The 144,179-nt window shown below is 47.7% G+C and overlaps 2 protein-coding genes across 2 annotated transcripts; one reads left to right on the top strand and one right to left on the bottom strand.

The window, feature by feature from the left end:
• Window positions 1-45,323: 45,323 nt before the first annotated feature.
• On the bottom strand, window positions 45,324-117,280 carry LOC119397048 (translation machinery-associated protein 7-like). The gene is made up of 4 exons (XM_037664473.2): window positions 117,194-117,280; window positions 115,589-115,618; window positions 103,687-103,774; window positions 45,324-45,420 (listed from the first exon to the last, which is right to left on the bottom strand). Exons 1-4 carry the CDS (start codon window positions 117,263-117,265, stop codon window positions 45,386-45,388), a joined length of 225 nt encoding a protein of 74 aa, XP_037520401.1. The 5' UTR covers window positions 117,266-117,280; the 3' UTR covers window positions 45,324-45,385.
• Window positions 117,281-135,225: 17,945 nt separating this feature from the next.
• Window positions 135,226-140,513, top strand: LOC119397047 (uncharacterized). The gene is made up of 6 exons (XM_037664471.1): window positions 135,226-135,545; window positions 135,602-135,674; window positions 135,783-135,831; window positions 135,893-135,977; window positions 136,066-136,124; window positions 140,102-140,513. The coding sequence occupies exons 1-6, from the start codon at window positions 135,227-135,229 to the stop codon at window positions 140,495-140,497; spliced, it is 981 nt and encodes a 326-aa protein (XP_037520399.1). The 5' UTR covers window position 135,226; the 3' UTR covers window positions 140,498-140,513.
• Window positions 140,514-144,179: the final 3,666 nt, after the last annotated feature.

Raw genomic sequence — 144,179 nt, 5'->3', positions numbered from 1 at the left:
CCTCACTGACATTTTGACAATTAGGTGAGTACTTGTCGAGTTACAAATATAATTATGACTAATGAATTAAACCTCATTAACGAAAAAAATAGCAGTGGCTACTCCAGTGTACTAGGAACAATATGCAGCAGGTTCGCTTCGCGTAACGCCGTTCCTCTTTTTTTAAATCGTGCTGCGTGATAGCTGGGACACCCTGTAGTTTATAGGTGTCGTTCCTTGCCCTCCTACTTTTCCCAGCTTGGGTGAGGGGTGGACGGAAAAGCGGTGAAGTGGCCCTTCACTCCTTCCCTCTGGTTCCTCCAAGTAAATAGCCTACCTAAACTGCGTAAGCTCAAGTTTTCCTTGAAAAAATGTTGACGATTATATTGTTAAACTACCCCGCATTGTTTCCTTCCGTATAGGTCGTTAGCTGTTAATGATTGGTCGAAATTTTCTGGGTCATGCTCACAGCACCTGTTCGTAAAACGATGCAACAAATGACGCGTACGTGATCCACCGCGTAATTACCACGTACGCATGACTGCGTAAAAAATAATAATGAACTATTTTTAATACGGCGTATTGTTTGTCATTGGTTCTTTGCTATTCGTACAAAATTTTCAATGTGTCATGAAATCGCCTTTGTTACGTGACGTCACAAGTCTGCGAAAACTCGCGGCGTTATAATGAAGTGTGCACAATAAGCAGCACATTACTGTGCTGAACAAATATAAATCATTTTTTTTAGGAATAGCCAGGCAGTGTCTCTTTCTGAACGTAATTTAAGAAAGCTGGCCGCCAATCACATTGGCAGCGGCTGCTTATAGCAGCGGGCGAGATGGATTCATATGTGTGTGATAGATACTTTCAGTTGTAGTATAACGACGTTGAGCTGTTTTTGCACGTGTACAAATCTCTGTGAACTCATCGTTGCTGACAAAGAGGTAGAGAGAGAAATAAACATTATTATGAACAGACACAATCCTATGCAGGTAGGCATGCAGCCTTCTTAGCCCAGAAAACTGTGGACGCTGATCATCTCACTGGTAAGGTAGATCAAGTAACGGGGTAAACGTGAAAGCTGGGCTTCTCAATGTGTTCGAGCCCACTGCCTTGTTACAAGCCGCCACGATCGCTGCAGGCTACCATATGATAAGCAACTTGTGAAGCAGGCTAATCGGAGACTAAAGTGGGAATCTATTTTAGCTGTCCTGGCTAGGCACAACTAAAATACTGGACACTTCTGCACACTCATCAACTCACAGCAACTTGAATATGGAGCAGTGGCGATGCTATTCATTTTCAAAGAAACTGAATTTCCTGAAAAAGAGAAAGTTTGATCGGGCTATAAAATATTTACTGGTTCCCGCCTATATTTGCGCCGCTGATTACCTAAATTTCAGGCCAGGCAGGACAAAATAAAATAATGACAGATTGCTGTAATGTTATAAAGCCCCTGCTGAGCGACAGCCTTCTCTGCAATGCTCGAGCGCGAGACGTACAAGCGTGGATTAGGCAGCCCACATCGCAAGTAGCCTAAAGTGCGTGGTCATGATACACGGAGGACAGTCGTGACAGCAGAATCCTAGGACAAAATTTATTACAAAATTACGTTATTGCTGCGTTCAAGTAAATCTTTGCCTGACTTGTTAGTTTCCCAGTCTGCAGTTTCCCAACATTTCTCAGTGGGGGGCTAGCGCCCCTCTTGCCCCCCGGTAGATACGCCTATGAATTGAATCTCATGCGCAGCTTCTTCTTGAAGCAGGCAGGTACCTATAAAGAAGGACTTTTTGGAAATTCTAAGAGTGCAAATGCATCTGCAACCACCGAAAAAACATGGGAGACAATGGCCGATGCAACTTAGAGACAGTTTGCCCTCAGTCTTTACTTTACAAGCCCTGAGGCATAGGCGGAGAGTTTTCATTTTACCGGAGGGAGCGGGGGCCCGACTTGCTCTTCCACGTTTCTCTCTCCCTATATATAATATATATATACATATATATATATATATATATATATATATATATATATATATATATATATATATATATGTATATATATATATATATATATATATATATATATATATATATATATATATATATATATATATATATATATATATATATATATATATATATATATATATATATATATATATATATATATATATATATATATATATATATATATATATATATATATATATATTGTTAAGCGGTTTATTGGACGGGACTCGGCGACAATTCGCTATGGCGACAGTCAGGGCAAGAGCACGGGCTCCGAGAGCGAGCGGCGTTTATAAGAGGACGACCCACTAGGAGCCGCTGGAGAACGCAACCGTTAAACAGTACGAATTGCTTCGCCACAATTACCCCGGGTACGAAAAGGGAGCCGTCCGGCGAACAGCTCGTCACTATGAGTGGGTCATAGTAGGCCTTGACTACTATGACCCACGTTGACTATGTCGCGCCCTCGACGGCGCATGTCCGAAGCTGGTTCGATGGGTTCGATCAAGTAGTTGACCGGGGATGTGCGCTCGACGACCCGGTATGGGCCTTCGTATTTCGGCAGCAGTTTTGAAGAGAGGCCACTTGCAGTGGTAGGGACCGAGAGCCATACGAGCGCTCCAGGGAGGAACGTAGGCTCAGAAGTGGTGGTGCCACCGCGAATGCTCTTCTGCAGCTCTTGTTCCTGCGTCGTAAATGTCTTGGCAAGCTCGCGACACTCTTCAGCAAGCCTGGCTGTGTCAGAAATAGGCGCACGCTCAGATGGATCCGGCTTGTATGGAAGTATCGCGTCGATGGTGTGCGACGGGTGCCTTCCGTACAGTAAGAAGAAGGGTGAGAAACCGGTAGTGCTCTGAGGGCGGTATTATAGGCGTAGGTGACGAAGGGCAGAATGGCATCCCAATTGGTGTGATCGGCGGCGACGTACATTGACAGCATGTCGCCGAGCGTGCGGTTAAAGCGTTCGGTTAGGCCATTCGTCTGCGGGTGGTAAGCAGTAGTTTTGCGGTGAACAGCATGACACTCTTTCAGAATGGCTTCCACGACTTCTGATAAGAAGACACGGCCACGATCGCTGAGAAGCTCTTGGGGTGGACCGTGACGCAGTATGAATCTGTGTAGTAGGAAGGAGGCAACATCGCGCGCTGTAGCCGCTGGGAGGGCGGCGGTTTCGGCGTATCGCGTTAGATGGTCAACAGCGACGATGGCCCAGCGGTTACCAGCCGAAGTCAGAGGAAGTGGTCCATACAAATCGATGCCCACGCGCCCAAACGGACGGTTAGGGCAAGGTAATGGTTGTAGACCTGCTGGCGACACGTGCGTTGCAGGTTTTCGGCGTTGGCAATCGAGGCAGGGGCGAACGAACTTCTGCACGTAGCGGTACATCCCACGCCAGAAGTATCGTTGTCGAATGCGGTGGTAAGTTTTGGATACCCCAGAGAGCGCGCATTGCGGGTCAGAGTGGAAGGCTTCGCATATTTGAGAACGCAGACTGCGGGGTATCACTATAGTAGCCACTGGCGGCCGTCGGCGTTGTAATTCCGTCGGTGCAGGAGGTCGTCACGAACGGCGAAATGGTGGGCTTGACGACGCAACGCGCGAGTGGATGGTGTTGCTGACGGATCAGTGAGCAAGTCGATCAGCGACGTGATCCATTTATCCTTGCGCTGTTCGGTAGCGATGGTGTGAACGTTGATTGAAGCAACAGCCATGTGAGGTACTGAGCAGGGGGCATTGTCGTCAGACAAGGGGGAGCGCGAGAGGGCGTCGGCGTCAGCATGCTGGCGTCCGTTGCGGTACAGCACGCGGATGTCGTAGTCCTGCAGGCGAAGTGCCCAGCGCGCGAGACGGCCTGAGGGATCCTTCAATGACGACAGCCAGCATAGTGCATGATGGTCGGTGACGACATCAAATGGGCGACCATAAAAATAAGGTCGAAACTTTGTAAGGGCCCATATGATCGCCAGGCACTCTTTTTCCGTGACTGAGTAATTGGTCTCGGCTTTGGTAAGCATACGGCTTGTGTATGCCACGACGTATTCGGGGAACCCTGGTTTGCGCTGCGCAAGGACAGCGCCGAGGCCTACACCGCTGGCGTCCGTGTGTACCTCCGTTGGGGCCGTAGGATCGTAGTGGCGGAGTATGGGAGGAGACGTCAACAAACGACGGAGCTTTGCGAACGCGTAGTCACACTCGGACGACCACGAATCTAGGGGTCCGTTACTTCCAAGGAGGAACCTCCTTGGTTACTTCCAAGGAGCTTCGTCAGCGGCGATATGATGGTGGCAAAGTTTCGTATGAAGCGTCGAAAGTACGAACACAGTCCTACGAAACTGCGCAGTTCTTTTACGGATGTAGGTTTGGAAAATTCGGCCACGGCCCGAAGCTTGGCCGGATCGGGAAGGATTCCGTCCTTGGACACGACGTAGCCGAGGATTGTCAGCTGCCGTGCTGCAAATCGGCACTTCTTCAGATTCAGTTGGAGGCCGGCGTTGCGCAAACGCGTCAAAACATGCCGCAGACATTGGAGATGCGTGGAGAAGTCCGGAGCGAAAACCACGACGTCGTCCAGGTAACACAAGCGCGTGTGCCATTTCAAGTTGCGCAGAACGGTGTCCATCATGCGCTCGAAGGTCGCGGGCGCATTACACAGACCAAACGGCATGACGTTGAACTCGTACAAGCCGTCAGGCGTGACAAAGGCTGTCTTCGGTCGAGCGTCATCCGCCATGGGTACTTGCCAGTACCCCGAGCGCAAATCAAGAGACGAAAAGAATTCGGCTCCTTGCAGGCTGTCAATTGCGTCGTCGATTCGCGGCAGCGGATAAACATCCTTGCGAGTGATCTTGTTGAGCCGTCGGTAGTCCACACAGAACCGCACGGAACCGTCCTTCTTCGCAACGAGAACAACGGGAGACGCCCATGGGCTGTCCGAGGGCCGAATTACGTCGCGTGGAAGCATATCGTCGACTTGCTCATTAATGACCCGCCGTTCTGCGGGAGACACGCGATATGGACGTTGCCGCAGTGGTGGTTGGGCGCCGGTGTCGATGCGATGCGTAACAGCGGAAGTGCGGCCGAGAGAAGTTTGCCCGACATCGAAAGAAGAACGGAATTCTTCCAGCAGGCACAGAAGTTGGGAACGCTGGACCGATGTGAGGTCGTCAGCAATGGAGGACCTAAACACATCAGCAGGTGACGAATCGGACGCGGAAACAGCGCTGAGCGTACCGGAACTGGGACAGTGCGTGTCATCGGGTGCGTCCATAACTTGTGCGTCTTCGAGGGGTTCCACTCTGCCAAGACATTCCCCTCGCACCAACGTAACAATGTATGGAGATGGGTTGTGAACAAAAATAGCGGTAATGCCCTGAGTGACCTGGACGGTCGCAAAAGGTACCAGCAAGCCTCTCCTTGTGCAAACATGGTCCGATGGCGAAATGAGTGCAATGGTGTCGGAGAGACCGGCGCAGTCGACTGACACAGCCGTCGACGAGTTTGGAGGCACTTTGGTATCGTCTTTGACGAGGATCTTGCTCGATACCGATGAAGTGTCGGCCGGCGTCAGATCTGAGAACGGGGAGAGTTCGATTTCGGCTTGTGCGCAATGAATTACGGCGTCGTGGCGGGAGAGAAAATCCCATCCCAGGATGACGTCGTGAGAGCATGCAGCAATTATAATGAACTCGACATCGTACAGAACGTCCTGAATGACGACGCGAGCTGTGCATATTGCTGTAGGATGAATACTCTGGGAACTGGCTGTACGGAGAGACATCCCAGAATGTGGCGTCCTCACTTTTCGTAGTAATCGGCTCAATTTTTGGTCCATAACGGATACGTCGGCTCCAGTGTCGACAAGGGCAGATGCGGGAACACCGTCGACAAACACGTCTATCACGTTCGATGGGCTTCGCTGAGGGCTTTCGCAGTTCGATAGCGTCGCAGCCCTTGCCTCCTGGACTGCGACGACTAGTTTTCCTGGTCGCGTGCGACCGGACGTGGGCGCATCGGCGACAGTGAGCGACGTCGTGGAGACGGAGAGCGCCGAGTAGATGGAGCCTAGCGTGACGTCGGCGACAGAGGCGTAGGTGGGGCGTAAAATGTGCGGTTTGACTGGCTGGTGGCGGGCGACACGACTTGAGGCGGTTGGACGCGATTGCAGTAACGCGCCACGTGGCCGGCGTAACCGCATGCGAAGCATATGGGGCGGTTGTCAGGTGTGCGCCATCGGTTTGCTGGAGCAGGGCCCGCCCATGGCGCAGGACGTGATTGACGGGGTGGCGACTGGTATGGCTGCATCGTTGGCTGCAGTCGTGGCCTCTGCATGACGTCGGTGTAGGTAGCCGGCACAGCCGCTTCGAAGGACTGATGTCTAGCGGCGGCTTCGGCGTAACTGTGTGGGGCAGCCGTAGGTATTACTGGGGACGTCCTGGCGACAACTTGGGCGTAACTGAGTGGTGCAGGAGCTGGATGGTGCTGGTGGTACTCAGGCATGACCTCCACGATTTCCTGCTCAATCGCTCGACGGAGGGGAGGGAGAAGAGTGGTTGACGGCTGCTGAACGTACTGAGGTTGAGCAAAGTCCAGCAGAGAGAACTGGCGCGCAATTTCCTCGCGCACGAATGACTTCACCTCTGCGAGCAAGGCGGAGTGGTCGGATATGGTCGACAAGCCAGCGAGCTCGGCGTCGCGGGATGGAGAGCGACGGGTCATCGACCGCTGCCGGCGCAGCTCCTCGTAGCTCTGGCAGAGGGTGATGACCTCGGCCACTGTGCTGGGGTTTTTGGCGAGCAGCATCGTGAAGGCATCGTCGTCGATGCCTTTCATAATGTGCCTCATCTTGTCAGATTCCGACATGGTCGCGTCGGCTTTCTTACACAAATCGAGGATGTCTTCAATGTAGCTGGTAAAGGTTTCGCCGGCCTGCTGAGCAGGGTTGCCACTGACTTTCGAGTAAATTTCGCCAAACGACGAGCAAAAAGTCGCCAAAAGTCGCCATTTTTTTACAAATTTCGCCAAAAAAGTCGCCATGTGTGGCAAACCTAGTAATAAAAATTTCCACTCACGTATAGCCCCGTAGAATACAGTACCATCCAAGACCCTGAAATTATATTGACGTTTCTCGATGCCAGTCGTATCGCCCGCTTCACCATGTGAGTGCATAGTGCTGCTTTTCCGACTAGCCGCAAGATGTGCGTGGTGGCGCGAGGGTGAATGAATGAAACGCTCATGATATCATTCCATCCCTGTCCACTCGTTTCAAAGGTAAAAGTGTGGTAAACCCTGGGCGAAAACCATGAAAGCGTTCTTTGTAGACAGCTTTACGTACCCTTATATAAATAAAAGGATTAAAAGGTTTATTGAAGGTAACACGACAGAATTCTTACAGCCGTCTTACACCTTTTCATTGTGAACTAATATGATTCCGGACGCCACCGACCCTTTCTTATAGTCGCCTATATCTACACGCGTCAATCCGACGCGTTATCAATGATCAGGTTGACAATGTAAAATGTTATATAGCAATTATTTTCATTGCACACGCTCACCGAGAACAGTGGAAAATGCCTCAATAAATATTCTTTATTGCACAAATAGCCGTGTATCCACCTCTCTTTACTATTCCAAAGCAGTCTTTGCGAGCTGAATTGGGGGTACCGCAACAGTGAATAAGTCGCCAAGCGATTCAGAACATTTGGAGCTTTGGCGGAACAATTGGTCGGAACACGTGGCCAACCCATCGTCTAGCCCCTTCAGAAGCGAAACTTTAGAGAAGCTTAAAACACCTAAAGCCATAAACTTATAGACACTGCCGCCTCGCGGTTTTCAAGGCAGTCCGCTGACTTACATTTTGTTAAATGTCGCCGGGGGACGTTCCAGTACCTCCTGCATCTAGACGAATTGAGGAGATGCACAGGAGTTACAGGACGGACAAACCGAATGACGCGTAATGTGCACATTCTATTCGTGGGTTTAAAACCAAGAAAAATACAGAGAATGTTGCCGCTCATTCATTGGGAAGACACTAATCTTAGGATGCCTAACTCAGTGGAGACCTAAGCCGAAAATCGCCAAAAATTCGCCAAGTCGCCATTCATAATTTTAGGTCGCCACGGGTCTCTCAAATTCGCCAATTTGGCGAAAAGTAGCCACCATTGGCAACCCTGCTGCTGAGCTCGTTCTCGCAAACGCTGTTCGGCCTGCAGCTTACGAACGGCAGGGCGGCCAAACACGTTGATGATGGCGGTCTTGAAGTCGGACCACGTCGTAAAATCGGATGCGTGGTTGTTGTACCACAGGCCGGCCACACCCGCGAGGTAGAAAACCAAGTTGGTCAATTTTCCCGCCTCGTCCCATTTATTGGGGACACTCACGCGTTCATAGATCGCGAGCCAGTCCTCCACGTCGGTCCCATCTGCGCCAGTGAAGACTGGGGGGTCGCGGATACGAGGGACACCGGGACATGAGGTCGGTGTAGGCGGAGGCGTCTGCTGGGCGGCGTCTTGAGGCATGGTAGCTGGTAGGGTACGGGTTCGAAGCTCCAGAGGCATCGAATGGGAGCACAGCACTTTCCACCAATTTGTTAAGCGGTTTATTGGACGGGACTCGGCGACAATTCGCTATGGCGACAGTCAGGGCAAGAGCACGGGCTCCGAGAGCGAGCGGCGTTTATAAGAGGACGACCCACTAGGAGCCTCTGGAGAACGCAACCGTTAAACAGTACGAATTGCTTCGCCACAATATATATATATATATATATATATATATATATATATATATATATATATATATATATATATATATAGAGAGAGAGAGAGAGAGAGAGAGAGAGAGAGAGGAGTCCAACTTCCAAATTAAAGAATTTAATGTAACTTTAGTCTCTTAGGTGCCCGCGATATCATAATGATCTGTAAGCGGAAGACCCTAGATTTATTTTTCAATTTACACAAAGACATCGATCCACCTCGTAACTCTTGGCTCGAAGCGAAAAAGGTCGCGTCGTTGACTGCGTCGCGTAAAATCGATTCACGCAATAAATGCGTGGGGTTAGACTTTACTTTTTTAAAACATGCGCCACACAGGAGACAGTAGGCTAACGCTATGACGGGAAGCTTTAATTATATGCCAGTGAGTTCAATTCAAGATGGCCGAAAGTAATTCTGAGATGGTAGCAAATACCATTTCCTACCACTACACCTTGTGCGAAGCTGCGGTTATGAATCTGGACTAATGGAGTTGCTCATTGGTGGCCGAACTTTTAGTAAAACCCTTTACTGATAAATCAAAACTGTGTACAATCTTTTCTCGGCACTTTTATAAGCAGGCATGTCGAAGGGTACCAATATGTAGGCAACCAAAAAATTACCCGTTTTTTTTATTTATTGGCGAGTAAGCTTGTGCGAAAGCGTTCACTGAGTTTTTTGTGTTCTCAAAACCATTCACTACGGGGTTCAAGACAATTAGAGCGCAGCTCTTAGGCGTCCGTTCCTGCGTTGAGCGGCATCGCCGTTGACGTCGGCGGCGTAACCGATAGCGCGAACGACGACGAAAGAGACCGAACGCGGAGTTTGTCGATATCACGGGATACTGGCCTCTAACCTCGCTTTATTCCTCTGTCGCGCGCGCTGGCCCCTCGGTCGGAGCTCGTGCGCATGCAGGGCTGGCACGTGCACTGCGGCTGGCTTCGCTTGTCGTAACGGGGCTGTGGGCGTTTCACTTGGTTCGTGACAGCTGCAATGCACAGAGTATATAGTGTGCGTAGCACTCGAGCGCTGGCAGTTTCTGTGGCAATATGTAACGAATGTTACATTGCTACAACTGCGGATAGTCAAAACTTCAAACAAAGCTGGCGTTGCCCGAACACGAGGCTGCGCTCAGCGAATTAGGCAGTATCGTAATCGTCGGTGAATTTTTTAATTTGTCGTAGCTTAAGTCGTCGCTTCAGTTGTTCATCAGCACAACATATTCTGCACGTAAAAATCCGTTTGAGGGGCATTTTTCCATTGAATGTTTGACTTGTCACTGGCCCATGTGCCGAACTTTAAATGGCTGAAATGAAAAATAAGCGGGCATAAACAGCCTCCTGTGAAATAGCCGCCAGACAGGACGACCCGGGGACCTAAGCCAAGCTCTTAAAAAATACCCTGGGCCGGCGCCAGGGGGGGCTCAGCCCCCCCATGAGGCAGTCCGGGGGGGGGGGGGGCCAAGCCCCCCAGCCCCCCCCGTACTCTCCGCCTATGCCCTGAGGCATATAAATATCTATCAAAGGTACAAAGTAGGGGTGTGCGAATAGTGAAATTTCATCTCGAATCGAATAGTGCCGCATAGTGGCCGAAAATATCGAATAGTATCGAAGCGTGCACTGTCAGTAACGGCAAGAGAAAGGAAAAATCAAGAAAGCTACGACGTGGTGACAGGTTTGTTACGTATTCGGGAGTTCTTTTTTTTTCAGGTTTTATGGGCGCGCAATCATGCTGATAGAAGAGCTGCCATTCCAGTTAGCCGCGCCACTCTTAACCTCTTGGGCAACAGAGGGTGGTGGTACAGTAGCTAGTTTTTTTTTTTTTTCGTATGGTTGTACAATACAGGCTCATCTGACAACGGTCACGTTATTGTGCTCCATGGCCATGCTCTGGGCCCAAAAATCTTCGGGCACCCGTTCACAGCAGCGTTTTGATTAAGCGCCGGAACAATGAGAGTTTCTGAACGAGTGGTGCAGCACGGCAGTGGCGAATGTGCAGCGTGATCAAATTTTCACATGTGAAGCCAATCCTCAAGGGTTTCGCATGCCAAATTCGGGACGTTCTACGGCACTTGTGGCATACGCGACCGAACTATTCAAAAGTCCGTACCTTTGTTTCGGAAGTGAAGTTGAGAAGGGCTTGCCCCTTTTCATGTCTTCTGTTTTTTTTTACGTGCTGGACTAACATAACCTCCCCTAAAGTAAACACGCGCTCATTTTCGAACCAGGAAATCGGTGAAAGTTTTAACGAAGGCCTATTGTAACAATGTTAGCGTTAGTTTTAGCCATCCCACCTTCACCAAGTTGCACCATTGGCCTTTGTCACGTTTTAGATATTCGTACTGTCGAATTATTCGAAAGTTCGAATACTAGCTATTCGAAAGTCGAATCGAATTATTCGATTAGTTAGTATTCGATTCGAATTCGAAACTCGAATATTCGCACACCCCTAGTATTGAGCCTTCCCACAGTAAAGTCCTGAAGGACGTGGCTGTCGGCCGTAAATACAAAGACAGGAGTTCTGCCTCAGATTCTCGAGTTATTCAAAGAAAAGGAAAAAAAAAATTGGGAAATTCAAGACAGAGCTTGCTGCCTAATTTTTGACAAAATTTCATTAAAAAGAAATCTGCAGTATGACCCTAAGGAAGACATCATACATGGATATGTTGATAATGCCAGAGAAAGAACAAATGGCACAGCGCACACTGCAGCACTTGTGGTCTCTGCGATAGCTAAGAAATGGATACAGCCAGTAGCCTTTTTGAGAAGAGAGGGGACAGTTCGCGCAGGGCCCCTTTTAATGTCATTGAAAAAGCTAATCATTGAGCTAAAGGCATGTGGCCTCTTCGTCAAAGCATTGGTTTGTGACCAGGGTAGCAGCAATTGCGTTATTGCAAGGACACTGGATGTGAGCCCTGACAGGCCTTTCTTTATTGCTGATAAATAGAAGATTTTCTTCATTTTTGACGTCCCTCACCTGTTGAAATGTATGAGGAAAAGTAGACATCATCTCCCCCTACGGGCAACCATGGTGGGATGCGAAAGCATCGCGGGTGTGCGCACCGAGTTTCCGCTTGTCTTATGTGACTTACGAGACGTGGGTTGTCGAGGCGTTTGAATTGCCACTTGCCGACGCTAACGTTTACGTTCGACTTCCCAAGCCTTCTGCTCCGCGGCGGTGACGCTGCCACTGCAACTAGCGCCGACGTTGACGTTGTTCATGGCGTTTCGCACACCGTTGCACAGAGAGAGAAGGCTCTGTTATACTCCGACTTCCGACGCGAGCGCGCGCGAGGACGTTGCGTTCCGTCACGCCGAGCCGGCGACGCTACGGCAGGCGCAAATCGGTCTCCGCTACAGTCGAGCCGGCTCCAACGCGCCGGTGCGATGGCATCTAGAGGAGCGCATGCGCAGTAAAGCGAAGAACGCGCCGCGCCACCTGTCGGGAACCGACGAAACAGCCCGCGAAGCAGCTTCCTGTACATGCGAGTCCGGCGCCTCTGGCGCGAAATGCAGCAGGATCTATTCGGAGCCGAGCGAAGCCCGAGCGCGCCAGCAGCCGTCGGCTGCGACGCAGGACTATAGAGGGCTCTTTTTTGCTGACGTGACGTCGCCGTGACGCGCGCACGCGCGCGACAAAGTTACGCTGGAGTATACCACAGCCTTGACGGAAGCACAGCGAACACGCGCCTTTGCAGCCTCGCAGCTTCGAAATTCGCTTGCCGGCGTTGCCGTTTACGTTCAGCTTCGCGAGCGTCCATAGCCCCGTTGCGAAGGAGAGTGCAACGGCAGCGAGCGCGCGCCGCGTTATATACGAGCGCACAGCTGTAGCGGAGAGAGAGAAACGGGAGAGGTGAAACGAAGCGGAGGCCGCGCTCCTGGCACCTCCTCTCACCTCCTCGCGCTCACGCGAGGAGAGGCGAAGAATGGGTCTGAGAAGTTGGCGCACACTCAGTATGGGTGCGGACGCCGCAGAACGGACACTGCCCCGAGCATAAGATGCTTTCGCATCTAATAATCTGAGGAAGCATGATATTCCTATTGGTGATAAGGTTGCTTCCTGGGGGCATATTAAGACTTTGTATGAATCAACACATCACCTGAAACTAAAATGCCTACCTAAACTCACTGAGGGCACATCTATGAAAGTACATTTGGTAACATGAAAGAAAAGTGGGTGCACAGCAACAGTGTCTATCTAGCAATAGAAGCATTCATAGCATTTAATGTTCTACCACCAGAAGCCACAAGCACGGCTGAGTTTGTTGTGAAAATAGATCAGTTTGATTCATCGAACAGTTCATGTGTAAAGATAGCTGAGAGAAAAATGAGGTATACAATTAATACTTCTACAGGGCAGTGGCGCACCGACGGGGGGGGTTTTGGGGGTTGTAACCCCCCCCTGAGGCCGACCTGACCCCCCCCCCCCCGTAACTGCTTCACGGTCATTGTCGCCGAGAATCCAGCGTACACGTTCACGGGCCTTTTAGACGTTGTCATTTCAATTCAAGAGGTGGTCTGAGGTCGATTTTCTCTCATTTACTCCAGAAATACGTTGTATTCACCCATCTACTCCTAAACTGAAAGGGCGCAAACCGCGTGCTCTGTGGCTCTGCGTTCACTTCCAGTGAAGCGGCTTTGGACGAAAGAAAAGATACTTTCACGGGTCGTCAGTTTGACCCCTCTTCTTTTCTTGCCCCCTCTGATTATTGCAATAGAGCAAGGAGATATTTCGGAATCTTCGAAACAAGCTATCGGTTATTTTTTATTTGTTTGATTCTCGGGGGAAGTCTAAAAGGGGCTGTGTACAATGATAATGCGCCGCGTGACTTGGCCACAGACGTCGGTGCACAGTGCATGCGACATGAAAAAGTATTACGTATAGCTGCTCATCCAGCTGTGTACGCAGTGCTACATACATGTTTGTCCAGAACAAGAGTTCGCAGTGTTGTTTACCGTTTGTAACGTTATTATCCGGTTCACACGGGCAAATCTAATGCACTTACCTGCACACATGCAAATTATACCTGGTTCACTGGGACGCTTCTAATGTAATTAGAGATTAAGATATCAAGTGCCTAAATACCATTAAATTGTCGGTGTCACATGGCTTGATTTAATGGCACTAATGACGCGACGACGAAATTGCGCAATAAATATATGTTGGTTTTGCCTTGAATGTGCAACTTCTTTCAAATTCTACGTCATAAAACTCATTTTAGAGAAATAACAAGCGCTTTCATGTACATTCAATGCCTTACTCGCTATGAAAACGAAACTAGCTTAAGCGTGATGAACATTTCCTGTTGCGATGCCGGTGGCATTCTCGTTACTTTTTCTTAAATCCTTGATATTATAGTGAACACGAATTGTGTCCGTCACGGAGCACCTTTGTTTTCCTTTAAATAGTCAATAATGTACGCTCTCCTTGCCGACAAAAATTCTTTTTTCATCACATAGACGGGCTCTACAAAACCGCGCCCTTTGAATGAAGCTTTTTCATCTAGCGGCCGTGACAAAACACAAAATGAAAATGAAGGCACTCATTCAACGGCAAGCTCTAAGGTATATAGCCACGTGTCACCGCTAAAATGCCCTTTATATTCACGGTCTTACCAATTAGCGCCACTTTTTACGTGCAAACGAGCTCTAACGCAATTCTAATTGGCAGGAGCGAACCAAGGTAACTATCGATCCTCCAAAACGAAAGAAAAAGGAGAAAAGCATTTGAAGCACTTGCGCCCTTCCAGAGACATATGGTGCGAATCTTCTTTTTCTTGCCTTATCACAATGCATTAATTTTGCTAAATATGCAAACTTTCTCATAAACGTTTCACTATTTGGAACCCTGTGCCCATGTCTGTCGCCATGGCAAATATAACAATGAGACACATCGAGGAACAAGCTCTTAATTCATTGCCGCCGTAGTCAAAAATCTTTCACAGATACGTCTCAACGACTGTCATTCGAGCGTCAAGAGGTCATAAGTCACAATTATTCTCTCATCTAAATTTATCCAACGAGTATTCAGTTCACCCTTGAAACAGAAGACTCCCTGTCATTTTTAGATGCTCTTGTAACTTGCAAATGAAACTGTGCATACTCACCTACACAAGTCGATATTTTCAGTTCACTTTAGACCTCCCCCCCCCCCCAAAAAAAAAAAAATCCGCAATACATCAGTAGTAAAGATATTAATGCGAAGAGCCGGAACGCACTGCAGCACACAACTTTAGAAAGAAAAACAAGAAAAACGCGATATATTCAGGAAACTCGCCAAGAACGGCTACCCAAAATCTTTTATTCAGGAAGCATTTCGCTTCCAAAAACACAACGACGCAAGCTGAGAAATCCAGTAACAGGTGTCCCCCAATCAACATCACGACAGAAATACATCTCTCCGCTATCCGTGGCGCGACACCAGCAAAACCATCGCCCGTTTCCGCGGCCGGCTGAGTCACGTGACAGTAAGAACGCGAATGGCCCGTCGGCTTTGCGCTTTGCCGCCTTTGTGCCATACACACGTGCAGTCCGAAACGGGAGGGATAAAGACCTGACCGAAGCCAGTTCGAAACCGCTAACGGTGGCGCGCGCGCGACTTCAAAGCGAAACCACATATGTTCGAAAAGCCGCCGGCGTACTAGGCTGCCGAAAAAAGAAGGAAAAAAAAACCGGTCTTGTTGAAACCCCACTCCTCCGAGCGTGGCGCCCGTAGCCGACGATGGGGACGGGCGGCTCATGAAAATGTTCGCAGCATTACGAACACAATAGCGCGTTCTCTGCTTTCTCCCAAAGACCGACCACCGGAAGAGCGTACCCAAGCCATCTTCAACAAAACTGATTGTACTGGCTGCGACGCGAGCTGCATCAGCGGAACTGAGAGAGAGATTCGCTCGCTGGATTTCAAGCAAGACGGACGTGCCGGCCGCGATGTCCTGGATTACTCCTCGTACCTCTCGCTGACCGGCGCCCCGTGACGGACTCCTCGCCCGCTATGCCGTGCGCCCCTCATCGTCGGGACCTTCTCCGTTTCGTCGGTGTTGTGCATCGTGCCTCTAGCTGTGTTCGTGGTCCCGTCCCTGAACTCCCGTGACCGTTTCCACATCTTTCCTGTCCTCTTTTCTCTTCGTTGGATGGATGGCCCTATCACTTTTCTCTCTATTTTCCCACTATTCTTTTATTCCCTCCTTACCCCCACCCCTACAAGGCACTGCGCCGTGTCGCCTATAGGCAGACAGAAATTAGGTGCCTTTTTCCTTTCCTTAATAACCACTGAAGAAGAAGAAGAGAGAGACGGGAAAGACGTCCCCAATCCATCGCAGCTGAAGCCAATTACCGGAAATGAATGCTGCCAGATTCAAGTGACCACGCTCAAGAAAACCTACACATAGCGCCTTCGCTTTTCCCCGCGCAAAGCGCAAGAAAAAGAAAAGGAAAAAAAGATGTATGCGTACAGCCTCACAGTCCGGCACTCCAAGTATCCCCCTTTCCCTGTCTCTCATCTAACAGTGCACCTCGACACATCCACGCGCCAAAGGAGCTCCCCACCCCCTTTTACTCTTCAACTCATTCCCACCGGTCAATCCGTCGCACTCCTCTGTTCTTTGTCCGAAGAGCACTGCCGCCGCCTGCCTCACCCTTTCATACCCACCAAACAAGAAAAGAAGCCCTGTTCATCCCTCCCTCGACCGCTCAAGAAGGAACCGTATGGATTCCGAAAAGTAGGGACAAATGTTCACTCATAGTTCCAAAGATAAGAGGGCGTCGGCGGCGCTTCGAAAAGAGTGTTTTTTGTCTTCTTCGGGGCTTGCGTTTTCTACAGGCAAATGGTGTCGCCAGCGGGGTGGCCGCGCATTTTTTTTTTAACTTTGTTGACAGCGGACGGACGAGGTGCATTGGAGCGGCGAGAAGAAAGGCGACCTCGTACGCGGCTCGTTCGTCAAAGCGACAGCAAACCCAGGAGGCCGTACAGCTCGAGCACATGGCGATATTCGTTTAAGCACATACACTGTGGTTCCTGCATTTATGAGCAAGCCTCGGAGCAACTAGTGTGTGCGTCGACAGCCATGCCGCAGTACCGCGCGCACGCAGGGACCCCAAGCAAGCACGAATGCTATGCGAAAATCCATACGTTGCGAAGATGGGAGGAGTAAGACGACGTGGCAGAATGAGTAAATGTTTTCAAGGACGCGTGACAAGAAAAAAGGGCTTTGGAAAGTGCGAGAGTTATATTGGGGTGCCACGTTTTCTTTCTCTTTCTTTCAGACAACTCTCGCCCTCTCTCTTTTTACCACTTCTTTTTTGTATGTTGTACATCGGAAGGAAGCTACGAAGTCTGATTTGCCCCCATGCACACGTTCAGTTCGCTTGCTAGAACTTGCTTCTGTGTCTGCTGCGCGAATCTGCGTCGAATGAGCTACCACATCACAAGCATTTCGCTGAATCGCCAGTGGAGGCGTTGCGCCAGTCGAACACGATCCTCACCTACTTCCCGAAAAAGATTCCGTGTTCAGATTCAAGAGATGCAGCGACAGCACCGGAATGCCCGATTGCGGCCAAAAAGGAAGCGATGACTCAGCACTTATCGCCTTCAGATGCGTCAATCGATCAGTCACTTATTACTGAGGATACTTCAGTCGCCGAACCTGTGCACCCGAATGACATGGCAAAAAGGTAAGCCTGGCTACAGTGCAGTTTATCCGTGAGCTGAGAATTGTACTGTACGTGTGCTGCATTGAGCTGTACGTATATACTGTTTATAATCAATGCCACAAAGCTTATAGTAAATATTTACGATGCACTTTCAGATTTGTAGTTTGGCGAGCCTTGAAGGAAGTATAATATAGGATGTTCTGCTCACGTTGTGCACAACATTCTCAGTTGCAGAGTTCTTTAATTGCTAAAGTTGCCAATGGAAGCTTGTTTGTATGACATTTCCTGATTACTGTGGTAATCGGACACAAGACACAATAAATGGGACACAAGAAAGGCACACGGCGCCGGGTGTCCTCGTGTGCCTTTCTTGCGTCCCATTTGTTTCCGCTAACATAGTAATTTTTTTAACAGCATTGCGCTACCGCCAGCAGGCCGGCACGTCAGCACCCTTATCACTACCTGGAGCTGAAAAACTAGCAAAAATAAGTATTTGCCAGACATCTTTGTTGGAACCATATTACGCGTTGGTTTATTCAATTTGCCATTTATTTTCTCCGTGCGCTGCTTCACTGAACAGTTTCTTGGCCCTCTCAAGTTTTTCAAGATCTTGCTGTAAAACGCTGAAAGAACATCATCATCATCACATTTGATATTATTATTATTATTATTATTATTATTATTATTATTCCTATTATTATTATTATTATTATTATTAGCAGTAGTAGTAGTGTTGTTATTACTATTTGGTATCTCATATTTTCTTTGTCATTGCAATCCTCCAGCCTAAGCAACGAAATGGTGTATTATGCAATGTGCCTGCACCCCCCCCCCCCATCCCACATTCCTGTAGGCTTCTCAGAATTTCAACCCCCCCCTGAGAGAATTCCTGGGTGCGCTACTGCTACAGGGCACATTGAATTCTTGCATTCTTGGATTAAATCTTGGAAATTCAAAGAACCTAGGCAACCAAGAACCATTTAGGGCTGGCAGGTGACAAAGCGGTTTGTATGCTGTGGGCAGATCTGCAGGAATCCTATAACCTCAAGTATTTGCTCGCTCTTCGTCTGAATCAGGATCCCTTGGAGAACTTGTTTGGGATCATTCGGCAGCAGCACAGCTGTAACGAGACTCCAAACACATTTCAGTTCACTGCCGGTCTCAGGCATATCATTGTCGGGAAGCTCTTCAAGCTTTCAGATGGCAGCAACTGCGAAGCAGATAAGGCTGTTCTTCTAATTGAGCTAAAGAAATTAAGACTCGATCAAGAAAGTCCTACTGTGGCCGACACCTTAAGCTCAAACCTTTCAGACACCGAAGAACCAGCAGATGTACTTGAATCAAACATAGTTTGTTATGTGTCAGGATACCTAGTACAAGCATTTCCGAAAAAAGCACCATGCTTACAGTGCAAGAATCTCTTGAAAGACACAAGTCAAGATTTGTCTTCATCAAACAAAATCTCCATGATGTTCAAAGCAGTGGAAGTGCAGGACAAGACTCTAGGTAATTTAAGAGTGCCCACAGAAGCAGCTTTCAATTTTGTCAGAAAATTGGAAGAAGCATTCTGTGTTCAAATAGGTGCTGTAGCACACATGAGAGGGGTGCCAGAGAAACTGCGTCGTATTATGATGGAGGTGACTAATGGCCCATTTTGCAGTGCTCACTGTCGCAAATTGTTTCTGCAAATGTTTGTACTAGGGGTGTGCGAATTGTGAAATTTCACCTCAAATCGAATCGAATAGTGGCCAAAAATATCGAATAGTATATTTACACAAAATGTGTACCGCCAGTTACGGCAAGACAAAGGACAAATCAGGGACGCTACAGCGTGCCGACAGTTTCATTACGCACTTGTTCGAGAGTGGCTTTTGTTTCAGTTTCTATGGGCGCGCAAACATGTTGACAGAAGAGCCGCCATTCCAGTCAGCAGCGCCACTCCAAACCTCCTAAAGACTAACAGAGGGGGGTACGGTGGCTAGTTTTTTCCCCATGGTCGCGCAATACGGCTCATCTGACAACGGTAATGTTGTGCTTCATCGCCATGGGTGCTCCGGGCCCGAAAATCTTCGGGCGCCCATTCACAGCAGCGTTTCAACTGCGTGCCGAAACGATGGAAGTTTCTAAATGAGTGGTTCGGTGTGGCAGTGGCGACTGACCAGCGTGAACAAACTTTTACAAGCAAAGCCAATGACCGAGGGTTTCGCAGGTCAAAGTCGGGACGTTTTACGGCGCCTGTAGCATACGCGATTGAACTGTGCAAGAAGTCCGTGCCTTCGTTTTGGGAACGAAGTTGTGAAGGGCTTGACAGTATTCTCATGTGTTTTCCTACGTGCGGAAATGACAATCGCTTTTAAGATCAGCATGCGCTCGCTTTTGAACCAGGATGTCAGTGAAAGTTTTAACGGAAGGCCTAGTGTAACGACGTTAGCGTTAGTTTTTGCCACCCCACCCTAACCAAGTTGCACCATCGGCCTTTGTCGCGCTTTAGATATTTGTCCTGTCGAATTATTCGAAACTTCGAATACTAGCTATTCGAAAGTCGAATCGAATTATTCGATTCAAATTCGACACTCGAATATTCGCACACCCCTAGTTTGTACGTATTAGGATTCTTTGGTATTTGGAATTCAAAAACAGAGAATTAAGCTAGGCAAAGACTTGGAAGTCTGCTGCAAAAATTGACTTAGCAGTTCAAGACTATTGTTTTTGTGCTCATACACTGCTGTGTTATAATTGTTCTAAGCAAAAACGATAAGCAATCCAAGGAGCTCATGACTTGGTTGTACAATTTTACTTGTCCATGTGTTTACAAGCAATGTACTGATATTTCCTACAGTATTGTTGTGACCATGAAGTGTTTGTTATGTATCTGTGTTGTGAATTAAGCTGGTTACTTACGATGTGGGAACGCACAGAATGATAAGACCATACCTATTAATTTCTGGGCACTTGCCGTGCTGTCAAGTGGGCTCTTTACCAAGAAAGGTTGGAATTTTCCCAGCACACTTGTCTGCGGTCAGCTGCAAGCTGAAACAAATTTTGTGCTACTCCGAGCCATTACTTGCCTCTTTGGACACAACTTAGCCGATTGCCTCTGCAGAGAGAAACTAGACGTTACGATAATTTTTCATCCAGGGCGAATTTATTATAGGTTCGCTCCACCAGTTAAAATACTTTTGAATCCATAGAAATTTAATATATTCATTGTTTTTGGAGAATTACGTGCTGAAACCACGATGCAATTATGACGCGCATCATAGTGGGCACTCCGCATCAGTTTTGACCACCTGGGACTCTTTAATGTGCACCTTACTCTAAGTACACGTGTTTTCGGTTTTCGCACACCACCGAAATGCCCGTCACGGCGGCCGCATCTGTTTTGTCGCCTAGTTTTCCTATTCGATAAAACAAAACAAATGCGGCCGTCGTGGAGGGAATTCACACCCACGTCCTCACATTTACCAGCGCGGCACCTTACCTGCTATGCTAAACTTGTCAAGCAACAAGCCAGTAGTAACGAAAATACGGATTCGGGTGGTTTCACAATGTGAAGTCAAAAGGTCGAGAGAATGAGTTTTGCCAGACACTGAGTTTTGCGCTGCAAGCTATCGTATTCTCTCCGCAAGACTGCCGGCCAGGTGATGTCCCAAAAAGGCTGCGCAAAATTGGTACACGAGCGTATACATACGTTTCGTAGCTCTTCTTGCTCGTGCGTTCGCACTTTATGAGCCACTACTTACTTCACGATGTAACCGCGTTGTTTGCTTGTGTGAACGCTCAGTGGTGTACTTTGTCTTGCAATGATTTATGAATATGTAATAAAACATTATCAGGCTTACACATCGCCGGTGTTGTGTGCGTTATTGCCAGTTGAGGCATTGGCGTCTCCTGGCACCTTCGTAGCATTTCACACAGTTGAGGCACGGAATACACACGAAAGACAGTTCAGAAGATTCATTACGACACTCGCAGGGCTCGGTAAGTGAACAAAACGTGGCATATACATTTATTTCTTTTGTACGAGCACGGGCGACCGGAGCGCACCACTGAGCGCACTGCACAGCAACCAAAAACAAGGAACACTACGATGTCTTGTAAATTGTTATATCTAGTGAATTGCTCATCTAGTGAGCAATTCATTAAACTAGAGCTGGCTACATACTACTACCAGAGAATATCTACCACATTAGAGAACGGAAACTGTACCTTTGGCTGTAGTACGGAAATAAGGGTAGCGGCGGCGTACTGAACTGCAATAGAGCGAGGGGAGATGGCGCTGCAAGTACTATCATCATCATTAGACAAACGCATTTTTGCGGCTGGTTCGCCCTGGTCGCGCTGCTGCGCTTTTTACTCCCTGTGGTATTTTGTTCTTTGTCGTTGCTAAGTCGCGGCCAATATTACACCGTGACCTGAAGCCAAGCTTTTTCAGCATCCTCTGCATCGTCGTCGTGGACACGGTCGGTAGCGTCTCGTCTTCTTTGAAACGCTGCGCCACTTTGGCGATAGGTGGAGTTTCGCCTTTCTCAAAAAAGCCGTGCACCACTCTTCGCAAGACGCTGAGGTCAAAATCATCCAGCTTTTTAGGGGCGAAGCTCCTTAAAGCGGCACCCGTTCGTCCCCGTCGTAGTGCGTAACCAGTCTTAACGCTAGTACCAGATCTTGACCTCCAAGGTGGTGCCGGTGGGAGATTTCTTTTGTGCGTTGTTGAACAATAAAAAATTCGCAGCGTGCGCGTTAACTAAAAGCCGAATTCTTCTGTCTCTCATTCCCCATTAGCAGCCATTGGCATGTTCCAGTAGGAAACGTTAGCAGAAGTGTAAGTGTTAGTTAAAAGCCGACTTCTTCTGTCTCTCATTCCCATTAGCAGCCATTGTTTACCTCCAAGGTAGTGCCTGGTGAGATTTCTCCTGTGCGTGATTAAACAATAAAAATTTTGTTCAAAACGCCGTTGATTGATGAAATAAACCAACGAAAGACGCCAGATGTTTTCTAAAAGCAAAACGCAAAGACGCCAGATGTTTCTAAAGCAAAACGAAAAGACGCCAGCTGCTTAACGAAAGACGCCAGATGTTTCTACCCCCTATCTTGCCTCGCGGCGCCGACGTAGGTAGCGTCGCGGCAGCGTCTTGATTGAAAAAACCGACCGCTCGCGCTGCACAACCGTTCACTGACCACCCCGTATATATAGGCACTGGATTTTCACCTCCAAGGTAGTGCGTGTGTGCGATTTCTCCTGTGCGTGATTAAACAATGAAAATTCACAGCGTACATGTAAAATTAAAGTGAGCTGCAAGTCGTCATAACTCTCATCGAACCTTTAGTATAAACGCGCCCGATCTCACGTCGGTGATGATGTACTGGGCAGAATTCACGGAAGATTCACGGTTTACCGATGAACCTCCGCAGCTTCGCCCACTCATCATCATTCACTCCGTGGATATGCTGTGATTTTTTTTTTTCGATCACGGCCTTTCCCACAAGAACGCTTCTTCGGTGGTAGGTCTTTGCCGGCGTCTTCCATCTCCCTTTTCCACCGATACAGCGTTCGCTCTCTCACCTGGGTCAGTTTCGCGGTCCTCTTGATAAGTGCATCCACACTTGCACTGTCCCCACACTCGACGCGAAGCCCTTCAAAAACATTTAAAGCTATCTGCTTCGCCAGCTTGGGAAAACCGCGCACATTCGAAGGATGGCTCGCTGGTCGCACAGCTTGAGAGGCATCTTGCACAGACACAACCAACTCGGGCGACGCCATGATTCCGAAAGGCGGCGCATCACCACCTCACAACAAGCCTCCGCAGAGATGCGTCCATGCGGGCTTTCTCTTGTAATTCCACTAATGATAAAAACACTCTGCACGCTTTGAAAAAGTGAATCCTAACAATATTTTCAATTCGTATGGCTGTACCTTGCGAAATAGAACTGAATTGCTAAAATATTTCAGGGACTATTTTCTGTGCCCCTACAGCCCTGATTGGACGACAGATCTCTACCTTTGGATGCACTGTCAACAGCTTGTGAAACAATATAATTTTCTACCGCGTTCCAGCGCTCATTAGGCTCATTTATCCCCCCGCGTGTAGCAGCTTTCGTGCTCAGTAATAGGTTAAAGCGACTGTCTACCGCTCTGAATTTTTTTCTGATTGTGGTGAAAATGAGAAGATCGTTCGTCACATCGACGGCAACGAGCATGCCTTTGCCCCATAAAAATAGAATTATATTTTTAATTTGATGTTGAAAATCGCAAAAGAATGACCGCTAGCGTCACCCAACGGCGATGTGGTTCAATCTACTGGTCTGACAAGAAATCCTCGCAGCTAGTCTCATTTTGCTTAAAAGCAAACATATATAACTTGAAATTGTATTTTACGCACTTGAGGCACCTTTCTATTACGTCAGAGAGTAATTTTTGCTTTTTTTTTCTCACGCATCCAAAAAGGCGCCCGGTGGCGCTGCTTGCGGCGCCGTCTTCGATTTCGTCTGCTTCAACAATTGCTTCAACTCATGCGCTATGCCTTGCGGCTCTCCGCGCTGGTCATACTGTGTAGTAGTGGCGGTATTTTGTACGCGTTCCTTAAACGGACAGGCGGTCCGTCCGTTTGCGTCGCACGCGATTGGTCATCGTGAGCCTGAAGACAGCCAATGAGCGAAGTGGAAGCCTGCGTTTCAATCCAATCCAAGCTGTCTGGCAGCCAGTTTAATCCATCCGTTTCGTTTCGGACCGTTGTTTCGGACGGTCTCTCTGACCGTTCTTTCGCCTCCGTCCGAAAGCAGACACGTGACGCCACGGCTCACGTGACAATCAACGTCGCGGCGCTCGTCAGGCTCACATTGGACAGATTTAGTTGAGCGTCCGCAACAACGTACGGACGCAGCCTGCCATAGGAAATGGCTGGCAGGCTGCGTCCGTACGTTGTTGTGGACGCCTAACTAAATCTGTCTATTGACCAATCGCGTGCGACTCAAACGGACGGACCGCCTCCGTCCGTTTTAGGAATGCTTACAAAATACCGCCGTAGTAGTATTGTTGTTAGGATGTCTCACATGTGCTGCGCTGTGAAGTTGCGCATTTATTGTCTCTTGTTGATGAATCGACTTGGCTTGGATTGCGGCAGCGTCTCATGCGCCGTGCGGTGCACGAGCCGATCCCACACAGAACTGGCTCCTGCACCGCACGGAAGTGACGTCACCTCATTAAAATAAACTTAAGACAACTCGAATGAACGGATTATTACTTTATAATGTATTAAACCTACAAAAATATTAAACAAAAGTTGTTTGACGAGTTAGTTAATGTACAATTATTAATTAATGACATATCGCAACCACCTTAAATCCAGGGGGCGCTGTGAAAGGTAACAGTGTATATGGATGGATGGATGGATGGATGGATGCTATACTCGCGGACAACTCTTCTTGGCAATGAAGGGAAGGCTAGAGAGCCAAACTACGCGTGTGCTACCTGTAAAAACTGGCTGAAAATTATAGTCCCACAACTGCGTCCGTGTTTTCTGCGTGACAATAAAAAAACAACATTGCTTTATTTTCTACGGGGCGCTGTTTGAAGAGAGGGTCAGCGCGCGCCAAGTAGATAATTATATTTGTTTTGCTTTATGCAGTGTCATTTCGCGTTTTTGCACCTGTGAAAACGTCGCACCTTTTACGTGCACCTCACAGTAAAAATGGCGTCTTCGATTTCAGGTGAGCGCTCGTCACCCTCCAGCTTTTCCGACGACTCGCCGAGGGAGCTTGTGACGAATTTCACTAACAAATGGCTGTGTAAGCCTGTGACGGCCGCTCGAATAATCAAATGGCCGTCACAGGAGGTACGGAAGATTCACAAACCAAAACTAATTTCGAAACGCGCGCCGAACCGGACTACTTCGCGGAGCAGTACATGTGCAGTAGCTCCGCCCCCGTAGCCTTCCCTTCATTGCCAAGTTGTCCGCGAGTATATGAGCGTCCCCTTTATAACGGCGCGGTGACATGTCTGCCACCAGGCTCGAAGAAGAAGTAAAAAAAAAAAGAGAAAAAACCTTCCTCGTTTCATGTTGGCCTAATACCTTATCTCCATTAATTAAATCTATGTTATTATACCAAAAAATTATAAATTCACGGTCCATCTCTCTGCCTCTTAAGGCATAATGACCTTATTTTTCCCCATTATTTATTTTTGTACTATATCTCTACTTTTCTGCCACCAATACTCTAACCGTCTCTTACTTATTTCTATCGCGGACGTGTTCAGCTTTCCATTGTTGTCCCTAAAACCCAAGGTTTCCTGTAGACTCGTGCCCACACGTATACCTGGGTGAATATCGCCACATTCAATCAGTACATGTTCCATCGTTTCCTTAGTTCCCCCGCAGCATGTACATTGTTCTTCTTCGTTACTGAATCTCGCTTTATAACTACGCGTTCTAAGGCAGCCCGACCTTGCTTCAAACAGTAAAGCGCTTCCCCTTGAATTATCATAAAACCTTTCCCTCCTTATTTCGTTTTTTCCCTTTCGGTAGTTACTCAGAGCCGGCTTCTTTTCCATCGATGTCATCCAATAAGTCCTCTCCGCCTCTCTGACCTTCCGCTTAATGCTCCTTGTTGCCATATCGCCCGCACTGCTAGCCGTATATTTACTGGTGAGCCTCCTAGTTCTTTTTCTCCACTGCGTGTCAACGCAGTGCCTAGATGCGCGCGCCCCCGCTTAGAGTGGTGTCAGCTTTTGAAAGGGCAGGTGCCGCCTCCTCGGCCTTGGCGGCAGCGTGGCCACCATTTTGAATCCCCCGCCCAGTCACTTGTGCGTGGCGTGCGTGCTGTTTTTAGGTCGGTGCTCGTTTCCCTCCAGTTTTATGCGCTCGCTACCGTCACCGTGGCCGGGTGTTGCGTGCCGCAGTGCACCAATCATTCCAGAAACGCTGGGAGCTGTATCGTTTTCGAAGCTACGAGGTTTCTTTGGACAGTAAAAATCAAACGTGACAAGCGGCATCCGAAGAAAACGTTATGCACTTGCAGCGTAAGTTTCCGGCCGGTATTTCGAATGCACACGCAAGCATAACTTCTGCCGGTGTTAACATTGCGTAATAAATGGACACACTGATATCAGCTACATGCTTAAAATGCTTTGGTTCACGTGTGCATGAATCCTGCATTTTTCTTCGCAAACATTCTTTACTGCACTTGGTTGGTCCTGTATCTGCCTTTGATTTTTGCTTTCGCTATTTTTGTGAATTTAAATGTATCATGGAATATGTTATGCGTCATTGTCTGCAGATCAGATCCTTCTTTTTTTCTAATAATAATTATTTGTGATAATTCACGTCCCAAGAACCCCGATATGATTATGAGAGGCGCCGTAGTGGAAGGCTCCCGAAATTTTGACCATCTGTTGTTCTTTAACGTACACCTAAATCTAAGTACGCGGGCCTCTGTCATTTCACCTATATCGAAATGGGGCCGCTGCGGCAGGGATTCCATCCCGGAACCTTCGGGTCACCAGTCAAGCACCATAACTAAAACCACGGCGGGTTCTTGTTTTTTATATTCCTTTCCGTGTTTCAAGAACGCCTTCTGTGCTGGTCTGATGCCCATGTATGTATGTGTGCAGTTAAATGTTTTTTATCCTTCCCTGTTTCTGTGTTTCGGGGTTACATTTTCGTCCTGTCTTAAATAGTTACGCAGTTCCTGTTTTTTTAATCATTTACGATCACTGTGAATCGACTAGTGGCAGTTGTGTTTCATTGTGTAATTTGCGTTTTATTTGTGTAATTGCTTCTGTCAGCGCAGCCATAATGCGCACATACAAATGGCCTGTTACTCTGGATATTAACGCGCGCGCGCACACTCACACACATATTCAGTATTTTGTTTCTTTGAGCAAGCATAATTTATTTATGAATAATGTAAGCCCTGAAGGCTCATACAGGAATGCGCATACAAACAGTTCTCGCGAAGCGTCTATACAAAGACGACGCATGAAAACAACAAGACGGGGAAGCATTGTGTACAGTAGACACGGTATGTCACTAAAAAAATACAAGAAACAAAGTTGTACAATGAGTACGTCATGGAAAACCAGTTAATTAAATAAAAACTCACAGGCTCCCTTATGCGTTCGCTTACGGCTCGAAAGCGAAAGCCATCTTCTTCTTCTCAGTTTCTTGCGCACAAAGCGCGGTTTTGCATTGCCTCCAAGATCGGAGGCACGTCACCTAGTTTTGCACTGCCTCCGTGATCTGCCCATTTTTGACCAAGCTACGATGTCATGTGATAACGGCATCATATGACGTCACGCCAAAATTTGCGAAGCCATGATGACGTCATATTGTGACGTCATCACGTGACGATTTTTTTTTGCATTCCTCGTCCCTAACGTCGTGGTACGCTGACGCCGTAGACGCGGGACGCCGACGGTCAAATTTCGCATTTGATGAGGCATTTAAGGCTTTCGCCTCAGAAAATACTCCGCCACGGTGGTATAGTAGTGACAGAGCTCGGCTGCTGACCCGAAAGTCACGGGTTCGATCCCGGCCGCGGCGGTCGCATTTAGGTGGAGGCGAAATGCTAGAGGCGCGTGTACTGTGCGATGTCAGTGCAGGTCACCAGATGGTCAAAATTCGTGGAGCCCTCCACTACGGCGTGCCTCATAATCATATCATGGTTCTGGTAAGTTATTATTATTATTATTATTAATATTATTGATAAGAGAGACAAATAAACGACGCCGTGCATCTGCCGCACAAAGTGTAAAACAGTATTGGAAACACTCAATAATATGTGCATGCATTTGGGCATGCGGGAAAACCTACAGAAAAAGAAACTGCAGATACAAAAAGAAGGAAAAACGCACTGATACAGCGCGCATGCAAAGTTTTACGGCATACTACTCAACAACGTATTCATTGTTTTGATAAGGATTCGAGGTGCAACTCGAGTGCCGATACAGTAGCGGCTACAGATTGTGAGCAAGAAATGTCAGCAATAATAATGATAAAGAAGCTTTTGTTTCATTTTAGCAGGATATTCGCATCATACTGCCCCTCGGCCCTTTATTCTGTGTACAATATGTATGATGCCATTTATAATATACCAGTAAATTGTTTGCAAATTTAGCAAAATGAACCGACTTTGTCGTTTCCGGCGTAGGGAAGAGGATTCGTTTTCAACATAACAGAGTCTACGTCTACCTCAAGCGCATAGCACATGCACAGGCCGTCAGCTTACATGAATTACATCAGGGGCGTAGCCAGAAATTTTTTTCGGGGGGGGTTCAACCATACTTTATGTATGTTCGTGCGTGCGTTTGTATGTGTGCGTGCCTATATACGCAAGCAAAACTGAAAAATTTCGGGGGGGGTTTGAACCCCCCCAACCCCCCCCCCTTGGCTACGCCCCTGAATTACATGCTTCCTAGATAAACATTTAGGCAACAACAGCAATAAAAGCTGCCCAAGCTTCAAAAAAGAAAAGGAGAAAGCGCACTAGCGTGCACTTATTTCCGGACGTATCCGCGCACTGCAAGCGCTTTGTGTAGCGCGTTCCGCATGCTGCCGAGCTGCGGCGGGATTCGCAATGGCGGCCGTTGTCGTAGACGACGCGCCTGTCCTCACCCTCAGCGGAGCGCGCGGGCATCAAGGCACCCTATAACAGTGGCAAACATGGCAGCCGCGAAAAAATCGATGTGCGGCAGAGTTTCTCACTATGATGTGCGGATTGTTGCGTTGTTGTTGGAAGTACTGCATTTTCTAGTTTGCGATGTAAAAACGTGGTGTTGACGAGGGTGAGAGTGTCCTCGCAACCGAGTACCTCATTTTGCTTGTCGCGAAGGGTAAGGTGGACGATTAAATAAATGTTGTTGCACAGTTCGTGTGAACGTCCGGATCCCAGTGCGGTTGCGAAGTGTTTTTACTAAGCCTGTGATCTCCGATGACCAGTGCTCCTGCACTGCAGGTGTTTCGCAAAGTGCGAACGCATATCGGCTGTTATCATCCGTTGCTAGGTAAATCATGCTGTGCGGTCACCGGCCGTGTTATTCAGCAAGGCAGACAAACTGTGCGGCACTGTTTTGTAGTTATGTGGGCTAAGGCAGTCAGCTCTTGCCATTGGGCATCGTTTATCGAGTGCTGATCGCCTAGAGTAGTGTAGCCTAGAGCATCACGACGACACGTCAGTATTTTGAAGCGCCTTAGTCTGCCGATTACTTCGTGAGGCGGTGACGGTATGAGCGACATAACAGTGTTTCGTGTTGCATATTCGGCGTGGCTACAAGAGGCGAAGATAAACGGTGACTGCTAGCTGTTAAAGAGAATGATGGTAGGAAACTTGTCCATTATTATTTGTTATGGTTATCATCTGCCAGTCATGCCTTGCACTCGGAACACACACACGCACAATGCGATAGCACCAGCCGGAGCACAATTCTAGCGCTACGGTGACGCCGGCCGAAAGCACAGATTCGCCCAGCGATAGTCAAAGCATGTTGACGTTCGACTGTACCGAAAGCCACGCTTTACGCTGTTCGCGTTTCTTTTCATCGCGATAGTACATCACCACGAGCCGTTCGCGAAATATAGGCGCCAAGTGACTCAATGCTCAGACCACGTCTGTAGCAGTGCGTCTTCCCGTCACCGGAGCCATGATAAACCGTGCAAATCAACATTCTGGACGCGGGTGCCGGAGGAACCGATGCAGCCATCTGCATCTGAATTTTGCGTGTCCTCATGCGTTCGCCGAGAAAGAGCACTGATTCCTAAAACAGAGTATCATAGTAAATAGAGCCAATTCTGCAACGGTCATCAAACATCGAATATCAAAGGGCCTGTATACAGGACCACCAGCAGCGCAGTAGCAGCAAGGCTGATGGGAGGCCGATGGGGACGCACTCGCTTGCCGACTCGGCGAATTCATGACGTATTCAAACGGCGCGCCTAACCGGAAAACGCATGACGTCACGTGACGGTGCGTGACGTCATGACGTGACGTCATGACGGTGCACGAGCCGCTGCGCCGCGCGGCTCGTGCACCGCGCGGCGCAGCAGTCTCTGCCTTAATTTTTACTGGCACGACAATCGTCATCGCGTCCACCAAACAGTCTTATGGGGATGTTTCACGCCAATGGAAGAAGACCGAACGCAGATCGAAAAATTCTCTTTTAAAAATTTCTACTCGCTTTCCAGAGAAACCGCTGCAAGGTTAGGCACTTCAGACGGTACGTTTTCTATTGCGGTACAAAACAAAAAATGCCCCCACCTCCCCGAAGGGAATCGTGAGGAAATGCGAATGCATTTCTTGCATTGCCATTTTACGTACTGCCATTTTACGTACTGATGGCATTTCTTGCGCCGAGAGTACACGGCGTAGTAATCGCTTCACTCCATTTATACACAGAGCACGCCTGTCTCGCACCCAGGCTGCTGGCGAGCCGAGCGGATACTCTCGCACCCAGATGCCGGGCTGACCGGGGCTGCCAAGGCGCGCGCGGGCTGCACCAAGTAAACAGGGCAAGCTGCAGTTCTGAGGCTTTAAAGTGCGAAAAAGTACCCGTTCACGCCGCTTCAGCGTATAAGAGCTCGTCTGGGCACTACTGCGTCGTCTTTGGATGCCAAAGCAAGCTGCACAACAAGAGGATATTAGCGTTTTCTGCGACGATTACGACGCGCCACGGAAAAAGTGCCGGTGCGGTGTTTTCAGCTTCGCCGCGAGTGGATAACTGTGATTCAAGCAAAAAAAAAACTAGGAGCCGAGTGAAAATGCGCGAGTAAGTACACTATCAGCGTGTATTCTGCACTGTGATGCCCACCTATTTCATTTTGCGAACCTAATTTGCGTAGCACGCAGCTGGGTTGAAGGCAGGCGTGAGCTTTGTGTGGGGGTGCACTTCATACCTTTGAGCGTTTCCTTTGACGAAAATCTGGTGCAAGGTAGTGCTTTCAAGCACAAGCAATCAGCATGCTTTGCCACTTTCAACGTAGTATAAAGCTTTAGTGTTTTTGATGGCATCCACGCCTTCGAGATTTCGTCTTCAAAAGGTAATAAATGGCACGGTGCTCCTCAACAGCTGGCCAGAATTTCGTGCTTTCATTTCAGTGTTTGATGTCCCCAAACTTATTTGGACATGAGGCATCCAGCTGCACATAATACATATATTGGCACGTAAGTAAACAGTACTCGCGCCAGTGTCCTTTACGTCGCAGGCGTAGCTAACCGGCTTAACTAAGAGTAGCACAGTTTCGCTTGTAAAGCACCATCGTTACAAGAATAAAATAGCGCAGGTAGCTTCCAAAAGGGATCGCTGAACGATACTTCAGGTTATACTCTCTGATAGCACGGTTTTGTGAGCAAGACGCATTAGTGTAAGAGCGCCCGTGAAACAAAAATTACGTTCCGCGAAACTACCCGTAAAGCGTACTCTAATTATTACGCGATGCATGCTAAAATGATGAGCTTTCACAAAACTTTGTGCACAACTTGTAATATGGGGCAAAAAAAAACATCGTTTCACTCTTTCGCGAGCTGCACTGCAATCACGATTCACGCGTACTACAGCGAGAACGTTTTTTTAACAAATGTAACAGCGTACGTATTTGACGAGGTTGCTTCCACAGCCCACCAGTACGTACTGTATACATTGTGGACTTGCATGAGGAAGATGTTCTTGATGTTCCAATAAAATCAGCGAAAATGTCCAGGCTAGAAAAGACGCGAAACACGCTCTCCGACGGGCTGAGTTTCGGAAGTTTCACGTTTGCTCTGTGTAGCGTCTGCTGGCGTGGCAGCCCGCGCGTGTTGTTTCGTCGTGTGTGCGATAGATGGCGCGACGCGCGATGAAAATATGGCGATGCGCATGGAATTCGCCGTGTTCTGGTCTATAGACCTCGTGAGCTGGTATGGTGGCGCTACTGCTCTCGCCCTCTATCGGGCTAGCGGCGCACTGTTAGGATTGTCGCCTACGGGCCCGTCTGCATGTTTCAAGGCGGCGGCTATGGTTGCGGCTGGTTGCGGCGGCCGCTGTTCTCCAAGAACGGCCAACGTAGTTTTTTTTTCTGTCTGCGTGTGCAAATACGCTGTGCTGACTTATGTGTATTTATGTTTTCTTCCTGTCTGAAAAACCTCTCAAACTACAGCCGTTTAAAGCTGTAGCCGAAAAACCAGCAGGCAGCGACTCTTGTTAAAGTAAGCATTCAAAAAAACTTACGCGTCCCCTTTTGCCTCAAGCCATTCGAGAAAGAGAGACCCCTCTCAGTCATTCTTTTCGCTGAAAACCGAACTGCGAGACCTACCAACAAAAAAAAAAAGAAAAAGCCGACAAACCCAGCTGCTTGCGCCGGAAACGAGTTCTTTTCCGTCCCTTGGATACCACGCGGGGAACAGCAGCTTACCTCCCCCCCCCCCCCCACACACACACACCAACACGCTCACAACGCGCACACTCAGACAGTGAGACTGCAAGGCAATGCAAGCCAAGCGCCCATCAGTTCGTCACTGGTTGTCGTCTGCTAGGAAAGCGCATTGCCGCCAGCCCGCGCGTGAACGTGAGGAAAAGAAGCGACGATCGTGTGTTGTTCTGCGGTTTCCGTAGGATTGAAATTGCAATAACGTGCGTTTCAAAAGGAGTTCTTGGTGGCTTGGTACGAAGTTGCACGCGAGTGGTCAGTGTGTGGTCTGAAAGAAGAATTGATATGCGCGATGGAATCTTCCGACATTATTGGGAAATGCAGAGTGCAATCGAAAACCGTGGACTACGACGTACGAGTGGAGGTGAGCTTTTGATTTTTCAGTGCTCTACGTGTGCTGAGCCAAGTTTTAACCTCCTTGGCTGAGCCATACCTAACTGTTTTCGTTCCCAACGAAGAGGACGCGGCAAATTTGTGTCTGATTCCGCACCGGCTACCACTGCTCGCCGCTCTGGCTGACAAGAAATCACGCGTGAGAGCAGAAGACGCAGACAGGCACATTGCCCCTCTAGGTGGCCGTTGTTAGCCTGCTATCTTCCTATTTCTTCGTGACCTTGTAAGCTTGTGTATACATTTAAAATGAATAATAAAAGGCAAGAAAAAACGCACGAGAGTGGGGACACTTATGGAAGGAATTCGAGGCGTTGCTTACGTAGCCCCGCACAGCTGCGGTAGAGTTGTCTTTCATTTTCGTCCGACTTCTGAGGTAACCCGCAGAATTTTAAAGCTAGTTGCTTTTGAACGGTGTTCCTACAGCTGTTGTGCCAGCCATGCACGCAGAAGTACGGAAAAGTACCGGACTACTGCGACTTTTTTACGTCCTTTCGGCGAGGAGCTATGCGTTTCTACCGTGACTGCGGGCACGGGAGCAGCAAACGACAATCCCAAGTTTTCCGCCGCGGCCGTCCGGTGGCGCTGCCTGTTCGGTTCAAATAGAGCTACTGTATATGCTACCTTTAGGTAGCAGAGTTGTGCCAAGGTACGCCATCTTGGGCTCCGAAGTCTTGCGGGAAAGCCACTCACCACCCGCGTAGGAGCCGCGCGAGCGCGACGGAGTAACAGTGTTGATTTAAACAGATCTTCATGGGGCTTTTATTGCACTCGTCACATTCTCAAACAGTGAACGCAAGCAAATATACAAAAAAGTAGTAGTATTGCGTCGTGCGGGTATATATGCAAGAATTCTCAGTCTTTTCTGCTCACTTTTTTTAACGCATTCACCCTCCTCTAGGTGGCGCCACCGTCCCAGCTTGGGCACGTAAGCGCTATTCCGTTAAACGAAAACACGCTGTCCACAACGAACGTTTGCGGCACGGTAACGATATTCCCTTAACCCCGCTATCACTCTAACGCTAAACTAATAACTGTCTAATAGCGAGTTTTAGTATAGCGGGAAACGCTTACGTTAGCGTTAGCGTGCGTCTCAACGCTAACGCTAAAACAGAACGCGCTGCGTGCCAACTGGTGGTCTTTTAGTACAGCGGAAGGCATTCCCGCTAACGCTAACACAAGCACATACGGCGCCATCTAGACATAAAAACACTAAATGCACTGTAGAATCCACAAAAGCGCCACCAAGTCGAGCTGATCCAAAGTCACCACTGTTGCGTCTCCATGTCGCGTTTGCAGAAGTGTTGAGTTCTGACACACTGGTTTCTGTCGACATGCCGCGTTCGAGAATTCTTCAACACCCCTATTACTTGGCCTTTTTAAGCTGGGACGCATCACGCATCACATTCATGCACTGCCGCGAAAGGCATGAAGGGAAACGACGCCTGACATGTATCTGCTTCACTTGTGGCCGTATCTTGGAAAGAGGCGACTAAAGACAGCGTCGCCATCTCTGCGCTGCTACAGAAAACATGAGCGAACCTTGCAAACAAATCTTGCTAAGCCTTCTGCAGCGCAAATCCACATTGTATCTCAAAAACGGAGCTATTTTATTGGCGGTACACGGTTGGCGAAGCCTCATTACCCAAATCTAAATCAAACACGAACATTATTAGGGAATGAATAAGTTAATAATGCAGGACGACGGCTACAAAGATTCGAAGTGGACGGCTCTCACTTCAACAGGCACCGCCATCTTGCCTTACGTACGGGATCTCTTGCGTGCGTTAGCGTTGAACGCTATATTCCAGAAATAGCGTTCGTACGTAAGAGCTCGGGCTACGTTTACGTTCTGCTCATGCGCAGTTAGGAGCACGCAACGCTAACGCTAACGCTAAACCCTTGCGTTTGCTGTTTTCCGCTATACTAAAACTCGCTAATAACAACAGCGTCGATGTCAACCACCGTTGAGCCGCCGGAATCTACGGAGTCGTCGGCGTCTCCTGCGAAGTGTTGGTAGTGTTGGCTTCTCCGCAGCGCAAATGAGCCACCTATGACCACGTGACGGCGCTCGGCGAATAGCGTTGCTGGAATCATCGAAGGCAGAGCGAGCGGCGTCCGGAAAACAGTGGCGCTACTCTGCTACCTAAAGGTAGCATATACAGTAACTCTAGGTTCAAAGCTGCAGCGCACTAGGCCTGAGCAGACGGGAGTGTGGGGCGCAGGGAGGAGAGAGAGCGAACGGCGAGAGGAGTGGCGAAGCAATGCACTTACACTCTCTCCACACACGCGGGAGCTCCGCCGAGCTCCCTAAAGTCCCTGAAAAATAACTAAAGTAGCGCCATTCGTGTCAGTGTACAGGCACCTCCTCACTCGCGCGCTTTGTAGATTGCAGTTGAAGTTAGTTGAGCTGCGAAGCTCGCAGAGCATGGCTCTTGGCCGGAACACGTGACGCGAGCGCGCGCGTGCGGTCTAGCCCGGCCGTGGCCGGAAAGAGAGGCTTGTGCCATTCTTCCGCTAGAGCGCCCGAAGGCGCTGCAGTTCTAAGTGACGCAGTTGGAAAAGTCAGAAAAATAAAGGGTATGAAAAAAATCACGCCATATCCACGAAGTGAATGATGATCGAGGAGCTGGCTCGAAGAAGATCGGGAAAACCCGTGAATCTTCCGCACAAGTCCTCTACCATCAAATGAACACGTGACACACGTTGGTATACATACATACACACATTTATACACAATGTTTGATTAATTTACAAGTTTAACTATATACACAATTTACAATTATATACATATTGATGAAGTATATATACAAGAAACATCTAAGAGTGTCTCATTCTCAATTTCGACAATTGCAGACGCAACGCTGCTGATGTTCTTTCACTTTGAAAACTGCCCTCGAGACGCGCACGACAAAGTGGCCCTAAAAATAGGTGTCCGACGCTCGCCTGGCTGTCGACCGCGTTCCCCGCTCGCCCTGTGAGAATTAACGGCCAGGCTAGAGGGAAGACACGACGCGCGTAGCGTTCCTCTTCGCGTTCCACGACGCTGTGAATGGATGGATGCAGGTTACGGCGCGGAACTTCGCCTCAGCTTAAGAACCTGGCGAGTCAGCTCCTAATAGCAATACGGCAATGTAATGTATACCGAGGCAAGTGGCGTCTTTTCGTGGTGTCCGACAGCATAAAATTGTACGGTACATAACCTTTCAGTACACAAAAGTGCTCGCTCCTGATGGCAGCGCCACTGCAAACTCGGCGGCGCTAAGAAATCGCTAGAGTGGCGCACTAGCTTTTGAGAAGGTTGTCCGGGGGCCATCTTGTTCGTCCTCGTCTGCGTTGTTTACTTGATCGGTGCACGGTGCGTGGTCGACCGCGCTTGTGTCAGTTCGTACGGTGGTTATGGATGCTTCAGGATGCCGACCTGCTGTGCCAGTGGCACCAACCAGAGGTACAATAGCAGAAAGAAGGGGTTTTCACTACAGCGGGTAAAATCTGTAGCATCCAGGAGGACACCCTAGAGGCGTTGCTGCAGCTGCTAGGAGAAGATGCAGAGGCGAAGGGACGCAGTTGGCGCTACTTTATATTTTAGGGCGAAGCTCCTTGAAGCGGCACCCGTTCGTCCCTCGTAGTAGTGCGTAACCAGTCGTAACGCTAGTACCAGATCTTGACCTCCAAGGTGGTGCCGGTGAGAGATTTTTCCTATGCGTTGTTGAATAAAAAATTCGCAGCGTGCGCGTTAACTAAAAGCCGTATTCTTCTGTCTCTCATTCCCCATTAGCAGCCATTGTCATGTTCCAGTAGGAAACGTTAGTAGAAGTAGAACTGTAAGTGTTAGCTAAAAGCCGACTTCTTCTGTCTCTCATTCCCATTAGCAGCCAATGTTTACCTCCAAGGTAGTGCCTGGTGAGATTTCTCCTGTGCGTGATTAAACAATAAAAATTTTGTTCAAAACGCCGTTGATTGATGAAATAAACCAACGAAAGACGCCAGATGTTTTCTAAAAGCAAAATGAAAGAACGCCAGATGTTTCTAAAGCAAAACGAAAAGACGCCAGCTGCTTAACGAAAGACGCCAGATGTTTTCTAGAGCAATGGTTTTCTAAATAATGAAAATTCACAGCGTACATGTAAAATTAAAGTGAGCTGCAAGTCGTCATAACGCATCGAACCTTTAGTATAAACGCGCCCGATCTCACGTCCGTGATGATGTACTGGGCAGAATTCACGGAAGATTCACGGTTTACCGATGAACCTCCGCAGCTTCGCCCACTCATCATCATTCACTCCGTGGATATGCTGTGATTTTTTTCAGGGACTTTAGAGCTCCCGCGATGCGAGCGCCCTCACACGCCAGAGGGCGCTCCTCCTCTCCACTCACTCTCCGCTACTCCGCCCGCACCACCTGCTCCGGTTGCTAGGGGCGAGGATAAGCGCGCGCGCCCGCAGCTGTTGCTGTGGGAGGGGGAGTGAGAGCGGAGAGATAACACCTGCCAGCGCGCGGACACCGACAGACGCCTGACATGCCCCGACTAAGAAATGCATTCGCATTTAAAAAGCGATGAAGTACGGTAGACAGTCCCTTTAAAAGCCAAGTGATCGACGAGGACGCATTCGGCATAACTTGCAGAGATGAAGCGCAAAGAACGCCGCCACACCACTCGCGTCTCGGGCTGGTTCGGGCACGTCATGCGCTCGTGACATTGTGTGCGCATGACGTGTTCATGTGTATGCGTCATGTGATCCTTCTGCTCGCGTGCCGAAGAGGGCAGGGAAGGGATTTGGTTTGCGAAGGCTACACGGGGCGAGCGGCAAGGGTTCGCAGCTCGCCTCCTCGCATCATGGTTTCGCGCCGCTGCAAATTGTTTTAGATGCGAAGCATCTGTTGCTCGAGGGTATGTCCCGCGGCGTGGTAGTCTGCACTCACACTACGCATGCGCACCTCTCCTCTCTCCAACAGCTGCGCGTTACTCTCTCCACTTCTCTACCAGCACCTGCTTGCGCTTTTCCTGCGTTCTCGCTTCTGCGGCGCATGCGCTACTTTCCTCTCCTTCAAGTGGTAGAGCGCTGCGCGCGTCCAGTCCAGCGCTTGCTTCGGTTGACTCCTCTGAAATGCGGGCTCGACATGTCGGAATTGTCCTGCGCAGCGCCGCGATGAGCGCCAGCGCATCCCCTCCACCTCTCCTACGCTGTCTCCCTCTCGCGCGCCTATCGACCGCGTTCCCCGCTCGCCCTGTGAGAATTAACGGCCAGGCTAGAGGGAAGACACGACGCGCGTAGTGTTCCTCTTCTCGTTCCACGACGCGAGGTCGGTAGCATGCCCAACGAACGCCAACGGAACGCGATGGTGCAAGTGCTCCGGCTTCGCATCGCCTCATGGTCCCCTTTAGCGGGAGATGGTGTAATTTTTTTCTCAGCTTCTAGCGGACCGATTAGAAAAATTCTTGTGGCATACTGCTTTTTATTAGGCTTGCAACTTCCAATGTCTAACTAAAATTCGTTATGTCACCTGCTGAGGGGCCTTTTAACGAGTTGCTAGGGGAGTCATCAGTGGCTTGCGTACCTTTCTTTCCTGTCCAGGATGCTGCACGGCAACGTTGCTCTCGTCGGTTTTCTTGCCGCCAACGAAATACCGGGAACAGAGGCGTGACGCGGAAGTTCTTCCGATTTACTGAAACCACCCACTGCTGCCGCAATTCAGGTGACGAAGGAAAACGATGCAGTGCGAACATGCCACACTTGCACTCATCGCGTGGCGTACTGTGCTGTGGGACACACGATTGCACCTAAAATATTTCTATTCTGGTGCTTGTTCGTTCACCCGTACACGCAGTGATGGCCAGATGTCTTGCTATGCGAATGCAGTAAATTTTCTGCCATGATAGTAATTTCGTATCGGAGACAGGTGCATAAGTCACACAAACGCGTACTTAAGCAACGCAAACATCCGATGACAACACTGAGAGCATACCCTCTACCCTTGCAGGTCACTGGTTTAAGGCTGCTCCTTCGAAAATGTCTATATACGCCTAGTGCGCGCCGACGGAAGCGCCATAGGCGGCGAACTCAATCATTGCTCCCGGGAAAGCAAGCAGACGGCCGCCGTGGTTTCCTACGTCGTTGTACGTGTTTCCGCGTTGTTCGCGTTTCCGTAGTGAAATAAGCAACGTTCGTCGTATGTGTGGTGGCCGAAACTTCAAGGGATGTCGAATAACAATTGCTGTGGAGTGGAGTGCTCAAACACCTACAAAAACGCGCCCGGAACACGGTTTTACTCACTTACCGCAAGGCCTCCTGAGCAAGAGCGACGGAAGCAATGTATCGCCGCTGTTCGTTGGCAAAGACGAGCCGCTTCGTCATTGTGCGAGTTAACACGTCGCTTCTTGTTCTAACGCTTTCGTTCTGTCATATCGGTGTTCGCTGGATGCACTCGATCATGTTGACACTGGTAGACGACCAAAGTTATCAGCCTGAGCATGCGTTGGTTCGGTTCGACCGCCGTGCAGGGCACTTCGCTCAAACGTTCTATATTTCAGAAGTGTTGTAGTTCGGGCGAGTTGGTCATCCATGAACTTAGCTTGTACAAGCGCGGTACATGTACCGCGCTATTACAAGCTAAGTTCTATCCTTATTATTTACAGAAACAGAAATGCAGCAATGGTTGACTTCAGAAAGAACAAGTGATTGAGACGTCACCTTTGCAAACAAAACAAAGCGGATGTTCACCACGAGCTGCACCTCATAGCTGGATCTTGTTACGCTGGTCTGCGCGACGCACCTTTGATATTCACCGGCATGACGATTCACTCCACGCGGACGTTCGTTCTCCTCCGCAGTCGGTCATCACAAGTCTTCTCGGCAATCCTCTTCAAAACTTGTCACTGTCATCTCTTGATACTTAACTCACAGCACTAGATCATCAAACAACACGTCTTCTGCGGTCGAGCGAACGATGCTATCACTAGAACGACATAACTTCTTCGCCGACTAACTCCTCACTGACTGACTCTGCACCCGCGCGCTTGCTGCGCTTGCATTGCATGTATCGGCTCGCGCCTGGGTTCGGGAAGGTGCGTATGATTCGTCTGTGCGTAGCTGGCGTAGCACAGCGAAAGCTAAGGTAGCTAAGGAAAGGGCGAGATCCTCTCACCGATTCGTCTGCGGAATCAGACGGCGCCGCTGGCTCGGCTTTGCTTTCTCGAATATCCCGATCTTTCGCGTTCGTTGGCTGTGTCCGTGGCGTCTTCTGCGGAGAGGGTAAAGTACCAACCACTGGCAAGCGCCGGCACGCGTTCCACGCGCCTACGCGTCAAATGCGTCGCGGCGCGCCCCGTGGAGGAAAAGGGCGCGCAACCACTGGCAAGCGTCGACCGCGCGTCCGCGCCGACGCTCGCTTTAGGCAGAGGCACAGTGTTGCTTGATCTTTTCGTTTAAAACTGTCCATGTACAGCCTAGAACGGTGCGTTATCAATCGAAGCGAATTAGACTGTCGTTAAAATATTGATTGTGCTTCACCCACCACTTTTTTGACTATTTAAGAAGTAATTAACATCGCAATGACCAAAGTAACAACCACGGTATGCACAAGTAATCGACATCGGCGCGTGCGCTGCTAAGTTCACGTCTGCATCACGGGACACAGCCAACGATGTTTGCGAGATCGCCAACGCTTATGCGATCGCCTTGTTGACGCCTGTTCACGGCCATGCTATTAGTGCCCAACACGAATATAATCATCCTGTTCATGAAAATGGTTCTGCTCCAAGAAGCGGACGGGAGCGGCGTCGCCCGCACCGTCGGTGGGCGTGACGTCGTTTCTTGGCACGTGCTTTAGTTACGAAAAAAAAAAAAAAAAAGGAAATAGACGTTTGCTGCAAAGTCCAAACGAGGTGCCCTAAAAATTCGCCGCATAACGACTAATACTTTTCAAATTAACAAAAAGACGGCTTTCCCGCGTACCACGGGTGTCATCGTGACTAATATTCTAGCTGCCTAATATGAGTTACAGTTTATTACATGGGCCAACATTGAGAAGTTCGAATCCTGGAGCAAGCATACATACTAACTCAAATTTTTTTCAGTAGCATGGAAACAAGAAACCAACATTACTGGAAACTCAGTTACTTATGTCGCGTCTAGCAACAAAATGCAGGTAAACTGTAGCACTGCAAGTATGGCCTGACTTTCTTGTTTTCTAATAAATGAATATGCACTGTTCACCACAAAATACGCATCGAGTTCATAATTAAACAGCTTATTTATTTATTTATTTTCAAATATTGCATCCCAATGCAGGGCTACTGCAGGAGTGGTGTACATGAATACAAAAGGAAAGAATGTATTCAATATCGCAATAAGTGCTTCAACAAAAGCAGATATCGCCACCTGTTGAGTGCAACTGGGTAAAAAATGAGAGAAATAGAACACTAATATCATACAAGCGCCTCCAAAAATCAGATACATTCATTTCACGAACGGAACCAGGTACATCATTCCAGTGTTCGTAAATATCAGAAAAAACTGTATTTGAACATGTTAGTGTGCACAAAAAAATGGGTTATGTTAGATTGTGATTGCAGCTGTGCACTGTGTAGTAGGCTTTTGGACGTTGTCTGTAGTCTAAATATCCTCTAACGCAACAAACCACACCTGACATTTCATGATGCGACAGATATCGGTCATAAGATTGGAATCGAGCACTGGTTTTTGCACGTTGTGTGTAGTCGAAATATCCTCTAGCGCAACAAACCACACCTGGCACTTCATGATGCGACAAATATCGGTCATCAGATTGGAACCAAGCACTGTGTAGAAGGCCTTTGGACGTCGTCAGTAGTCAAAATAACCTCTAATATAATAAATCGTGCCTGAATCTTCATGATGCGACAGATATCGGTCATAAGATTGGAACCAAGCACTGTGTAGAAGGCATTTGCACATCCTCAGTAGTCAAAATACCCCCTAATATAATAAATCGTGCCTCAAACTTCATGATGCGACAGATATCGGTCATAAGATTGGAACCAAGCACTGTGTAGAAGGCATTTGCACGTCGTCAGTAGTCAAAATACCCTCTAATATAATAAATCGTGCCTGAAACTTCATGATGCGACAGATATCAGTCATAAGATTGGAACCAAGCACTGCGTAGAAGGCCTTTGCACGTCGTCAGTAGTCAAAATACCCTCTAACGTAATAAATCGTGCCTGAAACTTCATGATACAACAGATATCGCTCATAGGATTGCACCAGAGCACTGTATAAAAGTCTTTGGCAAGTTGTCTAACATAGCTAAACTGAATGAATGTCTTCATATTTCAATTATGCTTAAGTGCATGCATAGTCTAAGTCAGTGCATATACAAAGAACTGAACAGAAATGAAATAGTCCTTGCAATACATCCAAGGATTTGGCATTTGAAACCATCAAATAATTATTTCAGCTGGATTCAGTCTGGAGGAAGAGATAAATATGTGCACAGTTTAGAATGGTCTCACAGGTGTCTGAGGTTCAAGTGAGGCACCGTTTGAATTCCTTCTAAACAAAGAGCAGCACAGTAATATTGCACTTTCATTCCTTCTGCACATACGTGTGATGTCATGCTCTTCTCTTCTTACTATCGTGTCATTGTGCACCTCAGATTTCAATGGAGGTGCTTGTCACTTACAAGCTTTTTAGCAAATTAGCTGTCCAGCTGTAAACAAAACATATGTTATATTTAAGTAAACTGTAAAACGATGGAGAAGCGCCACTGTTCACATTCTCCCGTCTATGAGTATCAGAAAAGACTAGGGAGAATGTGTGTCAGAATAGACAACCTGCAAAACAAGGCATGTGCAACTGGGCATGTGCTAAGGTGTAGTTGCACGGCAGAGAAGCAGACCAAGAGTCAAGAAGTGAAATAGCAGGCAACACAAGCAGCACTTAATCATGCAACTTTCTTTTTCGATCACCACACTCGCGCACGTTCGAGCTTCTATTTTATACATGAATGGAAATGAGACCGCTGACAGCTGAATGTGTCGGCGTCGCTGGTACCCGGCACGAAAACACGTCACACTGCTACCAACAAGCGCACGCTTGTTGTTAGCTTGGCAACACACGCAAACGATTTGCGCCGAAGTCAACCAATGTTTCAGCGTCGTAAAATCCGCAAATCCTCCTCATGTACGTTGTCACATCACCGAAATGCGTTGGCAAGTGCGATGTTCGCTTTCGGCAATGATGAGGCGAATGGCGATGTTGAAAACAAACACACTGCGGTCAATTTCCTTCAACCAAACTTCCTCACATGAGCTGGTTCACACGAAGTCGACGGTAGAGGCCTACGCCGAATGCAGACGACACCGCTCTGAATTGACTTCGCGGTAGGCGACCGCTCACGCTGAGGACTTCAAACCTCCGAAGCATGTTTACACCCGTTCCGAGCGCAGATACACACAGATCAGAGCACAGAAGCAGCGACATGCCGCAGTAGTAGGTACGATGTTTTCACTGGGTCGACGATCGCACACAAAACCGGGGCAAGGGCAGCCGGGAAGCATTCGCTGGATTTGTCGGCGTCGCTCGAACTCGGCACGAAACCGCGTCCCACTGGTAGCACTCGCGGTCGTTCGCCGTGTCGTCGCTATGCGTCGACGTACTGGATGACGACGCGGTCACTCAGGAGCGTTTGCGACCGTAGTTTCCGTGCTTGCCCTGCACTCGGAGGTGCCTTCGAAGCGGCGGCCATTAGGCATAGCGCTCAGAGGTATCGCGGCCTCTGATTGGTTGGTGCCGCCGGCACATGCCGGCCTCTGAATGGTTGGCGCGCCGTACGCGTGGTGACGTAGCCGAAAATATCAAAGTCGTCTTGACCCCGCGCGCCTCGAGGCGTATGGACGCGTACAGCCCTCCGCGACCGACGCCGAGAGGCGCATTTGACGCCTAGGCGCGTGCATACGCGTGCATACGCGTGCCAGTGGTTGGGGCTTAAGAGGCGCGCGGGCGCGCTCCCGGCGCCTTTTTATACTTGTTTTTTCGATGCGCGCGCTCTGTCGCGCACGAACCGTCGGCGCCAGGCTTTCATGCCGTCGTTCGAAATCGGCGACGTGCGCTTAGTTAAGCGCTCGTTCGTGACAAACAGTCGTGCACAAGTCCACTTTCGTAGAGGCCCGCGCCTTTCCTGCAGCTGCCAGTGCAGAATTAGTTGTCTGGCACCCGCACGAAGGGGAAATAGCAGCCGCGAACTTCATTCATCTCCTCACAGCAAAGCTGTGCAAAGCGCTGTCGTCTGCTCGGCTTCCCGCATGTACTGTCGGCGGCGCCCGCTAGGTGGCTATCAGTGGCGCCTCTATAGGCGGTGCACAAGGCGTATACGGCTCTGGCCATACCGATTCAGCCCGAATGGACCATCTCCCCGAAGGGAACGCTGATGGGATGCGAAGCAGCAGCGTTGCGCACAGGTGGCGTCACGGGTTGAACGGCGCTAACGCGGGTGCTGCGGTGAGCGCTGGAAGATTCGTTTAAAGCGAAACTCAGTGTAGAGTTTACTGGTGTAAACGTTTCTTTGAAACGCTGACACGGGAGGCGAGCGGGCGTTGGAGCCGGCAGTTGCGGCGCTCCGGCGGGTGAGGGAGAGAGTGACGTACGCGCGCACCTGCGAGGGGTGCGTGACGTCAACACCCAGCTGCGGCGTGACCTACTTGGCACCGCTCCAACACCTGCGCCGAGGGAAGCGCGTTGCCTCGCGTTTGTGCGGACGGACGGACAGCGTTACACAGGCTAGTCAAAGAGCTGCTACGCATCTAAAACACCATTTCGGGGACGGCCGCTACATTATAATCAAAATGAACGCTTACGTCAGGGAGAGCAAAGAAAACCAGCAGGTCAGGCATAGAGGAAGGGCTCCCGATTTTTTTCCTTCTTTTTGAAGATTCGTGGGGACATTTCTTGAAACGGCCGGTATATGCTTACCTTTTTTTTGTCAAAAATGCTCCCACAGTAAATTTTATTGAAATGGGTTAAAACTTTGAAATATCGAAAAATACAAGATTTACAAAAGCTATCGGCCTACCTTTTTCACAAAAATCCACCCACAATCAATTTTATTAAAATTGGATGAAACTTTTTAAAAAGATACAATGGCAATGGGAAACACAAAGGAGGAATACCAATGGGCAGACATGGAAAGAAATTTATTAAGTTTTGTACAACAATAAGTGATCAGTGTTCAGCAGGACTTCATTTCTTCCCAGACTTCTTAATGCCTCCGGTCGCTGAAAAAAACGGAGAAATTTTCAGATCAGCTTTTGTGTTCCATTAATTAGTTGGTGCAGAACTTAGGAAAGTGAATCAGTTTGTGAACAATATGCTCAGGTTCTACCACTCACCAGTGTGGGCAAACTAAATCGTCACAGAATAACGCCAATTTATGAGCAGATTGCTTCACGAATCCATAAAGCATGGACGAAGTTACATGTATGACAAAGTGGCTCCTTGGGCTAGTTGGCTAAATGCATCCAAAGGTATCACAGTGCTAGCAGACATGGACACAGCGTTCGTCCCGTTGCGTCTTACTGCTACAAGTCGGCATTTCCGACTTGTCGGCATTTCCGACATTTTTCGCGAATTGGCGCGTCTAGCGGCCGCGCCGCGAACTAGAGAGGAAGTGACGCGAAACTGCGCGGATAGTGACTCGCCAACCGTGCTCGCAGCAAAATCGCTTACCAATCGACATCGCAAGCCGCCACCCGCTGCCGCGCGTCTCTCTCAAAACGTGTTTTCACGGTCGGGAAGGTGTTCTCCGTGCGTTATGGCCACCATACGTGCGTGTTCTCAACCGGCAGCCAACGACGCCATTGCCGCGCTCTCGGCCGTATATTTGTTTTCTCAAGCGGAGCTTGCGCCCACGTCTACGAATTTGCCGTCTGTGTTGTGTGCTGCTACGTAATGTGAACGGTGAAGCACCTGACACAACGCAGAATGCCTCAACGCTGTTCTGCGCTAGGGTGTGCCCTGTCATACATTTCCAACAGAGCCGAAGCTTCGAAGGATATGGATTCGCGCTGCGCGCCCATCGCAGCCAACGTGGGTGCCTTCAAAGCGTGACTTTTTGTGCTCTGAACACTTCGAGGATAGTGACTATGAGTTACTGTGTAAATTGCTGGTCCCGGCTGCCGACCCACGTTGGGCTACGGCGGCTCGTCTGGCTCGTCGTCCTTGCTGTCGCTTGACACAGCAGAACGGTCACATGCACATGGTTGTATTTGGCGCATCCGTTTTGGAGGCCCGTCGAACTCGGAGTCGCAATGACCGCTCGTGGAACCACTGTCACTCGCACCTTGCATCTTTGCGCTCTCGCGACACGCTCGGTAGTTGTAGCGGTTTTTGAGGAATAAGCGCTATTTTGTTTCCTATGTGGGGAAAAGAGGACAAGGCGCAGCTATGCTCAGCGCCACACCAGCCACCCTCGGTTCTTGAGAGGAGAGGTGGAGAAAGGAAAGTGGCAGGGCAGGAGAGAGCGTGCCGGTTGCCCCCCTCTTGCTGGAGCACTCGACGTCACGTCCGCCGACAAGCGCAGTGGCATGCAGCCGCCGCGCTCTCACAATCCACTAAAAATACGGCCAACTGCTCGAAATTACGTGAAATAAACGCTGCGTACAGGAACAGTCGTGTCGTCCGAGTCGAATGTAAGTGTTTTCGTAGCTTTTTCAAATTTTTGTTCAGTATCCCTTTAAGTGTCATCCCAAGCACAAAAAGAGTCGCTGCATTTGCTACACGATGACCAAGCAGAATGCTTTTTGGACTTGTGAATTACAGAGTTGGCATGGGTTGTCTTTAATCACTGAAGCACGCGTGAAGCGTCTTGGTGATCGACATCTTGTGTCCGTCTCGGTGTTCACCGGGCAACACACATGCCGACCACGCAAATATCGGCAAATGAAGTCAACTTCCGATTTTTTGGACGCCCAATTTTTCAGACATGCTTGAATATTCCGACGCTGAAACTTTACGGCGTCCCATTTTTCGGACTTTCTGCCCACATTTCAGGTCCGAAACAGTACTAATTAAAGCCCACACCTCTGCTGCGTCCACCATCTCGTAGGCTTGAAACTGCGCGTTCGCGAGTCGATGTGTTTGCCGCCGTAACAATGCCCGAAAGTCAGCTTTGCCGCAACGCTATAAGGTGAAGCAGACCGGAAATTCTAAGGGGCCACTATCACTGCTATCACGGTGCAGTGCGGCCACGTCTTTAGATAAGCACCGGGAATGCACGGGAGCGTGATGGCGGCAGGTGGCAAACGTGCCAGTACGGCTTCATCGCTGACAACCCTTTACGATAAGCACCTTCGGCTAACTGCTCGGCAGTGCATGTGGCCTAGCGCAGTTGAGTGTACTGCACGTTTTTAAAGGCGAGAACCCAAACGCGCCGCGCCGCCATTCATTCTGCCTCTGTGGGAGACCGCTAAGTGCGCCGCACAGACGCGTTGCCTTCACGAACGAAAGTAGCTCGCCATCGCCGCGCCCGTGTGCAGTCAGGAACGGAGTGGGTATAACGAACACTTTCACGGCAAAGGTGTGTGAACTAGTGATTCAGAACTATCGGTAAATTGACTATCGATAACATTGATAGTTCTTTTTAAACTATCGATAATGTAAACAAACTATCGATAGTTTACTACTATCGACAAACTATCGTGCAATCGGTAGTACCATGGTTAATATTACTAGCGATATTACTGCGACGCGTGTGTATTGCTTTGTTTTGGTGTATTCGGGTTTCACCCACCAAGACTTAGGAACGTTTGACGCAGACCGCGCTGTAGTGTTGGAGAAGATTCACGATTGTTTGAGATCATTCTGTTAAGATTACGCGCCGGAAGCGGATAGTCAAGTTTATTCGACACCTTACTCGAGCATCAGCGATAACGCTGGAAGGTTCGATGGCTGTATAAAAGACCACGCGTTCCACCGATGATCAGATTACTCAACGGCCGACGACTGTTCTCGCCGCTATCACGGCGCAGCCTGTAACGCTTGTATTTTGAGTTTTGGTTTTCTGGGCATAAGATCGCCCAAATAAACAGCTCCGTATTTCCCAGTCTTGTTGCAGCATTCACCTTCACAACCTCGTGACAACACTATCGATAGTGGTGTGAATAATGATGCGTTTGCGGGCCGGCCATAATGCCAAAATATTTGCCATAGCCTACTATCAGCTTCGCTTAATTTATATATCTTCGCGAAAGAAATAAATTATTTCCGCAGTGAAAATAGCGGCATATGTCCACCAATAAATCAACAAATTCACATCCAAAAGCAGCCAGTTACACCTTGCAATTAAGAAACTGTGTTCATATTTTTTTATTTTGATATAAAATGCAATATAAATTTAAAGCCGCGTAGTTCCACAACATGTAACGCCTTCCTCCCCGCTACAGCTGAATAGTTTGACTTTATGATGATGTGTCAGCAAAGCACTCAGGTGAAGAGCATAAGCATGTCAACTTTCTTGCCCTTCAGCCTGCTCTTCCGACTCCACTATGTTCCACGCGTGCGGGGAACCAAGCTTATTCTGCTATGAGTTCGTGATGTTGATTTTATACCATCGAATTTTTTACTATCGATAGCACTATCTATATTTTTTACCATCGACAGTTCGATAGTGACTCAGCTATCGATAGTATCGATAGTACCATCGACAGCTCTGCATCACTAGTGTGAACGGTACAGCAAGCGCCCCCCGGCAGTGACGGCGTCAGCTTACTTGCCGACAAGTTGCACACAACTAGGAACGATCGGCTTCACGCAGCAGAAAATGCGGCGTCATACACGCACATATACGTGTCATATAGGTGTTTGCAGTGAACATAATATTCACATTTCTTGTTGCTGGACTCAATGGTTTCTGCCGTCTCTTCAATATACTCAGCCATACTTCACACAACAATTAAACAATACATATTACATTATCAAAGTGCACAACAAATAAGCAGTGCATGTATGATCCTGCTCTCAGCAATGATGAAATCCGAGAATGAATGACCAATGACTGTGGTAGCTTTTAACAGCGCCCATGAATGTGTTATTTGATCGCTTTCACTACAAAGATTTGCTTCTGTAGGGCAACCAATGTTCACTGAATTATATATAGCAAGCTCTACCTAAGCTACTGGCACACCCGAATGCGTCATATAGGTAGCAACAACTTGGATAGTTAATATAGAGCTGTGTTTTTATAAAATGAAAAGAGCATGGCCTGGATAGCATAAATAGGTGAGTTGTACCTGCACTTCATCTGAAAGCCCACTCAAATCAAGCATCTCAGCTTTGCACTGAGTACAGTGAGATAAAGAGTAGGCTCATATTATGCAGGACAAGAAGCAAGACAGAACATTAAGCTGTACCAGCAGTCACAACAGGTCCACAGCATAGTACTGTATATATGCAGTGAATGCATAGTGTTACGTTTGGCCTTAGAAGTCATCGAGGCAGACGCCATTGAGCGTACAGCTGTCTGCCAAAATGCGTCGGGCGTCGCATCGCATGGAAAATCGTACCGTCTGTCTGACGGTACGATTTTCCATGCGATGCGACGCCCGACGCGGCGAAGGGGAAACCGGAATGGTGACCTTTCATAGCACCGGACAGCCACCATTCCGGCTGCCGCACCGCCGCGTGACAGACGGTACGATTTTATATGCGATGCGACGTCCGACGCGGCGAAGGGGAAACCGGAATGGTGACCTTTCATAGCATCGGACAGCCACCATTCCAGCTGCCGCAACGCCGTGTCAGCCGTCGCATCCCATGGAAAATCGTACCGTCTGTCTCGCGCTTTAAAGGAGCACTGACATCAAATTTACGCATGTCAAGATATTTGCATCCACGAGTAGTTATCTACCCCCAGTAGCGATTCGCGACCGAAAATGCAAGTGAGGGACGAATAGCTATCTGTTTTATTGATTTATATCACCGGTATCTAGCACGATTCAAAACGGCCTGCAAGCCCGCCATTTTTTAGCGCTGGCAGCGCTCCCTCGCGGTCAACTCCTGAACGCGCCCCAGTTTATCACTTGTCCACAGAAAGGAGTGACGTGAGGATCAGCTGCTCAGCTAACATTTCGTCTGCTAAGCGCGCACGTTCAGTCATGCCTTGTCACCAGCGTCGCCGTCAAAAGAATCGACTTGTGTTGAAGTCGACATTCTGGAACTTAGAATCACCGCGATACGCGACGTCGCGAATCATTTTCGCTTCGACCCTTTGCAAAACAGCGATTCAGAAATGGACGCCGTTCCAAGCAGCAACGAGGAGGTGCCCGGGGTCGCCCGTTTGGGCCATACTCGCTGGTGTGTCTCAATTAGCTATATCACATAATTTTAGCGTGCACGGCATTCCGGTATACGCAAAGGGGTCTATGGAATATCGGCATAGCGAATGCATACCAGCGGAGAAATAGAATACGATAGGCTTCTACGATAACAATTCTGTGCTTGCCAGGTTCTTCTTTGCGCCGCCAGATGGCCCCACCTATCCGGCCTCTCACGGTTACGGCTGCAGTAACCCGGTATTACGCTAGCGCAAGGAAGTCTACGGACGAACTAACATTCACTAATAACTCTACATAAGTGTTACTTGTTAACGATGGTATTCATCTATAGGCTGCTCCACTTTGATAGCTTGTGGTCGTGTTGGCGTGTACCGTACGTGTAATGAAACGCCACGCACTTTCCGCTTTTTCCGCGCCTCGACGAGCAGGTCCGTACTACGCAGCGGTTCCCCGACATGCTGGCACGTAGTCGCTCCGATTGATCGCACTCGCGCCGAGGATTACACGAGAAATCAGTCGATACGACACGATGAATCGCAGGCACGGATCGGGACAGCAAGGAGAGCCACTGGCTGGGAGTGAGAGCGTCGCCTGGCGTCGGCGCCACAATAAATACACTCAGGTCGGCGACGTCACTGTTACTAGCGTATCGTTACTCAGGATGGTATTTGCGGAATGTATCACACCTTACACGTAGCACTAGTGTCGATGTCGCAGCGTGATCAATCTTTCGTTGAGCTTTTGCACGCTGTTTGCCCTCGAAATAAAATTACTTCCACGCGACGGACGCCATTCAAATTTGGCCAAGAAGACCTATGCATACCGAGCAATCGAATGAATGGCACATCTCGACTTTAAAATTTGATGTCAGTGCTCCTTTAAGGCAGAGACAGACGGTACGATTTTCCATCCGATGCGACGTCCGACGCGGCGGTGCGGCAGCCGGAATGGTGGCGTTTCATCGCATCGGACCGCCGCATCGCATGCCCGGCGTGCATCAAATCGGGCAGATATTTTCGTCGCCGCATCGGACCGTCGGAAGGCCGCAGCCAATGACAGCTCGGGAGACGTGTGTTGTCACGCCGCTGGTGGCGCCCTCTCCCTGTCGCCGCTCTGGTCGCCGTGTCTGCCGTGGATAAGGCGAGTCGGTGATGCGGTGAAGTCGAGCCTCAGAAAATATGGCGATATATCCACTCGCGGCGGCGTGATACACATCGAGTACATTTTGTTTGTGACGTGAAATAATGTCCGATCGAATAAAGTGATGTTTGAAGTGTGCCATTTCTGCAAGACAGCGCCCGTTTCCAAACCACTAGCGAGATCGCGAGCAGCGATACAAGGGCATTTCGCAGGTAAACACAGTGACACCGGCGTCTCGGCGAGCCGGCTCGCTTCGTTTCCACCTTGGCTCTTCACATCGACAACGTCGAGAAAGTTAACAGCTTATGCTAACGCATTACATGCGAGCACAAAGCTTAATCGTGTTGGCAAAAAGTCACTGTTTCGCCGCAAGGGCGAAGCAAGGAATGCGATAGCAAGAAGCTGCTATACGAAGTGAGGCCCGCCAATGGATACTCTCAGTTTGAACAGCGCTCCTGTTGCAAAGGCGGCCGAAGCAGCGAAGGAAACTAGAGTGCTTCAAGTGTCGAGCTGTGACACTTGATAGTTCGCGCTCATCTTCTGTTTGTTCGTTTAGCGACGTCCCTTGAGCTCGAGTGACTTTCGTACGCTCCGTAACATGAGCGCGGACATCACGGTGAAAGCTCGAAACATCCCTCTTCCCCTCACCACGAGAAAACCGCGCGAGCAGACAGCGGAAGGGCAAGGTTCTCCCTGCGCAAATATAAGAAGCGAGAAAGCTCGCCGACGCGCTCCTCGCGCCATCTCGCTGGTAATGAAGAAACGCTTATAAGCGCCTGCCGTCTCTGAGTCCTGCCATCGGTAAAGGGTGTGTATTGGCTGTGAGAAGTTACGGAGTCGCCCTCTATCGGTCGCGCCTCGATTGCGTGCTAGGCAGGATGCCGCCGGCGCGCGCCCCATAGGTTTTGCTGTCGGCGCTCTTCAAAATCACCTCGCGGAAGCCCTCCAGGACATTTCTGCAGGTACTTTCGAAAAGAAATATGTTCTTTCCTGTCAAAGGAATAATTTTCGACGAACAGGAACAAGATAGTCTACAGTCGCTGTATCTCTGCAGAAAACCGAGCACCCGCTTCACGCGATCCCCGCGTTGGAGACCCCTGAACCGGCTTCTTGCGTGAAAGGTAGTCGCTGAGTGCAGAATACGTGAAATATCTCGTTAGAGTAGACTGCCTGTATAACCAAACGGAGCATAACAGAAAGAAGCCTCAAGCCAGCGATCGCGCGGGTTCGCGACGACTGACGGTGCCTCTGCATGTATGCTCGTACTGATGGTTTCGCTTTAGCTACGAGCACGTTTTGGCACCGAGCTGAGAGCTTTAGGCCTCAGAATATGAGAACTTGTGAGTACACAAACAACTACTGTTGCGCGGACGCTATCAGAGCAGTCCAAAAACAATTTCGTTACAAATATATACGGCTTCGGTGCGCATGGCATCTTTGTGATGTGCCGTCCCGACGATTCAGTTTTTTTTCGGTGTAAATTCGTGTACGTTTCAATGTCATTTGACAAGTTGCCTCGCACTGCGTATTGATCGGCCTTCTCAGCGGGCAACTGCCGCTGCTTCTGTTTCTTTATTCAGTGCATTCGTTTCGTATCGTTCTCACACAAAACGTGAGCAAATGCGACGCCCTTTTTTAATGCTCCTTAATTATCGTTCCCTTCGCATTCCAGTGAACTTGCCGCTCTCTGTCATCAACATATTCATAGACCAAAGCTTCACCACTTCGAGATTGCTGGTGGAAGGAGAAGCAGTCTACGAGACCGAGCATGTAAAGTAGCATGCAACGTCAAGGAAAAGACAGAAAATACAGTAACGTTCGCCGGACTTGTTCTGCAAACGTCGGCTGTGAACTAGGACCCACGCGAACTTGAAATAGCGGTGAATAAAATAGAAGTTATTGCAGCAACCAGCAGCCGCAAAACAAGATAGTAAATATTTCCCTTCCGCCACCTTGCGGGATTCCGCAGAACTGATTTGCAATATGTGTCCAGTTGCTTCGAGTTGTCGATAAATTCGCCCTCGCGCTGCCAATTGCTAGCTTCCTGGTTAGCTTAATTGGTAGAGCGACCGCCCCGGAAAGGCTTTGGTCCCGGGTTCGATCCCCGGACCAGGACGAATTTTTCGGCAACTAAGAGGCTTTATTTCTGAGAAATCCGTATGGATTTCCTTGTGGCTTCGTGCTACAAATGGGTGGCTGTCTATTTTCCCTTTCTTAACCCTTCCGCCACCTTGCGGGATTCCGCAGAACTGATTTGCATTACTTAACATTAATTGTACATTTACTTCAATTTGTGCGCGTTATATTGCTCACAAACTTGAAAAGACCTGTACAGACACGCTTCGCAGGCGTCAGTTTTGGGCAATGACAACGTGCTCGCTTCGCTCTGCGCCTTTCCATGTCCGTTTCGTTAACACTACACTAGTTTGGCTATTGAGCATGCTCCAAAAATACGAATTTCAAACGTAGAAAACTAAGGGTTACATAACAACTCTCAAACACGGGGAAATTTACAACATTTTGTAGTACGAATCAAACATTGCTCTATCAACATACTCGAATTATTCGCCGAGAATTTTTCGCGGTTGGCAAGCGTGTCCCGGATTTCGCGAGAACTGACGGACACATATCATTTCAGTAATTCTAGTGCGTTCATTAACACGAAAAAATGTGGTCTAGCCAAGAGCACACCATGTTCTGTGCGTAATAATTTTGCAACTTCGCGTTATGTGACGTTTTTGAAAGCCTTGCATTGTACGAAATGATTATGCGCATTTGTACTGTTTCAAAACGACAAGCAACATGCATTTTGGTCAATTAATTCGAACATGGTGGCATCGCAAAAAATATTACATTGTGAAAGCAAACCGAGATCCTTGGTATGCAAAATGAACGTGAAATTTTTTTACACGCGTAGATATTGCACAGAATTGTTGGCAGGCAGTAGCATAACCAGGCATTATATTCGGGGAGGGGGGGGGCAGGCCCGTAGCCGAGGGGGGGGGGGCCCTAGGGCCCCCCGCATAAAAAATTTTGAAGTGTGTGTTTTTACCAAAAATAAATAATGAAAATAGGTGTTGTTCTCAAATAGTCAAGGTTTTCAGCAAGTACCCCCCACCCCCGAAAAAAAAATTCCAGGCTACGGACCTGGGGGGGGGGGGGGGTCAATCACATTTTTTGTGTGTTCGTGCGTGTGTTTGTAAGAGTGCATGGATATATACACATGCAAAATCGAAAAATATCGGACGAGGAAGTTTGACCCCACCCCCTTCCTGGCTACGCTTGTGTTGGCAGGTTTGCTGCCAGCTAATTGTTAAAGCTTGCTTTCTTGCGCTCTCTCTATGCCCTAATGGTACTGCTGTTTTCCAAGCATTTGGCTTGCGCAAAGAAGTGCATGGGAGTAAATAAAAGTGAAGCCAACAGTGTTTGTGCCTCTCGTTATAAGAGCATTCAGCACACCCCAAAACAGGTCACCAAAAAATGTGTCCTTGCTAGCATGCTTGATAGCACGCTCTACCGTACGTGCTTACGTGCAAGCAGTTTCTCTGAAAGGCTATCACTGACACATTCGCGCACAGTGACCAGCATGGACTCAAGCGGCAGGGGATCCCGCCTACCAAGGGCATCGTATTTGCAGACCTCGCAACGCGTTGTTTTCTTCAATTTGAAAGCCACGTAGCCTGCCAGGTAACAAAAGGCCGTTGCTTCTGGTAATGGTGCACAGTACCCACGGTCGTCAGAAGCACCTAAGAGGTCACGCAATGGCATGGACATAAGCTGTTGGCACACTTTCTCTTTCATCGCATGTTTCTGGACGAGGACCTCACGACGCTTTTTTTTTTTTTTTTGCACAGATGCTTTCAAATGCACTAAGCAAGGTACAAGTGGCTAAACTTGGTCGCTATGGTATGTGGTCTTGCATGTTTTTCTCCGCGGTTTATCGGCGTGAGAAATAGCTCGCACCCAGCTTTCAAGATGCTGCGGATCGGGCGGCGGCGCAAAAAAGTGCCGCTTTTCTACCCGCTGGCACAGCCGGGCACGAAACAAGTTGGCATCGCAAAGCTTGAAAACTGCTTGACTTCCTGTGGCAAGGAATGCTCGGTTGTCTGAATTCACCGAAGTCGTCGAGAGTAACCTCGTGCATGCACAGCCAACACACCCAGGAAAAACATTCCATGTCAGCCCCGCACGCGGCGAAGCAACTACGGGAAAGAACACGTGTGCCCGCGCGCGCGACAGCGCTATTCACGACTGTGGCGCCCTCTCACTGCCTGGGTAAAAGTGGCGGCCGCCTTCGGCGGAGCAGTTACGGAACTGAAGAAGTATCTATAAACGTTGGGGGGGGGGGGGGGGGGGATTGCGGATCACGTGACCGCGACGTCTCCCCGGTCACACTGACAAGTGAACACTGCAAAGCGCACTTGACAGCGAGTGCATTCGTCAAACTCACTTCGCTGCGACGGAGTGTCTAGCCTCGGTAGCAGTGGCTCGAGAATACATAAGTTACTATCCAAAGCCAAGTTCGTAGAATTTTTTTAACTACCGTTTTCGTTATTAGGGATATTCTTATGCATTGAAACATACTATACCTCAAAAAAGTACTTCGCTATTCTCGTTCTCAGGCAGTTTACAGCCCCGACCGCCAGGGGCATGCCCAACACGCGCCGTGCAATGGCCACAGCCGCCGCGTTCCTACGTAAAAATTACTTTTAAGGGCTGCTTATAGCTGTAATACATTAGTACTCAATAACCATTGCCTGAAATAGCAAATATCTGTTGTACCCCCACAGGGTGTCTACTGAGTTGACATTTCTAAATTCCCTGAGTTTTCCAGGTTTTCCCTGAGTGTTTTTGCTGAAATTCCCTGAGTGAAACAGAACTTTGTTTTATGTCAAGATGGGTAGAGACCATATCGCTCGATGATGTCACTCTCTAATACGCATTTTAGAAAATGAAAACGACTTAATCCCATTTGAATAGTACATAGAACAGATAAACCTCAATATAGCGAAGTTGGTAAAAGCGGCAACTCACTTCGTTATATCCAAACTTCGTTAAACTGAAATTCGACCTTTCATGCAAGGCATAGTTACTGAAGGATTAATCTTAAACTGAAAAGGCCACAAGAATGCTCGACTAATAGGGCAACATGAAAAAACTTTTTTTTATTTCTTGCGTGAAAAAAAATCAATTTTGTTGAGCCTGAGATGCAGCAGTCACAGTTAGATGCCCTGCCAGAGTGTCACATGTAAAGACGAAACAAATGCGGGTTTAATGCACTGTGGAATGGCGCTTGTTCTGCTGCTGCGGGTTGTTGTCAAATCCTCGCGCGTTGCCCAGAGCAATGCAACGCCTTTGCTATCATGTTGTCCAACCGAACTATTTGCTCTCCACGAACGCACAACATCGAAAACCATCGCACGTTAGAAAAAAAAATCAGTTTCACCGCGAGAGCAAAATAGTAAATCCGATAGCAACAAAGAGGAATTTTATATGAATATAGGCTAGCAGCTCACTCCTTCAGGAAACGCAGCCGCTGCACTAAGAGAAGTGCCCTATCTATGATCTATGGCTCAGGGGCGGATTCAGGTACATAATGGGGGGGGGGGGGGTACAAAGGCTGAAGCCAACGCTCAGCAGTGCATTTTGGTGGGTCACGCATATTTACAACAGCCCAGAGGGGATTATGGCGGTGCCTAAGAAGCCTTCGTTGGAAATGTGCATAGGGAAGCAGGAAAGGGTAGAGCAATGAGAGGTAGAGAGGAGGGACAAGATTCTCTTTACCTCTTTTGGACAGTGGCAGGCAAAACAACCTGACAAAGGGGGCAAACTCGACAAGCAAGCCTGACAAAGGAGGTGGACGACAGGCACTGAAGGGAGGGGGCGGGGGCTGGCTTGATGGGGGGGGGGGGCGATCGCCGCCACCGCCCCCCCCCCCCCCGGGATCTGCCACTGCTATGGCTTCAACGGAAGTTTTGCAATTAGAGCACAACACCTACAAAGGTATGAGCCGTATGTTGATCCCCACTAAAGATACCGCGGCGCACGCGACCACGCCCGCTGGTACAAAGTACGCACTTCCTGTCGGACTCACGCAGCCAGCCCCCCCCCCCCCCCTTCCCGACGCGCCGGCTCCTATCCATGTGCCCATCGCGCGAATGAGACGGTCGGCTCGTTTCATCTCCGCTTTCGTCGGCAGCGCTCGCGCACTTTCACTCGCACATGGAGCATGCGACGCGCGGGGTGATGTAATCGCGATTTGGACTTGATAGGGAAGATCATGGCGAAGGCAAAAAATTCGCGTCGGAGTGTCCATATAATTGATATCGCAAAAAAAAAAAGCAATACAGCTGCGGGCTAAGATCGCATGAAAGCACGGCAACAGCCTGAATTACGGCACATACGATTATGGTGGAAACGTTACTGCTTTCCGACATCGCGCGCCGAATCGAGCAATGGGACCCGTGCCGGTGTCGCGAATTTCGGTCGCCGCTATGCCATGGCTCTAAAAAGTTTTGTAATTCGGCTTTGTAGCAAACACCCACGTGGTGTGGCTGGTAATTGCCAGCTGCAGCCCCCAAAAGTTTCAGTCGACTGCCTAAAACTTGTTTCAGCAGTGCCCTCATCGGGAAAAAAAGAAATAAAAAAGCTTTCACTTGCTGTGAATGGGCCCTTTAGTTACGCTAGCTCTCGCCTGGAAATTTATTATATTCTTCACGGAGTCCTAAATAGCATCTTTGAAGCTCGGGATCAGAGCGAGTGAGCTCTCCGATAACAGCCAACAAGCGTCGTCTTTTTTCTCGCCGATCGGGATGGCTTGCCAGATACGAGCCTTGTCGAAGACATCCGCTTCCTACGCGATCGCGATCGCTTGCAAGATAACTCAAGCTCGTTATATCTACTGCTACCGCTTCTACAACTAATCATGCTTGTTACTTGACACGCGGCGATAACAAAAACACCATATCGGGCGCTAACGCACAGCACGCGCGAGAAAGATTACAGAACTACACCGCGTACTCCCAGAACATCCTGACATTGCGCGATACGATGTGTCGTGGTTCGCGGTTCCCGCATGCCACGCATTAGCCGGATTCTCTCCCACTTCACCGCTCCGAAGGCGATGACAGCATCAAGGTGCGCCACTTCCCCGCAGCCGCAGCGGCCGTCTGATTTGAAAAATGCGTTCACAAAATATCGAGCAAGCACTACCGCGACTTTCGTCGCCTTTCAATAAAGATGCTGTGGATTTTCCCTGATGGGAGCACAATTTCCCTGAGTTTTCCCTGAGAATTTCCAGACTACCCATAATCCCTGAGAATTCCCGGTTTTCCCGGTCGGTAGACACCCTGCCCCCATTGCCATTACCATCATTTCCAAAGCACACTTCCCTTTCTCGTGTAGCAGCGCGCCGCCAAAATGACATTCTGGGGGCGTAAGTGCACTCGCTCAAAATGACACTAAATTTGCCAGTGTGACCGGGGTAAGAGTGGGCGCGACCGCCCCGCGTCTCCTCAGAGGACACGGGGACCTTTTCGCCGACGGGACAAACGATCCCCCGGCGGTGGGGGGTATAGCAGAATTTCGGGCTCTTGTTTGGCCACACTGTTGCAATTGCTCCTGCCGAGAGCAGCAGTGGGTGGTCTGCAGCTGGTGAAACGGGCGGTACAAGCCACAAGAATAGTCTGGTAACACTGCTCTCCCCCTCCGATCGCCTCGTCCGTGTGAGTGGGAGACATTTCTGGCGAATTCTCCTCGCGAGCTGACATCACTAGGCTCCACCTTTATCCCCCGAGGATTTCTCCCCCGTGTGAATACCGCTTTTTTCCCGGCAGCGGCAGCAGAGGTCATCGACCTTTCCCCCCAACCCTCCTTCGGACTCGAACTCCTCGCCGACATTCCAGCAGTGGAGTCATCGGGGCGTGGTGCGTGATCATCGTGTGTGGTGCACTGGTGTTCCCCAGTTGGACTTCTCGCCCTACGAGTGTATTGTGTGACTCTTTTGCCTCCTTTTTGGAGGCCAGACGCCGGGACGACAAGTCACGGGATTAGCGGGAGCTGCGGACACCGGTTTCACGGCCCTCAGTGTTGACAGACACGGGGCTTTAAAAGCCGAAGACCTTTGTAGTAGTGCAGTTTAGTCGAGTGAGTTTATTCACTCGTATTCTCTCTCACTTGTAAAAATGAGGCTATTGCTCTGCATCGAGCGGAAATGACAGTCTGCCCGAAACAAATCTTCCCCTCCCCACCCAACCCGGGGGGGGGGGGGGTTAGTGCCGGGACAGACGTACGGATGATGATGGGTTGATGAGTATCGTAGAACTCTGGAACAAAGCGCCTCTCGGCGCTGAGTCTCCTCCCATCTGACAACGGCACTTGTAAAAATGTAAATAAACCTACGTTCCCTTCTTGAAAGTACGCGACCCCTACCTAAAAATCATCAACTATGGGGACGGATGGCGGAAGCCAGATACCTTAGGAGACCCGCCGAACCCCACTCCTTACAATTTGAAAGAACGCAAGAATGGGCTTGTAGGTGGCGATACATGGTGAAACTTACGGCGCACAAAAAAGACACGGACAAAGAAAGTGACGACTGGACGATGCGCTTACTTCCAACAGAATGTTTATTCAACAGAGGCGGAACATATACGTTGAACAGTGCGCGCAGGCGCTGAGAGTCCTGGCTGGGCCAACAAAGGAAAATCAAGTGCTATGAAACCTTGGGACCAGTAGAAGGCTGATTAAAGCACTTGAAAACTACGTATACACGGACACGTGCGGAGCCACGCCACTGCGTTTTGTTTAAGAATGTAAACTCTTTTTCCGTTAGTTCAACAGACGCTGTGCTGATACAAGAAGCTCCCGCTTTCGCGAATTCCACTGCCTCAATAATCTCGCGGGTTGTCTTATTGTTGCTAGTGCCGATGACGATGCAATTATCAAGTGAAGGTTCACAACCACAGGCTCTGCAATGCTGACTAAGATGACCAGCTGCTATATTCCGATAACTGTTAAAATGCTCACGAAGTCTGTTATTTAGGCACCTCCCGGTTTGTCCGATATATTTCTTTCCACATGACAGTGGGAAAGAGTACACGACGCCTTTTCGACAAGAAACGAAATGATTTAGATGTTTGGTGACGCATGACTAGCTGACCTTTTTGTAGCTTGCCTTGCAAAGCCTCGAAAGTTTTGTTCGGTGCGGAAAGAACTATCCATATGTCCGCCTTGCTGGCTACCTTCTTGAGACGGTGTGATATGTCGTGTATATATGGGATAACAGAGGTGCGTTGCTGGTTGATGTGATCATTGGTACCACCTGGGGATTTGTGCATGTTCCTTTTCACTGTCCTTAAAAGTGCTTCAGCTACGGAAGTGATGACATGCAGGGTGTAGCCTGCTGTGATCAAACGATTTGTTTGGGCGAGAAAACTGGCCTCACATGCGTGCGACTTATTTAAAGCGTTTCTTGGGGTTAACGAGCTTGGAATGGCCTGATGAGAAAGGAAGGAGAGGCTTGCTACCGCGTGGCTCGTATTGCCAGCAGGTATGGGCAAGTGTGAACGTGAGCTTTAGGTCATGCAGAAACCTCAGGGAGCCTTTCAAAGGTGCTTCATGTGTGATTAGCAACGACGCTCCAGAAAGACGACAGTACTGTAGGAGAGGGCCTCTCCGAAAAGCTTCCTCCTGATAGCGGAGGAAAAGCCCCAAAGTGTGAGAGGGTAGAGAGCGATAGTGTCGAGAAGGGCCCAGCTTTAGGTTTTGCAAATGAGAGCACAGACCAAATGGCCCGACAATGCAAAGGAGCGGAGAACTCGAAGGACTTAAGAAATGGAGAAAGTGGTGCACCCATGATCTGCGAAAATGCCGATGTCGCAACCCAGCATGATCAAGATAAAGTTGTTCGCAAACATCGCCGCAAAAGACAGAAGCTTGAGACAGGTGAAAGCAGAAGGGCAGGCCTTTGTGGCGTACAGTCGGGTGCAAAAAGCAGAAGGGCAGGTCATCGGGTAGTTCGAGAAAACGTCCCTCATGGCGAAAAGGGGCAAGTGAGGGAAAACAATGCGCATCTCCACGACGGAGGGTGTCTTCGACAGGTACAACCATGGTACAACTTTGCGGGGACAACCATGTCGAGGTGTTCCTAGACGAGGGGCAGCAGGAGCGGAGCGAGAGCAAAAAAAAAAAAAAAAGAAAGAACTGTCTTTCCCCCACGTTTCTTCGCCTTTGTGAAGGAAGCCGTCTGAATTCTCGAATGAGGCGTGACGGCCAAGTTCAGCTAATGGCGCGCGCTCATTGTGGTCTCTGGCGATCTGGAATGCCGCCAAGACTGCGACCGCCACGAGTACGACTGAAAAGGGGAGGACAGCTGCCAGTGTGTCGGAGAACGTGACAGTTTGTTGGAAGGAATTTTGAGTGAGATTTAATCTTAGTCTAACCTTGTCACGTCCGGCGTAAGGCGTAACCAGCAGTATCTCCCGAACAGTATAATAGATGGCGCTGTCTCAGATGGCGCTACTGGTGCACAGCGCGCGATCACGTCACGTTTCTCGCTCTGTGGTTTGGACCCCATATCTACGGCTGCCATCGGCGCCAGCTGCCACGGCTCTCATGACATCGACACTGACCGGTGCGTGAAACTAGGGAGAGCACGGACGAGGACTGTGATGTTGTGGCAGCGGGACACTACGTCCACGTACACCACGGGCTTAGGCCTAGCTTCGCGACCATGCCGTGTGGGATCCGTCACCAGTGACTATTGACAAGTGGCGCCATCTGCGACCAAGGTAACGAAGTGTCGGGAAAAGTGCTTCTGACAGGACGCCAAGAGGTGGCGTTACTCTTTCGAGCAGTTTCCCACATCTGTTTCCCACGACTGACTACAGGTGGCGCAGGCTGACATGACACGCAGAATGACAACGCGTCGGAGCAAAGCAGAAGAGCACCCCGAGATCCAATGCGACAAATGCGGGAGGTGGGTCTTCGTTGATGAAACTCATTTCCCAGACGTTACCTCGACGACGCAGGGAGGGCCCTTCACATGCAAACTGTGAGAAAAGTTAGCTGACGTCAACGTGAGACTGACCAGTCTTGAGGGCCACCGCGACGATGCGCTCCGCTTAAAAATGGAGGCGCCCGAAGCCCTGGTTCAAGAGCTCGCCGTAAAGCTCCAACAGGAGCTGCATCGTGTGGACATTACCACAGACGCGGCACGCGACACGGATCCAAACCGCGAGCCAATCACAAATGCAAATCCGACAAAGCCCAGCCGACATGGAACACCAGTGCCGGTAACAACAAATAGCGCTACACAACCTGAAAGCACCGATGTAGACGAAGCCTCCACACCTATAGGTGGCCAAGACAACAGCGGGATAACGCAGGCCGTGTCACCTCCAGCAGTACTCCCTGTGGCTGACATGACGGATACTGGCCAGAACGGGGTTACACCGACACACAAGAATTCAGGAGAGCCACGACCTGCCCCGCCGAGACATAACGAGAAGAGGATAGCGAAGGAACGGGGAACATCGGATGACAGTGGAAAAGAACCCCCAAAGGAAAATGGGTCCAACGCGAATGCCAAAGAGGCCAGCACGAGACCACATGGCAGGAAGGGGAAGCATAAACAGCCCCGTTGCCCAAATCAGGGAGCCCCCAAACAGGCAGCCTCCGGCGGTAGCGCCTGGGTCAAGCCTGGACCAAAGGTCTCCAGGGAACTGATTCTGGTAGGAGACAACAACGTTCGCAGTATCGCTGACGCTGTGAGGGAAACCGTGAACGTTCCCAGAGCTATAGGCTCCCTCTACAGTAAGAAGGCCAACGCAACAACAGCAATGGGATACATTGCCAGCTATGAAAAAAAAAAGCGAGACCAATACAGCGGCAATATATCGTTCATGTAGGGCTTGCGGATGCGCTACGACGTGACCCCGACGCTGTCACCAGAGCCCTGAGCGACACCTGGGCAGACCGCCCGGATGAGCTGATTGTATGCTCTATCCCAGAGGTCACTACCCGGGGCGGAGAGATTCGTGCAGCCATAATCGCCGCCAATGCGCAACTGAAGCGGTGGTGCCGGAAAAGCAAACACCGGTTCATCGACTTGACCAAAGGATGGAGGCCCGAGATGCTAGCGAGTGATGGGCTACAGTGTAGCACCGAGGGTATTCACTTTGTACTGTCCAAGATAATCCCGATCCTACAAGCTTTTTTAGGCCAGCGTCTCAGGGAACCACAGAAGCGACCAACATCTCCCCAACCACCCCCATACCAGTGCCAGACGCAAGACCAACACCAATAAAGGGACAGTGTGACACAGACAGACAGTGGACACAGAGAGCCAGTAGCCGAGCCAATACAAACCCCGCAACATTTCCTACAGGGCTCAATTCCGATACATGCGCCCGCACCATGGGGAATGACAGCGCTCTTCCCGTGGGGGCACCACCTAGCTTTCCCAGGCCCCTACAGCCCAGTGGGCGAAATGATCCGGCAGCAAACCATGCATGCCAGCCGGACCCCCCAGTAATGATTAGCTACAGGAGACGTCGCCGTCGCCACTACGAGCGCAATTCCAACATCACCATCAACGTGGGGTTCCTCAATCTCAACGGGGCGAGGAAGGCATCAAAATGGGCGGAGCTATATACGGCGATGAGCAGTGAAGCCATCACTGTATTCGCCGTTGCGGAGACCCACCTACGCAATCTAGAAGAACCACCGGTTCAATCCGGGTGGCAATGGGCGGGCTGCAACCGCACCGGCGAAAGCCGCAGAGGTGGTGGCGTGGGTGTGATTTGGGGCAACGGCTCCACGTGGGTGCCAATGGCGGGCTCCTGCGAAGAACATATGTGGATATCTGGAAGCATTGTTGGTATCCCAGTGCTGGTAGGCGTCGTGTACCTCACGGTTGTACGCGGGCAACATGACGGCAACGACAGGGTCATACAATGCATCATCGAAGATGTAAAGCGATGGACTCCGCAATACGAAATACTATTGCTGGGAGACTTCAACGGACACATCCAATGCATAGACGGATACCAAAACCGAAACGGAGAGTTGATGATTCGGTGTACACGAGAGCTTTCCCTCGAGGTCGTCAGTCTCCGAGCCGATTGTGAGGGCGAGTTCACCTGGTGCGCCCGCAACAGCCGCACTACTATAGACTACGCGCTGGTGTCTTCGAAATTGGGGGCCCATATCGCGCAGATGCATATCGACGAGGACGGACACTTCAGCCTAGGGAGCGACGACAACCGCTTACGCTTGTCTTTCTCGGCATCCGCCTGGCGACATCGAGAAGTGGAGAGACGCGACCCAGCCCGTCGATACCGACCAACACGGTCATATGAAACAGTGGCCGAGCAGTTCGAACAAAGTGAGATGCGGAATCGGGCTACGACGTACGACGCGTTCATCGAGGCGATGCGACACATCATGCGACAACATGAGGTGCGCACTAGCTCGCGGGGCGGCACACAGAGGAAGCCATGGTGGGACCAGGAGGTGAAACAGGCCCTGGAAGCGAGGCGAAGGGCAAATCGTACACATCGTACAGCCGTCAAGCTCTCTTCTGCCGAAGACTGCCGCTCAGCATGGGAAGAATACCTGCGGTGCAAACACTACATGCAGGAAGTTGTGCAGAGAAAAATTGCAGAGCACAACCACCGGCAGCTACAAACGATCACCCGTGTGGGGCGCGACAGAGGCCGGAGGTTTTGGTCATACGTGCGGACGCTTGAGCATAAGCCATCCCGACATGACCTGAGGGACGAGACTACCGGATTAGCGGTCACGGACCTCCCTCGACATCTGACGCGACACGTGCAAGCGGTGTACGATCAACCGACAGGCGCATCACTTGAAAAGCCAGCAGCGAACCACCCTGCACCGAGCAGCTCTCCAACAGATCTGCCATGGCATGTGACGCCACAAACACTGAAGCGTGCCATAGCCCATATCGGGGCACAAACAGCACAAGGCCTTGACAACATACCCGCAGGCCTGATCAAAAGCCTGGGCCCACAGGCACGAGATCAACTCGCCGAAATATACACCGGCATTGTAGCGGGTGAGCCAATACCCGCGGATTGGCTGAAAGGGCGTGTGTGTCTTGTGCCAAAGAAGGGCGGTAACCGTGGTCTGCTCAGGGACTACAGACCAATCACGGTCACAAGCGTGTTGTACCGCGTGTTCGCCCATGTTGTGAAGAGGTGGATGGTTTCGTGGGCCGAATCACACGGACACCTCACGAACTACAGTGCGGATTCCGGCAGGGCCGAAGGCTCGAGGACAACATCTTCACCCTGACCCAGTGCATCGAGATCGCACGGCGAGAGTCTAGGGGGCTCGTGGGGTGCTTTTTGGACGTAGCAAAAGCCTACGACAGCGTCCCGCATGAGCCCCTTCTGCACCACATGAAGGCACTCGACATGCCACGGGAGTGGACAAACCTGCTGGAACGCCTATACACGGACAATACAGTGGTGGCGAACTTCAACGGTAGCAGCTCAGAACCAGTCGCTGTTCGGCGGTGCCTGAAGCAAGGATGCCCCCTGTCTCCACTTCTATACATGTTGTACACGTCAGAAATGGAGCGGCTGCTCATCGAGTCGGGTATAGGCTTCAGGCTCGCATTCACATGGGCTGGTCTTCCGGAAACGTGGACATTGCCGGCGCTGGCGTATGCGGATGACATTGTGCTACTGGCCGAGAACGAAGCGCAGCTGCAAAGTCTAGCAACAACATGTGCCGAACACCTGGAGACACTGGGGCTTACGTTCAACCCCGCCAAATCAGCTGTGCTTCGTTTCTCAGGCTCATCTGCCGACACACCAGAGGTGATGCTACCCAAGGGTGATATATCATCCCTCAAGCCGTACAGTACAGGTACCTTGGAGTGATCCTCACCACGGAAGGGGACATGCACGAGGCACATGAGAAACATTTGAAGATAGCATCAACCCGTGCGTGCAACATCCTGCGACGGCAGTGTCTATGGGGATGCAACCGTTATGTGCTTGTTCGTGACCTGTGGAAATCCGTACATGTACCGGGCCGAACTTTCGCAAACGCCATCCTGTGCCTTTCCGCCAACACAAGAGAGTGGCTCGAACGTGGACAGCGCGCGGTAGGCAGGCTAGCGCTTGGCTGCCACGGGCGAGTTGCTGTAGAGGCGATTCAGGGAGACATGGGATGGTCGGCGTTTGAGGCCCGCGAGGCACAGAGCAAAATCGGCTATGAAGCGCGCCTCCGCAACATGGACGATACCAGGTGGGCCCGGAAACTATTCCGATATATCATATCGTTGGCATCCGGACACAGTGGTGCGCCCGTGCGCAAACCCTGCGCCGAAAATACGGCTTCCTGGCACGCACTGAGGATGAGGCCGCCGAGCGCAAGACTGCCATACGGACCTTGGTACGCCAAGCGGAAAAAGCCCAGTGGAGTGCGAATGCACAGAGAAAGACCACGATGGCACTGTACTGCGAGCACAAGGGCGAAATCTCCGCGGAGCCACTATACGATAATAGTGTCGGCAGTACGCTGCTCTTTGAGGCTCGGGCGGGAGCGCTTCGCACACTGTCCTACCGGCGACACTTTGACGCCGATCCAGACGTACAGATGGCACTTTGCAGGGTCTGCGGGAGCGAGGAGGAGACAACAGAACACATAATTCTCAAGTGTACGCAACTGACGCCACGACCAAAAGAGGGCACCACGCTCCCACTGGCAAGGAGCAAGGGGCTGAGACAGGGATGCCCTTTGTCCCCGCTGTTATTCATGCTGTACATGGCGAGGATGGAAAAAGCGCTAGAAGGTAGCAACATTGGATTTAATTTGTCACACAAACAGGTCGGAGCGATGGTTGAGCAGAAGCTTCCAGGTCTATTTTATGCTGATGATATTGTCTTATTTGCGGACAGTCAAGATGATATACAGCGACTGGCAGATATATGCGGAAGGGAGTGTGAGGCTCTAGGACTAGGATTTAGTGCAACAAAATGTGGATTGATGGTATTCAATGATCACGGAGACCATACGGTATTAATACAGGGCCAAAAAATACCGAGGGTAAGCGAGTACAAGTACCTCGGAGTATGGGTAAATGAGGGGGATAGATATATGGAGGTACAAGAGAAAGCATCGGTAGCAAAGGGAAAGAGGAATGCTGCAATTATGAAGCACAGAGCTTTATGGGGATACAATAGGTACGAGGTGCTTCGAGGGCTGTGGAAGGGTGTGATGGTTCCGGGGCTTACATTTGGGAACTCAGTGGTGTGCATGAAGTCAGAGGTACAATCAGGAATGGATGTAAATCAAAGGACGGTGGGCCGCCTCGCGTTGGGCGCTCACGGGAAGACGACAAATGAGGCGGTAAAGGGTGATATGGGATGGACAGGCTTTGAAGTGAGGGAAGCGCAGAGCAAAATGAGATTCGAAGAGAGGCTGAGGAAAACGAAGGAGAGTAGATGGGCAGAGAAGGTTTTCAGGTATTTGTATAGAAAAAGCGTTGACACGCAGTGGAGAAAAAGAACTAGGAGGCTCACCAGTAAATATACGGCTGGCAGTGCGGGCGATATGGCAACAAGGAGCATTAAGCGGAAGGTCAGAGAGGCGGAGAGGACTTATTGGATGACAGCGATGGAAAAGAAGCCGGCTCTGAGTAACTACCGAAAAGGAAAAAACGAAATAAGGAGGGAAAGGTTTTATGATAATTCAAGGGGAAGCGCTTTACTGTTTGAAGCAAGGTCGGGCTGCCTTAGAACGCGTAGTTATAAAGCGAGATTTAGTAACGAAGAAGAACAATGTACATGCTGCAGGGGAACTAAGGAAACGATGGAACATGTACTGATTGAATGTGGCGATATTCACCCAGGTATACGTGTGGGCACGAGTCTACATGAAGCCTTGGGTTTTAGGGACAACAATGGAAAGCTGAACACGTCCGCGATAGAAATAAGTAAGAGACGGTTAGAGTATTGGTGGCAGAAAAGTAGAGATAAAGAACAAAAATAAATAATGGCGGAAAAATAAGGTCATTCTGCCTTAAGAGGCAGAGAGATGGACCGTGAATTTATATTTTTTGGTATAATAACATAGATTTAATCAATGTAGATAAGGTATTAGGCCAACATGAAACAAGGAAGCTTTTTTCTTTTTTTTTCCTTCGAGCCTGGTGGCAGACATGTCACCGCCCCGTTTTAAAGGGGACGCTCATAGCATCCATCCATCCACTGGGATTTGAGTCATCTGAGGACCGACGCTACAATGCAGTATCGGTTGCGAAGGCCCGTCTACGAATGTGGTGGACATTAGTGAGACGATGACTGCAATCTCCGCCCCGTTCTGTCTTAGCTTTCCTGCCTTTCCTCCTTTTTTTCTTTTTTTCTTCTCCGGCTAGGACGCGATCATGCGTCCACCCGATCTAAAGGGTACGGCCACAACTCATCATCACCATCATCATCAACATACAAACTGCAGTTGAGTGATGATATTCTAGATGGCGCTGTATACAATCTGTGTCATCACCATTTCTCGTCTCATTTCCTAGATGGCGTTGGTCCTATAGAAGTGTGTGCAGTAGTGCGCTTGTGTGAATCGCCACTAGATGGCGGTGGAAGTGCCGCTACTAAAATCCATTGTACAGAAATTGGTCGAGGCAAAAATTAAAGGCGAAGAAAAAGGAGGCCGCACCTAGGATATTTTGGAGCCACATAAAGGCGCTAGGTAGGAAGTCTGTCACAACGCAACAACATATTCTAGATGAAGGAGGAAATCAATTGGAAGGGTACGAAGCGCTAGGTTACATTCGAAAGGTAACAGCCGATTCGTTTAAAAAGAGCGTCTAGGGGATTTCCCCGGTGAGTAAAAGTGTGGCGGAGAGAGCAACCGAGGAAGAGCTAGTGCTGGAGAATTTCAATTGGAAAAAGGCTGAAGGAAAAATTCCAAAGCGCACTGCCGTGGGTTTAGATGGAATTCCCGTTAGCCTCATTAACGAACTAGGAAATAGCACTAAAGAAGCACTGCTGCAGTGCTGGGCAGTATCGAAGATACATGTATCTTAGATACTACCTTAGATACACTATGGGTATCTTGTATCTGTATCGCGATACGTCTCGAAAGACGAGTATCTGTATCTGTATTTCCGATACATTCGATAATGTATCGTGTATTTTAAGACACAAGATACTTCTATCGCAACACAGCCGTGCGAAACAATAATCGCTGGCCAAACTCCGCTTCTCAAGCTGGTACTGGTGCCACTAAGCGATCTGAATATGTCTTAGGGCAGTGACGTTATTTTTACGCCAGAGTCGTCCAGTGAGGGTAGATCAGGAAGACAAGCACGCGGACGTCTACGCCCAGCCCACGTACCTTTTGTTTTCTCGATTTCTTTTCTTTTTAGTTGCTCCAATGCCGCTACGCTTGCTCATAGCCACTGTCCTGCGCCGCGTACTCCACTGCGTGCAGCGTCTATCGCGCAAATTCTGATGTTGTTACAGTGTCGTTATTGCAGATTCTTTTGCGTCTTGATCCGTAACGAAATGTGATGCGTGCAAGAATGGGGTTGCTTTGCGTCGCGTGGATTTTACATATTAGCGATTTAAAAGATCTCGAGGACATAAGTTTGACTTGCATGCAATGAATTAACTTATATGCAAATAAGGTTCTAACAACTTTAGCACCACAGGTACTGATGCTAGATCTAATACAGCAAGCGTTTACCTAACAGAAAATATCTTGGCGTACGGTATTTCTCACTTCCATCTGCATTTATTCAAAGAATTTATGAAATCATAATTTGATTATTAGCACAAGGCACAAGTGCTTTCTTAGCTGTAATTTTGCGTCACATACATTACCTAGGTCTCTGCACTGTTTTTCCGGTCTGGTCACTGCAGTATGTCTTTTGTAACGCGCTCCCAAAAAAAGATTGCTGCTTTATTCTTCTAACTGTCTGCGTTATTTCTACTACTGTTTACACATTTACACGTTGCCAAGGCGATTTTCAAAACAAATATATTATTATGTGGGCGTGCCTTGAGTATACAGTACAAAATATTCTACTTACCGTTAAAGGAAATAGCGAAATTGAGTTTGCATTATAAAAATGGAAGAGCCATCTTAAAGATGTTAGGAAGGGGATTCGAGAAACGTTGTTTTACTGAATGCTCCGTTTTACTCATGAGTGTCCCAACGAGCCGTTTCAGGCAATTTTCCATAGGCACTGAAATTCACATTGTCTCAACCAAGCCCTTAGCCGGGGGGGGGGGGGGGGCTAAGGGCTTGGTTGGGGGGGGGGAAGTGGCCCGAGCCACTCCCCCCCCCCCCGAAATTTTGGTGAAGTAGGTGGTTATACCAAAAATAAACACTGAAAATATAGGTGTTTTTCTCAAATAGTCAACAGACCTGCCAAGTACTGGGACACAGAATTAGGAAGACCCTGCCCGGGAAGGGGGGGGGGGCATTTTTTTTATTTTTTTGAACAAAAAAGCGCACCTTTCGGAAGGACATGGTCTCCAGGCTTTTCAACTGAACTACCTCTGCATTAGGCAGAGCAGGGTCTGTCGGGGAAAACTTGTGTCGCATGTAGTCGCACACTGTCACAAAGTAGTGCCGAACTGCCTCGAAGAGTTCCTGTTGTTCCTTGGGCTTTAGCTTGTCTTATTTTTGAACAAAGGTGGTGGTCGCAGACTTGGCCCTCCTCAAGAAGTCTTCCGTGTAGGTCTGGTTGTAGCAATGTCCAGCCTGGTCACACTTCGCAAGGAGAACATGTCCGAGAGTTTTGTCGGACATGGACGACCGAAATTCAGTTCTTGTTTTCCTCACAAGGCTGAAGAGACGCTCACACTCGGCATTGCTGTGTGGAATTGACAAAATTCCAAGCATCACCTCAGCAATTCGGCTGAACTTCAACCTTCCATCTGCAGTTCTCAGCTGTGACACCATTCTCCACTGGGCATCCACTCGTTCTTCTTGTAGAATATGGGGAGGAAGATCCTGAGCCTGCAACTTGGAAAACTCTACCTCCAGTGCGCCGACCGCTTCCATTTTCGACTCTCCCGGTTGGAGAGGTAGCATCGCTGGAAAAGAGTCCACAAAAAAGCGAACCTTTCGGAAGGACATGGTGTCCAGGGTTTTCAGCTGAACTACCTCTGCATTAAGCAGAGCAGGGTCTGTCAGGGGAAACTTGTGTCGCATGTAGTCGCACACTGTCACAAAGTAGTGCCGAACTGCCTCGAAGAACTCCTGTTGCTCACTGGGCTTTAGCTTGTCTACCACAGTCCTAGTTTCCTGTCCAATGATGAGGTCCTCGTCCCCTTTCTGTGCCTCCCTGCTATGGTAGTCCAAGTTGAGCAGCTCTGGGCTTCGTTTCAGCCACGATGGGTTTACAAATCTTGAGAAAATGTCTCGAAGAAGTTCCAAGAGAAGCGACCGTAGCACGTGGATCTGGGGAGCTTGTGCTTGCAAGGAGAGGTTCACTTTCTCGAAAATGGGAATAATATTCTGCAAGAAGAGACAATATGCTCGGTTGGTTTCCAGGCTGAGGAAAACAAAAAGCTGTTCTTCACGTGTTGGGCAGTGCTGGTCAGTCTTCTGTGTGCAGGAAACCTTGGCTTTCTTCGCTGGCACTGAAGGAGCCTGTGTAAAGTTCTTTCTTTTCGTTTTGCACTGATCAGGCTTTTCTGCTGGAGCTGTTGCTTGCTTTGCTGCTGCCTTTGGGATCTGGTATGAGTCCAGAAAGCTGGGACTCTTTTTGTCCTTCACTTCGTGCAAGAAGAAGCTCAACAGAGGCTTCCACTGATCCAGGAGCCTGGTCAAGCATTTCCCAAGAGATAGCCATCGAGTTGGGACATGTTTCAAGATTTTTCTGAAGTCTGCATCATGAATTTCCTGAAACTGCCTCAAGGCCTCCTTCCTCTTAGCACTCTTTTCCAGGTAATAAAATATATCTACAAGAACTTCGTCCACTTTTGCTGGAAGGCACACTGCTCCCTTCTCAGCTGCCAAGTTTATTAAGTGGCATGCGCACCCGATTTTAATCAAATTTTCTTGGACTTCCGTCAGCACCGCTGCCACGCCATTTTTTTTACCAAGCATCACGTTGGCGTTGTCGGAACAAAACGCTACACAGTTCGTGACCGGTATATGAAACGACATGAGAGCCTCCAGAATTAGGTTGCCTATGTTGCGACCACTTGCTTGTCCCGTCAACGTACACAAAGAAAGTAGTCGACTCTCAACTAAGCCAGACTCCCCCACGTATGTCACCACGATCGGGTACAACTGCGAGTGGCTATCATTACTGCCGTCGATGGCAACCGAGAAAACTTTTTGCTTCAAGGAACTCACTATGCGCTCCTGAGTATGGTTTGCCATCTCGCCAACAATTGCACTTGTCTTGGTTCTCGCACAGCCGTACCGCTTTGCGACATCCGAAGTAGGGAACATCTTTCGTAGCAGGGGACCCACGTGGTCAGAGACGGTCAATGGAAGGTTATGTTCCAGCAGAAACCCAGTGAAGAGACATTCCGCTCGGATCACGTCACTATCAGAGTTCCACTTTGAAAAAAACTGTCCCAGCTGCTGCTGCTTTTCTTGGCATTGCACGCGACTTACGTGTTTCTTGGATGAAACGTGAGCGACAACGTCGGTTTTGCCTCCGTGAGAAACGCTGATGTCGCAGCCACACACCGCGCAGAACGCAAAATGCTTGCCCTTCCTCGATTCCACGATGCAGGGGAATTCGGATGTGTACTGCTTCAAAAACACCTGTAAGTACTGTTTTCGCTCCCGCTCTTTACTAAAAGCCATGGCTGACAGCAAACCAAGACACCAACACCACTGCTCCGAAGCACGCCAACTCAACCGCTAACAAAGCACAACATGGCGAACATCGCAAGCTCGATCAACTGAGTGATGGCGATGGCAGTTGGTTTTGATTAGTCTCACCAAAGTTGCCAGACCAACAGTAAATTTTCTGCTAAAAACGGCTAAAAATTTCCGCAAAACTACGTTTTTGCACGCTTCCCGGAAGATTTTTGCGTCAACCGTACAACCGTACAAAGGGGTCAAAATTCGTGCATTGTACGGGTAATCCGGAAGACTTGGCAGGTCAGAGTCAAGGTTTTCAGCACGTGCCCCCCCCCCCGAAAAAATTTTATGGCTACGGGCCTGGTCTCAACAGGTAAGTTGACGATACTTCGTGATCATAGCTGTTAAGGGCGCCGTCTGTATCGTGTTTCTGTACTCATTCAATGTGAATGTTTGATAAACAACCATCTCTCTATTTTACTTATATTTGTTTTCCGGTTTTAGGCCTTCTTAAATATTTTTCTTATTACTAATAATCGCTACGTAAAGGGAGCTATAAGCGGCAATAGCGCGAATAGCGGCGGTGTCGTGCGATGCTTCGTGCAGCTCCGCAATACGTCTGAGACATTTCTGTGTTGCACATGTTCTCTCGTTCAAGAAAAATTGCTAAAAAATTGCACGTTAGTGAGTATATCAACAAAGAATCACTTACTCCAGCAGCTAAGTAGAACATAGAAATTCATTGCAGGTTTACGTCATCTACATATACAACAGGGGTCTCAAACTCAGCTTATAGCCGGCGGGCCGCAGTCGCGAAATTTAGCTCCAAAGGCCCGGGGACGGTGAAGATGGTGGGGTCGGAGAGAGTTTGAAAAAAATGACGTTGTCATTTGAAAGTAGGCCTTTGACATATCTCATATATAGGTCATTTCTGAAGGGGATTTTGAGTCCGGATTCCAGAAACAACGATACGGATGTACATAACGAGTGAAATCTGGACGCGGATTGAAATATAGAGTTTTTGTTCCACGGTTATGTTTCAGCACATAGTGACCACGTGTTCCTCACGAAAGAAATGCTTGAGACCAGTCATGTCTGTGTAGCTCACTAACATACTTATTTAGAAAACAAAAACAAATGGGTCATGTGTGCCGGCCGGGCCACTAGCGAACGGTCGCAAGCCCCGTATACACCATGCGTTCCCCGCGCCACTCCCCCCTCCCCCCTCCCCCCCTGGAAGAAAAAAAGTCGCTATTAGCGTTGTTGCTGCTGTACACCTCTCCGGATATACGGTATTATACAAACTGTCTTTTACGGACAAGGTAAAAGTCCACACCAGTATCTGCGCCGTCGTGCGAAGGCTTCTTATTGACGTTATTGTGATTACATGGCAACCCGCTAGCTGGTCGGCAAGTTGAGCAGCGACTCCCATCAATTACAAAAACGACAAGCAAGAACCGCTGTCAGCGAAGTGTATAAAGAGTTGTCCTGTGAACAAGCTAAAACAAGCCCCAATAAGTTGTTTTGGAAGGAAACTAATGTACTTTGGGCAAGAAGGGCAAAACTTTTGAGATACTAACAGACATTTCATGCAAGTGAAACTAAATAGGTCACAGTTCAGAAATGTTCAAGGAGACATCTTTGTGTATAGGCGTTTGCTGCTACATTGTATGGATCTATAATAACAAATTTGAGAATGTATCGAAGTATCTTAAGATACAATTCCTGAGTATCGTATCGGATACAATTATTGCGGCAGTATCTTGTATCTGTATCTCCAATACTTCTTGCCTGAGTATCTTGTATCGTATCGCGATACAATTTCAAAGTATCTTTGCCCAGCCCTGCACTGCTGAAAGCTGTAGAAAAATGTTTAAAGGACAGGCAAATACCGGATAGTTGGCGAAAAGGTAGAATGAACTTAATCTATAAAGGCAAGGGAGAAAAGGATAACATTCGCTCGTATAGACCACTAACCATTACATCGGTACTATACAGGTTGGCGATGCAAGCAGTAAAAATGAAAATAGAAATGTGGGCAGAACACAACAATATTTTGGGACAACTCCAGAATGGATTTCGAGTCGACAGGCGGTTAGACGATAACCTGTTTGTTCTCACTCAGTGCATAGAAATATCTAAAATAGAAAATAGGCCCTTGTATGTGGCCTTTCTAGATATCACTGGGGCGTACGACAACGTTAATCAGGAAATTTTGTGGGATATATTGAAAGGAATGGGCATAGGCGACGACTGTATACAGCTTTTGAGGGAGATATACCGAGAAAATACAGTTTGCATAGAATGGGAAGGAATGAGTAGCAAAGAGAACGTTGAGATTAGCAAGGGGCTGAGACAGGGATGTCCTTTGTCCCCACTGCTATTCATGCTGTACATGGTGAATATGGAAAAAGTGCTAGAAGGTAGCAACCTTGGTTTTAATCTGTCACACAAACAGGGCGGCGTGATGATTGAGCAGAAGCTTCCAGGATTATTTTATGCTAACGATATTGTCTTATTTGCTGACAGTCGAGAGGATATACAGCAGCTGGCGGATATATGCAGAAGGGAAGGGGAAGCTCTAGGACTAGGATTTTGTAACAAAATGTGGATTGATGGTATTCAATGACCCTTGTGATCAGGCGGTGTCAATACAGGGAAAAGAAATACCGAGGGTGAGCGAATACAAGTACCTCGGAGTATGGATAAATGAGGGTGACAGTACATGGAGGTACAGGAAAAAGCCTTAGCAGCAAAAGGAAAGAGGAATGCTGCAATAATGAAGCACAGAGCATTGTGGGGATACAATAGGTACGAGGTGCTTCGAGGTCTGTGGAAAGGTGTAATGGTTCCGGGGCTTACTTTTGGGAACTCAGTGGTGTGCATGAGGGCAGAGGTGCAATCGGGAATGGATATAAATCAAAGGACTGTGAGACGCCTCACGTTGGGTGCTCACGGGAAGACGAGAAATGAGGCTGTAAAGGGCGATATGGGATGGGCAGGTTTTGAAGCGAGGGAGGCTCAGAGCAAAATAAGGTTCGAATAAAGGCTAAGGAATATGAAGGAGAGTAGATGGGCAGAGAAGGTGTTCCGTTACTTGTATAGGAAGAGCGTGGACACACAGTGGAGAAAAAGAACTAGGAGGCTCACTAGTAAATATACGGCTGGTAGTGTAAGCAGTATGTCAACAAAGAGCGTTAAGCGAAAAGTCAGAGAGGCGGAGAGGATTTACTGGATGGCAGCTATGGAGAAAAAACCGGCTTTGAGTAACTACCGAATGAGCAAAAATGAAATAAGGAGGGAGGCATTTTACGACAATTCAATGGGAAGCGCTTTACTGTTTGAAGCGAGATCGGGTTGCCTTAGAACAGGTAGTTATACAGCGAGATTCAGTAAAGAAGAAGAACAATGCACGTGCTGCGGGGAAGATCAGGAAACGGCGGAGCATGTTCTGATTGAATGTGGAGACATCCACCCAGGTGTACGTTTGGGCACGAGCCTACATGATGCCTTGGGTTTTAGAGACAATGGAAAGCTGAACACACCCGCGATCGAAATAAGTAAGAGACGGTTAAGGCATCATTCCCACAGCCGTCAAACGCTTTGTCGCGTCACCGTCACGGCACCGCGTTTTGTTAGGGGCGAGAATTACCTAGTCGTTTTCTCCTCAAAAACTGGTTGACAATGACGTAGAGTACCGTTTTCAACCCTTTTTTGAGGAGAAAACGACTAGGAAATCCTCGCCCCTAACAAAACGTGGTGGTGTGACGGTGACGCGACGGAGCGTTTGACGGCTGTGGGAACGATGCTTTAGAGTATTGGTGGCAGAAAACTAGAGAGAAAGAAAATAAATATTGGAAAAAAAATAAGGACATTCTGCCGTAAAGGGCAGAGAACGGAGCTGAAACTTAAGTTTTCTTTTTTTCTTGTGGAGCAAAATAGTTTTAATTGAAGTAAAGACACTAGGCCAACGCTAATAAAAAAAAGAGTAGATTTTTTTTTTGTCGAACCTGGTGGCACACTTGTCACCGCCCCGTTATAAAGGGGACGCTCATAGCATCCATCCATCCATCCTATCCGATTGGCTGCTGCGCGGGCTGTGCCTGGGTGCGCGGGGAACGAGTGCCTCTCTCAGTCTCCTGGATCGTCGCCGTACGTGTCAGTTGCGACGTGTGTGATCGACTTTGGTTCGATTATAACCTCACCGCGGTTTCTGGCATCAGGAACGAGATCTTCACTGTACCTCACGTGTTTGCATGATGATTTTATCGGGCGAACTTCTCGGAGGATTAGCGGTATCACCCATAACCTCCGGAGCTTCGCCCACCTCACCATCATTCACCTCGTGGATATGCTATGATTTTTTTGTAGTGTTCTTTTGTTGTTTCCGCGACGAGTTTCTTTGGCTGAGCAGTTTTTTTTACTTTTGTTATTTTTAAGCGATGCATGTTTCTTTTTATTGAGCCGATAAGCATTACGCGAATTCGTTGTGGGCGCAATATTGACGATAACTTCTGCGGTGTGGTGTCCGGCCGAGCACCGCAGTTGATCGCCGAGTCGATAATGCGCAGGCGCGCGAAAAAAAATAATCATGCGCCGCATCCTGCCCTGTATCGGGACCAGCCACGCAACGATGAACATGTGGCAATAAACTTCACTCGCTCCTCGGAAACTTGTCTGCTCCTTTTTCACATGAACCCACGCTGACACAACAACTGGCAACGAAGGTGGGATTTGAAGCCGTTGCTCTTCAATTTGGAAGGCAAGTGTTTCCGAAATTTGCTCAGTGAAGACGACCGTCTGTTTGCAGTGTGCAAAGACGGTGACTTTCGTCATGACTGAAGCCGAGGAGCGGGGACGCACTGCGCCGGGAGACTGGGCCAGCTGGAACCTTTCGAGGAGTCCACCAGCGATTGGGCTTCGTACGAAGAGCGGCTTACGTCGTTCTTGATTGTCAACCGTGTGCCCGACAGCGACAAGGGTGCACGCGTTTTTTAGCACCGTCGGTCCCAAGACATACGGGCTGTTGAAGTCATTAACAGCTCCAGAACTGCCTTCTACAAAAAGTTTTGAAGTCTCAAGAACGTTTTGAGCGACGACCTGTCCCCGAAACCGTCCGCTATGAAAGAGCGGCCCAAGTTTCACCGGAGGTGTCAAAAGGAAGGAGAGTCCTTATCTGAATATGTCGCCGAGCTTCGTAAACTGTCGTAAACGTGGGAGTTTGGAAGCGCGCTTGACGAGTCCCTTCGGGACCGCTTCGTGTGTGGCCTTTTACGAGAAGACATTCAGCAAGTGCTTTTCACGGAAGACAGCAAGCTAACGTTCCAGAAAGCGGTGGAGCGGACTCTGGCCATGGAAGCGGCTAAAAAGAGTGCTGCTGAAGCACGCTGCAGCGACTTCGCAGTCATAATATTAAGATCTGGGGTTATTCTAACTGTCCCATAAAAATGTGGGCGTATGTTGGCGCAAAAGGAGTTCCCATACTAGTGCCGAAAGTTTGCAGGTAGTAGGACGAATCAAATTCAAAATAATTTAGCGTCAGGACTAATTTCAGTAATGAAGGGCCTTTTGCGCCAACATTTTTATGGGACAGTTAGAATCAGAGCTGTTGGAATCATGTCCAGTGAAGCCTTCCACCTATCTCCGTTACATAGACGACATATTTATCATATGGGAACATGGCGTAAGTACGCTAAACGCATTCATTGACCACTGTAACAAGTTTCACTCCAGTATTAAATTCACCATGCACCATTCTTCCAGTGAAATTAACTTCCTAGACATGACGGTATCTACTGGAGCAGGAAAATTAAAGATGACTCTTTACAGAAAACCAACAGACAGCCAGCAATACCTAGATTACACTAGTCATCACCCGCGTCACTACAAAAAGGGATATTTGTAGGACAGGCGAGGCGTATAAGAGGGATCTGTAGCGATGACAGGGACTACGTTCACCACTTAAGCAACCTAAAGGAAACATTAGTTAAAAGAAATTACCTGCAAGATGCTCTAAACAAGGTCTACAACGAAGCATGTCAACTAGATAGGAAATCATCACTATCTCAAAGGGCCCCCGTAACACAGCCCAACCAGCCGCCAGCATTTATAACCAAATACTCAAATAATATCCTCCGTAAGTATTACCCAATACTGGCAAGCCACGAGCGCCTTAGAAAAGCGTTTCCCAGAGTACAAAGATCGTGTATCGCCGCAATAGAAATTTTAAGGACATGTTAGTGCATGCAAAAGTAAACCCTCATTCTACTGCCCACATAACACCTTGTTCTTGTCCAAGATGTAAGACTTGTAAACGCCTTCAAGATGACGTTATAGTTGAAAGTACCGGAAGTGATTACTAGAGATCGGATTTTAGGCAAATGCCCATTTTGTTCCTTGCGCTCCTATCGCGCCATTTTGATATATGAGCATGAATTAGAGGTTAAGAAGGGTTTTTATAGTGGTTTTAGCGCCTATAAATGCCTATTTTCGGCATTCGTGCCTAAATGCCTGTAAGTGCCTATTTCCAAGATTGGCCCTTGTATGATTGTTATATAACTTCAAGTTTCACTCCCGGGTGCTGTTTGAGACCGTTAGTCATGTTACCGCGTAAGATTGACTGTTGGGAACTATGGGGTTCAACCTAGTTCAACCAACCAACAACCACTAGCAGCAGTGAAGTGGGACATGTCGGCGAGCATATGGCCCGAGTGGTTGGCGAATACGAAACCGCGGAGAGCCGTCAGCGGAAAGGAGACTGAATAGCAAAAAAAGAAAGAACAATGTGATGTGCACGCAGCTTTTTTTTTGTTTGTAATTTACTTTTTAATGTGTTCACTGCAGTAGCGTAGCCAGAAATCTTTTTCGGGGGGACGAATGTGGGGAAAACCATACTTTATATATGTTCATGCATGCATTTGTATGTGTACGTGTACATACACACACGCAAAACTGAAAAATTTCGGAGGAGGGGGGAGGTTGAAGCCCCCCCCCCCCCCCCCGCCTTGCTACGCCAGTGGTTCACTGCCAGGGGAGAAATTGGCTCTACGCAATTCTTCGACCTGGCCAATAGGAGGAATCCCTCCCTTCTGGTCTTTTAGCAATGTGGCTGTCTGCCCCTGCTCTGCACTTCTCAGTCATGCCAGAAAGACACTCAGGAGTGTGTTGATTCGACAGTGGACACATGACTCACTCTGCAGAACACGGGAGTGTGAACTTGCCGGGACAAGGCAGGCTACGTTCAAATGTTGGCGCCCTTGTACCCATAGAGTTTCCTAAAATTAACTAGAGGGGACTCTGGCGCTGCGATCGTTCAGCTACCATGGGAATGATGGGTAGTACACAAATTTGCCTAGTCTTCGTGCTTGCGGCTTCAAACGTACTTGTGGCTTTGTTTATTGCTATGTTTTGGCTTTCTTTCGGATAAAAGAATGGATCGTTGTGAACTTCGTGACCAGATTTGAATCGCTGAGCCTAAAGAAGTTAAAGTGGCGAAGTGAAGCTGCTGACTTTTGCTGAACTTCGTTTTTCGACAAAGCGGACGCAGCCGACGCGGAGCCAAACGGAGCCGAAAGTACGAAGTTTAGACAAATTTGTGTACTACCCATCATTCCCATGCTGGCTGAAGCGTCATGCGTTGCAGCTCCCATAGACACTAGCGCCAGAGTTCCCTCTAGTAAGTATTGTAGGAAACTCTATGCTTGTACCATCTTGAGCAATAACATTTCTATTTTCCTGTCATAAATAGAAGTCGCGCACATCTTCATTTGAAATTATTTGCATTTATATATAATTTATTGTGCCTATATTTACGATTTTGGAAGCCTAAAACATTGCTTTGCCTCGCTATTTTTGGCGCCTAAAATGAGAATTTTAGTGCCTAAAAATCCGGCCTCTAGTGATTATGTCCATCATATAAATCTAGTTTCACCTGCACTAGTACAAACGTTATCTACATGATCGAATGTTCATAATGTCAAAAACGGCACGCCGACGAAACGGGAACCCTGTTAATGTTAGACTAAACGGGCATCGCGCGGACACGGCGAAGAAGTTACCCAAAGTAGTGGCACAGCATTTTAATGTAGCAGGTCACAACTTCGAAGATCTCAATCTTTACATACTTCAATCAAACTTCCGGTCCCCAAGAGACAGAAAATATACAGTCATACCTTATTCACAAGTTCAATACACTCCAGCCAGAACGTATTAACATTTCTAAGGGGGCTCTTGAATCTATTCGATATGGTACATACACAACGAAAACCAATGAGAGTTAAGCCCTTCTTCTAGGAATTTCGAACTTACTATTCGGTCATTCCATGCCAAATCATCCAGCGTTTTTCCGACCATCACAAATATAGCTGAAAAAAATTTCCACGTTTTTCTTGAAGTGCGAAACTCGTTCTGCTCGTTTATTTCTGTTGCCAAAAATTTTCCCGCCTCTTTTTGAGAGAGTGTAGTTTTGCGCCGACTGAGCTAAAGGGCATCAAACAACAATTTTTTTCAAAGGACGTTTATGGGATGCACTCGATAAAATGGTATTTCTGGCAAGCTAATGAAGTGATGTAACTGTAAAACGAGTAACTTATTTAGGTATATCGATTCTTCGAGGGCTTTTCGCACGAGCAAAATTGAATAAAATTGCGAAGTTTCATATTTTTTTACAGGAACAAGGCAAACTCAAAGGGTAGAAATGAATTATGTTCTGGTGGTCTGTTCGACATACTACAAAAGAAAAATACAGTGAACTCCCGTTAAGAGGAGCTCGGTTAAGACGAATTCTCGCTTATACCGAACAACACGGGACCATTTGTTTGGTTTCCCATAGACTCAATGCAAAAGAAATTCGCTTAAAGGGCCAGTAAACAAACCCGAGGTCCAGAAATTGTAATGAAGACAAATATGCGCACTTTTGCAATGTGAACATGTTGCCGCAAGAATTTTGTGAGTACGTGCTATAATAAGGAAGTTACAGAGGTTAGAACATCCGTTTCAGCTGGTTTCAAATTTTCGCGCGGCCTCGCCACCCTTCTCAGCCACAGGGAGGGGAAGGCGTAGCCCATCGTCGTGACTCCGCCCAATTTGGCAACGTAACAGGACGTCAGCAATAGACCTTTTTCAAGCACACGAGCGCCACCAGCGGGCGCCCAAGCGCTCATGGGAAAAGTGTGTACGCCGCAGCAACCGCCGTGACGAGCGCGCGGGCCTCGTGCTGTAGCTTTCCGCTTGCGCCGTGCCAGGACTTCTTAGACACAGTGAATTTGGCAAGGTGCAACATGTTACTGCGCAATTCAATCACGAACTTGAGTCTTTAGCTGCGACAGCCTCTCGACAATTTCCATCTGTCCCATTGTTGGACCAGTTGAGCGGCTCAGAAGCGTCACCTTTTATTTATTTATTTTTGGCGCCAGTGCGCCTTACGGCATAAATGAAAAAAAAAAAAGTACAACTTGGTTGCCTATGAAGTGCAGGAGCGGCCTATCATTCGCGGATGCATTTGGAATCAACGTCCGGCGACACTGTCGACGAGCACAGCGTGAGTACAGTGTAGTGTGAGGCTCTGATATTTAAAGAGTATACTACAGTAAAGTGTAGTCGTCAATTGGGGAAATGAGATACATTCATTGCGTCGCTCGCACCCTATATGTAACGAACGATAAGTGCCTCCTAACCTTCATTGATGCTATGACTACAGGTTGGAATACTACTTAGAGCGAAAAAAGAAAGGGGCAGTACACGGAAGGAAATGCACAAACCATGCGCTCACACACAAGTGAAAGTTTATTGCACGCGTGAAAAAAAAGCATATATGCAAAAATGGGAGTGCGTCGCGCGTGTCATAAAGAGGCACAAAAAGTCAAACAACCAAGGCGTGTGCTTACAGTCGATTAATAAAGCTGAATTCCTCGCCTTATAGCGACAGAGGAAGTTGACTGACACAAAGTGCGGCGTTATTTGTGGCATGATATGCCTCCGAAATTTCTCGCGTTGTCCGATTAGGTTTTTGGTACGAAATTACTGTGCTTTCGAAGATGGGATTACATTTTCATGACTGACATAGCGATGCGAGATGAGACGGCTCCATTCAATGAATTTTGACGCTCGCTGAGGCGCTTTTTTAATACATCGACCAGCCTGGCCGATGTACATGTGGACACAAGAAATAGAAACTTGTGGTTAGCTCCTACACAATCTACAAAACAATTGGCATGCCTGTGACCGCATTTTTCTTTGCCCACCGCCGACCCTTGCGACCTTAATGCGACTAAACTTTTTTGGGGGCGGCAAACACAACCATCACTCCCACATCGCTTCCCTATGTTCTTCAAGGCCATGCGACATTTTTTTTTCATGTGTGGAATAACTGCAATATTTCTAGTTTCTTCATTATTTACGGATAAAGGACGTTCGTGTTAATCTTTCTTTGCCATGCGAACAGATTTTCGCAAACCGATACTGCGATACGCAGGATATCCCGCCTCTTTGATCACTTTGCAGCTGGAAACTACTGCTCATCTTATGTGCGCAAGAAGTTTTTTTCCAATGCTGTGCGTAATCATGACATCACAATTCCTCGTTTAACAATGTACGAATACGCCGACGCGAAATTAAACACCGATTTCGGTGAACGCGGGCTATACTGCCTGCAAACATGCTCCGCAGTGAAACTTAAAAGCATGTATCAAGAAACTGCAAATTATCAGAGCAAGGCGTGACTTGTCAATTAAAATCAAATAATCATCTGTATAGCTGAACACTGTAATACCTCTCTACAGTTTGGTTAAACCCGATCACGAGTTGCTATGCGGCATTAAATGCCATAGCGGCTTGTGAACAAGTAATCATTGAATAACATGCGAATTCGGTGTTCCAGCTCACATTGCTCACGATAGCACGTTTTGACTGCATGCATCGGCACATGATAACTCGCATGCCGCTTAACTGCTACATCCAGTATACATCCGCTCGGTAATACCTACACTGACTGCATCATTCCTTTCGCATTTCATGCGTAGAGATACATGCAGGTGCGTTCAGACATGTGTAGTATTTAGGATTTAATAATAGTCAACCAGTGGCGATGTGTTTTTTTCGTTTGGTGCTCCCACGGCGCCAACGAGCAGCGAGCGACGGAACAGTCGGCGGGCTTGCCGTACACACTTTTCCCGTAGTACTTCGCTCGCCCGCGGGGTGTTCTGGGATCGCTTGAAAAAGGTCTATTGACGTCATCAGCGAGCTCGATCAGCCGCTATGCGCTTCCGCTTGCTGCGGCCCCTGGTTGTTTATTGTTTACGTTGTCGCACGTGCTCCGTAACTTTGCGGGCAGTTTTCGGCTCTTCGGCATTTTTAAACCTTTGTGACAGTTCACAATGCAGCAGGAATGCGTGCTTGCTTTCCAAGACGATCAAGGGGCGCGAGAGAAAAAAACCCCGCTTGCCGCGCGTGCAATGGGAGAACCTAAACCCTAGATTCCTAAAGTCCCTAGGGACTTTAGGAAAACCAAGCAAGCGCGACCCGTCCGAGCTACCGGAGATTCCCCTCTCTCCGCTCGATTTGCAGCCGACAAGTGAACAATGCTTCCTCTACGTGTTGCTCATGTCGAAGGGCTGTCGAAGGGCTGCATTACAGCGCAGCGCTGTAATATTCGGAAAGCGTGATCGCCGCGGTCTACTGTGCGAATTAGCGAGCTTGTTTGGGGGGTGTAAAAAAAAAGTCGCAGCCTGTTTACGGGCCCTTTAAGACGAACCGCCCAACAGTCATCATCACCAGCCTTTCTACGCCCACTGCAGGGCAAAGGCCTCTCCCATGTTCCGCCAATCAACCCGGTCCTGTGCTTTCTGCTGCCACGTTATACCTACAAGCTTCTTAATCTCATCTACCCACCTAACTTTCTGTCTCCCCCTCACGCGTTTGCCATCTCTTGGAATCCAGTCAGTTACCTTTAAAGGCCAACTCCGGCGATTTTTCCACCATGTCAGGGTAATGGTGCTTTTATGTTCCTGAGACACTCGTGTCACGCGCCCGATAGCAGAAATGCTCAGCAAATTTGAAAATAATTTTTAATAAGCAAAAAGGCGCAATACCGAAACCTAAACCCAACCGAGTGTACTGTCTCCGTATGACGTAGTAGTTGTTACAAACCGGAAGTCGTGCAAGGCATGCCGGTCACGCCGGCGCGGAGTATGAAAACTGTGACAGCCGGGACGAGCAGGCGCACAGTGGAGAGGTGAGCACGCCGCGCATCAGCTGTAATGTCTGCGACTGACAGTGCCGCGACTGATACTGACAGTTAGCGGTGCCCTCGGCTGCGTCACTTCCGTCGCCTTAACAATATTGACGTCACAGACGCAATGTTGCCAATAATTGTGGGAAACCGGGAGGGCGTTTGCAGACAATCTTTAAAATTCATTTGCAAACAATCTGCGCGTGTCTCAAGCCTGTAATTTGGCATAAATGACGGAAACTTTCAAAGGAACGTACCCAGCGAATTTCATTGAGATCCATCGACCTCGCAAAATCGCCGGAGTTGGCCTTTAATGACCACCGGTTATCCTGCCGACGTGCTACGTGCCCGGCCGATATCCATTTCTTCTTCTTGATTTCACCTATGATGTCCTTAACCCCCGTTTGTTCCCTGACCCACTCTGCTCTCTTCCTGTCTTTTAAGGTTACACCTATCATTTTCCTTTTCATCGCTCGCTGCGTCGTCCTCAATTTAAGTTGAACCCTCCTTGTAAGCCTCCAGGTTTCTGCTCCGTAGGTAAGTACCGGTAAGATGCAGCTGTTATATACCTTCCTCTTGAGGGATAGTGGTAGATTACCATTCATGATTTGATAATGCTTGCCGAATGACCCCATCCCATCCTAATTCTTCTAGTTATTTCACTCTCATGGTTCGGCTCCGCGGTTACTACCTGTCCTAAGTAGACGTACTCCTTTACAACTTCCAGTGTCTCGCCACCTATCGCAAAGCGCTGTTCTCTGGCAAGATTGTTCCACATTACTTTAGTTTTATGCATATTAATTTTCAGACCTACTCTTCTACTTTCCGTATCCAGTTCAGTAATCATGAGCTGTAATTCTTCTCCCTCGTTACTCATCAATGCAATATGTCATCAGCGAATCGCAGGTTACTGAGATACTCTCCATTAACTCTTATCCCTAATTCTTCCCAATCTAGGGCCCTGAAAACCTCCTGTAAACACGCAGTGAATAACATTGGAGAGATCGTGTCTCCCTGCCGTACGCCCTTCTTTATTGGGATTCTGTCGCTTTCTTTATGGAGGACTATAGTGGCTGTGGATCCACTGTACATTTCTTCCATTATGTTTATATAGGCTTCGTCGATGCCCTGATTCCGCAGTGCCTGCATGACTGCTGATGTCTCCACCGAATCAAATGCCTTCTCGTAATCTATGAAAGCTGTGTATAGCGGTTGGTTGTATTCCGCGCATTTCTCTATCACCTGATTGATAGTATGAATATGGTCTATTGTTGAGAAGCCTGTACGAAATCCTGCCTGGTCCCTTGGTTGATTGAACTCTTATGTCGTACTAATTCTGTTAGCAATTACTTTTGTAAATAGCTTGTAGACAACGGACAGTAAGCTTATGGGCCTGTAATTTTTCAGGTCCTTGACGTCCCCTTTCTTATGGATCAAGATAATGTTGGCATTTTTCCAAGATTCTGGTATCCTCCCCGTCAAGAGACACTTTGTATACAGGGTGGCCAGTTTTTCTAACATAATCTCTCCACCATCTTTCAACAGGTCTGATGTTACCTGATCCTCACCAGCAGCTTTGCCTCTTTGCATTCCCTTTAGGGCTTTCTTTACTTCTCCTGTCAATACTGGTGGGATGTCAGATTCGTCTGCGCTATTACTGCTTCTTACGTTATCATCCTGACTGTCTCGGCTGCTGTACAGATCTCTGTAGAACTCTTCCGCTACCTCAACTATTCTATCCATATTGGCTGTGACCTTGCCTTCCTTGTCCCTTAATGTATACATCTGATTTTTGCCTATGCACAGTTTTGTCTTCATAGCTTTGAGGCTTCTTCCGTTCTTTAGAGCATACTCAATTCTCTCCATATTATACTTTCTTGTGTCGAACTGTACTCTTCTGTTAAAGTGGCCCTGCAACACTTTTTGAGCAGGGTCAAAAAGCGCTGCCAATCGGTAGTCGAGGCTCCCGAGAACACGCCAGCCAAATATTATAGCGAAGCGAGCGGCCTGGAATTTACAATAAATTCTCAAGGTCAGCTGAAAATCGCTCCCTCTTCTCTCGACAAATGATGTATTAGTCCACAATATATGACGCGATTGTCGGCAGTTCCACCATTGGCTGATGTTATAATCACAATAACACCCTCATTATTACCTTCGTTGTTGATTTTGAGTTCAATAAGTAGATAATATGTATGTTTATATTGTGTTATGCCGTTAAAACACCAAACAAACATTAATATTAGCACTTCCGGTCTCACTGACAGCTCGTCTGCTCGTAGTTGCGTGGTTGCGTTTTCTTCACCATGCGCAGTGCCGAAATCGTGAATATTTCTGTGCTTTTGACCATCGCCGGTTGCCGTTGAGAGTGGCAGCCGTTCGAGTGTTGCCTCGTCAGCTGGAAACTGCATCATCGGCACGTTCTCACGACTGACCGAGGCAGCGGTGCAGCATTTCTACGATAACAATGCTGGCGCCGGCTAGTTTAGGATACCTGTGTTCGCTGTATGGCGAGAGTCCCGTTCGCTGTCTCAGTGGTGGGAATGCCTTCCAGTATTTTGGAGCTGCCACTGGAGCAGGCAAAATCTGATTTTGGAGCAGCCACCCCTGTGCATACCTGCCAAGTCTCCCGGATTACCCGGGAGACTTCCGGATTTTGAACGTTTCTCCCGGTTGTACGGGTCATAGAAAAATCTCCCGGAAATCCAGTTTTGCTCCGCGCGTCCAGTGCTTTGTCTGGCCACATGAGCAAAGTTGTCTGGCCACGTAGTAGTGTAGAAAGGATTCTTCTTTTTTTTTTTTAACGATGGTAGAAAGGTTCAACTCAGTTTCATTGCGCATGAAGTAGCTGTGCACTTTGCGCCGCAGTGCTGCCAACGCAAACGTGTCATAGCGCTGCAGCCGCGTCCTGCCGGTGATGCGCTTCTCAGTTTGGCCCGAGCCTAGGAATTCACTTTCTTGCGCTTCGGGGAGGCAAGTGGGGCCCACAGAGCTTCAGCCTTGATACGCTTAACTGTTCGCTCGCTCACTCTTGCCCGACGAAATAACTGGTAAGCAAGCGACGACAGGCCTCGCAGGCGGAGCGATGTTATCGCATGCGCCCTTCGCGCGAAAGGGATGGCCGGGTCGTTTCATCTCTGCTTCAACCGCGTTCGTCTCTAGCGCTAGCACGCTTTTACTCGCACATGAAACAGACAATGCGTAAGCGATGTTATCGGTTTGGACTCTGTACAAATCAGCGGCGACCGCAAAATCCCGCTGACAGTGTCCATGCTATCGCAGTACCCCCCCATGGCCGGCATATTTTATATCCCCCCCCCCCCCCCCCCCGTTGAGTACATCTCCCGGATTCCGTTTCTCCAAACTTGGCAGGTATGCAGGCTGTGCTTGGAGCAGGCACGGGCTTTTCATAAAGCACACAGAAGAAGAAAATGTAGCTTTAATTTAGTTCCCTCAGTTTACGTAATCATTTCTACATAGGCAGCAAGCCCACAAAATAAGCACAAAAAATAAACAAAAGCAGAATTATGTACAGAAGCGCTGACACAAAATAGTGAAGAATATTGCACCAACATGCTGGCTGCAGCATGAAAACTGTTCATAGCAATGCACAAATATGCCGGGTGTACGTATCAGCTAACTTGTGCCAAGGGGCTAAAAAATGCAATATTAGAGGCAGGCGAGTGAAATCAGTTGCGTATTGTTGACCGCCACCTTGTGCACTACAGAAAATTTTTGTTTTCGTGATTAGTTTGTTAATTAGAATAATTAAATTAAATGGCTAAATAGTGACTTTAGGCAAGAAATGGGATTTGCAAAGTTCGGGAGCGTCTTCAGAAACTGCATTATTTGCGATAAAGAAAGTGTCACGTGTACCATTTTTTCCAAGCTGCAAGAAAAACCCGCGAAATACAAAAAACACGTGGCTAACGCATTCACGCGCCACGATCATGCTGCTCTCAGCAGTGGTTTGAGCGAACGAAATCAGTTGAGGCTGCGACTACTTATCGGCCTACCGCATCGACGGAGCTGGAGTCTCGCGCTATGCATTTGCGGGTTTAGAATAACAGAGAGCTGAGCTAGTTGGTAAGTATTCATTCTAAAAAGACAGGGCGTGCAAACACGGACACAAGAAAGAAGTCAGGACACCACAAACGCCGACTAACAACTGAAGAGACGCACAACGGCTGAAAAGAAAGAAGGCACGAAAACCGATGATGCAGTTTTCGTGCCTTCTTTCTTTTCAGCCGTTGTGCGTCTCTTCAGTTGTTAGTCGGCGTTTGTGGTGTCCTGACTTCTTTCTTGTGTCCGTGTTTGCACGCCCTGTCTTTTTAGAATGAATACTTACCAACTAGCTCAGCTCTCTGTTATTCTAAGCTTCATTTCTAGTACTCTGAGCCCTTTTCCGTGTTCCCCTACTTATCTGAACAATCCTGCCTCTTTGGCTTCTTTAATTGCTATTTGCTTGGTCCGTGCTAGAACGTTTTCATGGTTTTCTAAGAATAGAGTTTGCCCAGTTGAAGTTCAACTTTTGTGCGGCTTTCTGCAACCATCTACCGGACATGCCAGGAGGATATGTGCCATATTGACCGCGGAATCATGGCGTCAAGTGAGATTTTACCAGGAATGCCTCAAGGTCCGTTGCTCGACTTCGCGTGACGATCGCCGCCAGAAGCAGATGTACGCCGACTGGATGAGGGTAGCTAACCAGCATGCGGAATTCATATGGAGGATAAAACTTCGAGAACTTCAACCATGTAAGAGGAAGAATATTTCTAATGTTTCACCGCAAAATAACTTGCTAGTCCTTGGAGGAGCTGCCTTAGATGATAGTCACTGCAAAACCCTAGCCTTAGGTCCTAAATACTGTTTTAAGCCGAACCTGAAACCAATAGAAGTTTTAAGTTTACCGCGTACAATCACTAGACTTGTTCCTGAAGAAGAGCGTTCCCACTGCATCTCAGACTGCGTTGCTAGCATCAAGGGCTCTAATATGCATCTCAAGTGTTCTGATCCTATCCGGCCTTTGGTTAATTACTGTGTCGAGAAGAAACTCAGGCCAGTAGTTTCAGATAAGGAAGGGTATTTTGTAATTATGCCGGACAGTTTGTTCTCTGAAAAAGCATTAACAGCCATAGAAAAGAATTTTAGGACGGTAAAACTTAAGCCATCGGTAGTTAGGCAACGTGCTGTCGACCTTTTGTTAAGACATAACCTTGAGAGAATAGCTTGTAATGTCAAGAAGGCTAAATCACTTACGTTAGAATTATTTTTTTCAGCCAAAACACATAAGAACGAGATTCCGTTTCGAGCAATCGTTTCAGAGCAAGGCACCTGGCAAGTCGCTGTTTCTAGTTATTTGCAGAACTGCTTAACCTCTTTGAGTTTTTCAGACCCTTTTCGTATGCGTAATTCTCAGGCGCTAGTTCAGTTCCTCTCAGAAGAGAACCCCGGCTGTTGTAAGGCCTTTAGTATGGATATTGAAGACCTGTATTATTCTTTGCCGCATGAGGACTTGTTAAAATGTGTTAATGAATGTATTAACGAACAAGAGCACCAGACGGTTTTCATCGAAAAATGTGGTGTTTCTACCGGGGCATTTCTAGAAATCCTTTCCATGTATTTAAAGTCGACGCTGGTAGGTTGGAAGGAAGGCGTTTATGTGCAGAAGTCAGGGATATGTATTGGTTCTAAAGTTGCTCCGGTTCTTAGTGATTTATACCTTAGCAAGATTGACAATCTTTTGGAAGGCGCCTTAGGTAATTCGGTTATTAAGGTTTTTCGTTATGTGGACGATTACTTGATTTTATGTAGTGGTGAGGACTTTCAAAAGGTGGTAACTTCCGTGAGCGAAAAATTTGAATTAAATGGAGGAGGGCTGAGCTTTACTAAAGAGGTGCCTCAGAATAATGGAATACAATTTCTAGACATTTCCTTAACGTTCCAGAAGAACCACGTGTGCTGGCAGTATTCTCCTAGATCGTCGAAACCGCTGTTAAATTTTTCGTCGAAGCACTCGAAGGTTGTAAAAAACGGCATCGCCATGTCTTGCCTTAAGTCAGCCCTCACCAAGTCGTGTGAGCACAAAATGAGTGATAGCTTTAACGCACAGGTTACGCGTCTTTTAGATGTAGGGTATCCTCGTGATGCAGTGGCCACGGTCGCTGAACGTTTAAAGAAGTCTATTGTATCAAGTCCTAGCATGGTTGCAGAAAGCGATAGGAAGAAACGTGTCGTAGGTATACCGTACATTCATCGCGTATCTCACAGGCTAAAGAAAGTAGGAAGTAGATACGGCGTTAATGTTGTTTTCACCGCTGCCAATAAGCTAGGTAAGATTTGTGCCGCTGTGCAGAGGAAGAATGAGGGAGTAAAAGATAAGAAGCGGACCGATATTTGTTACGTAAAACACACCAACAAATTCACTGATTGCCGTACGAGTGTGGTGTATAAGATCCCTTTCAGCTGCGGCCGCTTCTACGTAGGACAGACGGGCCGATGCATTAACCAGAGATTGTTAGAACATAAGAGATCGCTAACAGGAGGCTCACCTTCTAATCTATCTTTACATTGTCGAGATTGTAAGTGCACGCCAAAATTCGATGAATGCGCAGTGTTGTACCGGCATAGAAATGAAGAAACGCGCCTGATGATTGAAGCATGGCATATCGAGAATAGTGGTAGCGCATGCGTGAGCCAACCGTCGATTAACTTGCATAAAGATGAAATCAAATGCCTTAACAGTTATCTTCCACAAAGACCGCCACGCGTGCCGGATTGATAGGTTTGCCTGTTGCATGGGCATGCGCAGATAAGTTTTCGTGCCTTCTTTCTTTTCAGCCGTTGTGCGTCTCTTCAGTTGTTAGTCGGCGTTTGTGGTGTCCTGACTTCTTTCTTGTGTCCGTGTTTGCACGCCCTGTCTTTTTAGAATGCATTTGCGGGTGCGCATACAGAAGCGACGAACGCGCCGGTATGACTTATCGATGACAAACTTATCGCAATAAGTATCTTCAGCTGCGTTCTCGGGCACGCGTGTCGCGTAGCGCTACTTTAAGCCTACTGCACGCTTTTAGCCGCCGATCGCTGCTTCCTCGTTGTGAGGGACCGTGTTCAAGCGCGCACCGCTTTGTAGAAACGAAAGCAGTTCGCTGTTGCGGAGCTGAGCGTTGCGGGTCGTGCACCTAGAAACCATTTAAATGTGAACACATTCGACAGAGATCTGTCTGGCTGGGTGAAAATTCATACGAAAAAAATAATAAACTCTCCAGCCACTCATAGTGCAAAGTTCCTAAAGTTAAAATTTAAAAACTACAACCTTGCTGCATTGATGATATTACGATAAACACACGCACACGGCACAGCAAGCGCAGCGCTGTTGTAACCATAATGCACGTTTTTATTGGGCGACAACCCAAACTCACCTCCGTCCACGGCCAGGACATGCTGTGCATCGCTTGCAGAAAGCTAACGTTGCGGCGTTGCAAATGATATTGAATTGGACTGCGTCGGCTGTCACAACGGCAGGGGGCTTTAGTGGCACCATTGACAAATGCAGCAGCGCAAATGTACAAGACGGCGACCGTACCTCTGCTCACGAAGCGCGCTGTCCGCGAAACATTATTTTTGGCTACAAAACCACGTTGTGGCGCAGCAATGGCACAAATTAGGAAAAAAAGACCCTTTTGGAGCAGTAATTTCCACTTGGCGCAGATTGGCGCAATTTGCGCAGGTTTCCCGCCACTGCTGTCTGTTCGGTATGTCATCGAGCCGTACCTCGGCGTATCCTCCCCGTAGTGTCACGTTCCCGAGAAACCGCGACACAGCAACCAAGCAGACTCGCATTTTCACGGTAGCTGCAGACAGCTGGGGGATGGGTTCGTGCCGGCCCGATGCCCCACAATCCTTTCTTCTAGTCTTTAGTTCTTTGTCAGCCCGCACTCGCTGTGCGACCGCATTCGAAGAGCAAACAGCATCGAAGTACCGCCACTTGGAGAAGGGTGCACGCAGCTTTGCCGTGTTGAACACGATTCAAGCGCGAGCAGCGCGACGAGGCAGTGTATCGGAGTGTGGGTCGAAACCCATCTCAGCTGTCATTCGTTCCAAACGTGCACGCAGGTTTGCGTCCATGGTTGCCAGAGCGATGAAAACACTACGGCAGTTCGAGGTGCACACCCAACATTACCAAACCGACTCGCAGTTTTCAAGCACGCGCAATACACGGTGCGATGAGCTTCGCTCGACGACGGCCACGCAAGCCGACCGGAAGTGGCGCCACTGACCACGTGGTTACGCCGAGACCACAGAGAGAAAAAAATGAAGAAAAAAAAAATGCCGCCAGCGCTGACGTAACTCTTCGGCGCCTCCTCGCGAATCCTCGCACCTCCGACCTCCCTCCCTTCACGCCCCGCGCAGCTTTCCGCGCGCTCGCGGCGTTGAGTTGAGGGAGAAAGCTGCGGACCGTGGTCTCTATAATTTGGTAACACCACTTAGACTTGACGGATTTGAAAAATTTTTGCGGCATATGACTCGTGAAGAGTCATACGTCAATAATGAGACTACTCCAATATAACTAAGAAAGGTGTTGCAGGGCCCCTTTAAGACGAACTTTCGCGGTGATCAAAAACGCTAGGTGACCAACAACGATCAACATCCCTAGAGTGACTCTAGGTATCCCCTCTCACCCCCAACCTGTGGGTGGGGGAGGTGTGGGCTTTATCAGCAAAGGAAGCAAGAAAAAGAGTGGGGGATTTACAACTTGGACCCCCAAGCCATTACGTCCTTCTGTATCCCCCCCCCCCCTGTTCTTCGCTTTCAGAGCTGGTGTACAAAGGCGAACAGAAGACCAAAAGAGCTTGGGGGCCCTCCGCCAATGCAAGGGGAGTCGGGGAAAAAAAAAGAAAGCGACAACAGGAACAAAAATGGTCTGCGCCATAGAGTTTCTTACAATAATACCTAGAGGAGAATCTTGCGCTAGTGTCTCCGCGGGCTCCTTGAGGGGAGCAACTAAAAAGCCACCAAAACACGCCCGCGTTGCCAGACCACTTTTTGGTGCTGTCCCTAGGAAATTCCAAGCGAGATGTACCTAGCCTAGTCCCGTGGCTCTACGTGCGTGCGAGACGTTGATCATTCGATTTAACCATGGAAATGCAGGTGGCTCGATTTAATGGACGCACGAATGAACCATTTGCAAAAATCTGCAAGGCGGCTTTCCTGCAAGGTTGTTTTCCAACCAAAAACTCTCAATCCCCGACTGCTTTTCTCGCTCATTCTGTTTTTGCTTCTCAACCCCCTCCCCCCCCCCCTTTTTTTTTCTTACGAACGACGGCTGCCTTGTCCACCTAGCGAAGGCTGAGGGTTCGTACGAGGCGGCCCCACAGTAATTGTTGGGGAAAGAGGTCGTTTTGTCGTACTCGCGTGCCTTCACTGGAATTAGGAGCGGTAAAAGTACAATGAGCGAGAAAACCAGTCTGCGACGGAGAGTTTTTGGTTGGAAAATAACCTTGCAGTAAAGCCGCCTTGCAGATTTTTGCAAATGGTCCATTAAGGTGCATACTTGCTGCGTTCTTTGGGAAGGGCCACTTTTTGACTAAGGGGCACGCAGTTCGCAAGGAGGGGGAATCAGTTTTGTTTCAGCTCAATGGGATGACTGCGCAGGCATAGCCGCACAGTGCATTAGGTTTCATTTTTGTGTTAACCTTGCTGGCATATCAAGCGCATTAGTTTACGAAGCTGGTTCTTTTTGGACGACGAAGTTTGAGACATGATCGGAACAGCTAGCGTGCTATATATTCATATGAGCTGCTGTTTGGGCCTTGTTTTGTGGTTCCAGAAAAGCCAGCTTTTCCCAAAAGGTTCCTCAGAAAAACGTTTAGCTCCAATATTCCGTGATAGTCACCAAATAATCAATATTATTGCTTGTTTTAAACGAATGCTTGTGGCGATCGAGCCACCACGCGAACGAGCGTCACGCCGAAGCCGGCCTCCCTACTTGGAGCCCAGTATGTGTGTACTAGGCGCAGCGATGCAGATTGCTTATTTTCTCATCAGATTAGTGGAGTTCCCGGTGCCTACCGAACACATCATGGTGATGGATCTAGTCCATCCTCAACTGATATATGTCGCATATGCATGCATGGCTCCCATCGCATGCGTGCGGTATCAAGTCGATGTATGAAACACCATTGTGAATAACTTTTTTTGCCTAGCTGTTGTTTATGAAATATTTTTTTTTCATTGCTGTGCATTTCACATATCCAATCATCAGCGAAAAGGAGTAGCCGGTGCTATACAGAAGCACCAACATCTCCTAAATATCATATAATAAAAAAAAATATTTTTTTACACCAGGAAAATCAATGCTCCTCACCACATAATGCTTCGCTGAACCGACCAATATGTTACGAGTGCACACTGTCGGCTAAGTGTATACACAGTAAAACTCGCATACATTGGAATCAAAGGGCATCGCTAAATAGTTCGATACACCCGTATTTAAAATGCATAAATTGCCTGTCTGAAGCTTAAATATCGTTGGTACATGTCTTGATATATACTGAGTATGTGCAGCTCAATGAAACGAAGATTCTGCTGCACATACTCAGTATATATCAATAAATATTCATGCGTCTCAGACTGTCCCTCGAGACAATAGTTCGTTTTAAAGCTGCTGTGAAACCGTTTAAGTTTTCCCATTACTTATTTTTCATCAACCTGCTCATGTGAAACGTGTACGTATCGGACCAGACAACGCTTTGTGCCACTGAAGCAACCTGGCGATACATCTTTCCGGCAACTAATTGCAGCCACAGGTAGCAAGCTTCACAGCGTGGCATTTAGTTTTCGTCGCATTACACCTCTGTGTAGCGGTAAAACTTACAAAGCAATTCCTTCATTGTGGAGCGCAAAGAAATCTGTGCTGCGCACGCCGCCCATGTTTTGACTCGTACCCTGCTTGTTTACGCCATGCTTGCACTGCCCCTTGGATTCAATGCACTATATATTATAATTTACATTATATATACGTGCTACAAGATGACAGATTCACTATAGTCACCGTTATGGCATTGCAGCTGTGTTATGCCACAAAGCATGTACTGTGCATCGACGATTCGTTGTGCAGCGAAGCCCACCAGCAGGGAAATCGTAATTGCCACACACGTTACCTGATGCTTTGTCTTCTTTAATTACAAAAAAGGCGCCCACGCAGTCTCCAGTCACCGTATGAGCACCCAAACGTCTAATAAATGCGCAAGTGCATAGCAAAGGTTTCTTCAATTCTTCTACCTGCCACGCAAACGAATTAGCAGCAAACCTCTACATTAGAGAACAGACCAAGCCACTTCTTGGAATAGCTTGGAATAGTGTCATGGAGAAACTTAATTATGCCAACAGAGATTATAACAAGATACCAATGAATCAGGTGGCCTGAAGCGTCATCCCATAGTGAACTTGCTGCACAATTGCGACGAAGCGCAGCTACGGATGTCTACTTCAAACGCCAGCTGCTACATTTCAGGTCAAATAATAAATGCGCAGATGATGGATTTCTTAGCGCTGCTGATAGTCTTGACAATGTGTATAAATTCAAGCGAACACTAGCGAGGTAACATAAAGCAGGGCATACACAGACATTTTAACGCAACGCACGCTCTCGAGTGCCTCAAGTTTCACCTCACTTGAAGACCGTCGGACACATCGGATTCGAAGGGGATCGCGAAATAATTCGATATATCCATTATTACGAATGGAAAATACGCCTGTAAGCTTTAATATTCACACGTCTCGGACAGTCTCATGAGATGACCGATTCCTTTAAGTTGCTTCGAAGCCGTAAAAGTTTTATCAACTTCTTTGCGGCAGCGAACCCTTCGCGGCAACGAAGGGCTAGAGTTTCACAGCGTGAAGTTGTTTTCTTCTCATAATGCCACTGTGCAGCGGTGAAGCTTAACAAGGCAAATCCCTCATTCTGGAGCGCACTGAGTTATACCAGGCGCTTACACACTGGAACACCACTGATACCTCGAAGAGTGAACTTGTTGGCTAGTTGGTTCAACATAACTTAAGGGAGCAGCGCGAAAGACAGGGACAGAAAAGGCACACACACACTCACACGTAGCGCAGTATGTGTGGTTGTATGTGTGCCTTTTCTTTCGCGCTTCATCCAAACTGACAGCAGAGTCGATGACGTCGTGATTGAGGCTGCTGGTTGTCTTAGCAATCTCAGTCACTTCTAAGCGAACACTAGCGAGGTAACTCAACAAAGCATGACACAGATACACAATATCTTTAAAGAAGACACGCCATCAAGTAACTTCAAGTTTGAACTCGGCCTCTCGTTGCTCTCGTCAACTTGACTACGGAATTTCTGGGTACACCACGGCGCTAGTTTTGCTCGGCAGCTAGTGATGCAGAACTATCGGTAAATTGACTATCGATAGTATCGATAGTGTCTTTGAAACTATCGATAATGCTATTATCGATAAACTATCGATAGTCGAATCGGTAGTACCATCGGTAATATTACTAGCGGTATTACTGCCACGCGTGTTTATTTCTTTGTTTTGATGTATTCGGGTTTCACCCACAGACTGTTAGCAGCGTTTGCCGCAGACCACGCCGTGATGTTTGAGAAGATTCGCGAATAGTCAGGTTTATTCGAGAGCTTACGCGAGCACCAGCGATAACTCTGGAAGGTTTGGTGACTGATGTATAAAAGACGGAGCGTTCTACCGATTATCAGATTACTCGACGGCCGGCGACTGTTTTCGCCGCAATCAGTGCGCAGCGTGTATCGCTTGTATTCTGAGTTTTGATTTTCTGGCCACAAGTTCGACCAAATAAAGAGCTCCGTATTTCGCAGTCTTGCTGCAGCATTATTCACCGTCACAACCACGTGACAAACTATCCGTAGTGGTGCGAATAACGATGCTGTTGCCGGTTGGCCAAATTGCCAAAATATTCGCGATAGCCTGCTATGAGCTTCGCTTAATTTATGAGCAAATTTTTGGCGAAAGAAATTATTTGCGCAGTGAAAATAGCGGCATATGTCCATCAATAAATTCATATTTAAAAGCAACCAGTTACATCTTACAATTACCAAACTTTGTTCTTGATCTTTTTTTTTACTTTGAAATGATAAAATGAAATTAGGGGTGTGCGAATATTCGAAAGTTTCGAATATTCGTCGAATATTACATTCGAAATATTCGTATTCGATTCAAAAATCGTGTATTCGAAAAGTTTCGAATTATCGATAACTTCGAATTATCGATAACTTCGAATATTCGAAAAATTCGAATATGCGATTCGATTATCATGCATAACTGAACTCGTCTTCCACATTTCTGCTGCGTTCGTATAGCTAAAAACGTTGCCGAGAGGAGCGATAAACATCGTAAGTACACGCACGCACGATATCTGCCTGCGACGAGCGACCCAATACGTATGATTTATTGCTGGTGCATCTCCGACGTGCAGCGCTGTTGGCGATCATGTAGCCGTACATTTTCAATATTATGCGGCCGTAACCTGCCGCACTACCACTCGTTCACTATGCGGGGCCACTTCTGAAGAAAGACAGTGACCCATGTGACTGGTGGCGGACTGTAGGCACCTTCAGATACCCCAGTCTGGCAAAGCTTTGCCCCATGTAACTGCCTATACCAGCCACTTCTGTACCAGCCACTTCTACAAGGGAGCGCCTGCTGCCTGATCATGTGGAGCAAATCATATTTCTTCATGATAACATGTAGTCATTACTTTCATTGTGCCGTGATATTTGCTTGTGTTGTGATGTGCATTGTGCTAGCCTGGACATTGTGTTCTGGAGATAGCAGTGTATGTTGTGTTCCCAGTCAGGCTGTTAATGTTTTTTTTTTCAAATAGCTACATGTTAAATAAAATATCCTTACTGTGGAGGCATTTTTCCTTTCATATTCGATATTCGATTCGATGTTCGATTCGATATTCGAAGGTGGATATTCGTATTCGATTCGTATTAGAAAAATTTGATATTCGCACACCCCTAAATGAAATATAAAACTGAAGCCGCCCCATGCAAGGGCTTCGTTTCCGCTACAGCTGAATAGTTTGACTTATATATATATATATATATATATATACGAAACACTTTGTTGAAGAACACAAGCATGTCAACTTTCTTGCCCTTCAGCCTGCTCCTCCGACTCCACTATGTACAACGCGCGCGGGAAGCCAAGTTTATTCTGCAATGAGTTCGCGCTGTTGATTTTAAACTATCGATAGTACTTACTATCGATAGCGATATCGATAGTATCTTTTACTATCGATAGTTCGATAGTGACTCAGCTATCGATAGTATCGATAGTACCATCGATAGTTCTGCATCACTATCGGCAGCACAATGTAGCCAACATGAAACGTGCGTACACCGCTAACATTGGGCAATGTTTAGGTGGCTTTTTAGTCTCGTGCCTCCTTGAGCGGCGCTTCAACCACCATGGGAATGATGGGAAGTACAGGCTTCGGATTTGCTTCGGATGGATTAGGTGCTTGAGATTCGCGACACTTCTTTGCCGAGTGCAAAACAAAAGCGATATGAAGTTATTTCCAATTAAAACTTACTTCATTCTTTTGTACGTAAAACTTATTACAAAAGGTTTGCGTGACCTTGAGATGGAACTAAAACCTGGACAAATTTAACAAAAAGGGTATGCATTGCTCTGCAATTGTGTTCCAGATATGGCATCACAATATAATGAATTATTTTCTTTACAGCACTTAGAACAAATGCGCTTGTGTTTCCCTCAAAAGTACGCATTATCTATTTATCGAAACAACAGTACCGTATTGAGTGAGAAACACTTAACGTATTATCTGCTACGATGCCAGGTGCGTCTGTCCAAGTGGTCTGTTCCCAACGCATCCCTCGTTTTGTTGTGAAGTCAGATGAGCGTGACGGTGTGTCTACTTAGCTTCGCTGTCATTTTGCAGTCGATTTGAAAGAGTTCTGACAAGTAGCGCTCATCACAAAACGTGAACGCTATGCAATTTCCTGCACTGGCATGGGACGCTACATCTGTGCGCAGCGGCGAGTGCCTGACGCTTTGCTAAAACTGTCAAATACAACCTGTAAAGCTGCAGCGTCGCAGCAAACCAAGAGATCTAGCGGTTTTCAGCCTCTTTGAACAACAAAGGCGCTGCTTGAGTGCTTTGAAACGCACCCCACTACCCACGCCTCGCGAAGAACGAAACTGAAACTGTAGAAAAAGATCCGTAGACAGTTCGCTAGCTAACGCTAGCCAATCCGAAGCCTGTACTTCCCATCATTTCCATGGTGGTTGAACGATCACAGCGCCAGTTTACTCTCTAGGTTATTGTATGAAACTCTATGGTCTGCGCATTACAATCGAGTACGAAACCGAAACCACAATTGCGGCGCACTCCCGTCAGAGGGGTCAGGTGCATTGTCATCGCCATCACACAATGGCGGCCGAGCAGACGTATTTTGTGGTCAGTTCGTGTTGGTTCGCGTAGGACCTGTGCGCGTTGTATCTGTTCCCAGTGAAGTGCAAATTGTGATGAGCCATTTTGATTATGGAAGCACGCGACAAAGGAAGGCTATTTTGCACAGTGAATATAGCTGCGTTGTGTCTTTTTCGTGGCGAGGCTTGTGACCGTGAGTAGCGCGATGGGATATCTTCAGCTGCACGTCGACGGATATCTTCAGCTTCCCGTTTTCGGCCTGTAGTTACTACAGGCCGAAAACGGGAAAATATCCGGACCTCGAAGAAAACCTTGCACACTTTCTTAAGCAACTCAGCGTATAATGACTTTGTCAAGGCAAAAGCACGCGACCGAGGCGCATCCTTAGAGCCAGCAAAACAGGCTCACAGAAGAAAAGGAACTGTCGGGGCAATAAATTTTACATTCTTTGAAGGAAAATTGTGCTCGTCTATTAATTTTTTTTTTCTAATTGTCAACACAGGAACGTGTTACAGTTTTATCATTAAAATGTGGCAGCAAATATCTTCATGGGCATTTTAATTTTTGAACACGCGAAATCGGGTGCTCGTAAGATTCGTGTAAATACTCTGCTTGAAGGCATATAGATTTTATCTAGAAGAGCCAAATAAATGCCTTTTCTTGTCTTCCTGCCCCCATTGTAAGTCTACTCCATTCAGTGTTTTCAAGTAACATATTTGGATGCACTTGGCATGTTAGCATGTCTCTTTTTGAGGGCACTTCTGATAAGCCGAATTCCTGATAAGACGAAGCGGTCCCTTCGAGTTTGTCTTAACGGGAGTCTACTGTAATTCAGTCGCTGAAGGTGTAGCAGATCGTCTGAAAGAAAATTGCGAATTTCACTTTTTTTGAGAAAAGCTCTGTATTCAGCATCAAAAAACTTGCCTTGGTGGTTGGACTAAAAATATGCACGATACTTCATTTGAAAGCTCTATGTATTAGCTGAACATAGGCAAAGTTACAAAAGGGTGTTATTTTTTTAACTAGAGAAATACTTTTTTGAAATTTTGATCTCCACCAGCTTCTCGCCGACATAACTCAAGCGGCATGAAGCACTCACAACGGCAATCTTCAGTCCATGCCCACTGACCTGGGATGCAGACGTCAAGCTGTCTATAAAGCCTTTTCCATTGCTTTATAGACAGTGCCATGCTTGACGTCTGCATCCCAGGTCAGTGGGCATGGACTGAAGATTGCCGTTGTGAGTGCTTCATGCCGCTTGAGTTACGTCGGCGAAAAGCTGGGTGGAGATACAAAATTTCAAAAAAAATATTTTTCAAGTTCATAAAATAATACCCTTTTGTAACTTTGCCAATGTTCAGCTAATACATAGAGCTTTCAAATGAAATATAGTGCATATTTTTAGTCCGACCACCAAGGCAAGTTTTTTGATGCTGAATACACAGCTTCTCTAAAAAAAAGTGAAATTCGCAATTTTTTTTCAGACGATCTGCTACACCTTCAGCGACTGAATTGATTTTCTTTTGTAGTATGTCGAACAGGCCACCAGTACATAATTCATTTCTACCATTTGAGTTTGCCTTGTTCCTGTAAAAAAAATATCAAACTTTGCAACTTTATTCAATTTTTCTCGTGCGAAAAGCCCTCGAAGAATCGATATACATAAATAAGTCATTATTTTTACAGTTACATCACTTCATTAGCTTGCCGGAAATACCATTTTATCGAGTGCATCCCATTAACGTCCTTTGAAAAAAATTGTTTGATGCCCTTTAGCTCAGTCGGCGCAAAACTACAGACCCTCACAAATAGGCGGGAAAATTTTTCGCAACAGAAATAAACGAGCAGAATGAGTTTCGCACTTCAAGAAAAACGTGGAAATTTTTTTCAGCCATATTTGTTCATGGTCGGAGAACCGCTGGATGATTTGGCATGGAATGACCCTATTGTTAAAATGCCACGTTCTTCCACTGAAAATCATAGAGCGAAACATATACCCTCCCTTCCCGCCACCGCTTTTTGTTCCTTCTTCGCCTTCCTTATGACTCATCCAGTTCCGTCACGGTGGCCTCTCCCTCTCCCACTCTGACAGTTGCCCTCCCCTTCTCCCTTGTGGTGGAGAGGGCACGATGCGTATACACCCGGTAGCTAAGGAAATCAGTTCCAGCCTCGAAGAAGACAAGTCCACTTGCCGAAACGTCGACTCAAGCACCCACACCCTGTTTACGGATTTTTTCATCGCAAAAAAAAGAAAAATGTCATACTAACAAAACGATGATGAATCAACTACACCGTATCGTCTGCCACACGTCAAGACAGCGCTAGTGAATATGAGAACATCACAACGGGCCAAGTATGAAATTTTCCCCGCTCCTTTATGTATACATTATCCTACTGCAATTAACCTGCACTCAGTTGATCGTAATTCTGCACTGTCCCCATCGATGTCTCTGCAGTAGCCTGGCTGCACAGTCACCCTGCTTGCATGCCTCGGCTCAATTTGGGAAAGGCGTGCCTGGAGAGAAGTGCACTGAGCAAAAAGAAAGAAGACGTACCAAGGGGTCCCTTTCCAGCAGCCTTTGCTGCTGCCTCCTTAAGCGCCTTCTGCTGCTCTTTTTGTTTTTGCTTGAACTCCAGGTCATGCTGGGAGAGAAAACAGCAACCAAAAAATTAACGCAGCTCATAAAATGGCCTACACCAGTGAGAACAAGACACAGATGAAGAAAGATGCACTCGTGATGTTCGCCCAACAGAAATCTGACTTGGGGCACATGGTGCAGGAGGCCTAACTCTCTGTTTTTAAGTGCCCCTAAACCACCTCCGACAATTCTTTTAACATTTCAAGTAAACGCGTGAATCGAGTACAGAATGTCGTCACGACCAACCATGCCAAATGTGGCAGCGCTACTACCCGTGGGCGCCCCACAAATTCCAAGGAACAATCCCTTCTCCTCTATGTGCCTTTCAGCATTCCTCATACCCCCCAACGTTCGCCGTGACGTCAACATGTCGTCTTCTCGTCATCCACAACACCTGTTTGTCCACTCGCAGCTACGCACACTCGGTCAGGAGGAGTGACAAGCCGACGAACGGAGCATAGCGAAGGAAAGAGTGAAACGAGCGAGGGCGTCTTTCGTATCATCAAATGTGTGTAACTCCTCTATTATGGCACCATTTTGAAAAATTCTCACGGCTACATGTTCACTGTAGACTCATGCACAACTGCAACACCACAACTAAATTTTGACCTCTGGGTGGTTTAGGGGGCTCTTTAAAGGGGTCGTGAAAAGAAAATGAAGCTGCCCGGTTGTAATTTTCCCTGCTTCAACAAGGATTAGACATGCAGATTCCAAAATATTTCGGCGCAATATGCAGTCTGTAATTAATGACACCCGTTTGAAATCGCAGTTTAATTGAACTCCCAAACGACTGTGCGGAACTACAGGCCGCCTTAGGCACTAACTTCTCTTATCGTGATGTCACGGTAAGGGAAGTTATAAACACTGCGTTAGCTTTGATTTGCTCTAAAATAATAGATTTATAGAAACCTCGAAAAGAAACAAATAACAGAGCAATTTTTGCACTCCGAGTTATATACTGTGCACACTGCACATACAGCACGTGATCTGCTTGCTTCTGCTTTAAAGTACATCCGGGCTCCGTCGCATGTGTATTCTTGCCTTCGCTCGCTTGGTGCAGCGTCCCAGTTTTTTCTTTTTGGTTGCGTTAAGTTGTGTTTTACGGCGTGTTCTGGATGGCTTAGTCCTCGCTATGCCAACCGTGTGCGTCATAAAATTTTAAAGGCGTTATGGTGACGTCTTTACTGCGTATCATGCTACGAACCTCGGCCAACTATGGCTCAGCAAACATCGTTGCGTCACCATGTTTTGTCGACAACAGAGACTTTTCATTGGCTGACTTAAAGTGACGTCAGCTGTATAGTTGAGGGGAACGTGAGAAGGGAATCGTAATTGTGCTTTTACAGCTATTAAATGAACCCGGATGACGAAACGAGTCGAGGTATAGTATTGAATGGACAGTCAAGATTCCGAATATACACGTAGTTGAAAATTTTCGGAAAACGTTTCACGACCCCTTTAAAGGGCCCCTAAACCACCCAGAAGAAAATTTTCTGTGTTGTTGGCATTGTGCACAAGTCTACAACAAACTTGTAGCTGCAACAATTTTTCAAGAATGGTGCCATAATAGAATAGTGGAGTTACACGTGCTTGATGACCCAGAAGTGGCCCCCACTTGTTTTACTCTTTCCTTCGCGATGTCGACTCGTCTCTCCTCCTCACATGGCGAGGAGATGAGGGAAGGAACGCACATACTGCAAGCAGACAAACAGGATCTTGTTGCTGACATGACCAACGCTAGAGGTACTGAAAGGTCCAGAGAGGACAAGGGATTGTTTGTCTTATTTCATGGCATGCCCGCGGCTCGTATCGCTGCCACATTCGGCATTGTTGATTGTGACACCATTCTGAACTCAATGCACGAGTTTACATGAAATGTTAAAAGAATGTCAAAGGTGGTTTGGGGCCCTTTAAGGACACAGGGTAGGGCAAAACTTTGAAACAAACTCTTTTTTGCAATTTGAGAAGTGTATCCCTTTGTGGATACTTTCCGTATTCGTTCTTTTTCTAGAAAGTCTTCTTTTTGGTGTCTGAAACACAGTTTATTTATTTATACATACTGAAGCCTTATTCGGGGCTACGGCAGGAATGGGACGTGATATAATACTAGACAACAAAAACAAAAATGCAAGAAAATACTACAAATGGTAAAGCAAATACACTCAAACAAAACAATAACGAAAATGGAGTTTATTACAGGTTAGTAAGATGTTCATCAATTGCAACTATGAAATTTTTTAGTGGTAAGGAGTGAATGTTACCAGGGAAGGAATTCCAAAGCTCTACTGCACGTGGAAAAAAAAAAAACTGTGTTTAAAGGTATTAGTACGAGCAAAGAAAGGTGTTACGTTCAAAGCGTGGGAACTACGGGTGCAACTTTCGTCAGTAAATGTGATGAGGTTACTGCCAGAGAGCCCAGAGGAGGAGTTAATAATTGCGTGTAAAAGTTTTAAAGTTTCATTTTGATATCGCAAGAGTTGTGATGGAATGACAGAACGATTGTAGGGCTATAGTAGCGAGAAGTTGCGGCTGTAGTTAAGAAAAATGAAACAGATAGATTTTTTCTGAATGTGATCGAGCGAGCTTATTTCACTGTGTTTGTAGGGGAACCAGACCACGGATGCATGCTCGAGAACAGGGTGAATGAGTGATTCCCATAAAAGCAGTTTATTATCGCGAGGGGCGTTAAGCAAGGTGCGGCGCAAAAAACCTAATTTTTTTATAGCTTTACCGCATACGTATTGATGTGGTTAGTCCACAAAAGGTGTTCTGTTAGAACTCCTCCTAAGTATTTGTAGCGCAAGACTCTGTTAAGTTGAATGCCACCTAAAGAATAAACAGAACAGAAGGGCCGATTGGCAAAAGTTATCACGACTCTTTTACAACGTTCATTTGCCATAATTTACACCAGTCACTAAATTATTTTTTTTATTCGATCATCTGAGAACATGTGTCCGAAGCCTGCTGAAATTGAATGCTGTGTGCGAGGAGATTTTAAACCAGATGGCAGAGCGCTACCTCCATTATGGCCCATATACCGGTCACTGATACAGTAATACCTCGTTAACTCGAAGTAGTAAAAACCAGAAAAAATTTCGAGATAAGCAGATTTTCGAGATAAGCAAAGTTGGGCAAATTCCATTGAGAAGTTCAGTTCTATCTAGAAACGTTATCCCTACTGACCAGTTTCTTAACAGGAGCGCCAAACTGGCTCTTTGTAAAGGTTTTGAAGGAAAATAATGACATACCAGCGCTATTAACCAGCTGTGTTTTTCGGCACTGCCTTTTTATTTAGTGCAGAGAGACCGACTAAGGCTGGTCTGCCTCTCAGTAACACTTGCACCTAGCAAAGCTTTCTCGAGTTGCTTAACACATCGCATGTGCCGATCATCCGCGCCGCTGCACTCAAATTTGTTTCGCATCAAGCGAAGCATGTTTCTTGTTTCGGTGGATGTCGTCACCCCTCGAGTAGCTGCGTCGACGCTGCCGCGATCACTGTGCGTGACGCCACGTTGTTTGGCTTAAGAAAATGGTCAAACCAGCCGATGTTGCAGGCTAGGTCAGTTTAGCCCACCGCTAAGTCCAGAGAATCGGCCTTATCTGTCGATGTGACTGGAAGGGGCTCCTCTCGCACGATGCGCACACATTCAGCGCCGTTTTGACGTCCGGAAACTTCGAGCCTCGAATCCGTTTCTTTGTTTAGGGCTACCTTTCTTTGCAGCATCAGTGACTTGCTTTGCTTTGGTGGCGTTATCCTCACCACATCGCACGGCCGCCGAAAAAATCCGCGCGACGTGCCTTGCATAAATAAAATGCTGAAATCGCATCTCTGACGGTAAACAAAACGTGTACGACCCGAGCTATTTTGCAGGGCCTTATGTGCACGTCTATAGCGTCACATGACGTGACACAGGGTTGCTCGACAAAGTTGGTATGCCGCTAGGTTCAGACTTTACTTTCGGGAACAGTGTCCACTTCGTCGTAAACGCGGCAGCCTCGCGCGAACCTTGTGAAACGTATGACATTTTTCCGCTAGTATTTTGTGAAACGGTTCGGCGGCGAAGTTTCAGTTCCATTATCAGTCGAGATTTCGAGATAACCGAAAGTGGGCACGGAAATACTTCGAGATAAAGGGCAATAAATACATTGCACCTATGGGAAATTGTTCGGTACCGCGGAAAACTTCGACTTAGCCGATTTTTCGAGATATGCGAGTTCGAGTTAACGAGGTATTACTGTATTAAGTTTTTTAATTTCGAATGGGGTGATCTTTATGAGGATTCTGACGCTGCCAGTTTTCTTGAGCCCGTTTAATCCGACATCACTGGTTTTCTTGAAATAACAACTTAACGGGAAAAAAAGCATAACACATTTCCAAGTGACTTCAGCTCGCAATGCCCTGGCTGCGGGGCAACGTGCGATTTAGAGCACATGCTTTGGCGGTGCCCCTCGTTACGTGGGGATAAGGACCTCACAGAGCAGAGATGGAGCTCGGCCCTCAAGAGCTCGGAATATCAGCATCAACTTTGGGCTGTCCAGAGAGCTTGCGATGCGGCAATTAGGCTAGGTCTAACTGTCCCCACGTGGGAGCGGCCCACGGTGTCACCCTAAGGGGTGGCACTTCTCCGGATTTTTAAATAAAGTTCTCCGTACCGTACAAGTTTGTAGTTGTATATTAAGGACTTTTAGCTTGTACGTATACTTTTTAACGTTACTGTGTTACCGGAATACAGGATGGCATTTACCATGTAACCGGAACGCATGTCTCAGAAAAGTTTTAGCTCGCCGTTTACATACATATGTAAACGTATACCTTCACGTATGCGCAAACCCCTAAACAGTGATAACTACATTTAAACTACATTTAATTTAGATAATATTGAATTACCGCTGCGGCAAAATCATAAGAGATGTTTTTAGTGTGTGCAGTATCCCGGTATAAGCAAAGGGGTTTGGCAATACCGGGTTACCGGACGATGGTGTCTGACATCTTGTGATGCTTCGTGCAACCACAGTCATGGACACGTTTGTTTTCGCTTACCGTAAAATACCGATCAAACGCCCCCACCCGTGTAAACACCCCCCTCGTATACTGTGAAGTTTTCCTATTTTCGGTCTACCGAGCAAGCGCACCCCCCCCCCCCCTCCCACCTCAACCCGCCACTCTCTGCCGACTCAACCCAAAGCTGCCGAAACCGAAACCGTGCCAATGGCTACGCTCCTGCTTAATCCAAAATCCAATCCAAAAATTGGTCATGTGACCACCTTCGCTGGCATTGGGCATTGGCACGACGCATGCCTGCCAGTCTGTTATTGTCGTTTGTTGGTACCGAACGTGACAGCGGTGACTTCACCCGACATGCATTCCTATACAGTTAAAAAAAAAATCGAAGTCGTAGAATGGCATCACCAGGCCGGAAGGAACGTGCACGCGACAGCTCGCCACTTCCGTATTGACAGAAAGAGGGTCCGCGAGTGGGACAAGACGTTCGAGAGCTTATTGCAACAAAACTTTGGCACAGACAAGCTTCGGCGTAAGTTGAGTAACGGAGCGCCAGTATTCAGTGAGGAAGTAGATGACGCTCTTTTTGAGTTCCTTGAGCGGGAAAGGAGCGCTGGACGTGCTGTTAGTAACAGACTTCTCTCAGAAGAAGCTGTCAAAATAGCTCGCAGCTTGCAGCTAGGAAATTTTGCTGCGTCGAGCCAGTATATCAAGAGGTGGAAGCAGCGGTTTGGCGTGACAATGCGCCAAACCACAAACGAGAGTCAGAAGACGCCCGCCGATTTCTCAGAGGCAGCAAAGGCATTTCGCTCTGCTGTCAATAGCCTGCGAGCACGCCACGACTACACACCATACAACATGTGTAATATGGACCAGACGATGGTCCGAATGGACTCCCCGGCGAGCATGACGAACAACGTGGTTGGGGAGAGCACCGTGCGCATTGCCAATACTGGCTGTGTCCGCAGGGGCTTCACGGTTGCATTGGCAGCATGCGCAAGCGGCCACAAACTACGAGCTTTTGTCGTTCTGAAGGAACCAAGTGGAAGGATACCAACCAAAGCGTTCATGAGCCTTTGTATACCAGGTGAGTAACGAAGTTTGTGCATCGGATTCTTTTCTTTTTGTTTGTTTTCACGGCGGAAAGTAACAATTGGGAATGTGGTCGATTACAGTGACCTCAGTTGACTGGACCTTCTTTTTTTCTTTTGTAGCAAATGTTCGCGTCACCGCATCGAAAAACGGTTGGATGACGTCGGATAAACTGCAGGAGTGGCTGGCAAGGGTGTGGGGGCCGAACAACGATGATGTGCGGCGGCTACTTGTGCTGGATCAGGCACCTATCCACAAGACTCAGGCAGCAAAAGAGGCCATAGAGGAACGCGACACAGACGTTGTGTATGTGCCTGCGGGCTGCACAAGCCTACTGCAGCCAGCCGACGTCTTTTGGAACAGGCCATTTAAGGCCAACCTTCGGCGTTCTTGGGAGATGTTCATAAGGAAAAGAGAAAGAACGCCGAAAGGCAATCTGCAAAAGCCATCGCGGCAGGATGCCCTCAACTTTGTGTCTGAGGCTTAGGCCGCTGTTACCGTTGAGACAGTCGTGCGCTCGTTCAAGGGGTGCGGAATTTCCAACGCACTCGACGGCTTCGAGGATGGCGAGCTGCATGACTGCCTATCCGACATCGGCGCCGTGGCACCCAAGCATCCCGAGGACTTGCAAAACGAGTGCCTAGACTTAGTTTTCGGCTCTGACTCCGAAGAATCATTTGACGGTTTTGGAAGTGATTAAATTAGAACGAATGCCGCTGAATAAAGCTTCTTGGTTTCCATGCGTTGCATTTCCTTCCTGAGGGGGAAGGAAATTCTTGAATTTCGGGGCAGTTCCGAGCAAGAGCCCCCCCCCCCCAACATTACCTGATTATCCCCGCGACGAGGGGGGGGGCGCTTGATCGGTATTTTACGGTAGTGTTACTGAGGGAAAAAATTATTGAAAAGGCAACTCATTCGTAATTATGCCGCTGCAAGGCATTTATAATAGAAGTAGATTGCCTGATGTTTCTGCAAGAACAATTTTATGCTAGCCTGGTTCACATTGGCCCCGCTAGATGGCGCCACCTATCCAGCCTGTCAGGGGCTTTAGGCCTCTCACGTTTACGGATTCGGCATTCTAGGTCGCTCTAGCCTCGGTAATCCGGCTGAAAGAAGGTGATCGTAAGTGGCGCTCGCACTCTGCTTATTATGACTCGGCGGCTAGAGTCTCCGCGAAGCGGATATCGCGAGTAGCCACAAACGAAGATGGATTTGCGAGATAGGACCATAAGCGTAAAGCCTATCCGGCGAGTAGTTTACATTCCGTAAAGGTTCGCCCATGCGGAGATTCCATCTGGTATCCAGTAACACGGTAATACAAAGAAGTATACGTACAAGCTAAAAGTCCTTATTATTGATGAAATGCAGTACACAATACGTTCGAACAAACTTCCGACATGTTTGGTGGAGCGTCGCTTGCTCTCACACACCACATAGTTCTCATGCAGAAGGCTCCGGCTCATTATACGCAATTTCAGGGATCTCTGTCAAGCATCAAGAGGCGACATCTCTTCCATTCTCGTAAAAAAAAAAAGAAAAGAAAACTGATAAGTGCACTTCTTCGTTAACACAATGCTGACCAACATCGAAAGACACTTAATTTCAATTCCTATGACTCGACTACATGACCAGTCTCACAGATTAGACCCAAAGTTGATTGATCCGAAAGGCTGCGCACAATTTCTTCAGCAGAGATAAAAGAAAGCTGCCGTCAATGACCTCGCGATGAATGGCACTTTTTTTTCAGTCCTGGTTTGCGACAACAAAAGCATGTGTCATCTTTTTTCGTACATTCTGCGAAAATCAGCAGTGCACGTCTCAACAGCCTTGTACAAGCCATCAGAGTAGTCTGGTCTCCCCCTCCGTTCGCCTCGTCTGTGTGAGTGGGGGACTTTTTGAGGAGAATTCCCCCGTCAGCTGACGTCACTAAGCTCCGCCTTTATCCCCTGCGGATTTCTCCCTCGTGTGAATGCCGCTTAAAGGACGGGAGTGATTGTGCAAGACATTAATGATCGACAACAGAATTGATAGGTTCATAGAGAATGCAATCATCTGCATAGAGTCTTATTTTAGATGAGGTGCTATGAGGTAAATCATTAATGAATAGTAATAATAAAAAAAGGACCTAGTGCGAATCCCTGAGGAACACCAGATGTGACATCAATAGACGTTTCTGTCGAGTTGAAAGAAACAAACTGTGAGTGAGTATGAAGAAAACTGGCTATCCAAGAAATAATACGAGGGTTATTGAGAATGACATTTAGTTTTACCAGTAGCTTGGACTAGAGAAATCAATAAAAGTGGCATCTATTTGACTATCTAGATCTAAATCATAAGCAATGCCATGCTCGAAATCGACTAATTGTGTTACAATGCTATAACCGCAATGGGAACCACACTGAGCTAATGATAGGATATTATTGGAGTCAAGGAATTCAATTATGTTTATGAATGACGTGTTCTAACATCTTGAAAGAATGAGGTGTAAGACCTGATTTATGCAAGGGAAGTACATTGGCTGATTTCCATGAGCGCGGTACTACACCAGAGTCTAACCCCCGAATGCAGAGATGTTACTTGTCTCGTACTTGACTCAAGACAGCTTTGCCGCTCGCCATAAATCGTTCTCGAACTTGCGGACGACTTGCGGGCGACTTGGCTCGGTCGAAGTCAGGACAAGTTTCAAGTCTGCTGCGGGGCTAGCTTGAAACAGTCTTGATGCGTTATTCCAACATGGCCGCCTCTCGAATGGACGTCGCGCGGAGGTTGTCTGCTTTTGAGTTTGCTTGCCACGCGATGGATGTAGCATTTTCTGAGGTACATTGCCTGCCGAAGATTCCGCGACTAGCCTTACGTGACTGAGGAAATCCAGTGGAGTTGTACGACTAGGAACAATTCCACGCTCGCTACAGGTTCACCAAGAACGCCGTGCGGCAGCTTCTGGCTATGTTGCCGCTCCAAGAAAGCGGGGACAACCGAGGACAGCGTGTGCCTCCCATGTTGCAACTACTGATGGCGCTCAGGTTTTACGGCGCTGGCACATTCCAGATAGTCACCGGGTCCGGGGATCTCGTCCGCATTCTGCAGTCGGCAGTGTGCCACGCAGTCGGAAAAGTGACCCTACTCCATCGCAAAGCACTTGTACTCGATGCTGGTGTGCTTCCCGCAGCTGGCGGGACTTAATAAAGTTATGCAGGACTTTTATGAAGTGGCCGAATTCCCTGACGTTACAGGATATGTCGACTGCACACACATGCGCATTATTAGCCCCGGTGGTGACGACGCCAAAGTGTTCCATAACCGCAAAGGCTATTTCTTGGGACTTTCTCATAGCTTTGTATTACAAACAGGTGCTCTCGTACAAACAGGTGGATGAGCTCTTCGTTCACCTCGCAGGACGCACATGGCAGGCCTGTGTCATTTTCGTTGTTTGCGACAAAGCTTCCAGCAGATAACATATCCTGATCATGTGGGTCCCCCCCTCCCCTCACCAAAATGCAGCGCGGCATTGCTGCACCTTGAGAGGTAAAATTCCGCTGAGGCCCGTGATCCCGAACCTCGCTTCTTGTCTTGTTTACCAAGAATCAGAAGTTCAACGAAAGTAGACAAATCAGCATTTCTAGTTCTATTCTTTAGCTTTTTTTGTCGGGTGGCGGCACCCACATGAGCCTGAACAAGAGCTTTATACACTTTGTTCCCAGAACTTGTTGCTTTTTTATTCATATATAACTGCGACCTAGCTCGCTACAAGCATGTCCATAGGCGAATAGAAAGGCTAGTACCTTGAAAATTCACGATACCGCGCTTAAAACTTGCGAGCCAGGGCAGCGCATATACACTCCGCGTTCGATAAGAAAAAAAAACAACGAAAGAACATAACGCAAAGCATGCCGTGTTTCGCATCTTTATGGGAAATTCTATTAGCGTGCAGGCCAAAACAAGCAAGCTTGGAGTAACACGCCGCGCTTGGGCGGCCACTGAAACCAGAGGGCAACGGACGCTTTACACAAGCAACACTGCGGCGGCGGGAACCACGTGCCACTCGTTAGCAGTAAAATGACAAAAATATGCTTGTAGCACTTTGATGTGATAGTTCTTTTGAAATATACGAACTTTTCTTGCTGTAACACGTGCCTTACGCCAACAACTTCATTATTAACCTCGGTACCAGGCGAGCAACGTGTTTCTGCATTGAAGCTCGTTCTTGACTTGATCAAGTAAGACAGCCTGAGCGTCTATGAAACGCGAAGGCCGACTTGGGCGTTTTCAAGTCCGCTGCTTGCTTCGGGCCGACTTGCTCAAGTCAAGTCGAAGGCACGAGCCAAGTAACATCTCTGCATTCGGGGGTAAGGATTTCTGAAAAATTACTGTAAGGTATTGCGCTGTTCGTAAGGAGTATCGTGCAAGGAAGGGATTCGAAATGCCATTGGAACCGGTACACTTTTTTGTATCAAGTTTCAAGATGACGTTTAGGACACCATCATAACTTATTGCGATATCTTCTAGTTTATCAGCCTGCGCAACATAACTAAACTCTGGAACTACAAGGTTATCGAGGGTGAAAACAGATTGGAAATACGAGTTAAAAGTATTCGAAACAACAGTGGGGTCGTTAATTGTAGCATCGCTAATCTTAAAACAGGTACTGCCTGTCGTACTAGGCGATACTGATGTCCAGAACTTGCACTCAAAAATAGAAACCTCCATCATTTTTAGTAATGGTGCGAAGTTCTTCCTTAGCTTGTTCAAAGGAGGCATGAGCCTCGGGGTTAGATTGTTTAGATTTACGAAGTGTGCTAACATGTCGTGATAGGTGCAACATATCGCGGTTAATCCAAGAAAGTTTATTATTTATCTCTTTAGTATTCAATGGAACGTAACGACTGATGCACAACTTCACTAGAGACTCAAAATAATCAACAAGCACATCAACATGTGTCACATGTAAGAGGTGACAGAAAAAAAAAATGTCATAGAAGACATCAAGCGTAGCGCGACGTTGAATGAAGAGGATGGAAGAGGAGGAGAATGAAGTGGGTGATATAAAAAAAAAAAGTTCATTTTCATTAAGACTGCCGGACTTCACCCCGGTGTTTGAAGTGGAACTCTCGGCAATTACACTAGCGCTGCGAAAACTAGATTTGAACGACCATTGCGCAATAATAATAACAGATTTTCTGTCAATATGTACATCTCTAACAACTTCATCAATATCAATTGCCTTAAAAACCCTCCTCACACTAGTTCCTCCACAGTTGAAACTTCTGAAATTATTATCGGTACCTGGCCATTGTGGATTAGAAATAAATGAAATGGCCGACACACTAGCGAGAGCAGCATTGAATGGTCCAATAATTTCGGTCCTTCCTGTAGTAGCCAGCATAACTGCGATTAGGTATAGGAAATTTTCCCTTCGAGCAGATGCCATAGAATCAACAACTTCATGGACAGAATTTAGACATTTAAAATTTCCATGGAAAATCCAGTGGTGTCAAACTAGGCAATTAGAAGTATTATTAACTAGATTACGATGCCGAGTGCCCCCGTTGAATCTGTATGCACACAGGGCTGGTCTGGCGATATCTCCCCCTGTCACTTTTGTTCAGAAATTGAATCAATAGAGCATTATTTTTATCGTGTCGCCGCTATATATTACAAAGAAAGACTTCTTGAAACTCCATGTGCTAAGCTGAGGATAATTTTAACAATAGACGCTATTCTCACCTTCGGTGCTTCGGATTTGGGCGTCAGCCACTGGAATGTTTTTGATGCTGTAAGTGCTTTCCTTCAGGAAACAAAATGAATGTGTTTTTAAGTTCTTAATTGCAAACCTGTTCCGATAATAGCAATGAATCAATAAGAAAAAAAAAATCACTAAAAGGAAGACGTTCGGTACCACATTAATTTCATTATTCTAATTTCTAGTTAGGATGAGAAGTCTGGGCTGAATGTAGACATAATTATTGCACTAGTTCTTTTTCATGTTTGCTTGTCTGTTGTGTTAACTCAGTAGTTTTAAATCTTCATATCTACAATTCCTGGCCAATCCCCCAGTGTGGGTATGAGCCATGTGAAGAGGCACATCATCATCATCATCAAAAAAGGTGATGTGGCCATAGGGGGGCCCGGGGTGTTCGATCGTCAGTGTGCGAGCTTGGGACGAGCGTCGCCGGCCTGTATTCCGGGCGCTCCAGCTCTTCCTCATTCTACGGCATCATACCGTAGCCACCGCCTGTTCGAGGACACGTCCATAGAAATGGACCTGGGACTACCAGCAACGCCCAGGACACGCCATCTGCTGTTGGCCCGAGCACACCGACCTACGGCACCGCTCCGTAGGCTTCGACCGAGCCAGTTTTTCATCCCGGGAGACGCTGGCCACCTCAAGGACCTGCGACGCCCAGGTCACTGAACCCTGTGCTACCCACCCTCAACCACAACGCCAGCCTGCATTCTGCCACAGTTAAAGCCTGCGGCATCTACTCAGACGCCGACTTCAACGCCTGTGCCCCCGCAACGCCTCGCGTCTTCCAGCGGGACAGAACGCCGTGAATGATGTAAGCGATGAACACTTCGTACTTTTAGCCGCTTATTTCTGTTACTCAATTGTTCTTTGAATGATGACTGCATTTAGCGCTAGCTTTATTTAGTGTGTTCCATTTTCGTGTTTGCAGTGGTTTTTGCGGTTAAGGTGTGTTTTCTTTCGTGTGTAATTAAAAATAGGTGTGTCTAACGCTCTCACCTCGTTCGTTCATTCTGGCCGACTACTGTCCGGAGATCCGTGACAACATGACGCTCGGTACTGAGCGACACAAAACGATCGAAGTTATCAGTGATAGACGTATCATCAGCCTTAGTAAAATCATATGTGGTATGACTGAAATGTCTATGTGGATTAGGGCACTTAATTTGCACAACAACTGCACTATGATCAGAGATACATTGCAAGATCTCCTATCTGAAACCTAAATGAGCAAGAGTGTCGCTAATAAACGCTGAATCAAGAATGAAGTTCTGCCGAGTATTTTTATGAATTGTATTAGGTTATGCGACAAGGAAAAGGTAATTAAATCTCTGCAGATAGGGGTACTAGAGGCGGAATACGTAAGTGAAGGCCAGTGAATGCTGGGAACATTGAGGTCACCTAGAAGGAGAGGTGATGGTCATGCATGAAATGTGAAAGATTAGATCGCTAGGGCCATCAGGGGGCTGATAAAGACCATTACATTATGCTTATTTATTAGTAGCTTGCACCAAACTGATTCAACATTACCAGTTGGAACCTCGCAAATTTAAAATCTGAGCACAAAAGCAAGGCGACACCACCACCTTTTCTATTCTGGCGATCACAATGGAGAGCAATATAACCAGGAGGCGTGAATTCAGAATCGTGAATTTCATCGAAAGGCCATGTCCCTGTGATGCAAATAACATGTGCAGAACATGAAGAAACCTGCGAAAAAAGATTGCGGGAATTTGTTAGAAATGCTTGTGGCATTAACGTTCAAAAACGCAACCTCTGTGGTGAGTTGATGGGATGGTCAAGGTCATAGAGTTTCTTACAATAATACCCAGAGGGGAATCTGGCGCTAGTGTCTACGCGGGCTCCTTGAGCGGCGCGTTTCAACCACCATGGGAATGATAGGAAGTACCGGCTTCGGATTTGCTTCAGATGGATTAGGTTATTGAGATTCGTGACGCTTGTTTGCTGAGTGTAAAACAAGACAATATGAAGTTATTTCCAATTAAAACTTGCTTCACTCTTTTGTACATAACACATATTGCAAAAAATTTGCGTGACCGTGAGATGGAACTGAAACCTGGACAATCTTCTGCGATGCCCAATGCATCTGTCCAAGTGGCCTGCCCCCAACGCATCTCTCGTTTTGTTGTGAAGTTGAGTCAGAGGAGCGTAACGGTGCATCTACTTAGCTTCGCCGTCGTTTTGTAGTCGATTTGAAAGAGTTTTGACAAGTAGCGCTTATCACAAAACGTGAACTCTATGCAATTTCCTGCACTGGCATGGGACGCTACATCTATGCGCAGCGGTGTGTGCACGACGCTTTGCTAGAACTGTCAAATACAACCGTAAAGCTGCAATGCGGCAGCAAACCAAGAAACCTAGTAATCTTCAGCCTCTCTGAACAACAAAGGCACTGCTTGAGTGCTTTATAACGCACCCCACTGCCGTTGCCTTGCAAAGAACGAAACTGAAACTGTAGAAAAAGATCCGTAGACAGTTCGCTAGCTAACGAAATCCAATCCGAAGCCTGTACTTCCCATCATTCCCATGGTGGTTGCACGATCACAGCACCAGTTTCCTCTCTAGGTTATTGTATGAAACTCTACGGGTCAAGGTGGTGATGAAGATGCGTTAGTCAATCTAGCATTTGAATCTAAACCGCGAGCGACCATTAGCCGATTTGTGGGACCGTCCCAGTTACAGCGAATATTATTGATAAATAAATGATCAAATTTCATCTTGACAACCAATCAGTTATTGCAATGCTCAGCTGAAGCGTCCCATAGCTTTTTACGTACAGCGCATACTTTAGAGGGAAAATGTTTGGAAAGCTTGAAACCGGAATTTTTCAACTTGTAAGCTTGTAAGCATTTTTGAGCAATGATAGCTTGTCATTAAAATCTAGCAACTTTAGAATGGCAGGCCGAGAGCATCCAGGACGTGTTTTACCTAACCTATGAAAACGTTCAACACGCAGACAGTCAACGGAAAGCCTGTTGAACACATTCACTACCTTGGAATGCAGTGTGTCAGGATTCTCGTCTTTATCTTCTGGTATAGCTCGAATACTTATGTTGCTTCCTCCGAGAACAGTTTTTAAGATCTTCAAGTTTAGCCGTTACGCCAGGCACTGTGCATTTAAAAAAAACCAGTTTGGAACAATGCTGCTTGAAATCTTGCTCAGTCAGAGCTTTGGAACATGCGTTTTTGAGAGCGGTCACACGCAATTCCAAGGTGTCGAAACATGTCTTCACAGTATTTTTTATTTCAGATATTTCTTGCGAGAAATTTTTCTGGCAACTAAATCGGAAAGAACCTTCACAAGAGAAGGGTTATCACAACTTGACACTGCCAACTCAGAGTTTTTCTGAAAGCAAGTGGTCGGTGAAGAAGCCCTAAGAACGTGCTTCCTCGAATGCACTCCTTGCCTCCGTCCACTTTTCTAAAATAAAAAGCTGCCTGTACAAAAACCTAAATGTTTGCCTGAAGACAGCTGTATACAGTGAAACTTCACTTGAACGAACTTCAAGGGACCCGAGGAAAAGGTTCGTTAAAGTGAAAGTTTGGTGAATTGAAATAGCGATGTTGCAACTTGTTATCAGGAGCAAAGAAAACATCACTTGATGAAACGAAATTTCAACAGTTATTTGCAATGCTGCTTATTTGAATGTGAATTTCTGCTTATTTAGCATGTTTTGGAGAATGCAGCAATCTTTTGCTGCACTTGTGCACTTAGGACTGCGGTGGTAATGAATTGAGTCACTGCGTCCAAGCTCTCATAAACATTCGGAAACACTCTGCTCTGGCACAACACTATGCTCGGCAGCGAAGGACGTCACTTTTTCCAAGTACATCGGTGCTTGCTTAGCTGAAATTCTTGGTGCTTCATGAACAAGGGTTACTTCTTCCTCCTCCTCTTCTTTCTGAGGTAGGACGCTTGCTACAATCTATTCTGTAGACAGAGTGGCGCATCTCTCAATGCGAGAGTCACAGATGACATAGTTCTCAAAAGGCAAAGCGCTGTCTGTACTTAGTCTTTCAGACAATTCCTTCCAGCCCTCGGGTTCAGTTTTGTCATCATTAGAAACCGGATTTTAGGCAAATGCCTATTTTGTTCCTTGTGTTCCTATCACCCCATTTTGATATATGAGCATGAATTAGAGGTTAAGAAGGGCTTTTGTAGTGCTTACATAGTGCCTATAAATGCCTATTTTTAGCATCGGCGCTAATATTCACTACCAATTAAATGTTGCCTCTGTTTAATTGGTAGTGAATGACATGACAGAAGCCAACGGTCCGCGTCGTTGTCATATTTATTCACGAAAAAACCGAAGTGGCATCTGTGGACACGAGTGGTTCAATGCAACGGAGAGCGAAGGGGCACTCGATGCTGCTCTCAAACTGTGCTGCTTTGCAGTCTTCAAAGCCACATGAGTGATGGAGCTACACAACTGTACTCACCTGCCATTGATTAGGCACATAATTGCAGATCTATTTCAATGTGGATCACGACGTCGTCTAACAAAAGTGGCCTGGCGTCACACATGTGTCAGAACATACGGCACAGCACTCTTCCATGCCCTCAAACCGCCATGTTTGTTTACTTCACACCGTTGGAAATTAGACTACAGACACAATAATGGAATGCATCTCTCATCTCCCCTGGAAAGAGATCCCGCTAGTCTTCTTCACACCATTACAACATCCTTTTGTAGCATGCATTGGCTTATGCTGTTCCCACTTAGCCATAGTCTGTGAATGGTGTCCTCTAAACACATCACCCAGCTAGCATTAAAGTTGCAACCAGTGCGATGCATAAAAATCACTATTGCATTGCTAAAAACTAAGCCTTTCACTGGAAGAAGCTCCTAATGTCTCGTTGGAGATTCAAAGTTTAAATTTTGAAATTGTGAGCCCCGCAAGCGGGATTAACTCCGTGACCTAATACACTGCAAAAAAAATTATGAATAGCTGTGGGCTCTTGAAGTGTGCAATAAACAGTGCATGAGATTTTAGAGGGGCGGTGCTATCAATATTTCAGATTACGCTGGATTACCGTAGAATTAGCCTTTTAGTCATGTTGCCAATGTTTTTTAATGTTAATATCTCATATAATCGGTGCATTTTGTGGTGTCATTTGATTTTGTACCTTCAAATAAGAGTTATCACTAGTTGCTGTCTAGTAACCATAATTATACTGAAAGATATGAGAAGTTTTTATCAACAACCTCCTGCGAAAGAGTTCCAGGGGTGGGGAGACTGGACAGTTTTATCATTTCAAATATAAATTCTGGGGCCTTACAAGCCGAAACAACTATATTACAAGGGTAGCGATGCGGGCTTGTTGGTCTGTCATGGTACTTGGATGTGGGCGCAAAAAGCGCCAGTGTGTGTGTCTTCTTCCCTTCGTCCTTGTCTTTTTGCGCCCACATATATTACAAGGCACGCCCTAGTGGGAGACTATAAATTATTCATGACCAAAGGTTGGCAAAGTAAATGGAGCTCACTCAGACTCGCTGAATAAATATGTTTTTCGCTTTGGACTTACTTGAACTCAGACTGATCAAAATTTTAGCTGAAGCGGACTCACTCGGACTCAGACTTATGAAACCTTTCCTTAACCAGAACGGACTCACTCGGTCTCAGCCTCACGAAATCAAGTGTTTGCCAGATCCACGAAGGCACCCCATCTTTTATCTTTTGGCCTGCTGAAGCACTACAGGGCAGGAAGAGCCCTAGCGACGGCCGACCATTGATTGCAAGCGCACCCAATCACATGGGTGTGTGGACGCGACCATGCCAACCGAGACCTTTCACATTTGCAAAGAATCAAGTATCTTACAGAAAAAGAGCTTCCTTCAAGGGCGACCAGGGGCCTTTCGTTCTTGCTGTAGACGTTGTTACTTAATCTTAAGTTGTCTAGAGCGCGCACCTTTGTTCGTCCGTTTGCTGTTCTCGCTGGTGAAATGTATTCACCTCAAAACCAGATAGCCCCCTCACTTTCAGCATTCAAAACATGGGAAAGTATGAATGGGATTGAAACTAAGGCTAATTATTGGTCACGAAGGAAGTGGAAAGCACATTTGGAACTATCAAAAACCGGCCTGAATACAGAGAATTCAGCGTTTTGTTTTTTCACGATACATCGTCGCACATGGCCGCGCGAACATTCGATTCATACCTCGTCATAATCTTTCTCTTCCTTTTTTGCCGCCTTCAAGGGTTTTTTCTTGCCGCCTGAAATTCCGAATTTTGGATAAGTTTAGACAGGCAATATAGGCACATAAGAAATTTCGCAACAAAGGCGCTCACCTTCCCTGCCAGACATGATGCTCGACCAGAGAACGACCACGATGAATGCGTGCTGATGCCGATGCTACTGAGGCTGTGCTGGCTGTGCCCTTTTTAACGGGACGACACTAAAGGCAAATAACAATTTATGTCAGGGTGAAAAACTCAATGTACGACAACGTCTAAAACGGCAATATTATCAACAGCAGTGCCATACTTACAGAGAAATTAAGCTAAATGTACCACACGACGTGCGCCATAACCGCATGAGTTCCGCCTCAGTGACGTGAGAGCGTCCGACTGCAATTAATCACTCGTAATCAAACTGCAATAAAAAAAGAACCTTCCGTGCATCAAGAGACGTAATAAAATGCTGCTTGATTCCTCCGCCAATTGCCTCCGCGACTAAAGAAAATTAATAGTTCTCCGTCTGCGGGGTCACCAGCCGTCCGCCTCATGACGTCACCTGAAGTGCGCGCCTGTCGGTGGAGGCTCGTGTGCATCTACCTTTTGAGGGGGAAATGCCGCTGCCTTCTAAAGTTGTACCCGACTGGGTTGCAACATCGTGGGCTGTACATTTCACAGTGTGCATTTCACAGTGATAGAGTAGTTTCTTTTAACAGAAAAGCTGTTTAAGCTAGACGTCATTTGTGGGTTCGTCCTGCCAGGAAACTATCATAATCAAAAATGACCACAGAAACTGGATAAATCCCACTTCTTGAACATTCTTGAACACATATAGCAGGGCTGCGCGAAAAAAAATGGACGAAGGGAAGTACACAGGACGGGCGTCCAGTTTCGCTGTTTCAAGCCTTGCGTGGCTTAGTGCAAGCATTTTTTTTTTAAGGGGTACTGACACCTTTTTTTGAAGGCGAGTTTACTCTGCCATACCAACCTCCTGCATGCAGAGACGGCTCTGAGCATGTGTGAAGCTCAGCAAATGCTGATAAGATATTTTAATTTGATATTAAAGTCAATTTTTCCATGGCGCACCTACTGACATCGACACTAGCTTGACGTCAGGCTACAGTACACTGTAGCTACAGTACTAATTCCGGTGACTTCATGCAGCAGTCTGGCTAGTTGTGGTGACGTCAGGTACCAAAACTTCCAAAGATGGCCGCTTGTGCGTCATCAAAACTTCCAAAATGGCCGCTTGTGCGTCACCAACGGTATAGTGGCTAGAAGCAACGTTTCTAGAACTACTTCTATAAACGTTGGCTAGAAGGTACAGTGTACTAGAAGGGGAGGTGGGAGCATCGCAGCCTGCAGAGACGGAGGAGGGGGAAACAGTCGTTCATGGCAACGAGAGGCGCTCGCGTAGCTTCTTAGATCGCTCTCTCCAGTCAGATGTGTAGCACGTGCACCGTGTATACGCCTCCGTTGCTGCGCTTGTGTTGTCGTTGGTAAAATTTTAAAGCATTTTAATGGCGTGAATGACGGTGAGTAAGCTAGTCAGATCAGGGGGATGAAACTTCGCGGTTTTTCTGTCCCGTTTTGAAAACTTAATTAGAGCGCAACCACACGACACATTCACACACCCACACACCCAGAGCCCAACAACAAGTTCTTTTAGAGTACTTTTCTGTCCCGTGACCGCAGCGATCCTAATGTTTGGGGGCTGTACTACCTACGAGCATAAATGAACGTTGTTGTTCCATTTTATATTTATTACCAGGTTACTTATTATTTTCGGAGTTTTTAATACGCAAGTGAACCTAAAGGTTGCAGTTCCAGATTGCGAAAACACGAGCGCCACCCAGTGTGGAAAACGGGAACTGCGCCGTCCTATCTCTCACTGAGGCCCTGGTGGCCCGCGCAAGGACCGGGGCGCAAGCCAATGGGATCCCGGACTAGGGACTCCACCCATTCAGCAATATGTATAATAAAGTTTTTCATCATCATCATCACTGCGAAAAAGGGGCGTTTCTTGTCCTGCGCCCATGTATGCTACGCCCTACGGTGTCCCAAAGGCCGCTTTTACCACCGTAAGGTTTGTTTCAGTGAAACTGGCGAAACCCTTGCAAACTTCAGCGAATCAGACGCATGAATGGATTCGCGCCGCCATCACAAATCGTACTGTGCTGAGTGGTGTCGAAATTCTTCACGCCCCACCGGCATAAAGTTCTTTCGGATCCCGGCGGACGAAAGGTACGATCTGCATGCTGCTCGTTTTGTTTTTCTACGCTTGCACGGCGTATCAGGATGCGGTTGCAGCAGTAGCGTGAAATATACAAGTTGTGTTTTTACTGTATGAATGGTACGTTTAGGCAATAAAACATTCAAACAAACTCTGCTCTTTATTCTTGTCTAATTTATGTGTATACGTAAACAAAAACAAAGTCTTACTTAGAATAAGTGGTGCAAAATAAGTGGATGGGCAAACCTTCATCAATCAGAACGCAACGATTGCCGTTTTGATCATGTGGCGGGTTGCGCAACAGGAAGAAGGTCTCGCGCTTGCCATCTGAATACCTTCCACTCGCTCAATTTGGCTTGCTGGTGCATCTCAATTGAATTTGGCGCTAAATCCCCTCACCACTCGGATCCTCAGTCCTCATCAAGATGGCGTCCCCCAGTTAAAGTGTTCTAGAATTATTCTAGAACACTATAGCCCAGTTATGGTACACCTGGGTAGGGTGGCTAGAAAGGGAGGTGTGCTGAGCGCGGCGGCCACCCTAACCTGGGTACACCAGTGCGTGTCTGCAAGAGTATAGTAGGTCGTGGTCTGCCCTGCAATGCGCCGCCATGTTTTAGTACCGCCCCCAAACACCAGGTGTTCGTCCGGCACTGCGAGCGAATATTGTGTTCCATGGATGGCAAGGAAGTTTCACTCCCCTGGTCAGGTGCCATACGCATTGTTTCGCACACGAATGTTCGACTGGGTATGTTTTAGCTAAAGCCCCTCCATGCGTTTTCCGCCGGCTAGGTAAGTAGCGCCAACTCGTCCGCCCCCTCTCCCTTTATACCGGTTCCCCGCCTAGCGGAGCCGAGTGCCGCCATGATGTTTCTGCTTTTTTCCGGTTGATGCACCTGCCGCATGCCCGCCATGCCCTCGCGACGCAGAAACACCGAGCGAAAACGCGCTCGGCGGCAGGCAGTTTACGACGAACCTCAAAACAACAACACTTGCGAAACGGAGAAGCAAATATGTGCTTTCTCGCGTGTGCACATGCGTGCGCAGAAACAAGATGGAAGGAAAAAGCGGAAGGAAGTGGCTCAAGAACTTCCTTCCGGAAGCTCCAGAACCGGAAGTGGGCGTCGTCGTCGAACAATAGATGGCGGTACTTAAAAAAGCGGCAGTAGACGCGATGGAGGGGCTTTAGTTTTAGCCAGAGAGGCAGGTGTCAAAAAGTCCACGTTTGCCGTTGCGAGCAACGAGGACCAGCTGAAAGAATGGCAGCGGACCATTCTAAGTGCAGACAAGTTTCTCGATCAAACTTCAGTAGTGTGTGAGCCGCATTTCGAGGAATGGTTTATTATAAGAGACTACACCCACATCGTGAATTGAGAAGTTTAAAGGGACCAACAACTGCCCAAAATATGAAATGAGTTGACTACACTAATGCAAAGATTGTCCGTTGCACTGACTCAAACCAACCCTGTTTTTTTCGTGAGAGATGGATTTATATTTTTATTTCTTAACTGAAAGTCGCGAAAAATGACGGTGGCGCCTCTGGCGGAAAAATATGAATGATCCGATGAAGACGGCCACGTGACCATTGATTGCTGTACGCGGTCGACGATTTTTTTTGTTAGTATTGAAGTATTGTTCGTTTCTTTATATTAAAAGGTATTACTCCATAATAATGTACATATAGGCCTGTATGCATTAAAGTGGTGCTGCCTTCGCGAGACGTAATGATCCCATGCTCGTCAGCGCGTCTTGAGCAACTTTTCAGCGTGCTCATGCAACCGTGCACGCAATTTCCAGGTCGCTAAGATTTTGGAGCGACATAGTTTTGCTACCTACACTTCGTCTCAGAATGACGCGCGTTGCTACTCGGTGCGGCTATGGCCACCATAGTGCGGTCGTGCATATGCACAGTTACGTTTTCGATTACTTGGCTTGGCTCGTGTATCGAGAGAGTAACGACGCCGGGATACAGTGGCTAGAATACTAGAAGTGTGATCACCGCCAAGCGGCTGCAATGGGAGGTAGTGACGCCGCCTTGCGATGTTTCCGCTGGGGGCGCGCGCTGTCGTATACACGTCAGGCTCTCAGGCTGCGCACGTGTTCAATGCTGAAACTCGCCGGTTAGACGTGAGTTCTTTTGCCTGTTTACGCTGTTCTTTCGTGCTACATGTGCTGGTCGGACAGCCTTGTCGTGTTTACGTTATGTCTTTTGCGGAGTGTGTGCCATGAGCAGACGTCAGAGCCACTGTTTTGTGCCCAGATGCTCAACTGGGTACAAAACGTGCAAGCAGAAGCTTTCATTGTTTGGAGTCCCGAAGACGACCATTTGTTCCAGCAGTGGCAGCGTAAGATACCAAGAGCAGACGAGCCTTTGGGAAAAGAATGCTGCCGTTCCAATCCCCGAGATCCAATCGAAAAGCTATTCGGGATGATTCGTCAGTTATCCGGGTGCAATGATCATCCACATCGATCCCAGTTCCTTACTGCCGTGAATTCCCTTAGCTTTTGCAATTTGGTAAAAAGCACCAGACACGGGCAACTGTGGCAGGGGACACAACTTACGTCATTAGTTGGGAACTGATGAAGTGGCCATCCATGTTGACAATTTACTGGACACTGGAAACCTGGACGAAGATTCAAGTGTACTACAGGCATCGACTCTCCTTTCTGACCATGTGTATCCTGTGGCAAGTCAGTGACGGAAGATGGTGTACTATTTGGCCGGCTATGTGGCACGGAGGAAACTTATGGCAACCGAAATGCCAGGACTGTTTTGAGCAGGTGCTCAAATCCCTCGAGAACGCAGATAAGGATCTTGCGTCATTCACAGCATTCTGTGATGTTGGAGGGCTTTTGTACCTGTCACCTGAACTATTTTCATTTGTGGAGGCACTGGAGGACACATTCACATCGGGTTCAGTTATAATAGCTCTAAAGGGACCAGGGGCGTAGCCAGAAAATCTTTTTCGGGGCGGGGGGGTTCAACCATACTTTATGTATGTTCGTGCGGTGCGTTTGTATGTGTGCGTGCCTATAGACGCAAGCAAAACCTGAAAAATTTCGGGGGGGGGGGGGGGTTGAACCCCCCCCCCCTCTGGCTACGCCCCTGAAAGGGACAATACTAGTTGAACTTCTTAACTCAATGCATACCGTACCATCCGTATAGTGTGCGACGCACACAAGCAAGATCTGACGAGCAACATAATCAAGTTTTTGTTCTCACACGCTTCACTTCTTCACGAAATCTCTAAACAAACAGAGAAGTTCTGCAAGAGAAAGATCAAAGCAACTTCAAGTTTCGAAGGGCGATGTTATGTGCATCACCCTGTAATGTGCTAGCTTTCTTCCCTACTTTGATTCCCCCAACTTTAAATAAAATGTGTAAGAAGACTAAAATGCTGTCCGATTTTCTGTGCAGTTGTTAATTGAAAAATATTTCCCCTGTGAATACGCAAGAATACTTAAGTTCTTGAAAACTATCTTATGCAAAATGTTAGGTATACTGTAACATGAAGAAAATTGATATCAATGTCATAGTAGCATTTTTTTTTTCGTGCTTCTTGAGGTTGCTTATAACCTTGTGATATGGCAATCCCCCCAAAATGCTAATCAGTTACATTTCTCAGCATCAAGGAACGATCGCAAGCAGTGGCAAGCTTAGCTGGCCGCCATGTTTGCGAACGATGTAAAGCTTCACTTATGGTATGGTCCCTAGAACTTTTGGTACTGTGCGTACGGTCATACCATACGGTGATAATGTTTGATAATATCTGCCGCAAATTTCATTTCTTTATGAGGCACTTACGCCCTGCATTATAATAGAGACACTAATAAAAATTTACGGCGCAAACAAAACCATATGAGCCACAAATCAGCCTTGACATGGCAGCTTCGCTGCAGCGAGCCGAGCGAGCGACGTGTAAGCTACAACCAGCGCCACCTAGACAGCGCCGGTCGAGGCATCGGTGGAGAGCGTCAGCGCAGGCGGCGCGGTCTTCACACTTCCCTATTCTAGCCACTGTAGCCGGGACAAGCCATCCATGACACAGGCGCAGGCAACCTTGGGCGCAGGCGCAAGGGAACTAAAAAAAGGCCGAAAGTATGGAAACGAATCATGGGTAGTACACGGATTTGTCTAAACTTCGTTCTTTCGGCTCCGTTTGGCTCGGCGTCACCTGCATCCGCTTTGTCGCAAAACAAACTTCAGCAAAAATCAGCAGTTTCACTTCACCACTTTAACTTCTTTAGGCTCACCGATTCAAATCTGGTCACGAAGTTCACAACGATCCATTCTTTTATCCGAAAGAAACCAAAACATAGCAATAAACAAAGCCACAAGTGCGTTCGAAGCCCGCAAGTACGAAGACTAGGCAAATCCGTGTACTACCCATAACGATCGCAGCGCCAGAGTTCCCTCTAGGCCCGTATTCTCAAACGATCGCAAAAGGCGATAGTATCGCGTTTGGTGACGTAGAATTTGATGCGTTCGATAAGTAAAAAAAAGACTTGCCTGTGACGTCATTGTTGCAACTGGCCGCTGGTAGTACGAATGTCTCACAACACGGGAGTGAGCGCACTGTACGAGCGCAGAGCAACCCGAGTACGGCGTTTTCGAGCGTGTGCTGCTGCTTCTACGCAGTGGCCAGGCTTGGCCGGCTTGGCTGTGGCTACTTGAAGTGTAAGACGTGTTGAAAGTGCTTTCAACGTTTTTTTGTTCGATTATTTAATGCACAGTACAATATTTAAAGAATGCAACTTTGCGTGAAACGTATTTTCGTTGAGAGTTTAACACGGCATACTCGGAGAGTTCGGCTGTAGCGTGCCGCCGCAGCGACATCGTCTCAAGATCTGAACATGTTGCCGGCTCGCGATAAGCCACGCGAGCAACGCACGGTTCATGCTCATGGGACGTTCAAACCACGAAAAAACACGCGCTGGCAAAGAACGAGTGCTGATAACACCCCAAGGTAATGCTCGATGAAAGCTTCAGCGTAAAAAATGCTGCGTATATCCACCGAGGATTGAATACTAGAGGTCTCTTCGATTTGGCTTGCACTGCCAGCACTAGTTCTGAAAAGTGCCGCGGCGGTGCGAAGCGGTGCTGCGCCGGTTCAGCAAGTGCAGGTGCAGCCGGTGCAGCCGCGACACTGGCGACACTACCACGCGGCGGCTACCACCGAAGATGCAAGAGCAGGCCGTGTTGGTCGAACAGCCGACGCGGCGTGTATCGCTGGTGTTGTTTACCAAAACACTGCCGCGGTGGCACTCTTCGTAGCTGCCGTATGGAACTGCTCGACTCTGCAGCGAGGACGATTCGGACAATGGCGATCCTCACAGCGACTCCGAGGAGGAGTTTGACTAGGGACCATAGTTTGACGGTGTATGTGTTTTGTCGCCTGCATGTTGGTACGTGAAGATGTAACTCCTGTTCCCGGGTACGAGAACGTCGTCGGCAGATTCCATGAGTGTAATTTCAAGAGACTGTTCAGACTATCCAAAGGCGTTTTACTGGTTCAGCGAAAAATTGCGCTGGTTTCGGCCTTCTATGAAAGCGTGCGCGAGGCCATACAACAATAAAAAACGAAAGTATCTGAGGTCCTTTGACCGACGCTAAGACGACTTGACGCGAATGTTCAGCTATCTTGGAAAGTGTATGCTCGCAATTTGTGTTCAAAGGGTTTTTACTGGCGTCGCCACTTCACGCTAGACTATAGGGAACGGATGTGACATTCTTGTAAACCATTAAGACACATGTATACGCACGCTCACCTGATGAATACATTTTTAAACTCAAAAGTATTTCTAGAAGACTTCCTATCGCATCAGCTTCAACGATTTCGCAAAGGCGAACTGAGAGAGCAGCATCGCGAATCGCGCCACATTACTTTTTTTTTTTGTATCATTCATATTGCCGTCATGTACGGTGAATTTTTCTGCTCACGAGACATGTAAAAGGTCCGCCTTAATAGCTGCCGAAAAGACGTGGCTAAAATTACCCGTCAGAGTCAGCAGTTTAACTTGCTTTTGCACGCCCTGAACAACAACACGCGCGGTCGTCTGCTCCAAGCTTGGGAGGAGGAAGGGCGCCATGCTGCACTTCTTTGCACCTCCTTTGAGCGAGTGCAGGCCGGCAGAGACTCGTGCCAGCACTACGCTTGCACCTTGACAAAACGAGGGAACGGTGGCAGCGGGCGCGCGCGGCACCAGCAAAACGAGGACGACGCAACGAGGACGACGGTGCTGCAACCCGCCTGAACTGGTTCCGCCGGTGCAGGCAAATCGAAGAGACCTTAGAAGCTACCGCCTACGTCACTGAAATGCTAGACTTCACCACGAACCGACGTTAACGGTGCCTTCGCTTATTGCAAATATGTCGAGAGCACCGCGAGCACCATGACGCAAATTGACGTCGGCGGAATTACCAGATGGCGCCCTAACTTTTCCGGTTTGCTCAATAGCCAATCAGCGCGCACCAAAGGCGATACTTTTGCGATTGTCGCCTTTTGGGAATACGGGAGAAGTGGAAAATTGAAGAGCCCCACTGCTGGCTTCAAAGCGAGTTGGCTTGCCAAGGCTGGCTGCGTGACGTAATGCTACCTCCTTTCTTTTTCTTTCCTCCATGCGTGAAAGTCGCAGTGGCGCCATCTTCGGCCCCGGAAAGTCTCAAGTTCCAGCGATCGCCGCAGAGGGCGAAAAAATCAACCCGCGGCGCGTTCCGGCTTCAAACACCGGGAGTGGATCTACTAACTTCTGTGTTAGGGTCGCATCATAGAGTTAATGTAGTATATTAACTCTATGTACATTCTAGTACACTGTACTCTATGTACAGTGTTCTAACTCTATGGGTCGCATGGGCGCCGCCATTCGCTTTATTGCACTTTCTTGTAGGGGCGCCCTCGTCGGAGCCAATTATCAATTCAAAATATTCTTCAAATAACCGAAGGCTACATCTTTGTATAATGCTACACTTCAATAAAACAAATTGCTTGCCTTGACAGGTACCGCGGCATCAATCTTTTGTAATAGTTTTTGCTCCAGCTGACTCGTAGTTGTCAGCAGCCTATCGACATCATTATTTTCATTTCAAAATATACGGCGGCAGAGGCGGCGTAACGGCAGGTAACGGCAGGTAACGGTTCACGGTGCATTCGAATGGGTCTCGCGCTCTTTCGTTTCGCTGTCAAAGTTTCTAGCCACTGCCGGCCGAGACATTCGCTTTCGTTCTGTTTGTTTTGACTCGTTGAAATGCTTTCGCGAAGCGCATTCAGCAGACTTCGGGAGAACGAAGGGACCGTTGAAGCGTTCACCGGATGAACACTCGTTTCAAGACCGAGAATATACGAACTGGTGAGTATAAAAACCCACTGCTTCAGCTTTTTGCCAATGACTGTGTGGGTGTCACACGGAGGCGACGCACTGCAATATTAAAATTTTCAACGTGTCAAACTCTGTCGATGAGAAAACGTGCGCTCCTTGCGGCGTGGCTTCAAGTGGGAGCAAGTTGCTGAGTTCATCGTTCGGTTCACATTAACCAGGCCGCTGCAATAAAGAAAGGCAACTGCATCACCAACGCCTCGCATGTATCTTCGTAACTAGCCCGCATATCAGTGCAAAAAAGATACGAGTTATATTTTGCCGCAGTCGCATTTGAGAAGCCAGGTTTAGAGGTCCCATTTCTCCTGTTGTCAGTTTAGGTTATTTTTACTACACATTTAGTGCAACGAAAGCTTCACATAATTATGAGTGCACTTTCACTTTATTGTGATAAAGAAACCAGCACTATAATCAGAAATTTTCTTGATTTTTTTTCTGCCATAGCCTCCTGGCCTGACAAGGAAACAGCTGTGTGCAGTGAGCAAGGCACCTGTTACATGACACGCCTGTGAAGAAGCTAGCCCGAGTGAAACAACATGCATTATAAGGTACGTTTACATATATGTATAACAAACCGCTGTTTTTGTTCACTATGTTTATATGTTTACTTTTGCAAAGTTTAATATTCATTGATTATCCTTATCAATATCTGGTGATGTCATTGTTTTTCCAGGATTGCCAGGCAACGACAGGATGACTACCCCCGAATGTCCACTCTGCAAGTGCGATGAAACATGTGAATGTCTGCTACAACAGGTCATCTTGAACCTCACGCTTGCAATGTTGTATTTGTGAATGGTTTACCAGGCATCTCATGGAGGGGTGCCTACAATCGTCCACAAGTACTAGCTGTCTACTGTGTCATGGAATCTACACCGCAATAGCGTTAAAATTGAACACTAGCTCCGTGCATTAGTTACGTTAGGTGGCACTGTTGAGCTCAACGACGCAGGTTTTATACACAGCCATGGTGGTCGCATTTCATTGGGGGCGAAATGCAAAGACACTCGTGTGCTTAGATCTGCGTCTGAAGTTCAGGGAAAGACAGAAGCTTGAAGAGACGAAAAATTTGTGAACAAGAGGTGTCGCTGGAGCAAATGTTTCGACAAGAGGTCTTGTCTCCTTCAAGGCTACAACCGCGTTTGTTTAACTCCAGGCAGTTAGAATCAATCTAGAGTTGCCCACTACTGTATGACTCATAATCATATCATGGTTTGCATGTGAATCATCAGAAATTATAAATTTAAAGGTAAACACATTCGACAGAAGTCTGTCTGGCTGGGCAAGATTATAAGAATGAAAAGACTCTCCAGCCACGTTTAGTCATTAATATTCTTAATTTAAAGAAACTAACAGCCCAAACGGGCCTCGAAACGTAGGGTCAGTTTTTAATTATAAATCACATTACAAAACGAACATCACGGCAGTGAGGGGAATTAACAGTCTTTCCAACATCTAATAATATCTGGGGATTAACGTCCCAAAACCACGATACGATTATGAGGGACACCGTAGTGGAGGGCTCAGGAAATTTCGACCACCTGGGATCTAAGTACACGGGCCTCAAACATTTCCGCCTCCATCGAAAATGCAGCCACCGCACAACATAAATGCAACATTCAGTTGTGCCTTATGAGACACTTTACAAACTACGCTCAAAACTGTTTTTGCCTTTATTAACTGTGTCTAGATCATAGAAGTTTACAAAAAGATACGACAAAGTTTTACAAGGCTGTGCTCAATTACATTAGCCTTTGCACATATGTTCAATGGGCTCCTTCAAATGATTTACAGAAATGTGACGAGCACTTTTTCCAGCACAGCTTCACCAAGCACATTTACGTTGTCGTGATGAGTGAGATTGTGTTTATTGAATATGGTAGTGTGTTTTTTTTTTTTTATACCAGAGAAACGTCCCAAATTTGTTTAAGCTCACCTACTTCTGCTGTTTCATTAAATTAACATGTCACAAATATAGCACCTACCACTATGAAGTCTGTGAACTAAAGTCACGAAAAAAACCTAGGAAATCGAAGAGGTAATTTAAAACATACATGAACTTGACTTATCCACAGCCACACTACAAGATTTTACGTATTGTCACGGGGTCATGACGTCGATGAAGGTAGCAGTCTGTGTGTCCAAGATGAAACTTTTCATTTGGCCGAACTTGTGGCCGGGAAATGAAAAGTCAAACTACAGCAATACACACCGCACACTGACAGCGGCGAACAGAGCGTTGGCCGTCAATAAACTGATCCGTGGCAAGATGCGTCGGCATTTATACCTGTGGCATCGAACATTCGAGCCTTATCGCTGGTGGCTGCGTTAGTTCGAGAATAAATTGAGCTGTTCGCGATTGCGCGCTCCAGCCTAACAGAAGATCCTAAAATAATCTGGAATGTTCCCAGGCATCCTGGCGCGGTTTGCGCAACGTAGTAACTACACGTGCAATGGACGAATAACATAAAACTTAAAGAAGAAAGGAGCGTGTGTGGCAGTATTTCAAGCCGGAGCTTCTAAAAGTAGCAGGGAGAATACATACTTGAGCTCCCAAGCCCAAATATATTGAAAATGTAAATAACACAATAACAAGTATGCAATATATATATGACCTTTATTTATCCAGCATTGACACAGGTTCACATCATGCCTCACAGTTTGATTTCGGTGAGTGTTTGCTTGCAATAGAGTGCTAGTTCTATCGACATGTCTATGTGATACAGAGATTGTGCTTACGGCTGAGCACTTGTTTAGTGTTCTGTGCGAACACCAACAAAGATGTAAACTGCATGCCTAAAGGTTATTTTCTTAGAATTGTGCTTCTAGAATCTGTAAGCACTCGCCTTATATCTCCGTTTCTTTAGCATTCATCTACGCTGTATACTCAGCAGTCCGATTACTACTAGCGCCAAGAAATTCTAGCTGTAGAACTGTGTAACTGAACTATAACGAGGAACAAAACGAGCCTGAAATATTTTCTTCCACCTATTACCTGAATACGTAATACCTATGGTATGGCTTCACGGCCGAGAATTTAGCCGAGAAATTCGTGCCTGCCCTGTAGACACAACGCAATATTCCTTATTTGTAACGCATTCAAGGTGACATCGCAGAGCGAGAAAGATGCAGAACTGTACGCATCCGCGATTGTTTACGTAAAAGATTAATCAAAACTACATTGCTCTCACTGCGCCAACTGTCTGTCGGTGTAGCGCACGTTTCGTTTCCGACTCCACACCATGCACTCAAAGATCGACACAACCTGGCAAGCGCCGCATAACTAACGGAAGGATAAGACCCTTGTCCTAAAGCTACGCTGTTAAACTCGGATGCCGCTACACAATGAGAGCAACGTTCTTTCAGCGATGTCGGTGTTCAGTTATATGCACATATTTGTCACCTTTCAGACTGATTACACACGTACGGGTTGAAAGCTTTCGACGTGTATGAGTGACTTGTTTTGCTTGGACCTGACTGTATACATTGCTTGTACCAGCTTGGGCACTCACAATAAACGATGCAAACCTTACTTGATTGACGCTGTTTTTGCCAGTCGAGGCCAGTTTGGTCACCTGGCGATAAATATTACACATGCCAGCAGCGATTTAGCAACGACAAAGAACAAAATACCACAGGGAGCAAAAAGCGCAGTAGCGCGACCAGGGCAAACCAACCGCAAAAACGCGTTTGTCTAATGATGATGATGGTACTTGCAGCGCCATCTCGCCTCGCTTTATTGCAGTTCAGTACGCCGCCGCTACCCTTATTTCCGTACTACAGTCAAAGGTACAGTTTCCGTTCTCTAATGTGGTAGATGTTTGCTATGTGGCTATGCTGCTACTGCTTCTACCTAGAGTCTAGAGTAGTAACTAGAGTAAACATGGGCGGTTTGGCGAGACTCTCGTGCTCTGTAAGCGCTGTGAGAATTCTGTTCACTAAGATGTCTGTTACAAAAGCCACGACTGCCGAATTTCACCACTGTGCGGCAGCCGCCGATGCGAGCCTCCTGCGCAGCCGTTCACCGACCCGTGTGTGCAGGCGTTTCAGAAATCGGAAGATACTGTCGTGGCCTACCGACTACCTGCCGTTCGAGTGGTCCTACCCAGCGCCTCCCGATGTGATCGCCAAATGCGGTAAGCACCGTCGAGCACCTTTTAGAGCTGTGAGTATTGATCTCGGCGAGCTGCAGGGGACGGCGACACCGGGCCAACCGACCCGACCATGCCGTTGACCGGATTCGAGCTGTCCGACGAACTGAAGACGTAAGCTGCTTTCGAGCATTCGGTCTAGAGGGTTTATTCAAACGATTGGCTGGTAGGCCCCGCGAGAGCAGTGGCGTTTTCAACGCGCCGCTTTTTTTGTGCTTACAGGGCTTCGCTGGAAGTGAAAAAGGTTTTTAGCTTGCAGCTCGCGAGCCTGGTGAGTCTCAGCTTACTCCGATACCCTGGCGCATTATTAAGCTTTGCCATTCACTTAACAGAGGCAGATACACGAAGCTAAAAAGCACAGATTTGTGAAGCTTTGCCAGAGGCATCCATACGACTTTGATTCATTCGAGTACAAAGGTGAGTGCGTCCTGTTACGCAAGCGTCATCTTTAACTATCTTGAACTTGCCCCCCCCCCCCCCCTCGCGCCCTCCCCTTCTTTTGCAGTTGCTCACAAGACGTTTCTCGTAAGGAAGCTCAAGGAGCTCTATAACATTCAGCCAAAGGTTAGTTTGTTTTCTACAGCACAGCAGTCATTAATGCGCACGAGTTACCTTTCATGCAGCGAAAAGTAATGCCAGGGATTCTATTGAAAAAAATGTTATTGATCAAATTGGTACTACAAATTAAAATGTTTCAAAGGAGTTCCTCCTGCGCTGATGCATTGCTTCTGCCAAAATTTCTACGCATCGAAGCTTTCATGGTAGGCCGTGTCCTGAATGTCCTTTGGTCCTGAAATGATGTCTTTTTACGAGAGACTCGACAGTCTGACAAATGGTCACCAAAGGCCGTCTTTATCGTAGGACTATCTGCTTTGTTCTAACGAGTGCTGCACTACGTCCTGCATGAGACGTGAAAGAGTCTAATGGAAAAGCGCGTCTCCAGATCAACACAGACAAATGAGTGTGCATAAGCTAACTTGCCCCTCCGCCAATCCAGACCTGTCCTAGCGCTCTGTGACGTTTAGCTGCTTCACCAATATGATTACCAACATTGCTTATAAGATAGACCATCTAGATGGCTTGCACATGAGCGGTTGTTTTGAAGGCCCACCCATTGCAAAGTGCTCAGATATATTTAATCATCATCAGCAAAAGCATCAACAAAGCGGCTGCGTAGGTTTGCGTGTTGCCTCACGGATGCGTGGTGGGCACTCTCCAGCTGTACTTGCAGTAGGCATTCTAGGATAGTTTGAAACGGCCAAGGTTACGCGCACGGACGTTCGTTTCTTTGCGGCACGGTTGATGCATTCACCCAGAACCGAAGCCAAGCTAGGAATTGAGAAGGCAGTGCACACGGGGCCCGATTATGTTATCGTGTTCTACTCTTGAAGGCGAAGCCCAAGTTTTTCTGAAACAATGCCCAGCACAACCTCACGCTTTAACAGCTGTGCTGTTAGAGGGCCCCTAAACCACCTCCGAATAATTTTTTGACATTTCAAGCAAACGTGCGCATCGAGTTCAGAGTTCCATCACAATGAACAATGCCAAATGCAGCAGTGCTACGAGCCACGGGCGCCCCTCAAATTCCAAGAAACAATCCCTTCTCCTCTCCGGGCCTTTGGGTAATCCTCAGCATTCGCCGTGACGTCAGCATTGTTGTCTGCCCATATCATGCACAAAAAGAACCTCTTTGCTCGCAGGTACTTGCGCTCGCCACTCTTCCTCCTCAGCTGGTGAGGAGGAGCACTCGGCCAGGAGGAGAGACGAGCCGACAGATGGAGCAAAACAAAGGAAAGAGCGAAACGAGCGAGGGCCTCTTTTGGATAATCAAACTTGTAACTCTGCTATTACAGCACAGTTTCGAAAAATTCTCACGGCTGCGTGTTCGTTGTAGACACGTGCACAACTGCAGTGCCAAAACTAAATTTCAACCTCTAGGTGGTTTAGGGGCCCTTGTCACACGTAAGAGGTGACAGGAAAAAATTTGATAGAAGAAGAGGAAGACATCAAGCATAGCATGACGTTGAACAAAGAGGACAGAACATGAGGAGAACGAAGTGGGAGATATAAAAAAGAAGGTGATGTGGGCACAGGGGCCCTGGGTGGTCGACCGCGAGCGCGTGAGGCGGGTACGAGCGTTGCCGGCTTTTGTTCTGGGCACTCTGGCTCCCTTCGCTCTGCGGCATTGCACTGTAGTCACCAGCCATTCAAGGACACGTCCTAGGAACTGGATGGCAGTCACAAACACCCGCAGCGGCCAGAAAGCGTCATCGGCTTGTGTCCAGAGCACACCGTCCTACGGCACTGCTCTGTAGCCCTCGCCTGAGGCAGGTCCTGTTCCCAGGAAATGCTGGTCAGCTCAAGTACCTGTGACGCACAGGTCACTGAACTCCGATCCTCCTAGCTTCAACCACAACACCAGCTCGCGTTCCACAACAGAGAAAGCCTGCGTGACCGACTTGTACGTAGATGTTGACTCCATGCAGTGCCCAACGCAATGCCTAGACTCATCTCACATCTGCACAGAATGCTGCGAGTTGATTAAGCGACGAACGCTTCATACGGTTTAGCGACTTGTTTCTCTTGTTTGTTGTCTCTATGATAGCTTTGTTTAGTACCGGTATTTCTTATATGTTTGCAGTGGTTTTGGGTAATAATGTGTGTTTTTCTTTCGTGTGTATTTAAAATCGGTGTGTCTAATCCTCTCACCTCGTCCGTTCCCTCTGGCCGGCTGTTGTCCAGAGATCTGTGACAGCCCTTTGGAGGGCGCTTGAACTTCGCCTTCAAGAGTAAAACGTGACAACGTAGTTCGCATCCCTCTCTCAATTGCTAGCCTCGCTTCGCCATCCTAACCTAGAATGCTTACTGCAAGTACAGCTGCCAAGTGCCCACTATGCCATAATTCTTCCTTTCGCAGATTGGCAAAGTACCCACTACACGTCCGTAAAACAGAACGCGATATTGCATGCTTTGTTGATGCTCTTGCAGATAATGATGATTAATTATGCCTGTGCACTTTGTAATTGGTGGGCCTTTACACCAGCTACTCGTTGCTCAATTCACGTTTTGATCCCTGGTGCGATTCTATGCTTCTGCCGCGCAATGTTACATGCGTTAAAGGGACACTAAAGAGCAAATTGATTTTTTCGCATTAGTAAAATAGTCTTCCACGATACCAAAAACACCATGCTTGCTGCGAGAAGACGCTTAATCAGCGAGAAAACGCACAAAAAGAAAATACAGGCGGCGACGCCACCTTGGAATTCCCGCACCATTTGCCGCGACGTCACATATTATTGACGCCGCCTGCTTGGGCCTACGTAGTTCCTAATCAGTTAAATCGAAGTAGATTGTCCTCTGAGGGGGCCAGAGACTTGCCATAACGAGTTTGTGGAAATTTCGTCGAGCCAGTGGCGCCAAAATACGTTAAATGCTCTTTGAAACCTTTTACGTCACGAATTACAAAGTTCTGCACGAAATTTAAAAATGAAACTTTGAAGTTGGTTTTCTCCTTTAATAATAAACCTATGGTGGTGAAATAAACTACACAAGAGTTCTCAGAGCACACTTGACCAATCTAAACCAATTCATTGTTTCTCTTTAGTGTCCCTTTAAGGACACTCCTCACACTACATGACATTCTTACAGGGTTTTTTCCCGAACATTTATTGAATGCAGTGCTGCAATTGTGGCTGAAGAATGTGGCTTAAAATTGTTTGGAATTCTGTCCACCAATTTTACCATTCGGCACGGAAGATGGGTAGGACGATATACACTCTGTGCAATTGCTGCATCAATATAGTCAGATACAACTTAAAGCAGGAGAGGCCCCTCACCCATGCGCAGCAGCCAATTGCCTCTGCAACTGATGAAGTCTGCCCTGTCAGTCACATTCTCGGATGGTGGGGTCACTGACCATCCGGCTCATGATGCCAGTATAGATTGCTGGCTCATATCTACCTGACTTAGAGGAGGAGGGGATGCCTGTAGCCGACTATAAATGCTAACCCCTAGGCTGACAATTTTCATCTTCTGGCGGCCACTGTGATACCCATGTATAGAAGTGTGCACATAGGCGACAATTGCAAGTATAGCTTCTATAGCAGACTGGTCATATTGTGCTGCTTGTGTAATACGCGTGAATTCATGTTAAGCCGAGTTGGATAATAGTGTAAGATGTGTGGCACAAAGAACAGCCGGCACTGGCTTAGAAGCTCACACTGGTGTTTATTAGTGTCCGCATGAGCCCAGAACTTCAAGATGGCTCCTTCGTTACTTGTTGAACGAGCGCATGCTCTCGCTGGCACCAAGCTCGTCTTCTCCTTCTTGCAGGCTGAGCGCGGAAAATTCAACAATAGAATTGCAAGTTGCATACTTGTGAGGGCACTGCAAGTGTGCTTTCAGAAAATTTTTTGAAGAAAGTGCTGGTTTCGAACTTAATGAGCAGTGCACTTTGGTGCTGTGCAAAACATACCAATGTTAGTTGTCGCAAACGGCTTTCTAAAATGAAAGCACATGAACCATGTGGTTTGCATATTCAGCGCAGGGATCTGAAGGATGCACTTTCCAAGGCCATCGAGGGACGGAACAAGGCGCTCAAATATCTGTACCGGTATGACCGTGAGCGCTTCCGCTCCGTTGCCTGCACACTGCAGGTCACCTACACTCCAGCCCAGCTGCACCACATCAAGCTGCCCGTGACGAAGAAAGGCGACCTCCGGCGCCTGACGGCCGAGTATTGCGACCGAATGAAGCAAGACAAAATGAACTCATTCCACGAGAAACTCAAGGCTGAACAGGTCGCCTTCCTTGCGGAGAAAAGGTGCGCTGAAGAGTGGATCAGTGCAGAAGGAGAAAGGCTGCGACTTTCCCAGAATGAGCAAAAGAGCACAGAGTACATGGGTATTTTTAAACAACCCACACACTGCTCAGAATAAAATGTGTGACACGTTTCTTTAGGCTGCGACTTTCCCAGCATGAGCAAAAGAGCACAGAGTGCATGGGTATTTTTAAACAACCCACACACTGCTCAGAATAAAATGTGTGACACGTTTATTTTCCTTCATTGCTGAAATGCATTATTTGTAGTGCTCTGCTTTTGAAATTTCATTGGCATATCATTGAAACAGAGACTGAAACAATTTGCTTTGACAACGAAGGTGTTTTGATTTGGAAAGGGGGGGGGGGCTTGTACTTATTAAAGGAACAGCAGCTAATTTCTTTACTCAAGGTCCTTGGATTGAGTCCCTCTGCAAGCCACCACATTAAAAGGCCTTCAATGGTACGTATTGATAAACTGCCACATGCAATACGAGCTCCCACCACTAGTAGTGTTTAAAGGGACACCAATGTCAAATAAAATTTTGTCAGAGTGAAATGTTTGAGAACGTCTAAAACATCAACAGCAGTGCTCTAGCAGTCGAGAAATTAAGGTAAATGTAGGACACTGTATGCCCTACCAGTGGGACGTTTTTGGAACGAGCCCAATGACGTCCATAGTACAAATTATCGCTACTATTCAAGCTACTCATGATAAAAATATTTCGAGGACTGCAAGACGTAATAAAATTCTGCTTGTGCGTTTCTATTTGCTTCATGGAAAAAAGAACTTGACGTTACAGTGGAGAACGACGCGGGTTGCGTGTTTAACGCATGGCAACGGCAGCGGCGCGCTATTGGCTGCGCGCACACAGGGACGCCGCCACGGACTTCCGCCTAGCAACGGCCGCCACGACACCTATGTCAGGTGCCACGACCAACGTTATAGATGGGGGGGGGGGGGATTGCGGATCACGTGACCGCGACGTCTCCCCGGTCACACTGACAAGTGAACACTGCAAAGCGCACTTGACAGCGAGTGCATTCGTCAAACTCACTTCGCTGCGACGGAGTGTCTAGCCTCGGTAGCAGTGGCTCGAGAATACATAAGTTACTATCCAAAGCCAAGTTCGTAGAATTTTTTAACTACCGTTTTCGTTATAGGGATATTCTTATGCATTGAAACATACTATACCTCAAAAAGTACTTCGCTATTCTCGTTCCTCAGGCAGTTTACAGCCCCGACCGCCAGGGGCATGCCCAACACGGCGCCGTGCAATGGCCACAGCCGCCGCGTTCCTACGTAAAAATTACTTTTAAGGGCTGCTTATAGCTGTAATAATTAGTACTCAATAACCCTTGCCTGAAATAGCAAATATCTGTTGTACCCCCACAGGGTGTCTACTGAGTTGACATTTCTAAATTCCCTGAGTTTTCCAGGTTTTCCCTGAGTGTTTTTGCTGAAATTCCCTGAGTGAAACAGAACTTTGTTTTATGTCAAGATGGGTAGAGACCATATCGCTCGATGATGTCACTCTCTAATACGCATTTTAGAAAATGAAAACGACTTAATCCCATTTGAATAGTACATAGAACAGATAAACCTCAATATAGCGAAGTTGGTAAAAGCGGCAACTCACTTCGTTATATCCAAACTTCGTTAAACTGAAATTCGACCTTTCATGCAAGGCATAGTTACTGAAGGATTAATCTTAAACTGAAAAGGCCACAAGAATGCTCGACTAATACGGCAACATGAAAAAACTTTTTTTTATTTCTTGCGTGAAAAAAAATCAATTTTGTTGAGCCTGAGATGCAGCAGTCACAGTTAGATGCCCTGCCAGAGTGTCACATGTAAAGACGAAACAAATGCGGGTTTAATGCACTGTGGAATGGCGCTTGTTCTGCTGCTGCGGGTTGTTGTCAAATCCTCGCGCGTTGCCCAGACCAATGCAACGCCTTTGCTATCATGTTGTCCAACCGAACTATTTGCTCTCCACGAATGCACAACATCGAAAACCATCCCACGTTAGAAAAAAAGAGTCAGTTTCACCGCGAGAGCAAAATAGTAAATCCGATAGCAACAAAGAGGAATTTTATATGAATATAGGCTAGCAGCTCGCTCCTTCAGGAAACGCAGCCGCTGCACTAAGAGAAGTGCCCTATCTATGATCTATGGCTCAGGGGCGGATTCAGGTACATAATTGGGGGGGGGGGGGGGTACAAAGGCTGAAGCCAACGCTCAGCAGTGCATTTTGGTGGGTCACGCGTATTTACAACAGCCCAGAGGGGATTATGGCGGTGCCTAAGAAGCCTTCGTTGGAAATGTGCATAGGGAAGCAGGAAAGGGTAGAGCAATGAGAGGTAGAGAGGAGGGACAAGATTCTCTTTACCTCTTTTGGACAGTGGCAGGCAAAACAACCTGACAAAGGGGGCAAACTCGACAAGCAAGCCTGACAAAGGAGGTGGACGACAGGCACTGAAGGGAGGGGGCGGGGGCTGGCTTGATGGGGGGGGGGGTGATCGCCGCCACCGCCCCCCCCCCCCCGGGATCTGCCACTGCTATGGCTTCAACGGAAGTTTTGCAATTAGAGCACAACACCTACAAAGGTATGAGCCGTATGTTGATCCCCACTAAAGATACCGCGGCGCACGCGACCACGCCCGCTGGTACAAAGTACGCACTTCCTGTCGGACTCACGCAGCCAGCCCCCCCCCCCCCCCCCCCCCTCCCGACGCGCCGGCTCCTATCCATGTGCCCATCGCGCGAATGAGACGGTCGGCTCGTTTCATCTCCGCTTTCGTCGGCAGCGCTCGCGCACTTTCACTCGCACATGGAGCATGCGACGCGCGGGGTGATGTAATCGCGATTTGGACTTGATAGGGAAGATCATGGCGAAGGCAAAAAATTCGCGTCGGAGTGTCCATATAATTGATATCGCAAAAAAAAAAAAAGCATACAGCTGCGGGCTAAGATCGCATGAAAGCACGGCAACAGCCTGAATTACGGCACATACGATTATGGTGGAAACGTTACTGCTTTCCGACATCGCGCGCCGAATCGAGCAATGGGACCCGTGCCGGTGTCGCGAATTTCGGTCGCCGCTATGCCATGGCTCTAAAAAGTTTTGTAATTCGGCTTTGTAGCAAACACCCACGTGGTGTGGCTGGTAATTGCCAGCTGCAGCCCCCAAAAGTTCAGTCGACTGCCTAAAACTTGTTTCAGCAGTGCCCTCATCGGGAAAAAAAGAAATAAAAAAGCTTTCACTTGCTGTGAATGGGCCCTTTAGTTACGCTAGCTCTCGCCTGGAAATTTATTATATTCTTCACGGAGTCCTAAATAGCATCTTTGAAGCTCGGGATCAGAGCGAGTGAGCTCTCCGATAACAGCCAACAAGCGTCGTCTTTTTTCTCGCCGATCGGGATGGCTTGCCAGATACGAGCCTTGTCGAAGACATCCGCTTCCTACGCGATCGCGATCGCTTGCAAGATAACTCAAGCTCGTTATATCTACTGCTACCGCTTCTACAACTAATCATGCTTGTTACTTGACACGCGGCGATAACAAAAACACCATATCGGGCGCTAACGCACAGCACGCGCGAGAAAGATTACAGAACTACACCGCGTACTCCCAGAACATCCTGACATTGCGCGATACGATGGTCGTGGTTCGCGGTTCCCGCATGCCACGCATTAGCCGGATTCTCTCCCACTTCACCGCTCCGAAGGCGATGACAGCATCAAGGTGCGCCACTTCCCCGCAGCCGCAGCGGCCGTCTGATTTGAAAAATGCGTTCA

This window comes from Rhipicephalus sanguineus, chromosome 6 (assembly GCF_013339695.2).
Source record: "Rhipicephalus sanguineus isolate Rsan-2018 chromosome 6, BIME_Rsan_1.4, whole genome shotgun sequence".
In the NCBI taxonomy this organism is placed as follows: Eukaryota; Metazoa; Arthropoda; class Arachnida; order Ixodida; family Ixodidae; genus Rhipicephalus; species Rhipicephalus sanguineus.
Note: the sequence above shows the minus strand (reverse complement) of the source record. Positions and strands in the feature narration are given on the sequence as shown.

Bases quoted from the DNA above. Each gene is read 5' to 3' on its own strand.
- LOC119397048 (XM_037664473.2), bottom strand. From the start codon at position 117,265: ATGAAATTCACGATTCTGAATTCACGCCTCCTGGTTATATTGCTCTCC. The intron at 115,619-117,193 runs GTGGTGGTGTCG...AAAACATTCCAG, and splicing joins TGATCGCCAGAATAGAAAAG to TGGCTGACGCCCAAATCCGA. The intron at 103,775-115,588 runs GTGAGAATAGCG...TTTCTCTCCCAG, and splicing joins CCAAATCCGAAGCACCGAAG to CATGACCTGGAGTTCAAGCA.
- LOC119397047 (XM_037664471.1), top strand. From the start codon at position 135,227: ATGTTTGCTATGTGGCTATGCTGCTACTGCTTCTACCTAGAGTCTAGA. The intron at 135,978-136,065 runs GTGAGTGCGTCC...CTTCTTTTGCAG, and splicing joins TGATTCATTCGAGTACAAAG to TTGCTCACAAGACGTTTCTC. The intron at 136,125-140,101 runs GTTAGTTTGTTT...TTGCATATTCAG, and splicing joins TCTATAACATTCAGCCAAAG to CGCAGGGATCTGAAGGATGC.